This window comes from Hippocampus bargibanti, linkage group LG06 (assembly GCF_051943395.1).
Source record: "Hippocampus bargibanti isolate YZ-2025 linkage group LG06, ASM5194339v1, whole genome shotgun sequence".
Lineage (NCBI taxonomy): Eukaryota > Metazoa > Chordata > Actinopteri > Syngnathiformes > Syngnathidae > Hippocampus > Hippocampus bargibanti.
In genome coordinates, this window is record NC_142739.1 from 19,143,067 (window position 1) to 19,285,000 (window position 141,934).

The 141,934-nt window shown below is 43.0% G+C and overlaps 6 protein-coding genes across 10 annotated transcripts in view; 4 read left to right on the forward strand and 2 right to left on the reverse strand.

Moving 5' to 3' along the window:
* The first annotated feature begins 9,145 nt into the window (after window positions 1-9,145).
* On the forward strand, window positions 9,146-27,099 carry LOC148896676 (uncharacterized). 2 transcript variants are annotated; one of them, XM_088998381.1, is made up of 5 exons: window positions 9,146-9,639; window positions 25,222-25,295; window positions 25,476-25,555; window positions 25,637-25,735; window positions 25,871-27,099. In XM_088998381.1, the coding sequence occupies exons 3-5, from the start codon at window positions 25,524-25,526 to the stop codon at window positions 26,085-26,087; spliced, it is 348 nt and encodes a 115-aa protein (XP_088854507.1). In that variant the 5' UTR covers window positions 9,146-9,639; window positions 25,222-25,295; window positions 25,476-25,523; the 3' UTR covers window positions 26,088-27,099. The 2 variants fall into 2 exon arrangements, with proteins under 2 accessions (XP_088854507.1, XP_088854506.1); XM_088998380.1 differs by lacking the exon at window positions 9,146-9,639 and adding an exon at window positions 24,909-25,033 and having other exon boundaries at window positions 25,871-27,078.
* On the reverse strand, window positions 9,954-35,447 carry LOC148896677 (phosphatidylinositol-3-phosphatase SAC1-B-like). The gene is made up of 14 exons (XM_088998476.1): window positions 35,419-35,447; window positions 34,608-34,705; window positions 34,390-34,464; window positions 34,195-34,322; window positions 33,821-33,970; window positions 26,865-26,924; window positions 24,866-25,050; window positions 24,592-24,730; window positions 24,225-24,282; window positions 23,710-23,900; window positions 20,941-20,992; window positions 19,383-19,438; window positions 19,244-19,301; window positions 9,954-11,341 (listed from the first exon to the last, which is right to left on the reverse strand). Exons 1-14 carry the CDS (start codon window positions 35,445-35,447, stop codon window positions 11,205-11,207), a joined length of 1,416 nt encoding a protein of 471 aa, XP_088854602.1. The 3' UTR covers window positions 9,954-11,204.
* Window positions 35,448-45,106: 9,659 nt separating this feature from the next.
* Window positions 45,107-53,754, forward strand: fbl (fibrillarin rRNA 2'-O-methyltransferase). The gene is made up of 9 exons (XM_088998100.1): window positions 45,107-45,243; window positions 46,019-46,174; window positions 48,118-48,258; window positions 48,608-48,702; window positions 48,940-49,110; window positions 50,807-50,939; window positions 51,960-52,072; window positions 52,419-52,564; window positions 53,257-53,754. Exons 1-9 carry the CDS (start codon window positions 45,234-45,236, stop codon window positions 53,279-53,281), a joined length of 990 nt encoding a protein of 329 aa, XP_088854226.1. The 5' UTR covers window positions 45,107-45,233; the 3' UTR covers window positions 53,282-53,754.
* A 428-nt stretch (window positions 53,755-54,182) lies between these two features.
* dyrk1b (dual specificity tyrosine phosphorylation regulated kinase 1B) lies at window positions 54,183-119,872 on the forward strand. Of its 2 annotated transcripts, none has more exons than XM_088998099.1 (13): window positions 54,183-55,062; window positions 105,116-105,279; window positions 107,598-107,717; window positions 108,418-108,606; window positions 108,887-109,034; window positions 109,393-109,542; window positions 110,553-110,689; window positions 110,835-110,981; window positions 111,103-111,243; window positions 112,440-112,560; window positions 114,823-115,005; window positions 116,175-116,278; window positions 118,205-119,871. In XM_088998099.1, exons 2-13 carry the CDS (start codon window positions 105,211-105,213, stop codon window positions 118,718-118,720), a joined length of 2,025 nt encoding a protein of 674 aa, XP_088854225.1. In that variant the 5' UTR covers window positions 54,183-55,062; window positions 105,116-105,210; the 3' UTR covers window positions 118,721-119,871. The 2 variants fall into 2 exon arrangements, with proteins under 2 accessions (XP_088854225.1, XP_088854224.1); XM_088998098.1 differs by lacking the exon at window positions 54,183-55,062 and adding an exon at window positions 78,435-80,323 and having other exon boundaries at window positions 118,205-119,872.
* A 7,714-nt stretch (window positions 119,873-127,586) lies between these two features.
* Window positions 127,587-137,621, forward strand: ppox (protoporphyrinogen oxidase). 3 transcript variants are annotated; one of them, XM_088998141.1, is made up of 13 exons: window positions 127,587-127,756; window positions 128,295-128,381; window positions 128,473-128,607; window positions 128,821-128,936; window positions 130,200-130,332; window positions 130,813-130,957; window positions 131,039-131,232; window positions 131,449-131,509; window positions 135,947-136,065; window positions 136,146-136,259; window positions 136,613-136,816; window positions 136,893-136,981; window positions 137,052-137,192. In XM_088998141.1, exons 2-12 carry the CDS (start codon window positions 128,298-128,300, stop codon window positions 136,959-136,961), a joined length of 1,374 nt encoding a protein of 457 aa, XP_088854267.1. In that variant the 5' UTR covers window positions 127,587-127,756; window positions 128,295-128,297; the 3' UTR covers window positions 136,962-136,981; window positions 137,052-137,192. The 3 variants fall into 3 exon arrangements, with proteins under 3 accessions (XP_088854267.1, XP_088854268.1, XP_088854265.1); XM_088998142.1 differs by having other exon boundaries at window positions 136,613-136,762; XM_088998139.1 differs by having other exon boundaries at window positions 127,588-127,756; window positions 136,613-136,762; window positions 136,939-136,981; window positions 137,052-137,621.
* Window positions 137,622-137,680: 59 nt separating this feature from the next.
* The window catches only part of rbm42 (RNA binding motif protein 42), a 23,774-nt gene continuing 19,520 nt past the window's right edge, over window positions 137,681-141,934 (reverse strand). Inside the window, exons 11-12 of the mRNA XM_088998143.1 lie at window positions 138,247-138,343; window positions 137,681-137,879 (exon numbers count right to left, since the gene is read on the reverse strand). Coding sequence (XP_088854269.1) covers window positions 137,767-137,879; window positions 138,247-138,343 — 210 coding nt within the window. The 3' untranslated portion in view covers window positions 137,681-137,766. The remainder of the gene's footprint in view (window positions 137,880-138,246; window positions 138,344-141,934) is intronic.

Sequence of the window (141,934 nt, forward strand, 5' to 3'; positions counted from 1 at the left end):
CTGACACCTAACAATAACAATGTCTGCCATTTCTGTGAGAGAATGCATTGCAGAGCCTAAACGATGAGACAGATTTCGATAGGGAAAGAAACGCCAAGAAAGTGTGATGTGCAGAATGAAACCATCCCTTCGACATGTGACCTGGCACAAGTCTTCTTTTGTTCTCCACAGGATGGAGCTGCGGTCTGAAGAAGATGACGTGGGCCAAAGTGGGATGGACCGGTTGCGGACCTGCTAGCTGTCTTAGCAGCTACAAGCTTCGTCTAGACTCGCGAGGACACCACACCGTTCGTCAAGAAGATTCCCGATGCACATCACTGGAGCCGACAGATCACACACCTTTTCCCATTCACCAGTTCATCCGTACCACACCCTGCGGCCCGCTTGCGACAAATGCTACAAACAATTTTGTTCCTCCTCGTCGTCCTTGTGATCACCATCCAGGATGCCATGAAGATTTGACTGTTGTAGCGATGACATAATTTTTATTTGAGATTGTTTCCATTGTGATTTCCTTTTTGTCTTTCTTCTTTTTGTTCACATCCACCGATGTTAAAAATGTTCGTCAGGGGGGAGATGTTGGGGTAATTCGCCATACAAACATCTCTAAACATCACTCGCTAATCATTGTTTACATTTTGGACTTCCTGATACGTCATATCCTGCCTTCCTTTACATGATGTCGCATTTACATTACGTCACATCCTTTCGCGTCACACACGGCGCGTCGTATAAAATGATCTCCCTTCTAGTTAGTCTCTCTCTCTGTCGCCATGCTCCCTCCTCGGCCGACACCGTGATGTCTCCGCGCGCTTCAAGATTAAACCAACGTTCTGTTCAACACCTGGCTCCCTGATGATTTAACCATCTATCTCCATCAACACCCGTAGAAGCAATGAACCAAGAGATCAAAATAATCCAACAAAAATTAAACATTGGATTAAGCTCTACTTTTCGGGATACACAGCGCCGCCCCACCACGGCTGGCGGAGTAATCTTCGGCGGAAGTACGCAAAGCACACGACCAAACAACGCCCCAGCCGGCCTACCTTTCCACACCCCCTTTCGATGAGTGCACACGTCGATCGTCTTCAACAATACTTTTGCTGTTTTAGGACCAAAAAAGACCCCACCACAGGCTCGTGTTCAGCCGAGGAAGACACAAAACAAAATTACAGTCGAGGAGAAGAAGGAGATCATTGAGAAATGGGCATGAGACAATAGGCGGCTACAGCAAACACCTTACCAGGCTTTTACAGGAAAGGCACCCAAACTTTCTAACATGCAAATATTTGGCTGTGAATGTTACGTTTATAAACAGAAACAAAAAGAAGTTAGATTCCAGATGTGAGAAGGGGTTTTTTCGTAGGCTATGATAAGTATAGTCCAGCCTATAATGTGTACTACCCCAAGACAAGGAAAGTCCTGAAACATAGACTGGTAAAATTTTTAATGAAAAACAGCACAGATGGTCAAACTCAAACGGGTTGTGACTTGTGGGACGATATTCAGAGTTACAGTAAAGTACCCCTAAAGGAAATCAAACCGAGTCAAGATCAACTTGAGAAAAGCAAAGAACCGAGTGCTGAAGAGACAGTAGGTTTCCTAAAAGACGAAAAAAGGCTCCAGAATATTTAAAGGAGTACATATGTAAAACTAAGTGTGATGGTGACAAAGCCGAAAATATTGACAATTTCTACAAGGTAACTTAAGGTCTACCTAGGACTTTTAAAGAGGCTATGCAATCTGAAAAGTCAAAAATGTGGGCTACTGCAATGGAAGAGGAGATGGAATCCCTGAAAGAAAATGAGACTTTCACTCTGACCCCACTACCAAAGGGCAAACAAGCAGTGAGAGGTCGCTGGGTGTATACGGTGAAAGAAAACCCAGATGGATCTGAGACTTGTAAAGCCAGATTTGTGGCAAAAGGATTTGATCAAGTGGAAGGAATTGACTACAAAGAGACATTTTAGCCGACAGCTAATATGACTTCCATTCGAGCACTGATGCAGGTGGCTGTGCAGAAGATCTCACCCTACACCAAATGGACGTGAAGACTGCATATCTCCATGCCCCAATGGACTGAATTATATTTGGAGCAACCAGGTCACTAACAGGAGAACGTTTGGTATGTAAGTTCAACAAATCACTGTATGGCTTAAAGCAGTCAGGGTGTAACTGGAACATGTTACTAAATAATCACCTCATAAAGAATGGTTTTATACAAAATGATGCAGATCACTGTGTTTACTGCAGAGAATCTGAAAAAGAAAAAATCATTCTGTTAGTGTGGGTGGATGACTTAATCATCGCGGCGAGTAACGATACCCTACTCAGTAAAGTAAAAGAAATGCTAAAAAGAAGGTTCAAAATGAAAGATATGGGTCCATGTAGACACTTCCTAGGTATCGATTTTAAACAAAGTAAAGGAGAGATCAAAATAACTCAAAAGAAACACATTGAGAGAATGTTGAGAAAATTTGGAATGGCTAAGTGTAAAGTAAGAAGCACCCCTTGTGAACAAAAATTGGACTTTAACAGTGAGGGTGAAGTTCTCAACTCATCAGGGTACAGAGAGATAGTGGGCAGCTTAATATACATCATGACATACATCATGACATGTAGACCTGATTTAAGATGGGTTGTTAGCAAACTCTCACAACACCTAGCTGAACTAAAACAGCAGCATTGGACTGCAGTTAAACACTTACTAAAATATTTAAAAGGTACTACAGATCAAGGGCTTAATTTCAAAAAATTTGAAAGGACGTTAAGACTAGAAGGATATAGTGACGCTGATTGGGCTGCCGATATAAATGACAGGAGGAGAACACCGGATATTATTTTAGTCTAACTAAGGAAGGTCCAGCTATATAGTGGAAGAGTAGAAAACAGCCAACTATGGCGTTATCAACTTGTGAAGCTGAGTATATGGCACTGGCTGCCACAACTCAGAAAAGTATTTACCTTGTCCAATTATTAAAAGGGATAGATAGCAGTATCCACCACGTACCAGTAAAAATATATGAGGACAATCAGGGGGCATAGCTTTGTCCAAAAACCCAGTGTGTAGGCAGAGAAGCAACCACGTAGATATTAAATATCATTTTGTATGGTCTGCGCACACTGAGGGGAAAATATCTGTAAAATATTGTCCGACAGAAAACATGGTTGCGGATGTTTTTACTAAGGCAGTGACAAAACTGAAACTTTCAATATGATTCAATGATATGATTCAAAAGATATTTGCTTGGAGAAATGTGAATATTTTGAAACTTGCAGAGTGTTGCAAATATGTAGGGTGTTTTTATTTTTACAAAAATGTATTTCTTGTTTCGATAGTTTTTGTTTTTGTTTGCTGCATGAAAATGTGAACATGTCTTTGAGTGTTGAGTATGCGTGTTTGAATGTTTGTGTGAGGCAAAAGACACGATTGGGGAAATTTCATGATTGATATCACCTGCGAAACGAGCTGATCATGTGATGCCCGGAAATTGTGAAGCCTTTTTAAGAGCATGCGCAGAATAATATGTTTGTTAAATCTTTGTTTACGTTTTGGACTTTCTGATACGTCATATCCTGCCTTCCCTTACATGATGTCACATCTACATTACGTCACATCCTATCGTGTCACACCCTGTGCGCCATATATAAATGCTCTCCCAGTTTTTCTCTCTCTCTCTCTCCTCTCTGGCTCCCTCCTTAGCTGACCTCCCACGATGTCTCCGCTGTCTTCAAGATTAAACCGACTTTCTGTTCAACACCTGGCTTCCTGATGATTTAACCATCCTCCGCTATCAACGCCCGTAGAAGCAATGAATCAGGGACGAACGATCAAAATAAACCCATTATTATTGGTGCCAAAACCCGGGAGACTTCGGGTCGTAGCTGATGGCTTCGAGAAGGGGGGAAGGAGTGGGCCATGTGTTGCTTCCAGTGAACGAAGCTCTTTTTCTTTCGAGAGTGTTCGGAAAGAGTGAGCCGTCCATGCCTTCTGGTGTCCGTCACTCAGGATTTTTTCACGGGTGAGTTGGCACCGCTAGCCTGCAGCTATGTGAATGTATTGTGGAATTCTTACGGCCAAAAGAATTCTAACTACGGTTAATCTGCGCATCGGTGAGCTTGAGGGCAGGTGAATGTGGTAAGGTAGACCAATTATAGCTGAGCTCTGTGGGTGTAGACTTACTACGCTACACTCTAATGCTTGTATGGGTTAAGAGTTGTATTCCGTGCGCTCGGCGGACGATAGGGGTTAAGACCGAGACCCACGCGCGAGGGCTGGCAAAAAATTGATTTATTAATTTGAAGCCGGACGATTATGTGTTCTTTTTTTTATTTAATTGCAGCTGCAATAGATCATGGATTACCATAACATTAATGCATACATCAACACCAGTGCGTTATCAGCACTGCTAGCCGTTGCTACGGGGTTTCCCAGGGGGTTTCATTGTCCGAGGGCAGTCCGTGGGGACATAGAGGGGTCGGCTGAGGGGGTGGGGGGGGGGGCATTTGGAGGAGCCGTCTGTCCGTGACTTGTGTCTTTTGTCTTATGTCTTCCCTTTTTGTGTGTTTCATTGTGTGCTTTTGTGTATGTGCGTGCATTGTATTTGTGTATTTTTGTGTATGTGCGTGCGTTGTGTGAGATTTGCTGTAACAAAGGGACGGGGGGAGAAGGGGGGGGGGTGCCCAGAGAGAGCGGGCAGCCCACTCCTCCTCCTTCTCTTCCCTAAAGGGGTGGGGGTAAATTCACAGCCGCATTCTAGGATCAGCAAATTGATTCGTTCGCTGAATAGGTAAATAAACGGAAATAAAATTAATAAGGTTTGCGTTAACATTTATAAACGTATTGTGCAATATCACAACTTCCAAGATGTACAACCCAGAGCACCTTGAGACACTATGCAAAAAGCTATCCATTCCATTAAGCCATCAACGACCATCACAAGGTAAATAAAATGACTTTATTTTACAGTACAGTTTATGTCTTTAATTATAATACATAGCACATTTATTATACATATAATAAGGCATATTTTGTGTAGTTTTAAGGCTTAGAAAATTAGAAAGTAGAAAATTATGATTTATGGGGACCTGGGAACCGATTATTGTCATTTTACTAGTTTCCTATGAAAATTCATTTTTGGGATACACACTTCGCCTTACACACTCTGTCTGGGAACCAATTAAATTCATAAGCCTAGGTATCACTGTATTGTGTAATTGATCAGCTACTGGATCTTCAATTCTGATACAGTACAGTTGATCAATGCTTTTTTCATGTTTTGTTCTTGACTTTCGGAAATAGATTGTCGATTGAGCAAACTGGTGGTGGTCCAGTGGTTAGCACATTATCCTCACAGCGTAGAGGTGCTAAGTTCAATTCCATCTCTAGTCTCCGTGCGTGTAGTTTGTATGTTCTCTGCGGGCCGGTGTAGGTTTTCTCCGGTGTGTTGCTTTGTACAGGCGGGTTCGGTAAATGATAGAACTTCTTCTTCTTTATTAGGACTGCCGTCTTGGTCGGATGGAGAAGGCAATTGACATGTTAGCCTCTCGTCGACTCTCGCACGACTGACTTGCAGAAGCGCATGCTCCTTTGTCCTATAGCCAGGCATCACTAGTCGAACAAGCAAATACGATTTGCTCATACCATTACATCTGAGTCCTCTGGTTTCCTCCATTCCAAAAAAACATGCATGGCAGGCTGATAGAATCCTCAAGCTGTCCCTAGGTGTGAGGGTGAGTGTGGATGCATGTTCGTCTCCTTGTGCCGGTACAGGGTGCCTCCCCTTAGTCAGCTGGCATTGGCTCGAGCGCCCCTCGGAGACCCTTGAGGATAGAGGCAATTTGTTGCCTATTCTCAATTCATTTTCATGACCACTAAGTGTTTTTGTTTAACGTTCCCCTTTTTACTATTTGATCATTAAATGCCAGGACGATGTTTCTTTTTAATTCTAAAAATCCATAAATATTTGGACATTCAAGTACTATGATTGATTTCTTTATTTTGGACCTGAGATGTGTGGTGAGGTTCATGTCTGCTGAGGCACTGATGTCATCACAGTCAGATCTACAAACATGAACTCCACAGAGTAGCGTATTCACCATTTGATTGGCAACAGTTAAACTGTTTTTGCTTAAAATGTCATGTCAGCATTTTTATATGTTTACAAACTGTAGTATAGAAAAAAATAATTAAAAAAATGTTCTTATCGTGTTACCTTTACTTATACATGAAGTCCAAGTCTCTCTGTCTCAATGGAGATCAATCCTGTTCCGATTGTATGTTTTCAGTCTTTTGTGCTGAGAATGACCGCTCCACTGATGCTGTAGCAGCTAGAACAGTGAGCACGAGCTGGAGCAACTTTGTCGCTTCAGGAATAGTTTCAATGAGATCCTTCTTGGCCAAAAAGCTGAGAAGCTGTCCAGGAGATTTACATTCATCCCTCACCGTTTGTGAGCAATACAGTCCAGTGTTGGTCTTCCTTTAATTATTATCTCCTGCTTTGATTGAAAGTTCAGTTTAGAAAATTCTTTCAATTTAGATATGTAATCCACCAGTCTGAAAATAAGGCCAAGCAACATGAAAAAATGACAGGATGGTTGCACTTAACTTGCTAACTGTAGCTTGCTGTCACTAATTCTATTATTCATAGCCGAGGAATCGCAAGAAGAATCTCTAATCACCAGCGCCCCCTGTCATGAGGCAGGACAACTGTGTGCCTCACGTATGCACACAGTTTTGATAAAAATAGAATAAAATTAACACTGTAGTACAGTGTTTATAATGTACAGTGACTATACAATATATACACCAGCTAAACTGTAGAAATGTAGTTCATATACTAAAAGCTTTTGAACACTTTAATAGCGATATACAGAGGGACAGCAATGCGGTCTCACTGCAGAGCAAGCCAGCACAGTTACCATAGTGATTGTGCAATCCATGGTGAGGCACAGCCGGCTGCTGCCTCACCGCTCGTCTCGACTTAGTATTTGAACGGTAAAAATGTGAAAATTCAGCGATTTTGAAAAAAAAAAAACAATCAAAAAATGGTGAAGTTAAATTGAAAAGAACATTAAAGTACAAATCACTAAATAAATATAACTTTAATTTATTTTGTCATTTGATATTTCCATGATGACAGGTGAGGCAAAGCCTCACCTGCCTCCTCTGACTGCACGTCACTGTTTCAGACCCTAAAAGGAAAAATGAGGCAGATGGTAAGAATTGAGATGGTGCCCAGAGACCAGGAGCAATACAAGGTAAGCAGTGGCATAGTGAGTTTCTGAGTGAGGGGGGGGATGGACATGTCCTCGTCCCATGTGTGCATTTTTTTAAATGGGAGAGTATGACTTTGTGCTGCCAAATGCAGTGGTTTGATGTTCTACCTTTGAAAATGTCATTGTAAAGACTGTGATACATTATTTGTTCTGTATTTGTTCAACACTTATATATCATTGTATTAGGTCTTTAAAGTGTCAATTCATGAAGATGCACCTCTTCAATTTACGAGGCCTAAGAATCGCATCAGAAGCTACTAATGGGAAATGAGTTTCTTGTATACGTTTATTCGTACATTCAACCTTTGATTGTAGCACTTTTGGTAGGATAAATACTGATTACACCTGGTAATCTCACTGAGGATACCATTCATTCTATTTATATAAAAATTGCTTGAAACAGAAATAAGGAATATTGATAAATGCGGCATTGCTCTGAGCCTCTGCAAGGAGTGTGGTCATGAAAGCCACACTTCTGAAACAGGCAGTGCTGTAGGATAGACAAATACTGTTCACCAAACATTGCTGTGATAACAACTTGCACAATAACACTGTTACATTGAATATTCTGCCATGGGCAAAAATGCTTCAGTTTTGACACTGAGAAGTTGTCATTTTACAGGGATCGATTTGAGTTGAACTGATTCATAATTGAAAGTGTGTCTCTGTTTAACTTCAGAGTATTAATTTTGAACAATAATCACAATAATGCAGCTCAACACCACCACAAACTACAATTTCACTTTTTGAGAGGGTTTATCCATACTAAAATCTCTGATTGAAGGTATAACATTTGATATGTTATTGGATCTTTAACCTTGCAAAAGTGACCATAATTTCAATGACAGGTCAGTGTATGACTATGACAGAGTTGACTTTAAATAATACTACAGTGAGACCTTGGCTTACGAACTTAATTGGTCCCCAGAGTGTGTAAGGCGAAAAGTGTGTATCCCCCAAAAAATTATCCATAGGAAACCATTAAAATGAGAATTATCCGTTCCCAGGTCTCCATAAAATATAATTTTCAACGAAATAAGCCTTAACACTACGCACAACCTTATTCTATATATAATAAATGTGCTATTGTATTGTAATGAAATAAATACACTGCACTGTCTAAAGTCACTTTATTTTACATTTGTGATGGTCGTTGATGGCTCTTAATTGACACTTGTTGCTTTCTGACTTGTAAGGTCTTACGAAAATGAGGCACATTTTTATCATGTTGATGATTCTCATAGCCAGTCTTTTCTGGATGGAACTGTTCAATAAAAGCCTGCACATCATTCCACTTAGCAAATCAAATCTTGTGTGTTGAGGTCCTCATTATGGTCTGCAATAAGCTCCTCGATGTCATCTGCATCCACTTCGCGTCCCATGTTCTGTCCAATGGAAACAATGTCGTCCAAAACAACAGAGTCATGAGGATCAAATCCTTCAAAGTCCCTCTCAAGGATGCATGCGGGCCACAAATTCTTCCATACTGCTTTCAAGGATCGAAGGGTAACATCATGCAAATCCTTTTCTATCAGCTGAACAGTGATACACATTGAAAGGGACTTAGCATATCCGCTAAGCGGCTAAATCAGACAAACGCACACCTCGTTCGTGTTTCTCAATGATCTCCTTCTTCTACTCGACTGTAATTTTGTTTTATGTCTTCTTCGGCTGAACACCAGCCTGTGGTGTCTTTTACTGTCCCGAAAAAGCAAAAGTATCTGTAATAAAACTCCTTTGAGGCGATCGACTTGTGTGTGTGTGTGTGTGTCTCTCTATCTGTCTCTCCCTCTCCCCGTCCTCTCTCTCGCTCTCTCTCTCTCGCCCTAGATCGACGTGTGTGGAAAGGCAGGCCGGCTGGGGCGCAGTTCAGTCATGTTCTTTGGTGTTCTTCAGTGGAAGATTACTCCGCCAGCCGTGGTGGGGGGTGTGTATCGCGAGCAGTAGTGCATAATCCAAGGTTTAATTTTCATAAATTTAACGTTCGTAAACCGAAGTTTGTAAGGCAAGGCGTTTGTAAACCGAGGCCCCACTGTATATGAAAAGAAGAGGGCGCACGAGTAGGCTCTCATGAGCCTTGCTTTTTTTGTGTTTTCTTTTGTCACTTTGTGTTGTGCGTTGTGTGGAGCGGATACGGATTGTTTTTCAGCATTTTTGGCCACGACAGTCATCAAGGAGACTGTGCTGAGGGGTTGCGCCTTTTTGGCTGCATGAATATGCCAGCACTGTTCTTGATTTTGATTAGGAGGAATGTCGGTGCCATTCTACTGTCATCGCTGGAGAGCTCTGGGGTCATTGTGCTTTTTTTGCGTCTGTAATGGGCAGCATTTTCACAGCACCGCTTTGTTCAGCGGAAAGGTCAGTGCTGTTGGACAGTCTGCGACTAGATGGATGCATGGCTTGTGGAGCCCGCAATGAGAAGAAATGAGCGTCAATGCGTATGTAGAACTGTTGCGGCTTGGAATTGAAGTAGATTTACGTGGTACAGGAGATGTGAGACTGTTTTCGTCAATTGATGCTACAGCTTAGTGTTTGCTTTCAACATTTAGCTTTTAGCAGACTTGCACATGACGTCCTTGGTCCATTGGTGAAAAGGATTCTTTGATCCTCTTTTCTTTCATCTAGAACTGCTTCGTGTAACAAAGATGGTACAGAAAGTGCTTCAAAATGAATGACTGTGTCTTTGTGTTGCCATTTTATTTGTTATTTAGTTTTTTGTTCATTTTACTTCAAGAAAAAGAAATGTACATTTCACAGCAGGACTTCTTTTCCTTTTTGCTTTTCTGTTCAAGGGGTCGCCAGAGCGAAACCTCCATCTTCAGAGGTTTGATTCACATGTTTGTTTTGGCCAAGCTTTTACGTCGGATGCTCTTCCTGACACAAGCGAGACTAATAAAGGTAAATCCAATCCAAAAGGCAAACGGCAGATACAGGAAATCATCTACTGCACAGCGTGTTTGAGTTTTGAGACCAATTAATGGGACAAGATTGAAATTTTATGCAGATTCCACAGTTGTCCGCTGAAAACACACAGTGACATTGGACAAATGCTAACTACAGAGATTCAGTGTACAAAGCAGCCTGTAAGCGAGACTAATAGAGGTAAATCCAATCCAAAACGCAAACGCCAGATACAGGAAATCATCTACTGTACAGCCTGTGTCACATCTCGTCGCCGTCCTGGGCGCGCCCCGCCCCTTCCGTCACCTCCTCCGCTGCTCCCTGGAGACGGCCCCTCCCATCATCACTCACCTGGGTTCCCACAGCTGTTTGTCATTCACTGATTGTGCCTTCTGACTATATATGCCGATCACACATTACCGTCTCCGTCGGAGAATTCCGGAAGCTACCCTCGCGACTACCTTGCCGTCAGGTCTGCCTCTGTTAGTCGCGTCACTTACCGTCCTTGTCTTTTATTTTTGCATTCGTGTCTCAGTAAAGACTTTTTGCTCCTGGAAATCTGTCTCGCTGTGTATTTCGGATCCAAACCTTCCCACCTTCCTTCGTCACTCGAGTCCTGCCTTCTAGCCTCGAGTGGCGTGACAGCGTGTTTGAGTTTTGAGACCAATTAATGGGACTAAAGTGAAATTTTATGCAGATTCCACAGTTGTCCTCTGAAAACACGTACAGTGACATTGGACAAATGCTAACTACAGAGATTCAGTGTACATAGCAGCCTGTATGAGACTGTCCTGTCTCTGTGTGGATAGCAGCTAGTCGATGCATACTGAGTTCAGTCTTGCGTGCCTCGTCGTATGCAAGGTGTCCCTGCTTAGTCCTCATCATCTTCGACTCCCGCATGTGTACTAGTAAAGGCTCCAGGTCTGATGATGATGCGGATGCTGCTGGGGGTAAAGCGATGAATTGGCAGAGGTTGAGGTGGTGAGCTCGCTAGGACGGAGCTGCTTTCCACACGCACACATTCAGTCGAGCTTTTCTTTCTGGACTAACTTTGGAGCATCGACAAAGTCCTGTCCGTTGAAGAGGATAAGGCCGCATGTAACCACGCTGGCTGTTCCCCAGAACATAACATAAGCAAGAGTCTCCGTCCATGTGTCACCTACAGAGGAACATCAGAATTAATATGAAGTAACATGAGTTTTGATTTGTTCAAAATGTTTTTTCAAACTTGAATGACAATTATTGTCCGGTTAAAACTTCGTTTGTCTCTCCTGGTTCGCGCATTGTCTGGAGTTCACTTGATAAAAATATCAGCAAGTACAATAGATGGTGGACAAACATCTACTTTATTCTAATGAGGCAGAGAAAGCACTTCTCCTCTCGGTGGGACGAAGACATGAGCACAAGAGCACAAAGAAAGCAAGAGGAAGGCAAGAGCAAAAAGAGAACGAGCTCCCGCTCCTACAAGTTTTAAACGTAGAGTGGCGATCTGTTGTCCAATCAGTTGCGAACAAGTCGACCTTTCCCGTCCAATCGGTCACGAGCAACTCAGTGTTGGGCGGGTCTTAGATTGAAGTTGGAGCCGCTGCTTTTTTCCTCCACGGCTATTGTACTAATAAGACTGATAGTTTTATTTAACTAAATTAGACTGAAATTAAACGTGCACAATTCATAATATATACTAAGCTAGACATGAAAAAACATATGTTTACTTAATATAAACATGAAATAACGTAATATGTTTACTAATGTGCATAAACACTCTATCATTCCCTCCTGTTGTACATTTAAACATCAGTTCATACATTTCCAAAAGATTTCATGCATGCACGTCATACTAATTGCACAGGGAACCATTCTAATCTCATCTATCCAACGTCTAATATTATTTAACTTACCATGGAGAAGGCGAAAAACCTCTATCACAATTTTGCTGCTGTGATATATAACCTCTCCATTTTTGAGGGTTTTTAATGAGGAAAACTCCTTCTCGGCTCTCCGTTTTCTTTTTTTGCTTTTGTTCTTTGGAGCAACCACTCTCTGGCCATGGTGTACTATCCCTAGCTACAACACTGGGTCCCCTTCACGCATTTGTTGATACAAAACCTTTGCGTAATTCACCTGAGAATTAGTTATCATATTCATTAGCATTGTTCTTAAGCATGGAATAATACAACCAATGACTAAGAAAATAAGTACAATCACAATTGCGAATGGGATAAACAGTCTGAGCAAAGTCTTATACCAAGAGCCCCCAAAGAGCCCGTCAAAGATCCACGGTTGATCAGGCCGGTGATCTTTGGCCATGGCATCTCTGAGATCCCTGACAACAGACAGAGCATCAGTCATGTTTATGGAATTCGCTTCTTCGGGTATGTACGTACAACAAGTATCACCCACCATAGCACAGACGCCCCCTTGTGGCGCGGTCAAAAGGTCCAAAACCATTCTATTTTGCAGCACCATTTGTCTAATTGCTGCAATTTCAGTGTTTTGCATTTCATCTACTTCCAAACTGGCGTTTACAAAGACTTGAAACCTGTAGTCAATTGTTTCAATTCGTAGCATGTTTTTAGCTACTCCAATTTGTGGAAAAAGAGCTAACATTACCTTACTTCCCGTGCTATGGTGTTTGAATTGTTCTGGAACATCAGTTCCCCAGATCGAATCGTGGGGCTTAAACGACACTCTTCTTTTCACATGATGGTGTGCTGGACGACTGGTAATGATGAAAGTATTGTCAGTTACAGTAACAGGTGCGCACATACCGTAGGCTTTCGGAGGAATAAAAGAATATACTTTCCATCCACATAACCACCAAAGATGTGAAGATACAGGTAAAATGGTGACATTGGTGTTTAACGGTAGCACGTATAAACATCTATTCTCATCTATAAAACCTAAATTTTGACCTGTACCGTACATTGCAACGCATACTGGTAATCGCAATCCGCTCTCGGTCATAACCTGATTTTCAGTTTCCAAAATGGTATCCAAACTTGGAACAATCTCTCCTCTCGAAGCATTGCGAAGAACTGGAAAATGTTGATCAGGTTTATGCGAAGATATTAACATATACGCAGCTCGAGCCATTTTATCTCCAAATACCTTTGAATGCACTCTTTGTTGCGTTACAGAATGTGGCATAAAAGAACAAACAAAGCAATTACTTTTCCTATTTTGTTTAGCAATTAATGTAGCATAACGATACCACGTTTTTGATAACAACGGATTCCAGTCATGTTTTTCTCCTGCAAATGGTTGATATAATGCGTCCATGACATCTGAATTTTGGGCTTTTTTGTCAGGTGTTTCCATCCAGGCTGTCGGTTTGATATGCGGTTTGCGCTGGAAAGGCGATGTCACGACTGGTGTTGTCAAAGATGACAACATGCATATAGTTACAGGAAAACCAGTGTGATGTTCACGAAAATCAGGACAGAGTCTCAAGTCCATGCATCCCGCAACCTTGTGGGTTACGATAACGAGTTGGATATCTGTCATTGTGCCAGTTCCAGTTCCTAACCAGTTCCCTTGAGTTATCTTTCTGACAATTCGTTTTGCTTCTTGGGCACAGCTATTTTGAACCCATTTTGTTTTGGGCTCAGAATGGACCACAACTGAGTCCCAACCAGTGGTCCAAGTCTTCCCTGACTTGATACGAGCGTACCAAGGACCATGAGGGTAATCACTTCCCGTTTGTCGTGCTTCGTTCCTGAGGATGTTAAGAGGAAATGAGATGATTCCTGCATCTTGTAGTGGCAAGCAGGCTACAGGATGTGCCATGCTAGGGCACTTTTCTGTCATCGTTGGTTGCAATGGTGGAGTCTGGCAGGCTGATGGAATGGGAGGCTTTACGTGCGTCATCTGGATTGCCTCCACTAATTCATACAGCAAGATGATGTGGACCAAACCCATGGCTATTGAGTGGTTTGGCTCCGTCTCTCTTCCACCTGCTCCGGATCTGGTTGGTGAACGATTTTGCAGTGGCTTTGATGCACCCAGGTGGACCTCTCGGCGATTTTGATGGCAGTTGGCGTTGTTATCAGCACGGTGAATGGCCCCTCCGACTTTGGTGCAGACCTTGATCAGCGCCTTCGGGGAGCCCAGCAGCCTCTCTGTTCCTGCAAAGGGAACACAGGACTGCGGCAGTACACGTGCTGTGGACCTCTTTGTTGTTGTACATTTCACACAACCATTTTGCCAACAAAGCGCCTGGATCTGATTCATTCTTTTAGAATAAAATGCAACTGGTCTCAGCTTTTGTCCATGCTTTTGTAACAGGACTGAAGTCATGTATTTGTCTTTGCAGTCAACTGTTTGAACAAAAGGTTTGTCATAGTCAGGTAAAGCTAAGACGCTAGTGTTTGCTATCAAATTTTTTAATTCTGTAAATGCTTTACTGCCCTCTTCGGTCCACTGAATAGAGTCTTTCAGTGCCATTTCGTCTTGGTATATAAGTGTCAATAATGGTTGGGTAACTTGTGCATAATGCGGAATCCAAGTTCTGCAATAATTGCACAGTCCCAAAAACGTCATCATCTGTTTTTTCGTCTTAGGTCGAGGAACCTGCAAAATTGTCTGTTTTCTCTTAGTTGTCAACTCTCTTCCCTTTCTTGACAAAAGATGTCCTAAGAAAACTACTTCTTGTTGACAGAACTGCAATTTATCCAAAGAAGCTTTGTTACCTGTATTCGCTAAATATTGGAACAAAGCTATTGATACAGTCTTGTTCTCATCTTCAGTCGGTGAAGCAATTAAGATGTCGTCAACATACAAAAGAATCTGAGAAGATTCAGGATGTTTAAAATCAGCAATACACGAAGACATTTCCTGTGAAAAAATTGTAGGACTATCTGTAAACCCTTGTGGTAATCTTGTATATGTATATTTTTTTCCCATTAAATGTAAATCCGAACCAATGACGTGAATTTTTGTGTAACGGAATGGAGAAAAAGGCATTGCTCAAATCAATCACTGTAAACCATTTTTTGTCAGGTTTTAAACTGTTCAATAATGTGTGCGGGTCTGGCACACACGGAGCACGTGATTGTATGGATTTATTTACCTGTCGTAAATCATGCACCATTCTCCAAACTCCAGATTCCACTTTTTTAACAGGAAATATCGGTGTATTACATTCACAAGTTGGGTCTTCAATCAAAATACCAGCTTTCACCATATCCCGTATTACAGGGGTGATGCCAATAATAGCGTCCTGTTTTAATGGATATTGTTTAAGTCTTGGTCGATAAGTCGTTTTAGGCAATACTTCAACTGGTTTCGCTGTTTTAAGTAAGCCCACATCAGTTTTTCCCGATGACCAAAGGGTGGCAGGGACGTCTGGAAAGTCCTCCGCCCCTAAAGTGGCCATCAGTGATAATTCTAGTGAATCGACCTTTACTGGGTCCCCCATAGCGTCAACTACGAAGGACTCCAGAAAATTCACTTTTTTGGGTTTATACCCTTCTTCTGTTGGTATTAACGCTATTTGCAATTTTTGTAACAGGTCTCTCCCCAACAAATTTATAGGACACTCTCCACTCAAGACCATAGTGACCTTGTATGGACTTAGTCCCTCATCTAAAATTTTTATTGGTTTAGAAATCGGTAACAATGTCACTTTCCCATCTGCAGATACCACAGAAATTTGTTGTCGACTCGGAGTGACACCTGGAATGGTGTCTCTTAACACTGATCTGCATGCACCACTATCGCAAAGAAATTTGACATCCTTTTTCCCGATTTTTAGCCAATAATAAGGTTTTTCGTTTTCCGGTAAGGTTAAGGCAAACACATTAGTCAAATCCAAGATTTCAACTGGTTTTATTGATTCCCATTCCTCACTGTTGTGACTGTTGTCATCAGTGTTGAAATGGGGTTCCTCGCGTCAATCTGAATGTTTTGTTTTATGTCCTTCACCATATCGCGTATTATATGGTGGAGGTCTGTAAGATTTCCCATGTTTCCTTTTCGGTATAGGTTTCTTTTTGCAGTGGCGAGCCATATGCCCTACACTGCCACAACTGTAGCATCGATCATTGTGCGGCATCCGTCTCTTCATCCGATCCTGGTATAACACGTTCTCCATTATGTTACCCATGGTAGATGCCATCACATGTTCCATCGGCGAATCTGCACCATTTCCCCACTTTTTTCTCACCACTTCTTGGGCGTGTATTGCCCATTCCATGAGATCAACCAACCTTCCAGTCCGGTGTTGGACATAATGTTTGCGAATGAAATCTCCAATTTCCGGCGTCAAATTCTGCAAAAATGTTTGCTTGAATTGGTTGACATATATAGAATTCTCATCAGCAGATTCAGGAATACAGCAGTGGTTTCGAAAAACATTTTCCAAGCGTCCCCGAAAAATGTTAATATCTTCCCCACGTAACTGTCTACAATTCTGAATCAAGCCAAAGTTTGGTGTTTTCTTCCATAACGTTCGGATGTTTTCACAAACCAATCTTCGTTGGGTTGACGCTTCCTCGTACGTCATATTTGTTCCCATCGATGTTTTCCCAGAGAAGTCACCTTTCACCCGATTCCAATGGTGTCCCAAGCATCTCCTGAAAACCTTAAGTGTTTCTTGTCCATTCAACTGATAAGAAGCACATAATTCCTCAAAATTCTCAGTCCAACTTTCTGCATTTTCAACAACATTACCTAGTCCTTTACACGCCTCTGCGACATCACTGTCGCCCCATGGCCGATAAACCAAGATAGTTTGATCATGTATGCTTGAAGAATTAGGATTTGCTACCTGAATGAGTGGCAAAACGTCACAGTCGCTTCCATTATTCATTTCAATTCCATTCAACTCTTCAAACGGGTACAATTGTCCAGAACAATTTGCTTTGCTCCTCGTACGCGAAGAGACACAATCAGCGGCAATCTGATTTGCCATCTCAGGTTGTAATCCTCGTATTCCTCCAGTAGGGGTCATAAGCGCTCCATTCTGCTGGTCTGCCCAACAGACATTTGGAGTCATCACCTGGGGGGCCCACCCAGGGGGGCCCACCCGCCCCACAGGGGTTGAACAAATGGCGTCCTCCCCCTTCTTCAGCTCCGCGGAGGAGGAGGGGGGTCATGGCGCCTCGACGGGGCAGCCCCCCGCCTCTCCCCCTCGCCTCCCTGGGGATTGAAACAATGGCTGCTTCCCATTTTCCACCAACTTTACATTGGGACGTGCAACAGACGAAGCCACAGTTTCATCGTCAGAGCTCACTTTGGAAGACATTGCAACTATCGCTTTCTCCTCTTTTTTCATCCGTTTGGCTTCCATCTCTCTCTCTCTGATTTTTGCTTGCGCAATCCAAGCTTCGCAGGCAATTATCTCGGCACGTATCTTTCCAAGAGATTTTTTCATCGCGGACGCTTCCTGAAGTTTCAATCGAAACAAAACTTCCTTCAGAGGCTGGAGTTGTAAAGAACCAGAGAACGTACTACAGTCCATCCATTTCTTGCAATAAAGTTCGCTACCTGGGAACTTTTTGGACATAAACTCTACGTCCCTATGAATTGGGGTCTTTTTAGAAAAAATAGCACCCATTTTCACGATTGCAACAACAAATTCCTTTTTTTAACTATCACAAGAAAGGAAGCACACCTCGCGATGTTGATTCAAACCCAAGAACAAAGGGCGTGATTCGCGCCAATCCTCAGCCAGGATGCGCGTTCACGCACACACACAAGGAATGCTCTTACGCGCACACACACACACACACACACACCAACGGCTCAAATGACTTCGCCCCCACCCTTTCTTCTCTCCGAGACAAAGAACTTTCTCTGAGCCACGATGCTAGCATAGACAAACCAAGTTAAAAATGTATTTTTGATCTTATTTCTTTCCTCTCGACTCAGTACAATAGCAGCTGCCCTAAAACACTTCCGCTCTACAGACTAAAAGCGGTCCACCACACAAACTGAATCCCAGCTATCACCACCTTGTGAACAATATTCTTTCGCTGGAAAACTTCCGATTCACATTTCGGCGTGTGGATATTGCGTGCACCTTAATATGCACTCCTCCACCGGCACACGTATTCTCATTTGGCCACCTTGCCTAACGAAAATCGCTTCACACCGGTCCGTACGTGAGTCAAGTGGAAAAGAGACTCTCTGGCCAGGAGGTCTCACAATGCATTCAAACAATGGCTGCTAGCTAGCGCGCTACTTACTTAGTGAACTTTTGAATGCTGCCGTGTAGTCCTTCAGCCAGAACGCGAGGAGCCCAACTGCCACCAGAAAGTTGTGATTCTTTCCGTCTCTCGCGTGGAGGATTTTCCGCGAACAGGCTTTAGTGAAGAACGAAAAAAAACTTCGTTTCTTCCGTAGGTCGTCCCAATCAAAGCGCAGATTTGACGCGCATCTCAATGCGGGTCTCCCGTCGAAAAATCATAAAACGGGTCAATCGCCAAGAGCTTCTTTAGCTCCCGTCTCGCTTTGACTGGTCACCCAGGTTGTGGTCCTCGAGCAAAGACTGGTCGACGTAGCACGGGTTTTTCGGCACCAATTAATGTCCGGTTAAAACTTCGTTTGTCTCTCCTGGTTCGCGCATTGTCTGGAGTTCACTTGATAAAAATATCAGCAAGTACAATAGATGGTGGACAAACATCTACTTTATTCTAATGAGGCAGAGAAAGCACTTCTCCTCTCGGTGGGACGAAGACATGAGCACAAGAGCACAAAGAAAGCAAGAGGAAGGCAAGAGCAAAAAGAGAACGAGCTCCCGCTCCTACAAGTTTTAAACGTAGAGTGGCGATCTGTTGTCCAATCAGTTGCGAACAAGTCGACCTTTCCCGTCCAATCGGTCACGAGCAACTCAGTGTTGGGCGGGTCTTAGATTGAAGTTGGAGCCGCTGCTTTTTTCCTCCACGGCTATTGTACTAATAAGACTGATAGTTTTATTTAACTAAATTAGACTGAAATTAAACGTGCACAATTCATAATATATACTAAGCTAGACATGAAAAAACATATGTTTACTTAATATAAACATGAAATAACGTAATATGTTTACTAATGTGCATAAACACTCTATCAATTATCCTACCAGCCATTAGCAAGCAGATGATACACATGGATAATGCCACCACCATAATAATAGGCAACTGAGAAAGAAAAAAAAAACAAGTTGTATTCAAACAAGCAGACAAAAGATGAAAGTGTTACGTTTTACCGACCGGGCTTACCGTCGAAAATTTCCAGTCTTTGGGTTCACGCAGAGGTGTGGTCAAATCAGCGTCATCTACAGCAAAGTTACCAAGGAAAAGGTCTATTGAGTCCTGTGTGATGGTGAGGAGGGAAAACAACACATACAGTTTCACCATTCGGACACACAATTTCTGGCCAGCAATTTGAGTTTGTGTAGATGTTTGTTTGTTGGTTGTTTTTTGGGGGGTGAGTGAAAAGCATTTTAAAAAAGCATTTTGTCTGTGTCATGATTAACTCATTCCCAGCCAGATGATGTGCAAATATGTGTCCTCTCCAGTGCCACGTTTTTTTTTGTCATTTTCACTCAAATTGCAGGACCAATAGAATCTTGAGTTATAGGACGATGTAAACATTCAATGCAGTGCAAGAAACCTTAGTGTTGGGGTAATTCGCCATACAAAGATCTCTAAACATCGCTCGCTAATCTTTGTTTACATTTTGGACTTCCTGATACGTCATATCCTGCCTTCCTTTACATGATGTTGCATTTACATTACGTCACATCCTTTCGCGTCACACACTGCGCGCCGTATAAAATGCTCTCCCTTCTAGTTCGTCTCTCTCTCTATCGCCATGCTCTCTCCTTAAGCCGACACCGCGACGCCTCCGCGCTCTCCAAGATTAAATGTACTTTCTGTTCTACACCTGGCTCCCTGATGATTTAACCATCCTCTTCCATCAACACCCGTCGAAGCAATGAACCAAGGGCGAATGATCAAAATAATCCAACACTTAGATTCTCTTCTGTCATCAGAAGAAACAAGTTTATTTCGAGCATTGCCAGATGTCTGAACGAAGCTTTAAACGCATCCCCCCCCTCGTTAGAAAAAAATAAAACTCGAACAAATTCGGGAATCGCGCTCCGCATCATGTTTTTCAATTCTCGAGGAAATTCGGAAATGGCAGTGAATGAGTTTATTTATATTCGATGATCAAATTAAATTATATAATAAACTCTTATTTCTATATTATATACTCTTATATGTATATATGATACAATAAACTCTGTATTTTGTATCATTTTGTAAGAGCTAATCATCATCATGATAAAATCCCCACTGTTATAGGAGTTAATATTGATCAAATATCTGCATTTTTTGTCAACTGCACTGTCTACGTATGGGCAACAATTCATAACATGGTGTTAACAGACACATAGCGGCATTAAATGAGAATTGGGAAGTTGGATCAAGAGCCTAAATAGCTGGCTATATAGCTATCTATTTGCTATCTATTAGCTATCAAGAACACAGGGAAAGAGATGCCCATTTCACGGTAAGATCAGAGAATTGTCATCAAATGGTGAGTAGTTTTGCTTTTTGAATGTTGCTGTGCCGATGACCATTTTGTGTTTGGGAGCCTTTTACTGAGTATCTTCATCTTTATTAAGTTCATAGAGTTGCTTGTTCTGTCGCCACAAGGGGACATAAGCCAGTGTCTTCTTGTGCTGGTCCTAAGCCCGGATAAATACAGAGGCTTGTGTCAGGAAGGGCATCCGACGTAAAAGCTTAGCCAAAACAAACATGCGAATCAAACCTCTGAAGATGGAGGACACCGATTCGCTGTGGCGACCCCTTGATGGGAAATGCTGAAAGGAAAAGAAGATCAAAGTAAGTTTAAGTGAAAGTGTTGATAAGCATTTTTTTTTTTTGTTTTTACTTTGTTAGTTCCGGGTTTGAGTGAACGCTGGCGCCTGTGGCTGACGCTGCTCACCCGCAGAAAAAATATCCTGTGACTGTAAAGTGTCTTTGAGAGTTTTGAAAGGCGCTTAGAAATGAAATGTATCATTATTATTATTATTATTATTATTATTATTATTATATAAATGTTTTGGGATGGGTTTTAGTAGTGGTGACATCATTCTGCTTGAAAAAAGCTAAAACTACAGTAATGCTGACAAGAATCAAAATGCATTTTGTACTTCAAATGTATGCTAAAATTGCAGGTTTTCAATCAAGTTGAACTGAATAGCCAAAACAGTCATTCATTAGGTAGCATTTTAAGTTGTTAATATTTTTCAATGTCATTGTACAGGTTACTTTCATGTTCATTGTCTTACATTAGTGATTTCGTTTCAAAAATTTATTATGGAAGTGATATAGTGGAGCCGTACGTGTTTGTAGGTGCATCCTGTCTAAAGTGCAAGCTCAAATAAACTTAATTACAACAACAACAGGTATAGTGACAATACCTGTTGTTGTTGTTGTTGTCACTCATGACTTCAATTTTCGGCTTCTGTTCTAGAGATTTATGAAGCCTCTCAAGTCTCCTGTACTTTGGTCACCACGTTCATATGAACGAATTTCTGACACGGGGCAGATTCGATATACAACTGGATACGGAGTGTACAATTAAATTTGCAAAAGGGACACGTAAGAAAGTTGAACAATTGCTAAGTTAACATGTTAACCTCAACATCCGTATTGTTTGTCACAATTTTTTAAATAAAGATTGTGGGTACAAATGAGACCAAAATAAAAAATATTAACTTTGTTCCCACTACTATTTACCATTGAATCTATACTGAATTGAAACAAAATGGGTGAGAGAGTTAAACTAAAGTGAGGTGGCAAGGTCACACAAGTAAGTGCCCATACCCTCTTTTTATTTCTTTCCTCCATGGCAGGCATTTTGCATTTCTTCCCCCACAGCCTACAGCCTAGCTTTGTAGTGTGCTCCCTGAGAGGCTTCAGCAGGAAATTCACAACTAACATGTGTGTTCAAATAAACTGTTATAACTTCTTTATTTGTCTCTCCCAAAGTTGGCAGCAATACGTCTGTGTAAGCTCTCAGTCGTACAGGAGTGGTCCATCGAACCGGTCTGGTGGGGTGAGGTTCAATTTGGATCGTTCATACAATAGCCTGCTTAGGCAAAACAGGTTAGGCAACATTCGTAATTCTGATGAGGTGATACCGGTGGGGCAAATAGGCCAGTCGTTAGTCAGGAATGTAGGAACAATCAGTGGGGCCACAGGGAGTGGTCCTCTGCTCCCCCCAACTTGAGAGTAGGGACCTATCATAGCTGTGTCTGGCGCCGCCATGTCTGGACATTAGGGATATATAAATAGGGCCGATACGACCAGTCAGACTTTAGTTCGCTGACGAAGCCTCTTGGATAGGAGGCGAAACGTCCGAAACCTTCAAATGTGTACAGATGACGGCTGAAGAAACCTTCAACTTCAACTTCTTTATTTTTTGTTGTTCAATATTTATGAAACTTTCAGTACACTTTCATAACATATAATAGAGTAAGATAAAATTTTTAGTGAAATTGATTGAAGTTTTAGAAAATTATTGCAATGTTAATGAATATTTTTTTTTCAAAACTGCAAATTACAACAAAATGCATTCACAACACGTCACATATGCATGAAATAAACTTAGAATGCATTTAAAATAATTCAGGATGTTTTTTATTTGTGGTATGGTTTAAAACATGGAATGCATAGGTTCACCTTGCATTGCTCACAACCTGTTCTTGGCTTGTGACGAATTTTCTTCTTTGCACACTCTTTACATGTTCTCTTTTCATCCAATTCTTCTTATCCAATGAGGGAGGGCAACAGTGTCATTCTCCTTCATGCATTCTCTTTTTCTTATCCTTCTGTAATTGCCAAACAACCGATGAGCTAAGTTTGTCCTGAATTCTAACTGAGTCCTTTTTCGGAGGTGACCTGTTCTGGTTTTCACTTGATGGTTTGGAGAGAGTTTCATCAGTATAAATCCATTGCAAATACAAATATCCACTGGAAACCAGAAAAGGTATTTCCACCATTTGAGTGATTTCCTGGAGAAAGCGTATGAAGCACGATTACGTGCACTGTTACGTTGGCTAGCAGGCTCTGGATGACATTTGTACGTTCCAGATCAGCCCGAAAGTATTTGAATGGTGATAGAAGTTCATAAATGCAACAGTCACGACTGTGTCAGATGCCAAAATGTCTTCATCAACATGGTCATCTATTTCATTCTCATCATGATCTGGAAAGATATACAGTACATGGGTATTTTAGAAAAAAACATATGGACCTCTGTTTCAATAATCATATTGAGAATGCAAAGCTATGAGGTACTGCTATGAGTGGAAAACGCACCATTCACTTACACTTATTCGCATCGGGTACCAAGTCAGGATCAACAATATCATCATGAAAATAGCGTTAGCGTTAGAACGTTCCAAATTCGGGACACTCCTTATTTTTAATATTTCTCGGTGAATAAACAAGTTAGCGTTAGTTTATGAATTTCAGTATTAAGGTAAAGCTCTTCTGAATAGCTCATAAAATAGTTACAACATATACTTACGTGGTATTTCATCCATGACGAAAAATGGCGCTTTGAAGATGGAGGAGAGCAAGTTGTGTAGCGCATGAAGGAGATGATGTCACTGACGCTCTTAAAGGCAAAGCTGCATATAACCTGTTTTAAATGGACATGTAACTTGTGCCGCATCAGTTTCAATCGGCACTTGAACTGCTCCCGTTCTTTTTCTCGATCTATAAGCACAATCGTCCGTAAAGGGTTAACATCCATTCACGGCCCGCCTGTAGTCGGCATTCTGCATTATTTGTTATCGCTTCAGCCCGACTGGAGGCGTGATTCGGGATACACGGAAGTAAAAACACAACGACTGTAGTCGTTTGCCCGGAGGAATGAGTTAAGCAGGCATGGGGCTATGATCATAAGCAAAAACATTCAACTGAAAAAAGGCTTGGGAAAAGGGCGCGACGCATTTCATGTTGAAGTGGTTCATTCTTTCCAACCTTAATTGGAAACAGAAGTTGCCTACTGTAATTGTGCCTGTAGTTGATTCATCACTTAAATGTAATAGTCTTCTTGATCCTCAATGCTCTGATTCATGTAGAGGACCCCCATTTTCTGTGGTTGACACAGCACAGAATTGGGTACTACATAAACCAATGAGAGGGTGTGTTTGTTCAATGGAGTTGATAGTAGAACATATCATTTGACAATTTTTTAATAGTTTTGTGTAGTGCTGCCATCTATTGGAGAATAGCTGTTCTCTCTATTGACTAAACATATTAAAGGAAATCAATCAATACAGTATAAGAGAACAGCAACATAAGTTTAGTCATTTACAGTAACACATCTATCAGGCGTATCATTCGCATACAATGTTGAAAGAAGCATCACTAGTTCATTTATTTTTAAAACTGCATCCCCTACCCGCAGTTGTGCTTGCAGTGAGCGTCTGGCTAGCAGGCTCTGGATGACATTTGTACGGTCCAGACAGTACATGCAGTTGCTCCGAAACACCCCCTCTTGATTTAACAGTACTTTCCCATCTGAATCCAACATGAAGTATCTGTGCCCCAAATGCGCGATGTTATGTGAAGTACAGGATGTTGCTAATTCAGTATGCCGTTACAAGTTGTATTTGGCTCGTGTTCCAGACAGTTATAAAGCATTCTCCCAAAAATCAAAGCTGAAGCAAACTGACCTAAATTCCTCCTGGATTTCAGCAACCATGTCCAGCAGAATGTGAAGACGATGCCATCTCATCCGCCTGCACCTGCACAGGTGCTGGTCGTCCCGATCAGTGGCGGACTGCCACGTTCGGATTAGCGACCAACGGGTAGCGACGTCAGCCCTGCCTGCAGCCTCGCAGGTGCTGGTCGTTTTAATCAGAAACACTTAAAAGGACTCCCGGCACGACCATCCGGTGTCGGTTCATTGTTTGTTTGTTGTTAAATGCATTGTATGCTGTGCTTGTGTTTGTTTAACTTTGGCGGACTTTTACACTTGGTTTTCTTATACTTTGTATTTTTTTCTGCGATTGGCTGGCAACCAATTCAGGGTGTCCCCCGCCTCGTGCCCGAAGACAGCTGAGATAGGCTCCAGCTCCCCCCGACCCTAATGAGGAATACGCGGTACGGAAAATGGATGGATGGATTTTTTCTTATAGTCAGTGCTCACTCATTCAAACTATACTTAGAGTAGAAAAAAACAGCAAACATGAACTTGGATACAAAGTCATGGTTAATAATCAATTATAATTCATTATTGATGTCTTTCAATAAGGCTGCAACGGTTTGCCCTATTTTTCTCAGATCAACCAGAAAGGTTCAGAAAAACCACTGGAGAAGACTTTTGAAAAGATGGTGGCTGGCTTAGGAAACAGCACAATCAAGTAAGAGTCGCTCGATATGCACATTCCTTTTCACCTATGGCTCAATAAATCTATTTTCAACAAGATTCACCTTTTTTTCAGGTACATAGCGTTTGACTTCCACAAAGAGTGCAGTCGGATGAGACGGCATCGTCTTCACATTCTGCTGGACATGGTTGCTGAAATCCAGGAGGAATTTAGGTCAGTTTGCTTCAGCTTTGATTTTTGGGAGAATGCTTTATAACTGTCTGGAACACGAGCCAAATCCAACTTGTAACGGCATACTGAATTAGCAACATCCTGTACTTCACATAACATCGCGCATTTGGGGCACAGATACTTCATGGTGGATCCTTCGAGGTGGCCGTCCAGGGTGACACTGGGTGTCTGGCAGTGCACGCCCACGTCCAGCCACGGTGTCGTCGTGCATGACGAATTGAGTCCCATCCACGACGAGCCGTGCAACGTCCGCGTCAACGTCAGTCCGAGACCCCACTCACCGCTGGATCCCGGAGCGGCTCAGGACAGGTCTCGTTTCCCCGGTGCCGGGTAGTTCACGCCCACGTCGGCGTCCGGCCGAGATCTGGTCCCATACGGCCGTCCGGGGTGCCACTCTGCGCCTGGCAGTTCGACGTCCGCGTTGAGCCATGCGTCGTCGCGTGAACGTGCGAGAGGGATCGCACTCACGGCCACGACGATCCGTGCCGCGTCTTCGTCCACTCCAGGCCGAGTCCCGTTCCCATCAGGCCACCGCCCGTCGTTTGCTGGAGAGGCAGCGGTTGCCGTCTCCACCATTGTTCCCTGGCGAGTGGACCTTTTGAGAGACTGTTGGGATTTCTGGAAGCAGCCCCTTGAAGGGGGGGTACTGTCATGATCTGGTTGTTGACCAAAGGGTGGCGCTGTCGGCCGCGCCTGCACCTGCACAGGTGCTGGTCGTCCCGATCAGTGGCGGACTGCCACGTTCCGATTGGCGACCAACGGGTAGCGACGTCAGCCCTGCCTGCAGCCTCGCAGGTGCTGGTCGTTTTAATCAGTAACACTTAAAAGGACTCCCGGCACGACCATCCGGTGTCGGTTCATTGTTTGTTTGTTGTTAAATGCATTGTATGCTGTGCTTGTGTTTTTTTAACTTTGGCGGACTTTTACACTTGGTTTTCTTATACTTTGTATTTTTTCCTGTTCAGATGATTTTGATGTTTTACATTTTGTTCCTGCTGACCTTAATTTTAACACAATTTGTCAAACAACATTCTGCTCCCTCCTGCCTGCTTTTTGGGATCTGCACCCGCCATCACCACCTTGCAAAACGTGACAGAAACAAATGCATTACCGCAGGTTGTGCAATGAATTCCCTCAACAGGTGGCCATTCCAGACAAAACGCTGATCTGCCTGCAAATAAAAGTAAAATAAGCTGTTTCATTCCACAAACCTTACCTGATTCATCTAATTATTGAACAGTTATCCCTGATTGACATGAGGATTTTATGACATGGAGCAACAGTAGCTATTAATGTTACATATTTTTGTGTTATACGTACACTGCCCCCTCGGCATCCTATCAGAATCAGAAAACATTTATTTGTCCCACAGTTTGCACACACACACATATATATATATATATATATATATGATGCAGCATGACTTCATGATGATGACTAGTAAATGTGTGTCAAGAAATTATAAGAATAAAAGTCAGGCATCTGAGCTACGGGCCAAAGATGACGGAGTGCCTCCTTTCTACCATCCATTGGACAGGTGGATCTTGGACTGATGAACAACATTGACAGGTTAATCATTCAAAATCTCACAAACACATTGATGGTGCATCAAACAAAGGAAATAAGCAAATTTCCTCACTGTGTTTCATAAATTGACCCCATTGAAATCTGGTTCAAATTCACACACACACACACACACATATATATATATATATATATATATGTGTGTGTATATATATATATATATATATATATGTGTGTGTGTGTGTGTGTGTGTGTGTGTGTGTGTGTGTGTGTGTGTGTGTGTGTGTGTGTGTGTGTGTGTGTGTGTGTGTGTGTGTGTGTGTGTGACGGGTGTCACAACAGTGACTGTCTTCATCTCCACGATGCTGCCGTCTTAATGAAGACGAGACGCGTGGATGTGTCTTTTTATCTCTTATTTCTGCAACACAGTATGGCAGAAGGGATGGGTGAAGTCGCATGGGTTTCGTCTTGTGATTAACCTGAATCTCCTCGAGATTGTTCTCAAATGCAAAACATTGTAGATAACAAAACAGAATTAACAACGTGTGATCGTATAGTGGTTATTTACAGAAAAGGAGAATACAACACAAGTTCACTATTATTTACAAGATGTCCCTGAACGCATCATAGGCGGAGACTCGGCAGAACACGCGGTGCGCTTGTAATGGCTGGCGCACAGTTCAACCCGCCACGGACACTCACGGGCAAATGAAACACGACACAAGAAACTAAATATTGTTCAATAAAAACAAAATGAAACAATTATTACCTGCAACACAGTATGGCAGAAGGGATGGGTGAAGTCGCATGGGTTTCGTCTTGTGATTAACTGCGCAATAGAAAAGCACTATGAAGCACATGTGCTCCAAAGTTCCACTTGACAAAACGTGAAGTAAATAATGACACAAAAAGTAATCTGGACTCGAAATGAATAAGGGAACTAATTAGATAACACTAGACAGTACAAAAGGGGAAACAAAATAAGATATTGTCATGAAAATGCGCGTTAATCGAGACCAACAGAAAATTGCGACTCACCCTGAATCTCCTCGAGATTGTTCTGGAAACTATGGGCGGGACATAGTGCCACACTGTGCGCCGTTGCGTCACTTCCTTCATAATTTAATAATCTAAGTGCACAACTCCGTTACATATTGTAATGTTCAGTGCTTGTGTTATGCATGTTTGGGGGCTGGGCTTGTTGGGGTCCCGTGACGACACACACGGAGAGAAGGGAGGACCCAAGAACGGGGGTTAGGCAGTATGCCTGAGGGATTGTCTGCGCGTGAGTTGTGGCGTAACAACAGCTCCTGTTTGTGTGATAAAACTGCTAAATTTGTTAATAAAATACCGACTCGCTATACCAGCGACTCTGCGCATCATTTGTCACGCTGAGGGGCATTACATTGGTGTCAGAAGCTTCGGATTTTCCGTCGTACGCCCAACTGCTTAAAAAAAAATGTTCGGCAACTTTGCTACGGTAAAGGAGGAGGCCGCTCAGTACGGCGACCCGGCTACGGTAAAGAAAGAAGCAGCGCCATGCTTGATAGACATGCCAATGGCACACAGCGAGGTCATGTTTATGATAATTATGTTGACAATCCGTGCCGAAATGAGCGCGAGTCCGCCATTACGGCGCCACGTCGGGATGTAGCGGCCACGAGGGTTGACGGAAGCATTGATGGCGGCGCCCTGGGGTTGGCTTGGCCCCCCATGAAACACCCCAAGTTCTCCGGGAAAGGAAGTTGGGAGGCTTATCAGGCCCAGTTTGAATTGGTGGCAGACGCGGCAAACTGGCCAGACAAGGTGAAAGCGGCACAGTTGGCACTTTCATTAACCGACGAGGCTACTTCCTGTCTACTGCTACTAAGCCCTGGAGAGAGACTCAATTACTGCGCGCTGGTGGGCACCTTACAGAGGCGTTTCGGGGAGTTTAATTTGAAGGACTCCTTGCGCTGCGAGCTAAAACGCCGTGATCGACATCCTGGGGAGCCGCTGCCTTGTCTTGCCCATGAGATCGAGATCCTCGGCTGGCGGGCATATGCTGGGATGCCAAAGGACATCCAAGATGAACTTATCCGGGACCAGTTCATCCAAGCACTCAGACCGGATGAACTGCGCCTACACGTCCAGCTTGCCCACCCAGCGGCGCTCGGAGAAGCACTCGCTCTTGCTACGGAGAGGGAGATCGCAGCCAGAGGAGTACTACCGACGGCGGCTTGCCCCGTTTTGGCGACCTCACTGTCAGGAGGTGAGGAGCGCCGGCCAGCGTGGGTGGATGAGCTGGTGTGTGCGATAAATACCCGCCCAGCACAACGGGAGGAAGGAAGTGGTGGACGTGCTCGCCCTGCTGTCTGCTGGGGGTGTGGCCAGCCAGGTCATCTGCTACGACGCTGCCCAAAGATGTTGAACCACCAGGGAAACGGGAAAGGGTCCGCGTAGCCCGGTCAACGCGGACCCGTCCAGTGAGATTACAATCTGCACGTGGAGAGAAAGCGATCATGGTGGAGTGGACAGACGCGGGGGACCCCAGTCATGTTCGCGTGCAAATTGGGGACATTTCCTGTACAGCCTTGGTGGACACTGGGTCGTCAGCCACAATTGTGAGGCCTGACGTTGTTCCAGCGGGAACCGTCTTAAAATCGACCCTCACAAAACTGAGGACCGTGACCGGTGAAACGGCCAAGATGCAAGGTGAAGGGAACTTTGTTTTCACTCTGGGGGGTTTGTCGATAACCCACTCAGCTTGGATAGCTGACGTGAGTGACCCCTGTATCTTGGGACGAGACTTTTTAAAAGCCGCAAAATGTGTGGTGGACTTGGGAACTGGAGTACTCATCCTGCCGAGCGGTCAGCATGTGGAGCTGATCACGGCGTCTCGACAGAGTGCACCAGAGGTGTCCATCAACACGGCGGAACCGTCAGCAGAGAGCACGGATGCACCGATGACCCAAACCAGCCTGACCAAGACAGCAGCAGTGCTGACTCCTCAGCTTTCGACGGTAGGTTGGGTAGAGTTCGCTCGCCCTGTGATGGTCTACCCACCGGGGGCGCCAACTGGATCCAACCCAGCCATGCCAGTCAATTTGACCCCGGGTCAATCAGCAGAGAGCCGGACTGGGGCCATGCGGTCCATTTGGCAGAAGAACTGTGATGGCTTAAGTGTCGAGCAGCAGGAGCAGTTATGGCAGGTACTGTGGGAAATTAATGACATTTTTGCTCTCAGTGAGAATGAGGTGGGCCTCACTCACTTGGTCGAGCACCACATCGACACGGGTGACGCGCGACCAGTGAAGGTTCGCCCTCGACGCCTGCCCTTAGCCCAGCAGGAAGCCGCAGATCAAGAGATCCGTGCCATGCTCAAGGCAGGGATTATCGAGCCCTCCGACAGTCTGTGGGCATCTGGCGTGGTCATGGTCCCCAAGAAAAAGAGCACCAAATCGCGGTTTTGTGTGGACTACAGACCGCTCAATAAGGTGACAAAGAAAGACTGCTACCCACTACCACGCGTAGACGAGACCTTGGATCTGGTCTCGGGTTCTGCGTGGTTCTCGTCACTTGACCTGCGGAGTGGCTACTGGCAAGTCCCTCTCACCACAGAGTCCAAGCCCAAGACGGCATTCTGCACCACACGAGGACACTGGCAGTTTAAGGTCATGAGTTTTGGCCTATGCAATGCACCAGGGACATTTGAGCGTTTGATGGACACAATACTCACAAACATTCCGAGGCAAAAGTGCCTGGTGTATTTGGATGATGTCCTCGTCCATGGTAATTCTTTTCAAGTGGCACTGGAATCTCTGAGACTGGTGCTGGGGAAGATTGCGGCAGCTGGGCTGAAACTGCACCCAGATAAGTGCCATTTCATGCAGCAAAAAGTGGAATTCTTGGGCCATCTAGTGGACGGTAAGGGTATCAGCACGCTGGAGGAGAAAGTCAGCACAATCAAAGACTGGCCAGTACCAAGGGACCAGAAACAGTTAAAAAGTTTTTTGGGACTAGCTTCATACTACAGGCGGTTTGTGAAAGGATTTTCTTCTATTGGAGCACCCTTGTTCCGCCTCCTGAAAGATAATGAACCCTTCGTGTGGCTGCCGGATTGTCAGGAGGCATTCTCCAGCCTAAAAAAAGCCCTCATGAACGCTCCCGTCCTCACCCCTCCTGATCCATCCCTGCCTTTTTTGCTGGACACAGACGCGAGCAATGTCGGCATGGTGGCAGTGTTGTCCCAGGTGGGGCCAGAAGGTGAGCGAGTGGTAGCCTATTTCAGCCGCACTTTCAATAAAAGTGAACGACGCTACTGCGTTACAAGACGTGAACTGCTAGCAGTTGTTCTGGCGACACGCCACTTCAAGTACTACCTGTGTGGCGTGCCCTTCACCATCAGAACAGATCACGCCGCACTGCAGTGGTTGATGTCGTTCAGGGAACCAGAAGGCCAAGTAGCACGGTGGCTCGAGAAGCTTCAAGCATTCCACTTCACTGTGGTGCATCGGGCTGGGGCTCAGCACGCTAATGCAGATGCACTTTCCCGGCGGCCATGTTCCACTAGTCGCTGCAGCTATTGTGACCGGCGAGATGCCAGGGAGTTGGAGCTTTGCGGGGAAGCGGCTGCTGCTGTGCCGACATGCTGCACCCTGGAGGCTGTGGACACTGCTGAGTGGGCTTCAAAACAACAGGAGGACCACGATCTCAACCCCGTGCGGCAGTGGGTCCAGAGTGGCAGGAGGCCGCTCTGGCAAGGCGTGATGGGACTCTCTGTTGCTTCCAAAGGCCTTTGGAGCAAGTTTGATGGCTTACGCATCAAGGACGGCGTGCAGCAGAGAGCCTAGGAATAACCTTCCACCGCGGAAGAGAGATGGCAGGTGGTCGTGCCAAGAGCTCTCAGAGAGACGGTGCTGAGAGCATGTCATGGGGGCACCGGCTCGGGACACTTTGGCAGCACAAAGACCCTCCGACGGCTACGCCAAGGGTTCTATTAGGGGCACCACCGACGGGACGTAGAGGACTTCTGTCGGCGCTGTGATGAGTGCATGGCCTACAAAGGACCTCAAGCCCAATCACACGCACCACTTCAGCAACAAAGGGTTGGTGCGCCCATGGACAGAGTTGCTGTGGACATCATGGGCCCTTTCCCTGTGACAGACAGAGGGAATCGCTACGTGCTGTGTGCAATGGACTATTTTACCAAGTGGCCAGAGGCATACGCACTGCCAGACCAAGAGGCGGAAACAGTAGCTGATGCGCTACTGGAGGGCATGTTCTGCCGGTTTGGAACTGCAGATATCATCCACAGTGACCAAGGCAGAAATTTTGAGTCCAGGGTGTTCGCTGCTCTGTGTGAACGCCTTGACATGCAGAAGACGCGCACCACTCCCTTGCATCCGCAGAGTGATGGACTTGTGGAACGATTCAACCGCACCATGCAACAGCAGCTCGCCATCCTCACCTCCACACACCAACGTGACTGGGACAGGCACATCCCACTGGTGCTGATCGCTTATCGATCAGCGGTTCAGAGTTCCACCAGCTGTACCCCTGCTCTGCTGATGCTGGGCCGGGAAATACGGACACCGGCAGAAATGGCGTTTGGAAGACCACCAGGCGGCCCAGAGGACCAGCCGGGGCTGGAGTATGTCCGTCGACTGCAGGATCGGCTGGAGGCAGCGCACGCATTCGCACGGGACCAGCTGGAGAAAGCCGGAGCACGCCAAAAGAGGAATTATGACGTGCGGAGCAAGGGGCGAGACTTCCGGGCCAGGGAACTGGTTTGGGTGTATACGCCTAAACGGAAAAAAGGCCGCTGCCCCAAACTAGACAGCCACTGGGATGGCCCTTGTCGGGTACTCGAGCGGGTGGGGGAGGTTGTTTATCGGGTAGCGGTCCCCCCCAAGGGCAGGAAAATTGCTCTACATCGGGACAGGTTGGCCCCCTACCGGGGCAGCAGTATTCCTGTATTTGAGGCGGGGTCTGCTTCGTCCACGTCAGGTAATCTGGTTAGCCCAGGTTCCACACCCTCCTCCAGTGTTGCCCCGAGTCAGCCAGCGCAGGGGGGAACCGAGCCACAGCCAGGTCGACCACAGAGACGCAGACGAAGGCCACAGCGGCTTGAGGACTTTTTTTTTTGACCCCTCGGGGCGAGGGTTTCATAAAGGGGAGGGTAGTGTAATGTTCAGTGCTTGTGTTATGCATGTTTGGGGGCTGGGCTTGTTGGGGTCCCGTGACGACACACACGGAGAGAAGGGAGGACCCAAGAACGGGGGTTAGGCAGTATGCCTCAGGGATTGTCTGCGCGTGCGTTGTGGCGTAACAACAGCTCCTGTTTGTGTGATAAAACTGCTAAATTTGTTAATAAAATACCGACTCGCTATACCGACTCTGCGCATCATTTGTCACACTGAGGGGCATTACAATATATATATATATATATATATATATATATATATATATGGCACATTACCTGCAGTACGGAAGTTGTTAGTGGTCAGCAGTCTGCAATTGCGGGGAGCCATGAAAGCTGTTGAGATATATCCTTATACGCACCCTCTCAAGAAGGCTGAGCTCCTGAAATTCAGGACTGGTGTTGGCCAGGTGTTGCAGAGTGTGGGTGAGGTCATAGTCTGTTGCAAAGTAGAAGCTTTCTGTGTGTAGTACATTGGTAATCATGGAGAGCAAGGTCTTGTCATCTAGCATCTTAAAAAAAAGAATGAAAAGTGAGTACCACAGGACAAAACAGGCTTTTCGCAGCATGCTACGCTTGCTGCTAAATTTTGAATAATCTTGTTAATAGCAATGTAGACATTTCATTTCCATCTGTTTTATTTATGTTTATGATTGACAAGGGACAGCAGGACCATCAAAAGTAAACTAAGAACTCTCTACAAACAAAAACATTGAATCAAAGAGGGACATTCCACCTGGTTGTCTGTTAGATGTAGTCGTGTCTTCTTATAAGAGATGACATCAAAGTCCAGAGCCTTCCATACAGCATGGCCCAGTAGGTCCCCCACTTTCCTCTTCTTAGTGATGATGATCATGTACATGCCTAACACAACCATGTCATGATGAGGATATTCGACCAGCCATTTCGCGGTTTACCATTTAACTACTACCTGCCACCAAGCGGATGGTCCCCATGATTCCACATATTGGCCTGGCCTCAGCCGACGCAGGAATGTCCCTCTTAACTGTAGTGCGGACATGCAAAGGCATCAGTTAGTGTGCGCAAAATCCAATGGTTAATATGTAAATACTATCCCATTCGTGAATATTAATTAATGAAAAATGATCACACACATGGTTGGTTGTTTACAACGGAACGAATGCCTACTTGCAAGCGTCACCTCAGTAGACACTCTGTCGACGGCCAACGCGTCCTCGGAGGCATAGTCACAAGCCTCAATGTAAAATTTATCAGCAGTAGTGCGCCTGAAATGGGAAGAAAAACATGTGCCAACATCTCGTGCTTCATTCTCGCAAACTAATGTAAATTAACGGGAAAAAGGGAATTTCTGCGGCGACCACGTATGTATTGGCAAAAAAAAACAGATAGCGCAATTCCACAAAACATTCTGTTATATATTACATGAGTTAGCAAAGTCACAAAAAACTTTGTCGAGTGGTATACTTGTTGCGTCACACGCGTGTATGATTTTGAAGTGCGCATTTCAACCATTTCATGTCTTTCAATTCCTTGATCTCCTTGATGTGCGTCTCACCCTGACGCATAGCACACGCTTGAAAATTGTATAAAAGCAGCTGTCGCGGGACAGAGAGATGGGGCGAACCACGGGGCAGAATCATCTCAGACTCATCTCGGCCTCAGACCCAGACAGACACACCGCTCGCAGAGACCTGCTCAGCATCACACGGAGTTTCACAGCACGACTTGCTCGACTCCACCTGCCTGGGAGATCTGACAACGAACCTACTTACAAATAAAGAGAACCATCAAACTCTTTATACTCGTTTTCTTCGCGGAACCGGTGACGTACGCGTTAAACCAGTCGTGTACTGGTTTTACGTAGATTTGACCTGTTATTATTTTGCTGACTTAGTTGTTCAGACATTATCACAATTATGTTTGCTTGTCTTTCACTGAAAACAAAGCAACACTGTTCTTGCACGGTCGCAGGACTCACAAATTGAAACTCTCATAGGTGTTCGCCATCTTTCATCAGTCACCGCCTCCGTGACGTGCCAGCCCACAACGTAATCATCCGTCATCAACAGGAGGGGACTCATTGTTCTGCGCATGCGTTAAATTAAACCGCTTTCATAACGGTTGAGATGATCATACCACCTCTGCAGATAGATAGATAGATAGATAGATAGATAGATAGATAGATAGATAGATAGATAGATAGATAGATAGATAGATAGATAGATAGATAGATAGATAGACGGACGGACGGACGGACGGACGGACGGACGGACGGACGGACGGACGGACGGACGGACGGACGGACGGACGGACAGACAGACAGACAGACAGACAGACAGACAGACAGACAGACAGACAGACAGACAGGCAGGCAGGCAGATAGATAGATAGATAGATAGATAGATAGATAGATAGATAGATAGATAGATAGATAGATAGATAGAGGGAGAGAAAGAGAGAAAAAGAGAGAGAGAGAGACTGTTCAATAAAAGCCTGCACGTCATTCCACTTTGCCAACATTGCCTTGATGAGCTTAAAGAGTTTGATGTTTCTCTTTATTTGTAAGTAGGTTCGTTGTCAGATCTCCCAGGCAGGTGACATGTAGAGCTTGATCGTGGCGTGGAGTCGAGCAAGACGTGCTGTGAACTGCGTCCAACGGTGTGCGGGGCTCTGCGAGCTGCGTGTGTGTCCGAGTCTTAGTCGAAATGGTTCTGCCCCGTGATTCCCCCTCTCTGTCCCACGCTGGCTACTTATATACCCTTGGCCTGTGTGGGAATGAGTCAGGCTCACTTGAAAGACATCAAAGGTTTGAAAGGCGCACTTCCGCGTGACGCCACAGGGCTCCCCTCCTGGATCCGAAATCGGTGAAAGCGATGAAGGAAAAATAAAGAAACAAAAGTCGCTCGGCGACACGGAGAGGCCAGGCACGATGACGGTCGATCATGTGGCACTGCGGGTGTCGGTGGGGGAGGAGTCTCCCCGTGATTCGCCCAATCTCTCTGTCCCACGCTGGCTACTTATATACACCTTGGCCTGCGTGGGAATGAGTCAGGCTCACTTGAAAGACATCAAAGACATCAAAGGTTTGAAAGGTGCACTTCCGCGTGACGCCACAAGCTCACTTGATGCTGCAGCCATCTCCTCCTCCTCACCCTCAGATGTTCTCGAACCATCCGTTGCTGGCTTTAAAATCCTCAATAAGCGCAGAACTTCCAGGTTGCCGCATGGCGATATCGGCGTGAATTAGCCGTGCTTTCTCGCATATAATTGCTTTACTCACGCTGTCGCCGGATAACTGCTTTTCGTTAATCCAAATCAACAGAAGTTTTTCAACTTCTTCGATTCCCCGAGACCGTTGCTTTGACAGTACGGAAACTCCTTTTGCAACAGACGCACCTTTGATGGCTTCTCGGTTGCGGAGAATGGTAGCAATGGTTGACTTAGCATAGCCGTACTGGGCCACTAAATCACACAAACGCACACCTCGTTCGTGTTTTTCAATTATCTCCTTCTTCTCGACGGTGATTTTGTTTTGTGTCTTCTTCAGCTGAACACAACCCCGTGGTGCGGTCTTTTTTGGTCCCATAATAGCAAAATTATCTGCAAATAGGTCCTCGGAGGCGATCGACATATACAGTAAAGTCTCGTTATATCGATATTCAAGGGAGTCCGAAAAAATATCGATATAACCGGGACTATCGATATATCCGACCCTGTTTGCATGTAATTTTCTCAGTGCGTGCATAGAAATAGTATCGATATAACCGGGACTATCGATATATCCGATATCAATATTACGAGACTTTACTGTATACAGTAAAGTAAAGTATATATACAGTAAAGTCTCGTTATATCGATATCGGATATATCGATAGTCCCGGTTATATCGATATTTTTTCGGACTCCCTTGAATATCGATATAACGAGACTTTACTGTATATATATATATATATATATATATATATATATATATATATATATATATATATATATATATATATATATATATATATATATATATATATATATATATATATATATATATATATATATATATATATATATATATATATATATATATATTCCCCCAATTGTAACCGGCCTCAGGCCTAGGGGGTACCTGAGTCGGTTCAAACGCGTCACAGGCAGGTAGCACTGTGAACGACGAGGAAAGACGATACGAGACAACCGTGTTAATCAGCTTCACACAACGGCATTTATGACCACTCATCAAAACATCAATTCAGCAATTTCAATATCAGAATACATCCATGTGTAGATCTATACATTCAACATCTATACATTGTATATATTCTCCACATTCGCACATGCTTATGCACGTCTGCCCGCTCGTGTGTGTTGTACTGGGAACTACAATTGACATCCAAAAATCCAAATTCATCAAAGCCACAAAATAGGTTTCATATCTAGCATCGCTATATATATATATATATATATATATATATATATATATATATATATATATATATATATATATATATATATATATATATATATATATATATATATAGGGCGGCCAGGTAGCTGAGTGGTTAGCACACCGGCTCCACAGTACAGAGGTCGCCGGTTCGCGTCCCGGTCCGGCCTCCCTGTGTGGAGCTTGCATGTTCTCTCCGGACCCGCGTGGGTTTTCTCTGGGACCTCCGGTTTTCTCCCACAATCCAAAAACATGCATGGACTTCAAATTGTCCCTAGGTGTGAGTGTGAGAGTGACTGCTGTATGTCTTTGTGTGCCCTGCGATTGGCTGGCAACCAATTCAGGGTGTCCCCCGCCTCGTGCGCGAAGACAGCTGAGATAGGCTCCAGCAACCCCCGCGATCCTAATAAGGAATAAGCGGCACGCAAAATGAGATGAGATGAGATGAGATGAGATGAGATGAGATATATATATAGAATCATGAAACACTGGACATGATGTTATTCTGTCTGTTTGTGCCAATGGATGGTCCGCACATGAGATTTAGCCTTGTTGTTGATAGTGGTGTGGGAGCTGTGCCTCAGGGATGGGAAGGTTGTGAATTTGGGACACATCATCAGTAGTGTTCCAAAGAATCATTGGGTGTTTCGGCCTTTCATCACTAGACACCCTCATCGATGGTGGCCAGTGACAGGTTGATCACACCCACGCTTGTGTCCCATGCCCAATTAGAAATTCAGAAGCTGGTGGGGGGGTCTTAGGTTGCTGACCTATGAGCCCAACAAGGGTCCTTCCTCTTCATCCAGATCCAGTGGCTGCTTCTTCTGCAGCTTCAAAGAGTGACCTAACTGTGTGCCGCAGAGCCTGTCCAGGTCTTTTAGCAGTTTGATGGTGGAGGAAGCCACAAACCCTCTACATCCAACTTCAATGGGATAGACCTTGGCTTTCCATCCTCGCTGTTGCGCATCCACTGCGAGTTCTGCATAGCGCAGCTTCTTACGCTAATAGGCCTCTTCAACTGAGTTTTCCCACGGGACTGTAAGTTCTGTGATGGAGACAGCCTTGAGTGAATGGGACCAGAGCACCAAGTCTGGTCTTAGGGTGGTGGCTGCAATCTCTGCTGGGAAAACCAATTGCTGACCAATGTCAACCCACATCTTCCGATCCCGGGCCCTGGCCAGCTGTCCAACCTCGAGTTTTGCAGGAGGATGTTTGGGCTTTTTCTCTCCCTCTCGGATAAAAGTCAACGGTGCTGTGCTGGAAGTGGTGGCTCTCATGGGCAAGGAATTGATGGTATTCCTATTGCTCTCAAGGACAACTGCCAAACTCTTCAGGACCTGGTTGTGCCTCCAGGTGTAGCGGCCTTGTGTGAAGCTGGTCTTACAACCGGTTAGGATGTGTTTGAGAGTTCCTGGAGTTGGACAGAGGTCACAGGTTGGATCTTCGCCATACCATTGGTGGGGATTTTTTGGAGATGGGAGCACATCATTGATAGCTCAGATGATGAAGCTGATGTTGCTTGCCTCCATTTCCCAGAGATCCCTCCAGCTGAGCTTTCGCTTCTCCAGGCCTTCCCACCTCATCCATTGTCCCTGCTTGGCAAGAGATACAGCCGCAGTTCTTTCAGCTTCCTCTTGGCGGCGCAGCTCTTCCATCACCGATTTCCTTCTTTCCGATGTTGAGGCCTTACGCCAAGATGGTTTGTTTGTAAGGCCAAAGCCCCCTCTTCCTAGCTGGACGTGTCCCACGATGTCGCTGTGCCTTGTGGCCTGCTGCACCGCGGTGGATGGCGTCCATTTCCATCCAGTTGATAGGGGGGGTGCAGCTAGACTGATCTTCCGGTCCCTGGAGTCTGTAAGGGTCATCTGAAGTCTCACTTTAGAGCACTTGTACTCTTTGGTGAGGCTTGTGATTGGAAGCTCGAGGACGCCTTTGCCATAGAGGCTGATGTTTGACGGCGTGGAACACCAAGCCATCTTTTCACATATCTGGTGATGGCTCGCTCCATCTTTGCCACCGTTGAGAGCGGGACCTCATAGACTGTGATGGCCACATTACCCGAGGGAGAAGTCCAAACTGCAGACACCAGACCCTGGCAGTGGAGTCTTGTTGATGTTTTCCAGACTTTTGCTGATGTCCTGCATTAGTTGCTGCACTTGATCTTTGTCTCTTAGGCTTGCATTGTACCACCTGCCCAGGCTTTTGACCGGTTCCTCAGACACCGTTGGTATTGTGTCATCACCAATGCAGAACTTCACATTTTTTTGCTCTCCCTTGACTATTGAGATGCTGCGTGACTTGTTCGGCTTGATTTTCATCCGGGCCCATTTGATGTTTTCCTGCAGTTTTCCAAGTGGTGCGAGCTGCAGTAGTGGTCAAGGTGGTCATGTCATCCATGTATGCCCGGATAGGTGGGAGGTGGATCCCATTCCTGGTTCGCTCACCCCCCACCACCCACCTTGAGGCCCTGATGATGACATCCATGGCCATTGTGAAGGCCAGGGGTGAAATCGTACAACCTGCCATGATGCCGACTTCTACACGCTGCCATGATGCTATGAAGTCAGATGTTGTGAAGCACAGTTGCAGGTCTTCAAAGTAGGCTTTTACCAAGGTCGTAATCGGTAATGGAACCTGGAAGAATGGAACCTGGAAGAAGTTGAAGGATTCCCAGAGAAGATTATGGGTAACTGAGCCAAAGGCATTGGCCAGGTCGAGCATGATGACATGAAGATCTCTCGTCTTTCTTTGCCGCTTGGATTTGGTGCCAGATCATACTGGTGTGCTCCAAGCAACCAGAGAACCCAGGGATGCCAGCCTTCTGTACAGAAGTATCAACGTACTTGTTCTTCTCCAGGTAGGTGGAAAGTCTCCGTGCTAACACACTAAAAAAGATTTTCCCCTCAACGTTGAGACGGCTAATTGACCGGAACTGACTAATGTCTGTGGCATCCTTATCCTTGGGAATTAGTACGCCTCCGGCCCTTCGCCATGCCTTTGGTATTATCCCTTTCTGCCACACAATCCTCATGAGCCTCCAAAGATAGCGCAGAACATCTGGTGCGTTCTTGTAGAGCTTGTACGAACTCCATTTGGCCCGGGGGCTGATGCTGATCTGGCATGCCGTACTGTGTTGTCCACTTCCTTCCATTTTGGAGGGCCAGTCTCGAAGTTGAATTCGGGTGGTTCAATAGGGGGGATGTCATGTGGGATACGTAGTTTTTCATGCCTTTTTGTGTCCTGGTGGACCTTTTCTAGGTGCTTTTCAAGTTCCTGCTTTGAGGTTTTCAGGATTCCGCTTTTGTCCTTAGCAAAGAGGTCTTTGACGAACTTGAAGGGGTTTTTATAGAACCGTGTTCTTGTGTGTTCCTTGTTCTTGCGAAGTTTCCTCAAGTGTTCTGCCCTTCGTGAGCTTGCCAACCGGCATTTGATGTCCCACTGGAGCAGCATGAGACCTTCTTTCTCTGCATCAGTGGCCTTCTTCCACTGTTTTCGCAGTGAATTTGGGACACATCATCAGTAGTTTTCCAAAGAATCATTGGGTGTTTCGGCCTTTCATCACTAGACACCCTCATCGATGGTGGCCTGCGACAGGTTGATCACACCCACGCTTGTGTCCCATGCCCAATCAGATGTTCAGAAGCTGGTGGGGGGGGGGTCTTAGGTTGCTGACCTATGAGCCCAACAAGGGTCCTTCATCTTTATCCAGATCCCGTGGCAGCTTCTTTCTGCCGCTTCAGAGAGTGACCTAACTGTGTGCCGCAGAGCCTGTCCATGGATGCCCAGGTCTTTTAGCAGTTTGATGGTGGAGGAAGCCACAAACCCTCTGCATCCAACATCAATGGGATAGACCTTGGCTTTCCATCCTCGCTGTTGCGCATCCACTGCGAGTTCTGCATAGTGCAGCTTCTTACGCTCATAAGCCTCTTCAACTGAGTTTTCCCAGTTTTAATTGATATAGCGTGCCACATCTAATACAATACAATAACAAAGCAATGCGCTTCTCTTCTTTTCAGTGTTCTGCACACTGAACAAATTTGTGATTTAGTTTTTGTTTCTTTTGACTTCAAGATGGCGCAGCGAGAGTGGCTGCCTTTTCAGTTATTTTATTTTTATTCAATTATTTTAATCAGGTGTGATGGAAAACAGGCAGGACAACGGCCCTTTAGGACTGAGTTTGGACACATTTTTCAAAAGGGAATCCAACCCAAGATGTAGATTAGGATGTATTGCACATTTTTTATTTCACACCAAAGAGTTTTGGTTTAATTTCCTTTTATTTTATCATGTAATTGGGCAAAATAAAATCCTCTGCATGCAATTTTTTGATGAAGATGTATATTCTATTTTTTCAACACAGAGCTCAGCCTCCTGCACCCCTTTCGAAAAATGTTTACACCGGTAAAAACTTTATTTCAAACAATAAAATCCGAAGCCCTATGATGATGACGGAATGATGCTCAATGATTAGAAAAGCTTTGCGGTGTTGAAAGTTTAGTCGATGCATTTCGTCACCACTTTTACAGCACAATCGTTCAAGTTTTATGCAATGGTTCATGCTATAGACAGAACCACAGTTCTCTTTATGAATTATTTAGCCATCACAACTAATGCCTATTAAAGCTGCATAAACAGTTTCCAACATCGTGAATGAAGAGCTTAAGGTTGTGTTGATTACTACTTTTCAATCCAGCTCACTAAATAACAGCAGACACCAACATGTGGTCTGCATTTGCTTTGTAAATAAGTATCCAGCTATGGCTCACTCCGGTCACTGTGTCTTACACAGGACTTCTTTTGACTGTTTGACATGTTGGCCCAGTATTTTTTTCAGAGTTTTGAAAGAAGATTTATAGTTGTGGGCAAACCGTTTCAGTGACTGAAGCACTGATGAAGTGTGTAGTGTTATTTCCACGCCACTTCCAAAGCACACAAAAGAATACATCAGACGACTCATATCATTACTAACTGCGGAAAATTTGCTTTTGAAAAGAGACAGTTCAGCTATGAAGAGAAGTCTGTTGGCCTATAAGGACCGATCAGGTTTTATTAGTGTCATACTCTTTTCTGTCGTGCTGTCCAACAATAAATACAGTACATTAAAAAAAACTTCTGGTGTGATTCCGAGTTTCCCTCTTTAGTACTGTCTCGTTTGGGGCAAAATACTGAAGCCCCTGTTCTTTTGATTCATCATAAGTCAATGACTTATGAGGCTGCATGCAGGAGTAGAGGTGTGAAAGCTTAATTTGTTTACCTCCAAGATGTCACATTATCTTGCCAACCTTTCATCTCTACATTGCCTGAATAACGAACACATTTATGCTTTATGTTTATGGACATTTACCATTACCGTGGACACTGTTTTCCATTAATTACGTTGAGATCTATGGCATCTTGAGTCAGGCTACTTGCTGTTGGATTGTCTGACATAACATTGTGATTTGGTTACCTCAATGAATCCCCTATGCCAATGAGGGGTCAGCAGTTCTAACCCTTGGGGAAGCTAGGAAATGTCTGCAAAATGTTTGGTTCACATTCAGACGTTCACCAATAGTTTCAGTGTTTAAAAAAATCATAGCGACAAGAAACGTAAAGGCGAGTGTCTGATGAAAGTTTGCAATACTCTGATGTGAGCGCAAAACTCTCTGTCTTCGAAAAACACTTGCAATTGTTCGCTGCTCACCACCTATCGTATGTTCATTCAAAGCCTTCCTGTGACTACGTGGGTCAATCGGTAAGCCAACGGCTGGTCAGAATCCACAGATTGAGACATGCTGTGTAACACACATTGACGAGCTTACACACATTATGCAAGGATTGATCATCCTTTGTGAGAACCTTGTCACTTCAGACAAGAAAGTGTGCTGTCTGCCCAACAACATACCTTGGATCACCACCTCATTGAAGATCCTCATCAAACAACAGAGGAGGACCTTCACATGCATTGAATTCATTCACTGCTAGACGTGCAAAAATCAGAATCAGAAAGCCTTTAATAGTCCCACAATTTGTCCCCCAAGCAGCAATTTAACAGGGGGTGGGGGTGGGTGGGGGGTGCCAGGGTTTTTGTCATTGTCACTCATATCGTAGGACCCACAGAATATTGACTTTTACTACATAAACATTCAATACAGAGTTATAGTTAAAATTTCTTTTTTCATCAGAAAAAAAACATTAATTCCGATGTTATATGGGTCTGGAGTAACATGAGCTGCAAGTGGGGGCAGCTGTACAAAAGGCAAATACTGCCCCATTGTGGAAGGGAAAAATGGCCGGAGCTCTAACCAGCGCTTTATCGCACACTGTAAGAAAAAGCAAAACCCGATCAAATTCGCAAATGGCACTCCACGTCTTATTTTCAATTCCCGAGTAAATGGGGGATGGCAGTGAATGAGTTAAAGAGCAAAGTTGAAGTGCCTCTATGGATGGCCACCAAAGGCCATCATTTCTAGAAATCAGAACCTGAGAGGTTTCACAACTTATGATGAACACTGACGAAAAAACATTTGTGACGTGTGCAAACACAAACCGTTGCCGCTCAGGGAGATATAAGCTTTCAGCCAACTCATACTTTTGTGCATAGCGTCATGGATGTGCACTTGGATGCGTGCTTCAAGTCATATAACTTGTACATTTCAGGGTTGATATCACTTTGTGTTTCTCACATGCATATTGGTTCATTCATTCACATCCAATGCCTGTGCAGTTAATTAAAGTGGTGAATGTATCAAAGAAACAGGTTTAGTAGAATGAGTAAAACTGGAGTGGTGAGCACACCATTCTGCCGTCATTTCAGGTGAGTTCATTACCAATGCCAATAAATTAAAAAATAAAGACAGATTGATGACTGACTGACTGACATTCCCACCACTGCAAAACAAAGCTAACCTTCATGCATCGGGCCAGATGATGATATTTACGCCACACTGTCTCCCTTTCGTACAATGCCAAATAATCAATAACTTAAATGGTCAAACTCAGTATCAACCAAGAAAATAGCTTAATTTTATTATTATTATTTTTACATTCAATTAAGGACAGGTTTGTTTGACGATCTTAAACATTGATCGTGGAGCACAAAAACAATGGAAAACATATGTATTTAAGAAGACAATACCTATTGACAGTCATTTCCCCTTCCAAACAAAATCACAGCCAGTAGAGGGCAGTAATAATTTGAAAACCCAGTCAAACACCCTTTAGAGTACAGAAGAAGAGTATCAACTCCGGAAGAAGTCGTACATTTCATCCGGTAGTTGTCCATGTGCTTGCTGGTTGCTTAGAGTTCTTGTACTGAGCAAGAAGTCAGTAAAATTCAGCGTCGACGACTGAGCTCTTTAAAGGAATAGCGTAACATGAGGCCAGGTAAATAAAATAACATTACATTTTGTAACGTGTTTGTTCTTTAACTGCGTAATGGTTTTCGAATGGCAACGAACCGACACGTGGTCCCGCTTCTCGTCAAACTTCTTAATTTCTTAAACGATACAAGGTCTTTATAAAACCTATCTGTTCTACTTTGTCATATGCTTTAACACGATGCTTTAGAAATTGTGTATGAATTGGTTATCGTGGGATAAATAACTAACAATCATACCTCAACACACGTGTTGCACTTATTGTCAATCATGAACACTGAAATATGTATACCACAATTGCAAATATGCTGGATGGAGATGCTTTTTAATGAATAAATATACACCTTAATAACGCAAAGGCGAACAGTAATAATGATTGATGTTTTTTTCCTTCGTAGATCGACTAAAAACTTAGTCCATATTAAATCGCACCCAAAACTGTTGATCCTTTCAAAACTAATTGTGGCAAAACACACCTAGTGGAGAAGGGCTTTTGTTGCGACAGCTTCAGTATTTTAGTTAGCTACAACTAAATATTTAGGGTCAAGTCATTAATACTATGTTGATAGTTGATCGCAACAAAGGTCCTCTATGTTGTCAACACATCGGGTTTTATCCTGCACAGACCTTCCTTTCATGTCTTCTGCATCCAGCCCTGATTTCGTAGAAAAAAAAATACAACATGCGTATAGTTTCTGCTTCTGGGCAACTGTTGCATTTTTGAAACACAATGCAAATGGTCGATTTCTGATTATATTCCATTGTCTGTGCTCTGCGGGCAGGGTTCTCTCCCCGAGGAGGTCGCGGCAGAGGAGGATTTAGTGACCGCGGAGGGCGAGGAGGTTTTGGTGACCGCGGAGGGCGAGGGGGATTTGGTGACCGCGGAGGGCGAGGAGGATTTGGTGATCGTGGAGGCCGTGGCGGATTCAGAGGAAGAGGTAAGACTTGAGGCATTTCGTTAGTTGAACATTTTAGGTGTACAACACATTGAGAAATTGTCATTTTTTTTCCCTTTCACGTCAATTAAAAAGAATTGTAAGTCCAGATGCTGACGATTGTCCAACCACTCTGATTAATACATTACACTTTGAGATTAAAAGTTTTTCTTCACCTTCTACACAATGGAAAATTCCAATTAAACTATATGAATTAGCATGTATTGTAATTAGTGATGGGAAAATGAGGCATCATGAAGCAATGAGGCTTTCCACCTAAATGGTTCATTTTTTGGCCAATGCATCATGGGGCCTCATTTGCTGTACTGCACTATCATGTGGATAACAAATGTCATAATAGAGAGTGATTAAAATGCTGCCATGGATTAGATGGGGTCAAAATGTATGGAAGATGATTCGGGCTCACTTATCTCAGAATTCAGACTTGAAAGTGACTTTAAAATCATTTCAATCAATTTTTAGATTAAAGTCAGGCTTCTGATGATGATCTTCTTTCCCTTCAAGGGGTCGCCATGATTCACATGTTTGTTATGGCCAAGCTTTGACGTCAGATGACCTTCCTGACACAACCCTCTGTATTTATAATGGTCATCGGCACAGCAGCATTCCAAAAAGCATAACTATACTCACCATTTGAAAAACGGTGGTCAGACCAGGCATGATGTTTGGACTGGAGACAGTGCCACTGAAGAAAAGACAGGAAGCAGAGCTGGAGGTAGCAGAGCTGAAGATGTTGAAGTTTTCTTTGGGAGTGACCAGGTTGGATAGGATCAGGAATGAGTACATTAGAGGGACAACTCATATTAGAGGCGTTGGAGAGAAAGTCAGAGAGGCCAGACTGAGATGGTTTGGACATGTCCTGAGGAGAGAGAGCGACTATATCGGGAAAAGGATGTTGAGCAGGAGAGGCAGGAGACCGAGAGGAAGACCGAAGAGGAGGTTTATGGATGTGGTCAAAGAGGACATGAAGGTAGCTGGTGTGAGGGAAGAGGATGCACAAAACCGGGATAGATGGAGGACATTGATTCGCTGTGGCGACCCCTGAAGGGAAAAGCCGAAAGGAAAAGAAGAGAAGAATACTCACCATTTGATGATGATGATGATACATATCATTTAGAAGCACCTTTCAAAACTAAGTCAGACTTCTGAGAATCATACCAACGTTATTTTTCTTCTTTGCGAGCCCTAATCCTCTTGTGTAAAAATGGCAGGGAGTTGTACTGTGAATGAATGCGTCTGCGTTACTTTTGATGTAGAAAGTTTTGACATTGACACACAAACAAGGAACAAGACCGCTTTTCATTCTATTTTGTTGAGGGGAAGGTGTTCAGTTCTTTTGATCAAAGTCTGCACTTCACCTTTTAAAATATCAGCAAGTAGAAGACACTAAAACAAGGGATACATCGCACTGTCACAGATGTAGTAGTTACATTATATATCCACACTGGTTATTGTAATGTGTACCTTTTTGGGAGATATCTGCTCAAAATGATCCCAGACAGGGGATGTTCTCTTCTTTTTCGTTGTGAACGGTGCATCCAACGCAGAACAAACTCAATTGAAGATGCGAGTTGGGTGCGTCAGTCTCACCTGTAAGCTCATTGTCGTCTCAGTGCACAATTTTATTTCGAATCTTCGAGTGGGTGATGAGGTAGAAATCCCGTCTCGTGGGGCATTGGGCGCAGCCATGTGCGTTCCGAGGCTTTGGGCGCGGCCGCAAGCGAAAGCGACCCACGCCTCGAACCGCACTTCGTGAATTGTTTCGCCTGTTTACTTGACACACCCCTCTGAGCCTCGGCACAGTCGGGCACATCACCAATTGTAACTGAGATTGTTTCACAGTGGAACACACTTGTGTATGTTTTTATGAAATAGATGATTTGACAACTGAAACTTTGTGTAAAATGTAACTTTGTTTGCCCAAGGTGGATTCAGGTCTCCAGAGGGAGGAGGATTCAGGGGTCGTGGGGGAGGCAGAGGTACCCCAAGGGGGAGAGGAGGAAGGGGGGGTCGAGGAGGCTTTGGAGCTGGAAGGAAAGTTTTGGTGGAGCCACATAGACATGAAGGTTGTTCCTCCTGTTTTCATGTTATTTCTTTCTCTCTCTCTCTCTCTCTCTCTCTCTCTCTCTCTCTCTCTCTCTCTCTCTCTCTCTCTCTCTCTCTCTCTCTCTCTCTCTCTCTCTCTCTCTCTCTCTCTCTCTCTCTCTCTCTCTCTCTCTCTCTCTCTCTCTCTCTCTCTCTCTCTCTCTCTCTCTCTCTCTCTCTCTCTCTCTCTCTCTCTCTCTCTCTCTCTCTCTCTCTCTCTCTCTCTCTCTCTCTCTCTCTCTCTCTCTCTCTCTCTATATATATATAAATCAATCTCAATCTTGTATATTTTAGCTCAATGGTGGTGGTAACTCTTGTTTGTCTCCTCAGGGGTGTTCATTTGCAGAGGGAAGGAGGATGCGCTAGTGACCAAGAACATGGTGATAGGAGAATCTGTGTATGGAGAGAAGAGGATGAGTGTAGAGGTGAGTATGAAGTGCATGTTTAGTAAAAATGCATTTCATTCAGTAAAAAGGTTGTTGCGGCAGCCTAATCTGCTGCATTTTTTTTGTACTTTGTCTGTCTATAACTGTGTCAAACAACAAAGAGTGAGGATAAAAGTAATTAAGATTGAATGTGGGTTTCATAACTTTGCTGCTGTAAATTGGGAATTTTGCCATTGTGAGGAGAATAAACGTTTTCTTTTTCTTATTATTCATTAGGAGGGAGAGACGAAGATTGAATATAGAGCATGGAATCCATTTCGATCTAAGCTGGCTGCAGCCATCTTGGGAGGGGTTGACCAGATCCATATAAAACCTGGAGCGAAAGTCATGTACCTGGGGGCTGCCTCGGGTACAACAGTATCTCATGTCTCCGACATTGTTGGACCGGTGAGTGCTGTTCCTCTGTCAGTCACAACTTACACGTTGAATTTTGCTTCTTGCGACAATGATGAATTGAATGTTCATCCCAAGGCCATTAGGATATCAGCTAGGCTTTTTTTCACATGTACATTATTTCATTATAACATTATACATTATTTTATTATGTGTGTATATATATATACATATATATATACACATATATACATATACACATATATATATATATATATATATATATATATATATATATATATATATATATATATATATATATATATATATATATATATATATATATATATATATATATATATATATATATATATATATATATATGTATATATATATATATGTATATGTATATATATATATACATGTATATGTATATATATATATATATATATGTATATATATATATATATATATATGTATATATGTGTGTGTATATATATATATATATATATATATATATATATATACACACACAGTAAAGTCTCGTTATATCGATATCGGATATATCGATAGTCCCGGTTATATCGATACTATTTCTATGCACGCGCGGAGAAAATTACATGCAAACAGGGTCGGATATATCGATAGTCCCGGTTATATCGATGTTTTTCGGACTCCCTTGAATATCGATATGAGACTTTACTGTATATGTATGTATGTGTGTGTGTGTGTGTATATATATATATATATATATATGTATGTGTGTGTGTGTGTGTGTGTGTGTGTGTGTGTGTGTGTGTGTGTATATATATATATATATATATATATATATATATATATATATATATATATATATATATATATATATATATATATATATATGTAATCCTCCATTCTGAAAATAAGGCCAGGCAACACGAAAAAAATGACTGGATGTTTGCACTAACTGTTTACTGTAGCTTGCTCTCACTAATTCTATTATTCTGCAGCTGAGGAGGCGCAAGAATATAATCACCAGCGCCCCCTTTCATGAAGCAGGAGAACTGTGCCTCACCTATGCACAGTTTTGATAAAAAATAAAATAAAAAAAACACTGTAGTACAGTGTTTATAATGTAAAGTGACTCTACATTATATACACTAGCTAAACTGTAGAAATGTAGTTAAAATACAAAAAGTGTTTGAACACTTTAATAGAGATATGCAGAGGGTCAGCAATGGGGTCTCTCTGCCAGCACAGATAGCATAGTCATTGCGCAATCCATAGTGAAGCTCAGCCGGCAGCTGCCTCACCGCTCGTCTCTACTTAGTATTTGAACGGTAAATATGAAAACTATGCGATTTTGAAAAAAAAAATCCAAAAATGGTGAAGTTAATGGAAAATAACTTTAGAGTACAAATCACTAAATAAATATAACTGTTTAATTTATTTTTTCTTTTAATATTTCCATGATGACAGGTGAGGGACTGCATCACCTGCCCCCCCTGACTGCACGTCACTGATACACACACACACACACACATGACCGACCGGGCCCCAGGACCCCGGTATATTACTAGGCTTTTCTGGTTTCAAAAGTTGGCAGGTATGAATTTGGCAACTCCAACCTCACATGATCTTCTTGAAAAACGGCATTCTACATAAAGTTACACACATTAAAATATTGACCAAGAAGGATCGGTTCGATATCACCTAATGATGATATTATCACCACATGTTACATATGCACATGCAATATATTGTGTTGCAGGAGGGGCTGGTGTATGCTGTAGAGTTTTCTCACAGATCAGGTCGTGATCTCCTCAATGTGGCAAAGAAACGCACCAACATCATTCCCATCATTGAAGATGCTCGTCACCCACATAAGTACAGAATGTTGGTCGGTAGGTAGACTCTGCTTATAGAACAACTCAAACCAATCGACTGTAAGGTGTATATCTGTAAATGGCATTTTTTTTCAATGTGAATTGAGCATTTTAGATGTTTTAATTATTTTGTTAAATTAATATTTCTCTTTAAGATTGTTAAATGGATGTTCTTCCCCTATACAGTGCTGGCGAAAAAAAGCATTTGGCACCATTGACTAGTTCTGCATTATTTGAATATTTATCACAACAAAGGTTTTTGCTCATCTAACCAATTGGAATATTACACAGATGCAAGTTGTTCGACCGCTTCTGGAAATGTTTAGCACTGTTTCCAGTCTTATCAATTCGTACATCATGGTTCTGAAACTGATTTGATGAAGACCCAGAATCTTAAAAATGGCCTTGTAACCTATTCCGGACTGATGGATTTCAAGCACTTTTTTTTTCAAATTTCTCTATTTCTTTTGATCCTGGCAGGATGCGTTTGTTTCTTGATACCGTGTAGCCTACTTCACTTCTACTGACAGCTAGTTGTGATTTTTTTTTTTTTTTTTTTTTAATTCAACAAATGTGCTACGCTGTTGCTTGGGAAAGTGAAATCGGCTTTCACAAAACTATTGATAGTCACGGTAAATTAAATTGGTTATTAGAAACTACATTTTGATATTAAAATGCTTTGAACTAAAACCGTGATATGCGATGAATACGCAGAAAAAAACAACTCGAGGAGGAAAACACATTTTCACAGCACTGTCGTGATTTAGGATTCACATTGAACATTGGATTAAAAAAAAATTTAACCCCTCATGGTATATGTATATGAGTTGCCTTAATACTATAGCCTTCTTGGCAACAGGTTAGTTTTGGTATATCTTTGGTGGAATAATTTATCATGCTGTCATCTGTGAGGATTCTAAAATAATGCGCAGTATTGATGAGAGTAAGGACTGATTCGCTGTGGCGACCCCTGACGGGAAAAGCCGAAAGGAAAAGAAGAAGATTGATGAGACTAACACATGCTTTGTTTCTATTTAGGCATGGTGGATGTAATTTTCGCTGACGTTGCCCAGCCAGACCAGACTAGGATTGTTGCCTTGAATGCTCACAACTTCCTGAAGAATGGAGGACACTTTGTCATTTCCATAAAGGTATAGTGCTGACTATGTTCATTTATTATTCTGAATATTGAAGAGGCTATATTGTTTGCCATGACGTACAAGATGAAAAAGAAAACATCTTAGTAGAAATTTGATAGTTTAAAGTTTAGCTTGGCTGGAATTTTCAAACTATATTGAAAGTTTGTATGATTTCTTCCTCACAATTAATGATTAAATGTAGATGAGCTAACACACGAAGCTTGGGGAAATTTAATAATATGAAATGTCAGTTCAGGAGTCGACCCAAACTCGTTTTGATTTTGGTTTTATCAAACACAATACTGTACATCATAACACCAGTCTAACACTTGGGCATCTTTCAATTTTATGTAAACAGGCGAACTGTATCGATTCGACTGCTGCACCAGAGGCTGTGTTTGCCTCAGAAGTAAAGAAGATGACAGCAGAGAATATGAAACCACAGGAGCAGCTCACTCTGGAACCCTATGAAAGAGATCATGCCGTGGTCGTCGGCATCTACAGGTACGTATTCTACTGCGTTTAACAGCTCCATCTGCTGGACAAACCTTGAAGCTAAAAGGTCTCATCAAATGTGCAAGTAAAAATACTGGATATGCAAGTACACAAATGATGCGCTTACTCTCTGGTTGATTGGTACTGGTCTCTCCAATTGTATTTTTTACTCAGATTTTGTAAGGTTGTGGAATTTATTCTCATAAAGGTTTAGTTGTATTACTTGATCTTGAATTCTATCATTACCAATCGATTCCCATAGTCCACACCACCACCAGTAGAATGTTTGTATGCTGCCCTGAGTTACATTCTCCTTTCCTCTATATAAGCAACATGTCGGCACAACATCAGCCAGTCAAGCACAGCGCACATCGAAGTCACAAAACAGCATTTACAGACTTTGGAACCCATTTTGGAGAAATTTTAAGTCTTGACTGCGCCTCACAGTTGTTATGGTACAGTACTTGATTTCTACGTAAATTCACTATGAAATGTAGTGAGAATTCCGTGCAAGTCAAATTAAAAAAAAAAGTCTAGTGTGCGCCCACCAATACTACCGATTGTTTTCCACAAAATTGTTTCTTGTGTATTCATGCAAGTTTCCTACTGGTACCAGACCTGAACAGCTATTGGGAGGTGGATCTCATCATTGTTTGGAAACTGCCCAGTGTTATATTATGACTTTTTCTGTCCTTCCTCAGACCTCCGCCAAAGCAGAAGAAATGAGATGTTGATGGAGCGCAGGGGTAGCGGTACCATGTATAATCTGTTTATTATGACTTTCCTGTCAGTTTTTTAATTAAACTTTTTATTGATCTATAGACATAAAAGTATTGTGAGTATATATCTATCCATGGAGCACCATCAACTCTCCGCATCAAAACAGACATCAACCAATCACCCCGAAAAGGGTTACGTGTCAGTTCTGGGCGTTGCCTCTTCGAATCATCACTGTACGGCTCCCCAACTTTCTAGCAAGACATGTGATACTAAATATTTGGGGGCAGTACATATTGGTTTTCCACTCCTGTAAAACTGTTTGTCTAAAATTGAACTGGTCCATCAGTGCTGTGTTTGGTGTTGAAAAATCACAGTGAGTCCAGCTTTATCTCAATACATAATTTTGAAGTTGAGGGTTTTTGTGTAACTCATATTTTATTTTGTATCGCTGTTTTCTGAATACATTTTCATTATATCCATTTGCTTTCGTCTCTTGCTTGTAATCTTATGAAACTCATTTCGTACAGCATGTATTTTAGAGGGGCGGGGTCTTGAAACAGTAATTGTATAAATTTATTATTATTTTTAGTTTGTCACATATCTGATCTCCCTCTAAAGCTGTTTTAAGGACATACACTCTACACTATAAAACCCATTTTCCTGTAGTGTAATGTTGGTGTGGAATTTACCCCAAAACAAGCTAATTTGTGGTTCAGTCAGTGCAGACACAAATGACGCCCACCAAAATCGTCCCCGAAAGTTACTTGTCATCTCTGAAAAACCGCGACAACATAAGCGAAGCCCAAATTTATTTTGGGACAAAGTGAACGCGGACACTACGAACGCACTGATGAGTGTTAAATTGCAATTTACGAGAGGAACTAAGCAGGCTTCCAATCGCTCCCAAACTTTCTCGAGCACTCGGATTGACCGTCATATTTATACGAATGGTGTTAATGGCCTGAATTTACTGAACACTCGTTAATATAGAACACGTTTCTTGGAATCTTGCAACTACGAGTCGTGTACAGTTTTTGTTTTGGCAGCCATTTTGTGGGAATTTTCTCTGGAACGCGCGGGATCGTGCTTGCTTGGCATCGGGAATGCGCCCCCAATGCAGCCCCTCTCCTTCGACTGATATCAACATCACGGAGGAGATGTCCGGACCACAGCTAGCTTTAGCCGTGTCTGTCAAAATTAAGAGAAGTTTTTTTTCTTAATCTTTGCTTCTACGGTCACCCAGTCTATCGGTTAACTCCTAAAGGCTAAAATGGAGTTTATCGGCTGGCTTCCACTTTAATTCCGATGTCAATGTTTTATTAGCTTGCGTGTGAGCTAATGGCTATCCAATGTTAGCCTTTCACATAACTTAAATAAGCTAACGGGGTTCATGAACCAAGTTGTTCTTTCTATTATCAAATGAGTTAATCGTACGTGTTCACTGAAAACCCCTCAAGAAGATTACACGGACAGGCTGACAGGTTAGGGTTCGAGGTGTCCGTGGTTGACGCGGCGGGCTGCTCACCTCCCCTAAGGCACGGCTAAATGAGTTGCGCCGGTTAACAGATTCCCCCCCCCCTCCACGACACGCTCAATTTGATTTCCAACGAATAGATATTAGCCGCAAACCAATATCGAGTTTTATCGTTAGTGTATTCTTTCGTGTATTGGATTTCTCCGGTGGAAGACGGGCGACTGGGGAAGGGGACTCTGCTCTTGTAGACGGAGGGAGAGTGGGGTTCCGAACATGGCTGCTTCGCGGAACTTGGTTCGACACACCGCCTGAGGTAAGCAGTTGCCGGTCTTAGTTTTCTTTTGGTCATACACCTGTATGCAAAATCGGACGAGTGGTTCCTCAGCGCGTTTGTATATTTGTGCATGATGGTTGACGATCAACGAGGGGCTTGTCGGCAATCTGTAGCATCTCATTTCAGTGGTGCCTGTCAGCCGGCCTTCTGTCATTTCAGCCACTGATAATCGAAAGGGTCATATTCACGATGAAATCGTTTGGATGTGATACAACAGATTGCTTCGGACAATAGAACCCGTCAACTACCCGGACTTGACAGTTTCATAATAACCACGGCACCAGAGATGCGTAATATGATGAATGACTGTCACACAGGTTTCACGTCATGCGGTGTCCTCTAAAATTAGTTATATTAACGCCGCCTCCATCCCGTTAATTTTAAGGATTTATCGTGGCTAACCGATTGTTGAGACGGCTGAATGAGTGATCAAAGCCTTACATAGTCTGATTGATCCACCCGTGTGTGCGTTCAGGCAAGTTTGAGTCAGTGATTGATACTGCGACCTGCCTCAAGTTGCAACGCACTACACTAGGCGTGGAAGAGGTTGCCGGCAGAACAAATCTGGATGATATATGGGATTGTGAATTTTAGCCCCATGTGATGGCTAAAATATGTGGCCGTGCGCTTAACATAGCACACATTCCAAATCTTGTATTTTGGTGCCTCTTGGTGTGTCACGTATGAACCACACATAATCGCGGCTGTCCTCTGTACATTCCGCAGCATTTCATCTGCGAGTTGCTACTCGCTAGCCTAGCAACCGCATCAGCTCCAGCCCGTACCCTGCACTGGAGTAGAGCCGGGAGATGGTTTCCCCATGTACTTGTTTTATGGTCTGCTTGAATTGTCCATTCCCGATGCCCACTGAGATTTCTGAACATAGATTATTGCACAGATTTCTGAACATAGATTATTGCACAGTGCAAGATGCTGCAATGCATATTTGTGTATTCTCAGCTAACCCAGTTTCACAGCTATGATTCACTCTCCGCCTCTTGGCTCATCCTGTTTTATTTCATTGTACTAATGTTTGACAAGTGGAGCGAGGGATACATTCAAATCGACATGCAGTGTATTTCCAAATTGCATTCAACACAAAGAACAAGACTACAAGCCACAGATATAGGATATATGTCAAGAGTGATGTAACTGTTTTCACAGGGTTTGGTGCCTTACTCACTGACCTATTGCCACTTTAGGAAACTGACTACCAACGGCTCTTTAATCATCCATAATTTGGCGTTGTTGAACTTTCAAAATCACATCCAAAGATATACTTTCAGTCTTCAAAACTCGGGTGTCATTGGACCGGTAGTCAATCGTGTAGTAATTCAATCATTTGAATGTACTTTAAAAACACAAATCAATATGTTCAGTTAAGTTCCTCATATTTTCAGAAGTACATCCTAACGCAACCTAAGAGGTGTATTTTTTTTTTGTTTGGCCGTGACTATTACCGCAGAATCAGTTTTAGATTCTCCACACAATGCTGTAATATTGCATTCCACCTACTTTTGACAACCAACCATGATTTAACTTGATTACTGACATGACATGAATTACACAGCGCACAGTGGAACCTTTCAGGTCAAACGATCCATTATCAAAACAGCCTAATTTGTTTCAGGGTCAGACTGGTGCCATAAGAACATTTGATTAATAATGTTTTTAGAGCATTTTTACCGTATGACAATCGACATGCAGTTTAAAAATCCCTCCACTGATAATATTAATAAAAATCCAAACCAAAACTGTAATAATGAGGGCATTGGAAGTGTCAAATGTGTGCCTCTGACATCTCTTTTTAATGTTTGGCATACAAATGGTAATGTTTGAAAATTATTCTCTCATTGAATCCTAATACACAAATTTTGGTACAGTTTGGTGTGTATTTTGCATGTATTTCTTTTAACTACTTATGTTAAAGTAAAGCCCTATTTGTATTTGCACAGTGTTTGGTTTGGTTTGGGTTTAGGTTTGGTTGACTGTTCTTGGGATTGTCATGTTTCAATTGGCAGGAGTAGACTCAACAAGTTAACATCTTTACTATCCGGTCAGCCAAAGTTCCAAATGATGTCTGGAAAAATTGGTTGAGTTGGTATATTATTGCGTTGTCATTCTAATGTGTGGATACACAAACTGTAAAAGACAAAACATACACCCACACAGGCTAATGCTTGCTTTGCCTTAGTTTAAATTAGTTTATTCTTCCTGACTTTGCACCACTGTAGCGTCATTTTCCTCTGATGGCTGTGGTACCAGTGTCTTTTACCAAGATATATTTATGATCCATCCATCCATCCATCCATCCATCCATCCATCCATCCATCCATCCATCCATCCATCCATCCATCCATCCATCCATCCATCCATCCATCTTCCGATCCGCGTATCCTGAAAAGGGTTGTGTGGGGTGCTGGAGTCTATCCCAGCTATCTTTGGGCAGTAGACGGGGGACACCCTGAACAGGTTGCCAGCCAATTGCAGGGAACACAGACGAACAACGATCCATGCTCACACCAAGGGAAAATTCAAATGTTCAATCAGCCTGCTGAAAGTGGAGTACCTGGAGAAAACCCACTAAAACCTGGGGAGAACATGCAAACTCTACACAGGAAGGCTGTAGCTAGAATTGACGGCGGTACTTCTGCATTGTGAGGTCAACTTGCTGTGAGGTCAACTAGTCGACCACCAGGCTGCTCCTATGATGATGATGATGACTTCTCAATTTTTTTTAAGTCTGCATTTTATTAACGGCACTGGCAAAGAATGGGAATCTGGAGTGCCAGGTGAATTATTTGAGAACGGTACACGGTCCCAAGCCCGGAAAAATACAGAGGGTTGTGTCAGGAAGGGCATCCGACGTAAAAGCTTGGCCAAAACAAACATGCAGATCAAACCTCTAAAGATGGAGGTCACTGATTTGCTGTGGCGACCCCGTCAGGGAAAAAGCCGAAAGGAGAAGAAGAAGAAGAAGACATGTAGGTACGATAACTTCAACACTGAACACCCTGCTGCCCATGCCGCTGGGTCTGGTCTCAGCCGAAGGGAACCGGTGATTTCCTTTTTACAAACTTTTGTGAGTTTGTCCTTTGTTTTTTTGTTCACATTAGGTGCTGTTTGTGCTGTTGCTCATCTTGGCTTCTGTGTGTGTGCGCTCGCGCATGTTTTCCTGTGTGTTTCAGGTGTGTGTGTGTGTCTGTGTGTGTGTGTGTGTGTGCTGCTGCGTGCCTGTGCGACCTCTTCAAAATTGACCTTTTTCTTCAAACATACAACAAACAACACAAATGAAGGCTAAAAAAATGTTCTTGAATATGGTGGTAAGCACAATAAAACCTGTGTAAATTTGAGCTAATTTTAATGCACAAACAGCTGGGACACTACAAAAAAAATCAGTTTGGTAGTATGATAGCACTGCACTGACACATATGTTGCATAAGAAACTGTCAGATAGGATGTTACTAATACATGTATTATCACTTGTTCAGTGTGGCTTTTTTGAAACTCAATTTTTTTTCCTGTGGTACTCCACAACTTGTAGTAAGCAGCTTCTTTGCTCTGGGTCAGTTGTGATCTGAGTTGCAAAGTCACTCATTAGTTTCACACCTCTCTCAGCCACATCATTGATCACTTTCACTGACCTCACAAACTTCTGTGCATTCCTGGAGCTGTCATTGTCTTCCCAGGTGTCAGCAGGAGTAGTGAGCCAGTCACATTTCACTCGAAGCACATCAAACAGAAAGTGAGACTCTGGCCCTACCAGGTCTGTGAGAACGGTAGCCGCCTTGATGACAGGAAACACTGGCTTGCCTTTCCTGTAACTCTCAGGTTTCTCTGTTTCTGACAGCTTGACTGCGAACTTCTCTTTTGCAGACTTGGTCATGCTGGCATGTGAACTGAACAAGGTGAATGGCACTAGTTCCTGGGTCAGTTACCAGCAGTGGTTGTTCATTTTCTTGAGAACAGAGTCAGAGCCAGTTCATAGTCATACTGCTTGTATTGCAGCATGTTCTTCATAAGCTGGAGGTCATGGATAGGTGCATCAGCTGCAGATGTGATGGTGGCTGTGGCTGGTGTAGAATAAGGCCAGGAACTTGATCATCCTCTCCAGCAGTGCAACAAATCTCTTCACTGGCCATAACTTAGTGTGGAAAGTGTAAGGTTATCGTACTTGGTTTTGATGAACAGCTTGGTGTTGTCTCAGTGTATTCTGAACCCTCACTAGTACCAGAGCCTTGACTGTTCTCTGGGTCTTCATCACTTGAAATTTTCCCAACTTCTGCTGCTGCAGCAGTCACTGATAACATTCTCTCTTCTCTTTCTTCTCGGAAGCTTTTCCCTCTAGACTTCTTCTCAAACACCTTATCATGAACTGACATGTGTGCCAGGCAAGTGGTCTGTTGGTCCAAGTAGAAATTGACATCCTCTTCCTTGGTCTCCTTTGTGAGCAGCCTCTTGCTTCTTATCTCCTCCACAACATCCTTTGTTCCAATATCAAATAACTTGTCTAAGTCCTTTAGAAAGTTAGCTCGTTTCTCTTCCTCTGGTTTATTATTTGTTCCCTTGTGTTTAACAATTTTCCTGTACTTTTCATGGAGGATCATGAAACGGTTGACTGCATTTGGTCTAGTTAGTGTTTTAATCCTTGCCATATTCCAGAATGGCAAAACAACATCCACTGTATCATGGGCTAAAGACATATTGTCACTGCTGGATTATCATTCCTCAAATGCAGGAAATACTGGAACACCTCGCGATTAGTAGGAAGTTGAGAGCCTCTGATGCTGGAGCTGGGTTGCCCAATGAGATACACATCACTGAATGACCTTGTGGCAGGAGTTGCCACCTTTATTCTCTTTTCAGTTGGTTCATCCCGTTCACTTGTATCGCTGACCACTTTCCCACAGCGTACAGTGAGACCTCAATTTACGAATTTAATTGGTTCCCAGACAGAGTGTGTGAGGCGAAAAGTGTGTATCTAAAAAAAATCCCATAGGAAACCATTAAAATGGGAATAATCCGTTCCCGGGTTTCCATAAAATATACTTTTCAACTAAATAAGCCTTAAAACTACACACAACCTACCTTAAATAATAGAAATAGAAATACACTGCACTATATAATAAAGTCACTTTATTTACATTAGTGATGGTCATTGATGGTTCTTAATTGACACCTGTTGCTTTCTGACTTGTAAGGTCTTACGAAACTGAGGCATCACATTATCATTCATCATGTTGATGATTCTTATAGCCTTTTCTGAATGGAACTGTTAAAATCCTGCACATCAACTGTTGAATGGCCTGCTTCTGCTTGTCCTCTTGAAGGCAAATCAAATTCTCTGTGTTGATGACCTCATTATGGTCAGCAACAAGCCCCTCGATGTCATCTGCATTCACTTCGAGTCCCGTAGGTGCTGGCAGAGATTTTATGACAACAAAAGGCGCGAGTCCGATGATTCCACGGACGTGGAATAAAACGCGACAAAAGAAGGCGGGCGGGGCGAATAAAATGGCACACTCGCGTCTAACAATCACCTCGTGCAAAGCAAACTTTTGGAGCACAAGACATAGCGATGCACCCTGCGTCGTAATCATGTCACTGGTGAGGTGACAGTGACTCGTTGAAATGAAATGAAATTGAAGTGTCGCGAGCGGCAGCCACGCCCGAGCTGTGACACGTGACAATTTAGCGTGACTATTGACACGCTGTTACGGTGTGTGTGAAAGCACTAGCTCTGATTGGCTTACCATGACACATGACTCTACCCTTTAGTCAATCACAATCACTTCTATCGCATCTTTACAGGGGGGTGCGTTCAAGTGTAGCAACACTAAAACGTTGGCAAGTGTTTCTCACCGGCCATTCAGTTAGACAATGCTTTCCAAACAGCCTAGAGTCATAAGAAGTCGTGGGCTATTCTTGAACCTGAACGCACCCCAAGTCTTGGATGACAAACAAACAGAGCAGAGTAGACGTGTTCGGCTGGTAGTTTCTTCAATTTATTCATAATAACGCACCACGTTTGAACTGAGGCTGAACAGTTCGCTGACGAAGCCTCTTGGATAGGAGGCGAAACGTCCGAAACCTTCAAATTTGTACAGATGACGGCTGAAGAAACCTTCTCATCGATGGATCACTCCTGTACGACTGAGAGCTTACACAGACGTACTCTTGAGAATGTATATTTCACATTTTGAATCATTTAATCTTCCTATTGGTGAGATGCATAACCCCAAATTCCATCAAACATTTCTAGACTCAGAAATATTAGCTAACCCAACGTTGACTGAAAATAGATTAGATAATCTTCATTAGTCTCACAATGGAGACATTTACAGCAGCAAAGTTATGAAAGGAAGAGGAAAGGAAAAAGTAGAAGATCAAAATATAGTTGGCGCTGTAAAGGCAGGAGGTATCTTATCCGATCAATTGTAAATAGAGCATCAGTGGGAATAGCCCCATTTAGCCCCATTTGCCCCATTGCACAAGTTAGCTCTGTGAACCACTACCCGACCACGTTACGTAATGTTTGTTTCCGTGTGGAACAAGTCACCCACTAATTCTCCATCTAATATTGGTCACAACTGCTTTCCACAGTTGGACCTCTTCCATCACAGGAATTGCTTCTGTTAAATGTGCCCAAACTTGTGTGCTTTTCTATTTCTGAATTATTTTGTGGTAGATTTTTTGTCCTTCCATTCTATTGTTGGCTAAAATGTTACTTTGGAGTGAGCCTCAGGTATACTGCATATAAGTGGGAGACAAAAGGAGAGGGACCTTCACAATGTACTTTAAAATGGGCATTAAAGTTTTTACCAGTTAATATGAGTGAAATGTAAATACAGAGGGGTGTGTCAGGGAGGGGATTCGATGTAAAGGCTTGGCCAAAACAAACATGCAAATCAAACCTCTTAAGATGGAGGACACTGATTCGCTGTGGCGACCCCTTGAAGGGAACAGCCGAAACGAAAAGAAGAAGATATGAGTGAAATGTCGACGGATACACATCCGTCCATACTTTTGTGGCTGATCATACCAAGTTAACCTCAACTCAATGCAGTTAGAAGTGCATACTCTTATGCCTCTCCATGGAATTGGTCAGCAACGGGAAGCACAAATTTAAAATTTAAAAAAATCTAAAATTTACCAGTAGATGGCTGCGTTGACAAATTCAAATTCAAGAAACACCAACACCAGCAGGTGACACCACCCCAAACCATGACTGACTGGAGAAAAATACATTGGACCTAAAGCAATGTGGATTCTCTGACACCCCTCACATCCTCCAAAATATGGGTCCCCTCTTTCCAAATGAAATGCAAAAATTGCTTTCACCAGAGAGCATGACTGCACCACTCAGCAGCAATCCAGTCCCTTTTGTCTTTAGGCCCAGACGAGACGTTTCTGAGTGTTTATTGTTCAAGAGTGACTTGACATCAGGAACGTGACAGCTGTAAACCATTTCTAGCATACGTCTATGCTTGGTGAATCCTGAAGCTCAGACTTCAAATGCAGTCCACCCTTTGTAAATCTCCCCCACATTTTTGAATCGTTTTCTATCACAATCTTCTCCAGGGCGCAGTTGTCCGTATTCCTCGGACAATTTTTCCACCACATCTTTTATTTCCTTTCAGCTGTCAATTAATGTGCTTGGAAACAAAATTCTGAACAGCTAACCTATTTTGCAATGACCTTTTATGTCTTGCCCTCCTTGTGCAAGGTGTCAATGATGGTCTTTTGGACAACTGTCAGGTCAGCAGTCTTCCCCATGATTGTGTCATCTAGAGCAGAGGTTCCCAACCCCGGGCAGCGGACCAGTACCGGTCCGTGGGTCATTTGGTACCGGGCCACGCAGAAAGAATAAATAATTTACATAAAATGAAAAATTACCAGATTACATGCGTCTATGACTTACTCTTGACGCATGTCAAAACGCTTGTCTAGGTCACGTGATACATACCGCTAAAATTAGCCCACCGTAAGCTAGCAAAATGAGTAAAGAACAAACGTCTTATTTTGTTGTATTTATACGCCGGTCCATGAAAATATTGTCTGACATTAAACCAGTCTGTGACGCAGAAAAGGTTGGGGACCACTGCTCTAGAGAACTAGACTGGCAGACCATACCCAGGCCTTTGCAGGTGTTTCGGTGTAATTGGCTGATTGAAACTCACCACGTCTTCAACACCGAACCTTTTCACAATTTTCTAATTTTATGTAATAGAGAATCTAAAAACTGAAATAATTATCCACATTTAAACGTATTAACACTTTAAATTTGTCAGTCTGTGTCGAACAACTGTATGTGTTACAGAAATGTGTGTGTGCGTGTATGTCTGTGTGCATGTCTGTAAATTAATAAGGCTGACAAAATTATCTACTGTCAACAGTGAATATTACATTGCGTTTTGAGTGTTTATGTATTTAGTCAGACATTTGAGTGAGACACTTGGGCTTTTGCTTGACTGAGGAACTTTGTCGTTGTTGGTGGCAGTGAGTCAACTGCTGTGATCAAGCTGGTTGGCTCCTTTTTAACTGTTTCAAAAACTCACATATCCCTTGAAATGCCTTCACGTAACTACAGGCACAGACGTAGCCCCACTTGAGAGTCACTGAATGAATCTATAATGATAGTTTGACAGGGCGGCCTCGTAGTCGGTGATTATCATGCCGATTTCATGGGTACCAGGTTCAAGTCCTACTCCAACCTCCTTGTGTTGAGTTTCCTCCCACATTCAAAAAAATATGCAAAGCAGGCTGATTGCACACTCCAAATTGTCCCTTGGTGTGAGTGTAAGCATGTGTGAGTTGGTTGTGTCTGTGTGCCCTGCGTTTGGCTGTCAACCGGTTCAGGGTGCCCCCCCCCACCACCACCACTAGCCGAAGACACCTAGGATTGGCTCCAGCAAACCCCATGACCCTAATGAGGATAAAGCGGTTCGGAAAACGAATGAATGATACAGTAAAGTCTCGTTATATCGATATCGGTTATATTGATAGTACCGCTTATTACGATATTATTTTCGTTTCCCTTGCACATTTCTAGTCTTTTTATGTATAATTAGTACCGTTTAGTACGATACCCTGTTGTTACGATAATCCGGTTATTACGGTGCTCCTTTTCATCCCCCGCCGGCCATTTTTGTTGTTTACATCGATATATCCGTCGCGCCATTGGTCAACTTGGTCACGTGTCTTGTTACGTGAGCCGCCATCGGTCGCGCCATTGGTCGACTTGGTCACATGAGCCGCCATCGGTCGCACTATTGGTCGACTTGGCCGTGTGACTTTGTCACGTGACACGCCATCGGTCGCGCCATTGGTCAACTTGGTCACGTGTCTTGGTTACGTGTCACGCCATCAGTCGCGCCATTGGTCGACTTGGTCAGGTGACTTGGTTACGTGCCCAGCACCCGTGTAGCAGATCCATTTTCATTTTCAGACGCTAGCTCGTGTGTAGCAGACGAGATTGAAGTGTTTGTGTTAAAAGGTAAAAATGGGAAGCAGAAGAAGATTGATGACTTTTTTTAAATTGTATACATAATACAGTAAGATGTAAGCGTTGCAGTTTCCCTGTTGTGTTATGTACATGCCCACTGTACTGTATATGAATGCAATCGTTTTTTGCAACAATGTTTCTTGTTTTGTCTGCTGAAGCGCGATGATTTTGAAAATTATTAACATTCCATACTGTCTATTAAAGGACAGCCGATGTCACTTTTTATTCAAATGCAAATAAAAATGACTTCACGCCAAGACGTCTTGCATTGCTTGTGAATCCAAACAATGGCTTCAGATTCGGATAATATGCTTTCTTGTTACACATCCAGTTATGAATATGTTTCAAATACACTGTAGTTCTGAAGATTAAAGCATACATGTTTACAATCATTAAAGAATTATATGTGCCATTTTGAGGCAACATTGGGGGAACAAAAAAGGGAGCTAATGGCCAGCTCCGTTTCTTATATGGCGCTTGGATGCCCTCTTTTGGCGGCTTTTGTTTAATGCAGTTCGGCGCAGGATCGGATATATCGATAGTCCCGGTTATATCGATATTTTTTCGGACTCCCTTGAGTATCGATATAACGAGACTTTACTGTAGTTTAACATACACTTTTTCTTCACATTTTACAATAAGGCACACCTAAAAGCCTGGCATTTTCTTAAAAACATACCTTAAAGGACAACAGACGTCTCCGGACAAGTTGTGTCCATAATTTGTAAAATAGCTTCAAATGACTTCTACTGAGCATATTTTAATAAGATTCCACCGCATACAGATATATTTTACGTTTTAAGACTTGCGCTGAATATTCAGGAAGTCTTGTTTTTGAGTTGGTGACAAGTCCGTACGTGACATCACTAAAGAAACGCCCCGGACCAAAAAAATGACATATTGTAGCAGTCCTTCCATCACGTCAATGTATTTTGCTGTACAGTGGTACCTCGGTTCTCGAACGCCTCACTGTTCGAACAAATCGGTGTTCGAACAAAATATTCGAGATATTCTTGCTTCGGCGTTCGAACATCAATCGCTGTTCGAACGCCAATACGACGCGTGAGTGCGTACGCGAGGGTGGCGTGCTGAGCGGCGCACGGGCGTATCGCTCTCTCCGTGACCAACTGTTGTCGCAAGCGGACGTGCTGCGTTTTGCTCTAGCGTTTAATATAGGTGTACGAAGAGTTTTAGCCACTAATCATGCCTCCAAAGAAAGTAAGTGCTGCTTAAAGTGACAAAAGAAAAGTAGTGCGTACAACTATTGCATTTAAGAAAGAAATAATCGCAAAATATGAAGGAGGTGTGCGAGTGTCTGATCTGGCGAGGGAATATAGCGTGGCGAAATCTACGATCAGTACGATATTAAAGAATAAAGAGGCTGTGAAATCTAGTGATGTGACCGTGGGACTGAGAGCAAGTGTCATTGGATAGATATTTTAAGAGAAAAGAACATCCTATAGCCGAGTCATCCGTAGCTGTCACGTTCCGAGTGAGAGTGACGGCAGCTGACTCGTCGGAATGTATTGGAATGTTTGGGATCCCAAAGCAGACACGTACTACCCAAGCAGGATGTTTATTCACAAATAAAAGAAAAGACAGCGAGTAAAAAGGCAGGAGGTGATCCGACCCACTTACTACGCCAAAAAGCAAATGGCACACGAGGGTGCAAAATTACGCAATCCCGGTAGATGACATACATTTACGGGACGCAGGGAAAATACCTCGGACCGGATACACTCGTGCATCGAAGGAAGAGTCCAGGTACGGTGGCGAGTTGAGGCAATCATCCAGCATTAGCGAGGTGATCGCGAATCGTATAAATGCCCCATGTCCGCGATTAGAGAATGACAGCGGGTGGAGAACGGCCGGGAGAGGCAGCCCCCCCCCCCCCCCCCCCCCCCGCTGCCAACTCGCAAGTGACAGGAGCAAAGAGGTGGTTTCGGTGTTCAAAAAAATCGCTTTTCGAACAGGGTCCCGGAACGAATTATGGTCAAGAACCGAGGTACCACTGTACTTGTTTGGTCTGAAAACCTCATGTTGCACCCAAAAGCCGCCAGAAGAGGGCATCTAAGCTCCGTGGAAGGAATTTATCAGCCTCTGGAAACGGGCTGATTCATTCCTCACAACAGCTTGGTGGCCATTTTGTGCCTCTTTTCTGGGAGGCTACATTGCAGTCCAGATGCCTCAAAATGACACGGAAGGACTTCTTTAATCGATTGCAAACGTATGCTTTCCTCTTCAGAACTATTTGAATCATATTCATAACTGAATACAAGAAAGCATATTCTCCGAATCTGAAGCCATTGTTTTGATTCTCCAGCAATGCAAGACGTCTTGGCGTGACGTCACGAACTGGGGGCGGGACTTTCTGAAAATGCCCAATTCGCAGCTCAATTTTTTTGCAGATTTTGGACACTTTTAAGTCATTTTTATTGGTGTTTTGCATTTGAATAAAAATATACTGCGTTTTTTTGGGTATTTTAGATGCTATGAAACATTTTTCTGATGTCAGTTAAGAAACAAAAAAGTGACGTCGGTTGTCCTTTAAAATCCAATGCGTCTTGTGTGTGGCCTTTACGGTCATATGTCAACCCACAAATGGTTCCTTGGCTACTTACAACGCAGAGTTCAAACTTAAGGTTTCACAGTTCAACATGGAAATAGAGCGGTGGCAAGAGAGTTCAATGTTCATGAGTCAATGTTTTAACTTGCTGTTGGTTAAGTGAACTGTGTTGCTGCTTTATTAAATAAGTTTTACTGACATCTGATCATCACTGTATATGTTCTGTTGGCATTCTCTTGGGCATTGGCATTCTCTTTAGCGTAACTCCATCAAGTTGATGCAGTGTTTCCTTTCCTCTTCCTTTCATAACTTTGCCGCTGTTACTTCCGAGTACAGTGAACGCTGGCGCAAATGGCTGCCACTGCTTACTCGCACACAAAAAAAAGTTCTTATTCCATGACTGTAAAGTGTCCTTGAGAGTTTTGAAAGGCGCTTAGAAATTAAACGTTATTATTATTATTATTATTATTATTATTATTATTATTATTATAGTAGTAGTAGTAGTAGTAGTAGTAGTAGTAGTATTAGATTGCGCCTCATAATCCAATGCGCCTTTTATTGTGGAAAATGTGGTAATCAAAATCTATTCATCACATGTTCTATAAGCAAACCTGCACATACAAAAATATGCTGAACTAAGAATTAATTTTGGACTTTCGAACTCCTTTTTTGTTGCACCCCACAATCACTTTCCAGTTTCCCTTGGAGGACTGTTATGATTGTGAAAGGAGATAAAGAAGTCAAGAATAATAGTTGATTCGACTATAGTTTAATGTGGTGTTTGGTAACGATAACATGCTTTCAATATATCTCCTATTTATTATATTTATTCCAGTACAAGCAAAATTTGAAATGTTGCTCCAGATTTTAGCAGGCATCATAGAAGTTGACACGTTTGATTTGCTTTCACGTGCTACATAAAATAATGTGGTGGGCCAGATCTGGCCTCTGAGGCTTGACTTTGACACATGTGTACTAATGGAACAAGATATGATTAAAAAAAACACATTTTAAAATCTCAATTCAGATTTCATTCATCCATTCATTTTCCAGACCGCCTTATCCTCATTAGGGTCGCGTGGGGTGCTGGACCCTATCCCAGCCGTCTTCGGGCACGAGGCGGGGGACACCCTGAATTGGTTGCCAGCCAATCGCAGGGCGCACAGAGACAAACAACCATCCGGACTCACACTCGCACCTAAGGACAATTTAGAGTGTTCAATAAGACTGCCATGCATGTTGGAATGTGGGAGGTAACCGGAGGACCCGGAAAAATCTCACGCAGGTCCAGGAAGAACATGCAAACTCCACAAAGGGAGGCCAAAGCAGAATCAATTCAGATTTATTAACAAAAATTTATGAACAAAAATAACGAATTATGAGATTTTACGAAAAACAAAGAAAGAAAGAAAGAAAGAAAGAAAGAAAACATAAGACATTTTAATACAGGTTTCATAAAAGGCGGGATTTCCATCACTTCTAATGGGACATGATTCTTCCAGTACATCTGAAATTTGTGAAATACACAGAACCTTTTTTTTCTGGTACAAAAAAAATACAGTCATCGGCTTTTCTTCCCCCTTAACACTGCCATCCTCAAATTTATTTGGGAATTGAAAATATGACGTGGAGCACCATTCCCAAATTTGTTTGGGTTTGGTTTTTCTTGCAGGGGATGCCGATAAAGCGCTGGTTAGGCCCCTGGCAGTTTTTTATCCCTTCCACAATGTGACAGCATTTGCCTTTTGTATGGCCGTCCCCACTTGCACCTCATCTTACTCCAGAACCAAATAAGCTAGAAATGAACTTTCTTTTCTGATGAAAGAAGCGAGTCTAAGGTTTCTAATACTGTATTGAATGCAGGGATGGGCAAACTTTTTGACTCGCGGGCCGCATTGGGTTCTAAAATTTGACAGAGGGGCCGGGCCAGGGGCATTTGGAGGGAGTGTTTGGGCCAGAAATACTAAACCTAAAGCATTAAAGGACTACCGACGCCTTCAGACAAGTTACGTCCATAATTTATAAAATCACTTCAAATGACTTTGACTGAGCGTATTTTACAAAGATTCAGCAGCATATAGTTATAGTTTACGTTTTAAGACTTGCGCTGAATATTCATGAAGTCTTGTTTTTGAGTTGATGACAACCCCCATGTGACGTCACGTTTGGACCGCCCCTGACTGAGAAAGCGACACACAACGCATTTTGGGTACTTTGTTTGGTCTGAAAACTTCGTGTTGATGGCGAAATTAGAAGGAAAACACATAACGCCATGGTGAATCGTTGTGTGTTGCACCAAGACAACTACAGTAAAGTCTCGTTATATCGATATCGGATATATCGATAGTCCCGGTTATATCGATACTATTTCTATGCACGCACGTAGGAAATTACATGCATACAGGGTCGGATATATCGATAGTCCCGGTTATATCGATATTTTTTCGGACTACCTTGAATATCGATATAACGAGACTTTACTGTATTTGATATTCGCTGACACAAATTCCCAGCTGACAAATCAGCCCATTTCTAACGGAGCTTGGGCGCAATCTTCTGCATTTTCTGGGTGCTACATTGCTGTCATTGACGGCTCGAAATGATATGGGAGGACTCCTTGAATCAATTGCAAACATTTTTGGTTTCCTCTTCAGAACTATTTGAATCATATTCATAACTGGATGAGTAACAAGAAAACATCTTCTCCGAATCTGAAGCCATTGTTTTGATTCTCGATCAAAGGCAAGACGTCTTGGCGTGACGTCACGAACAGGGGGGTGGGACCTTCTGAAACTGACCATTTCCGGATTCATTTGAAGTCATTTTTATTGGTATTTTTCATTTAACTAAAAATATCAGCCTGCCTGATTTGGGTATTTTAGATGCTATAAAACGTTTTTCTGATGTCAGTGGGAAACAAAAAAATGGTCGTATGGCGTTTACATACTATTTCGCAGATACTTGGAGGAGGAAATGGAAATAGATAAAAATAACATATGCACTGTGATTTATCAAGATTGCGTCTGTTTTTAATAAGTTTTCATTGAAGGGGCAAAGTTAAAGAAATCAACATTTATTGAAAAAAGGAATCACTTTCAATATTCAAAACATATTATTCCACAACGAAATATTCAAGCTCAATAATACCTACTTGTATTAAATTCCGCCAAATCATACATGGTTTGTCCTGACCGCGCGCTCAACAAACTCTCCACTGACGCCCTCGCCTTCACGCGCAAACAATACACGTGTACCGTCGCCGAGCACACAGACATAGGCTACCTGCAGTTGAAATTTGCATACTCGGCACGGCAGCCAATCAGAAGCCTGCTTCTTTCTTCCGGACTTTCGCAAGCGTTATAAAGTCGTGCAATTGCATGTCATTTTCCAAAATAGATGCACAGAACCTCAGCCCAGAAGAAAGATTCAAAAGAAGCTAACAACATATGTGACGCTACAAAACGTAAATTTACATTAAACCGTGACATTTAAACAGCTTCTTCCCCCAAGCCATTAACTCTTTGAACTCTTTCAACAGTAGCCAAATTGGAACTGTATAGTGCCACTTAGCAGTTTTTTTTTTTTGACAACGATACTAGTGCAGCGTGTTCTACCGGAAACAAATTCCTTGTGTGTTCTACATACTTGGCAATAAAGATGATTCTGATTCTGATTCTGTAAAGTGTACGTGAGACTTATGAAAGGGGCTTAGTGGCTCACAGTTAGCAATGCAAACGTTGCATTGTGCACCACAAGGACAATTGACTACTGCAGCAAAATCTACAGCCGTGCACATTTACCATAAATTAAGCAAGGTAGCATTTATGGTAGGTAAATTCTTGATTTAAAAGAAAACTTTATAATTTGTGGCAATTTTTTTAATGTATTTAGTTTTCTCATTGTGCTTCAAGTTGTGAAAAATGGGGCAGGCAACTTTTCAGTTATCTGCCCTGTTGTCCGCTAACTTTTCATCATGAGTCATGAGTTTCAGACACTGTTTTTACTATAATTTGGGCAAATTCGGCGGGCCGGATTAAAAAGCCTGACGGGCCGTATGTGGCCCGCGGGCCGTAGTTAGCCCATGTCTGATTGAATGTTTATGCTGTCCTAAAACTCAATATTTTGTGGGTCCTGGGATTTGAGTGAACATGACAAAAACCTTGGCACTAGAGTGGACACATTTTTTTGCACATCTGGCAGTGAGTGAGTTAAACATTTTTTGTTTATTTTTTGCTTGTTTGCTTTGTTATAAAAAGTTACCAGGACTTTGTTATAGGATATGCAGCCATTTGCCTCACCCTAAACCTTACTTAAACAATACTAAGCACGGTGGTTGGTGTAGCCTCATCTTTTGTGAATCATGTAGAGGGGTTATTATAGCCCCAACTTTTCACAAATACATTAAAACATTTAATGATTTAAATTTAAATATAGAATGTGATCAAACATTTTAGACTGCTGAGATTCAGTGTTAATTTTAAATGGACACTCTTGAATTATTATTTATGGTAACTTGGTGATGGGACTACATCTCTAAGAAGTAGGCCAACGGATTATAATACATTGACAGGCGAGATGACTAGTGCTGCTAACTAAAGACAATTTTATGCATTAGCAAACCCCATTTTTCCCATTATTTAAAGAAAGAAGTTCAAATGTATAAAATGCCAAACAAATTTATAAAACATCCTATCCATCCATTTTCTGATCCACTTATCTCAACTGTCTTCTGGCTGTGGGCGAGGGACACCCTGAACTGGTTGCCGGCCAATTCCAGGGCAGACATAGACAAACAACCATCCACGTTCACACTCACACCTCAGGACAGTTTATAGCAGGCTAGGACAAACCATGGCCCGTTAGGCTTTTTAATCCGGCCCGCCGAACCTGCCCAAATTATAGTAAAAACAGTGTCTGAAACTCATGACAAAAAGTTAGCGGACAACAGGGCAGATAACTGAAAAGTTGCCTGCCCCATTTTTCACAACTTGAAGCACAATGAGACAACTAATCACATTAAAAAACATTGTCACAAAGTATAAAGTTTTTTTTTAAATCAAGAATGTACCGACTACAAATGCTACCTAGCTTAATTTACGGTAAATGTGCATGGCTAGATTTTGCTGCAGTAGTCGATTGTCATTGTGCAACGTTTGCATTGCTTCCTACGAGCCACTAAGCCCCTTTCATAAGTCTCACGTACACTTTACAGTCACGGTTTAATGTAAATTTACGTTTTGTAGCGTCACATATGTTGTTAGCTTCTTTTGAATCTTTCTTCTGGGCTGAGGTTCTGTGCATCTATTTTGGAAAATGGCATGCAATTGCACGACTTTATAACGCTTGCGAAAGTCCGGAAGAAAGAAGCAGGCTTCTGATTGGCTGCCGTGCCGAGTATGCAAATTTCACTGCAGGTAGCCTATGTTTGTGTGCTCGGCGACGGTACACGTGTATTGTTTGCGCTTGAAGGCGAGGGCGTCAGTGAGGAGTTTGTTGAGTGCGGTCAGGACAAACCATCTATGATTTGGCGGAATTTAACACAAGTAGGTATTATTGAGCTTGAATATTTCATTGTGGAATAATATGTTTTGAATGTTGAAAGTGATTCCATTTTTCAATAAATGTTGATTTCTTTAACTTTGCACCTTCAATGAAAACTTATTAAAACAGACGCAATCTTGATGAATCACAGTGCATATGTTATTTTAATCTATTTCCATTTCCTCCTCCAAGTATCTGCAACATAGTATGTAAACGCCATATTCCTTGAGACAAATTCATTAACTGATCAGGGATATTTTTCACATTTGAAAGACAGTTAATAAATTGGGTTCTTACTGTGCTATGAGGTTTGTACACACTACATTTAAAGGACAACCGGCACCATTTTTTTGTGTTTCCCACTGACATCAGAAAAACGTTTTCCGCATCTAAAATACCCAAAACAGGCAGGCTGATATTTTTAGTTAAATGAAAAAAAACAATAAAAATGACTTCAAAATGAATCCGGAAATGGCCAGTTTCAGAAGGTCCCACCCCCTTGTTCGTGACATCACACCAAGACGTCTTGCCTTGCTCGAGAATCAAAACAATGGCTTCAGATTCGGAGAAGATGTTTTCTTGTTACTCATCCAGTGATGAATATGATTCAAATAGTTCTGAAGAGGAAAGCATAAATGGTTGCAATTAATTCAAGGAGTCCTCCCATATCAATTCGAGCCGTCAATGACAGCAATGTAGCACCCAGAATATGCAGAAGATGGCGCCCAAGCTCCGTTGGAAATGGGCTGATTTGTCAGCTGGGAATTTGTGTCAGGGAATATCAAATAGTTGTCTTGGTGCAACACACAACGATTCACCATGGCGTTATTTATGTGTTTTCCTTCTAATTTCGCCATCAATACGGATCAACATGAAGTTTTCAGACCAAACAAATTACCCAAAATGCATTGTGTGTCGCTTTCTCGGTCAGGGGCGGTCCAAACGTGACGTCATATTGGGATCGTCATCAACTCGAAAACAAGACTTCGTGAATATTCAGCGCAAGTCTTAAAACGTAAACTATAACTATATGCTGCTGAATCTTTGTAAAATACGCTCAGTCAAAGTCATTTGAAGTGATTTTATAAATTATGGACATAACTTGTCCGGAGGCGTCGGTTATCCTTTAATGCTTTAGTATTTCCGGCCCAAACACTCCCTCCAAATGCTCCTGGCCCGGCCCCTCTGTCAAATTTTAGAACCCAATGCGGCCCGTGAGTCAAAAAGTTTGCCCACCCCTGGTTTAGAGTGTTAACCTGTCATGCATGTTTTTGAAATGTGTGAAGAAACTGAAGTACCCGGAGAAAACTCACACAGCAAACATGCAAACTTCACACATGAAGTCCAGAGTTGGAATTGAACCCATACCTCTGTACTGTGAGGTTGACATGCTAATCACAAATGAGAAAAGACTCATGCAAAATGAAGTGCTTTAATACAGACGCTTTTAAATCCGGTGAATTTTCAACTTTCCTCATTTAGAAATGATCGTCTTGCGCATGCAATTCGGCGAAGCCCCCGCTCGTTGCACCTTCAAGGGTTGTTTGTAATTATGGGCCTTACATGTTTGTTATTTATGATGATGATTAACTGAGTTTGTTTCCATTTTTAGGTGCTGAAGCTTTTTCAGAGCATCTTCATCTTTATTAAGTTCATGGAGTTGCTTGTTCTGTAGCCACTGGGGGACACAAGCCAGTGTCTTCTTGTCCCGGTCCCAAGCCCCGATAAATACAGAGGGCTGTGTCAGGAAGGGCATCCGACGTAAAAGCTTGGCCGAAAAAAACATGTGAATCAAACCTCTGAAGATGGAGTACACTGATTGGCTGTGGCGACTCCTTGAAAGGAAAAGCCGAAAGGAAAAGAAGAAGATCATTTAGAACTGATTGGAATAATTTCAGTCTAAATTCAGCTTTTTGCATGGAAATTTGAGCAGGCTTATTCTGCTCCTCTCAGCAACATTACATTCAGACAGTAAAACATTTTTTGTTCCAGAATGGTAAAAGGAAAAGTGCTTTAGAACTTTAAATAACTTCTAAAATGACATCTTCGTGAAGAAATGTAATTAGCCTTAATATTTTTTGTTGTTGCTTTCAAATGTGGGAGGGTTGGGGCCAGCTGACTACAACATTTTAAAATAACATGTTTTGTGTTAATATTTGTATTTTAGCATTGCATTTGAATTGTGGTCACAGACCTTCTGCATTATACATTATGTGCAATAACAGAAACAAATTTTTGCTCCGAAAAAAAAATTGAATCAGACATATCGCTGTAAAATAGCTGTACCGTGGGTGAACATATAATACATGTTAATCACTGTATATGTACTGACAGTATTTATTCTAAAATAAATATTCTAATATAATTAGTGAATTGTGTTGTACACGACTTATCATTATTGACTTGCTGATTGTTTTTGATGCATAGATACAGAGCACCTCAAACAATATTGCGAGTGCATCCGAAGCAGAAACCCCTGAGGCCTTTAACACGTTCTATATTTGATTCCTCGGTTCCTGTGTCTTACTTCCTTGGTTTTGTGTTCGTCTCTCTGGCACCGCCAAGTGCTGAGAAACAGAATGATATATCCTCGTGTAAAGTGCTCCTCCATTCCGCTCTCAAAGGAGCCTGCAGTAGCAGCATGGTAATTCCGCTCCTCTGTCTTTCCTCTGCATCGTGTTTACCTAGCAACAAGCATCACCCGCTGCTGGCCATCCCATTGGTCATTTGAAAACGCACCAGGGACCAATGGCAGAGCTGTTGCCATGGTACAGTGTATGGTTGCCGGGTGGAAATTTGCTGCAAGGCATGTGAGTGTCAGAGTCTGCTTGCCTCCTCACAGTACTGTTGTGATCTCTGCTGTCTGACCGTTGGTACAGCTGAAAACGATTTAGAGGAAGCTATTCAGTGTTTCAGAGAAAGAAAATATACATTCTTCATATTCAGATATGTTGATGTATTATATAGTTTGTGTTGTAACAGCCACCATCACCCCACCCAATATAGTTTCAACCCCAGTAGACTGGAATGTTAAAAACTGAAAATTGTCTGTCTCACCGTCCGTCTCTCCGTCCGTCTTGCCCGCCCGTCTGCCGATGCTTGAAGTCAACGTGTATACTAGTTTATGTTGAGGTTTTTATATATATATATATATATATATATATATATATATATATATATATATATATATATATATATATATATATATATTTTTTTTTGTGTAAATGGGTGGTCCTTTGTCATCTTAATTTGGCAGTTATTTTATTGAAAATGCTAAAGCTGTGGAACGAGAAATTTTATATTGATGCAATTCTATTGTTCTGTTGTATATGATTATGATTGGTCTGCCCTGCAAACTACTGGCAAACAGTTTGCGCTGTGACCCGTCGTTTCCCCGAAATTTAGCTTGGATAGACTGCAGCTCCATTTGCCATTTGTTTGTGCCATGGCATGGCCAAGAGCACTCCAACACTTGGCCACCTGTTGCTCATCTGCTTGTAGTTTTGGAAGAACAAACATAACCAGCCATTTGAAACAAATACTTGACGGGAGTTTATGGTATATTGATAATGAAGTTATCATATCTACAAACAAAATTAGTTGTGATTCAACATGTTTTTTTTGTGTAAATGTGAAAACATTTAATAATCTATAAAACTAAATGCTAAAATATCAACTACCACAACAGATTATGTGTTGAGAATCGAGTTAAAATCATCTACAAATCCCTCAACAAAAGACCTTGGTTGAATTCAGCAATAACATGTTTTTGTTTGTTGTCATTTTTTTATGTGAGGAAATACGGAAGTGAAATAGTTTCATGAAATGAACACTTATTTATAGAAATAATAAGTTAAGCAACGGTTGTGGAATTATGACAGTCTGTTTGTTTATTTGTTCCAAGAGGTATTTCATAAAACTGCATGAGTAGTGATACCTACATCTGCGTGATTACCACCTTATCTTAAATAGAAATTGAATGTTTCTCCCTGCTTGTGTTTATGAGAACAAGTCTTTAAATATGATTGCTGTAATTATAGGGAGTTATTAGGCCACTGTCTTTATTTAGCCTTGACTGGTCAGTTGTTTGTTGGTGTTTGAGAGTGTGATGATAGATTGTTGTTTTCAAACTGGTTGCAAAAGAAATTTGGGGCGATTGAAACTAAAATTCTGTAGTCTGGTGAAAAATTCAGTGTGGATCTCTTTAAAATTAAGGAAAATAAAATACTCCCAATTTTATGTATTTACTGAGGATGATACTTTGGTAATCACCATTACCAAAGTATCGTATGTTTTCCTTTCCACCAATGTTTAAAGGTTAGTTGTATTCCATCAAGCTCAATCTTTACCTGCCATTCTATTTTTAGATACTGGAAGATAAATATAGTGTCACTAAATTGCAACTGAACAACCTGAATTTGACACACATTTATCCATGCAGCGTGAACTTTATTCAAGGGTGAATTTCCCTTTAAGCCAGGGAGCTGTCAGCTGGTTCATGACATTGTTTGTGCGCTGAGCTGTTCCCAGGCAGCATTGTGCCTTATTTAGCCGGAATGCTCGGATAGCAACAGGAACAACTTTTAGCTTTGGCTGTTTAGTGCGGGGAAGTCACATCTCAGCTGTAGTCACTCAGTGAGCATGTGTGCAAGGAAGGCCTTTGCCCCGATCTTCTCTCTGCTACTCGAGAGTTTGCCCACCCCAGCCTCCCTCTTTCCATTCTACCTGACATCCTCGAACTATTTCCGCGTCATTCCTGCATCGCGCCGTTTGAAGAGACACAGGGAAACCGAGCCAAATGCTCCTCCCACCGATCCACTCAGTGTCCAATTACAGTCGGGGACTACACGATACGTGGCCAATGGAGTTCTAGCTGCCATGACGTTGGGTAGCAACAGAGTCTGTGGGAGGTTACGTGTTGAGTGCGGGAGAGGCTTGCTCTCACTCGAGTCCAAGTACAGTACAGAAGTAGAAGCCGTTTTCAAAGACTGAATAAAAAATTGGTTATATGCATTATTGGTTGCTGCTTTGTCCTTACTATTATTTTTGGTTTACATTAACGTGTTTGACTTAAAATATTATATTTATAAATCACAGCAAGTTAACTTTGTGTCCTGGTTACATTATGCAGTTATGTTATATGCATTAAAAAGTTGTCAAACCTGCAGATATTTTCCCCAAAAATTTATATCTCACATGACATTGTGGTAATTTCAACCAGATGCTTACTTTCTTGAAAATATGACAATGTATCATTCGTTGTAATCGGTTTCAAACTGAATATTTATGTCATTTCTATTTCTACAAGTGGTTGTAATATAGCACGAGATTATTGTTGAAATTGCGGCACGAGTTTAAACTAATGTTATCAACATATGTGAATATAAAGTTCCAGTAAATATACTCCGTTGTTACTATAAATGGACAGGACGAGAGAAAGAGACACGGGGGCAGGGGGGTTGAGCTGGAAGAGGCTACTTCAAGCAAAGAGAGGGTTGTTGTACCGTTTGGCCAGTATATTGGTCGTGTTAATTTTTGGTTCGAAAAATCCGTCTGAAGTTTTGGTTTGAGTACAATATCATGTAAAAAAAATCTTTTCTAACGTCAGCTTTATTGAATTGCGTCACTGTTGCTGATTAAAGCAGTGTTACGTGGGGCTGCGAAAGATCGCTTCAGCCACCTCCGCGCTGTGCAATATGGTAGTGCCCTGATCGCTGGGTGGGGAGAGGTGTGGATGAGAGCACAGATTCCCTGTAACGGAAGAAACACAGGGGAAAGGAACGGGCAATCATTATGATTTAAGATTGCCCATGTGAGGGTTTCCACCACGAAGGATTACGAAAACTAGTTATTTAAAACATAGAAGGGCACAAGGACAAGGAGGCGAGGACATTGAAGGGAACGAAAGGGGAGCGGAAGCAGAGGAAAGAGGCGCGCCAAGAAGGCACCCAGGGTATCTTGACAGCAAACTCAGGAACTTCGCTGCATTTCTTGGACTTGAAGACGAGACTGGAGTTTTGGACTGTGTCATTCAAAACATCGTGTTTGATTGTGATTACATTGACCCGGAGAGAGTTGTGCTTTACTTAATGCCGGATTGGAAACACAGCAGACGGACAGACAGGTCGCTAGCGTCTTGTGACGTTCGCACGGACTGCGTTCGGCGTTTTAACGCAAAGTACTGGATTTGAATCTGTAATTTTTTTTCTTCTCCGGTTTCCTCCCACCTGGCACATTGTTACCGTGCTAGTGCGGATTGACGGTCTATGGATGTTTTTGTGGAACTGTAAAAGTTGAAGTGGACTGGTGTTGTTACGTCGAGTTTATACAACTGCTAGTTGACAGTCAGACCTCCCGGAGAGTGCGTGGGATTTTCTTTATTCTCTCGAGGCATTGAGGGGTTTATTTTATCGGCCGAGGCCTGCCACCATCCTCTGTAGCCAGGTGATGGGCTGCTGAGTGACCACAACCCAGAAGGCTCCTTGGGGCTTTGTCTGCATTGACTGTGACATTGCCAGTGGATGACGTTGAGTGTCAGGGGTTTAAGCTCAGTGATAACCTCTCTCTACACTGACCAGTGCCCAGTCCCCCAGAAAGCGGCTGTAATTGGACCTATTTTTAGAAGGAGTTATGGGGTAAAAGCAGAAAGCTAGAAATTCAACTCTCCTCCTTCTCTTTTACCCCTTCCACCACCCCACTGAGCAAAGAGCTGGAAAGCCCAGTTCAAGAGAAATTGCAAGTAATTAATGTTTTACAGGACCCTAGGTAGAAAATCAAAAGTTGGATAAACCTATTTTGTACAATTTGGGTGAGATTGGTCACAACAGTTTTGAATGAAGTCTGACAAGCCTGGGAATATCCGATGCACTGGATTTCATTGTTAAAGGCTCCACTGGACAAGAAAATCTAATTTTGGATTACAAATTAAACATGTCCGATGAACTGCTTCTTTCCAACTAATTCTACCCAGGACAATGTTTATGCCATTATGTCATTAGGATCCATTACACAGTGAAAATCTTATTATTCTATAAATAGGACCTACTTTCGACTACCTAAAATAAATTACGAGCAACGTGGATCAGTGCAAATTTCCATCTCAAAGAAGAAAGCAAAGGCTACCCTGAATAACCAAATATTACCCATGTCCCCCAACCACATAGAGAATGATATATATATATATATATATATATATATATAAATATGAGAGCTCTATATCTGTAGTGTAATTCTTACATCCTTTATATTTTTACTTAAGATAGACAAGCTGCCTGTTCACCGATTGGTTGCCTTAGAAACCACAGAAACAAGGGAACAAGCGAGAGAAGACACGGTGCCTTTTAATTTGATTGGTTGGTTCCCCACCATTTCAAGACTAAGTCAGTTGGATAACCTGTTTGAGCAAACTGGGATTGAAAACACACCTCATGAAGGTTACTTAAGACCCTCACAAAGTCTACCCACATCTGAAATCATCTGACGAATTGGGGTTCCCTTCTGGATTGACCTTTTGCCAAGTGTTTCCATGGTGATCACATCATCATCTGTGGAGGACAAGACTTTGCCCCCTTGCAGAATGGTCCAATCACAACCCTGGATCGCCTCTTCCCTCCATCGTGACAATAAAAGTCAGTTCTCACAAACACACACACACGCACACACACACACACAAACACAGTATATATTTCTTTTTATATACGATATGTTTTCCAGTGCAATTATGTAATTGCAGTATGTCTTAGAGATGGGCATTCTCCTAAATTTCCTCAATTTCTGTGATAATTTGAAAGTATAATAAAAAGTTTATTTTAAAAGTAACTGTAAAGTGGATGAGGAAATTTCTCTTTGATTTTCCTTCCCTATATCCATGGTCTTTCAAGCACAAACAGCTGAGACAGTAAATAGAATTCATCCGGTTTGTATTTAATAATAATAATAATACATTTCATTTATAAGCGCCTTTCAAAATTCTCAACGTCACTTAGGGTCACATGATAAGTTTTTTTCTGTGGGTGAGCAGCGGAAGCCACATACGCCAGCGTTCACTCAACCCGGAATTACTCAAATAGACAGAAAGCTAGCAAATTGCTGGCAACCCGTTCAGGGTGTCTCTCTCTTTGTGCCAGAAGACAATTGGGATAGGCTTAATATTGTGACCATCCTTAGTCTCATCCATCCAACCATTCATCAAGGGTCGCGGCTGTATTCGAGCCTATCCCAGTTGTCTTTGGGCGGTTTGATGGAATACATTCTGAACTTGTTTCTGGCCAATCTCAAGGAAACATCCTTAGTTGATGTATTCATTGTCTTTGTTGTTGTGAAAGTGTGAATCCAGCTGTTTGTTAGTAAAGTGTGGTTTTGTTTTGTTTTTTTGCAAGGAGCCATAGAAGGATGGTAATGCTTCAGTTTATTGAATATATCATCACAGTCAGTATGTAAATATGAATATGATGAAGCAGTTGCAACAGGTTGTGCCATCGCCGTGTGCTCATCTCATCCGTATATTGTGTGTTAGTCTATTTCAGAAGGATTTTTAAACCAAATCCAAATGCCTTGGGCATTTTGCTCCTCTAATCCAAAATGATTGTGTGCAGAGAGTACTGACCTGTCCTAGGACAATGCAATTTCTTCAATTTCTTTGAAATATTTAGAAGTGATCATGTGTTAAAGCAAATGTCTGTACCGATCTCTCCAGGGGGAAAGTGTTGCCTTTGGATATTTATGTTTCTATAATTATTGTCAGAAATCATTAATCTGATCAATGTCTTTACATAAATAAACGCATCATTAGATGTAATTTGTTCAAGGCAAATGTATTTTTTCAAAATTATCAAACTAGTACGTACCCCTTTGTTACAATAACCAAATGGAAATTCTCTGCTTCAAAAAGGTTTGTGACCACTGGCCAGGGGCATTTATGTATGCAATTTACGGGTGCACTGTGTGTCCAATTGACCTATCAATGTTATGCCAATGAAACAATCATGCATCAGCAATTATGGCCATGCTGTACCTTCCCCCAGAAAGGGTGTGACCAAATGTTATGTGGACTGACACACTGAAAAACCTACCAGTACTACATGTGCAAAAGTTAGTGTAGAACCCTATTAATAGTAAGTGCGAAGCAAAGTTCTTTACAATAAACAACACAAAGAACAACGTTAAACAGTAAAATGTGTATCAAGGAGAAATTGTATCACATTATTTTGGTTCCTTATGCAGATGTTTTTCAAGAACGCAACGCCTGCCACACCACGCTATGAATTGTAACAAATGTCAGTTGGAAGGGAATGTGAATGAGAACTATGAATAACGATTAATAATTTGAATCGATGTAACACTTGCTACATTTTGACCTCAAGCTTTAGTTATTTCACCCATATGAAATGATAAATATGGTTCAGTATTTTTCTCAATCACAAGCTCTTTGTATTGCGATCAGGGCAAGCACGCATACATCCCAGCATCACTTGTTTGAGTTGGGGCAGATGGACCTCAAAGGTGCCAGTGCCAAGCAGAGGTGTGCGATGCAGCTTCCAGCACGGATGGCTGAGAAGGAGGTGACCCCTATGCAGATTGCAGGAACATGGGCACATCACCAACAACTGCCCGACACCACGAGGGTTGGTTTCGATATGTGGGATTTTTTTTTTGTGCAACGGTGGCCGTGACTCCGTCCGTCTCAGCCGCACCGAGTTGGGAATTTGAAGCCGTCACTCACTGGCGTGGGAGCACAGATTCCGGAGTCAGCAGCTTTCAAGGCTTTGAGCCTGTTTTGCAGTTTTAGTAACAAACACGATATTAGCTGGCATCCATCATAATGGTTAATTCTGCTGCTATGAACGTAACATCCAAGCCCTTCACCTTTGGCATAACCAACCAAATTCATTCAATGCAACTGTTACACAAACCTAAAAGTTTGGTTAGTCTTGTTTTGAGTGATAATGCCTGTAGACAGGAGAGGGATGATGTTGCAATGTTGTTGGTCAAAAGCATCACAAGTGGACTCAATCATTAAACTGTCAGGGGAAAATACATGCAAGCTTAAAAATATCAAAAATGTACTTCTCACCTCACAGAAGTGTTTTTTGAAGTTCAACTCTGTATTGCAGCCTTTTTGCTTACACAGGTTTTCTTTACATGAAATAATTGTAGTCTTACTTACTCATCACCTGTTAATCTTCAGTCTTATTTCATTCTCAGAATCAGAATCAGAATCATCTTTATTGCCAAGTATGTAGAACACACAAGGAATTTGTTTCCGGTAGAACAACAACAGATTCTGTAGATTTTACTGGTTTTGACCACTTGACGGTGCCATATTGCAAATGAGGTACTATGGAGCATGTATCACCCAGTTGACAGGAAGGCATCAGTGCTTCATGAAGCTTCATCTCCCCATCACCATTTGTAATAGTGATGCTTGGTGAAATGTATCTTAATTGTCTCCACAGAGGGAAAGGTTGTTTAGTTAGAAGAGGATCTGCACCGGAGAAGGATATTTCGACAAGCCACGTAGCAAGCGGAGCAGGTAGCTTGTGCATTGGTGCGGCGCCATGTGCCAAATATTCACTGCCATTTCTCGAGCAGCTCCTCAGAGCTCATTTGTTTGCATGACCTGTCGCAAGCTGCCACTGATTGTTGGGTTTGTTTGGAGAGGAGAGAGAGATGGCGCTCATGTTTCAGAGTTGATAGAATTTACTCTGTAAAAGAAACATCACTCAAAGATGAGTAAAATAAGCAAGAAATCAGATTGGATTGGATTTACCTTTATTCGTTTTGCAGTGGAGACATTTACATTTCACAGCAGCAAAGTTATGAAAGGAAAGAAAGAAGTCGAAAATACAGGAGCTGTTGGAAAGGCAGCCACTCTTGCGGCACCACCTTGAAGTCAATAGAACAAAACAAACTAAATAACAAATAATCTTAGGTTAGGCATATGATTACAACATGGCATCACATAAAGTATCTGATTTTTTTGAAGCTGTGTCGAAGTGATTTCTTGATTGAAGAAATCTGCTAACCAGGCTTGTCTGTGGTGTGTGAACTCAGCAGTCCAGAAAAGCCACAATAAATTCGGAATTAATGGGGAAGTCAATTCTTTTACACTTGTCCCGGTAAATTTGAATATTTGTTTCTCTCTCTTTATAAATGAAATCAGTATTTCTAAATTAAATCTTTGTCTGATATTTACTGTTTGATTGTTTTTTTTTTTTTTTTTTTTTTTTTTTTGTTCTTTTGACTTCAAGACGGCGCCGCGAGAGTGGCTGCCTTTCCAGCAGCTCATGTATTTCGTTTTTCTACTTTCATTCCTTTCATCACTTTGCTGCTGTGAAATGTAAATTTCTCCACTGTGAGACTAATAAAGGCATATCCAATCCAATCCAATCCAACACCAGGGGTGCCCATGATGTCGATGGCAGCTGATCTCAAGTCGTTCACGAGACATGTAGAGGAGAAAGACTAAAGTGACCTTGAGAGTTTTGAAAGGCGCTTAGAAATCAAATGGATTATTATAAAAAAAAAAATCATTTGTGTGTCTTTGTGCATGTTAGGAACACATTTTTTGTGTTAATGCACACTCCACCCTAATCAAACTATCAGGCTCATTTTCACAAAAACTGTTAAAAAAATAAAATAAATCAAGTAAATCTTTAACCTGCGGTGGCACGTGACCAATGTTACCGGAAGTGATGGGCGCTCAACAATCTGGGATTGCAACTTATGATCAAAGATATTGCGCTATATCTTGTATTGATATAATTTTTCTCATTCAGGGTTTGTTTCATGTACAATACACCAAGGGCGCAGGTAGAGAATAGAAATCTAGAGGGCCAAGGGTGCGTGTTTCCTACAATAGTTCACAGGCTGTAAAAGTGTGTTGCATGCCTCTTTGTCAGGCGGTTGCTCATCATAGCATATGTGTGTGTGTGTGTTTGCGTGCACGTGCGTGCGACCTACAGGATCAATCGTGGGAGGATGGTTGATCAAAAAGTCGATCTCCAGTCCAAAATGTTTGAGCAGCCGCCTTAGATATTAAAGGCAAATATCTACCACAAACTGCTGCTTGGGGTCTGGGACCTGGGACATTTACAAAGCGATCCAGTCAAAAACACATTGACCACGAGACTACCAGTAGCCAATTTTGCTGGAGGTGCTATGATGTTGCTGTAGTTTTGAATGAATCGCCTGAAAAAATGTGCAAAGATGACAGTTATATGTTATCTTTAACTTATCATCACCATCTTTTTGATGCCGCTGATTAAGGAACGTTAATCAGGCACAACAGCATCTGTTGTCATTTCACCTGGAAGCTGCCTTTTTGGTTTAAAAATGACTGAAAAACCAGTGGTGTGGACTGTTAGTCTGCATTTTTCCACTGTAATCACTGTCCACAGGGATGTTATCATGGATCTAAACTTTTGTTATAAAGGGGGTCCTAGCATATATATATATATATATATATATATATATATATATATATATATATATATATATATATATATATATATATTGTGATGTCACGAGAGGCTGTGTCCTGGAGGGCAAATACATCCCCCTACGATGGCTCCACCCAGAGAGAGTCTTGGCCCCACCTGGTGGAAGGCAGCAATTAAACCCACACACCTGCAGCTGATCAGGGCTTGATTGGAAAGCAGGGCTTTTAAGGCAGAGAGCCTCTGAGTGTGGAGCTTGGGGAAAGACAAGCTCGATTGCTGTGCTCAGTGGAGAAGTTGATTGCTGCGTGGAACTCATTGCCAGTTGGGACCACACGACTGGACACTGGATTTGAACCTAGCTAAGGTGGCTAGGCTACATGAGGGGTGAGGCCTAGAGACTCTTGTAAAGAACTCCGTCTTCAGTTTTACCTCAGAAGAGACTTTATTTGGATTTAAGTAGCAGAAGAGACTTTATTTGGATTTAAGTAGCAGAAGAGATTTTATTTGGATTTAAGTAGCAGAAGAGACTTTATTTGGATTTAAGTATCAGAAGGGACTATTTTGATAAGTATTGGAAGAGACACTATTCAAACCTTTGTTGCTTGTGAATCCCCCCTGGAACCGTTGATTAAACCTTTTGTTTGTATCCAAACCTGTCGTCCATTGCACCTCTTGTCCTGTCCCGCTGAGAGCCAGCCTCTCATGATATCACTATATACAGTAAAGTCTCGTCATATCGATATCGGATATATCGATAGTCCCGGTTATATCGATCTTTTTTCGGACTCCCTTGAATATCGATATAACGAGACTTTACTATATATATATATATATATATATATATATATATATATATATATATATATATATATATATATATAGTGAGACATTGGCTTACAAACTTAATTGGTTCCAAGACAGTGTGTAAGGCGAAAAGTGTGTATCCCCCCAAAAAAAATTTTCCCATAGGTAACCATCAAAATGAGAATAATCCGTTCCTAGTGTCCGGTTAAAACTTCGTTTGTCTTTCCTGGTTCACGCATTGTCTGGAGTTCACTTGATAAAAATATCAGCAAGTACAATAGATGGTGAACAAAAAACTACTTTATTCTAATGAGACAGAGAAAGCACTTCTCGTCTCGGTGGGACGAAGACATGAGCACAAGAGCACAAAGAACAAAGAGAAAGAGCAAAAAAGAACGAGCTCCCGCTCCGACAAGTTTTTAAACATACAGAGTGGCGATCTGTTGTCCAATCAGTTGCGAACAAGTCGACCTTTCCCGTCCAATCGGTTACGAGCAATTCAGCGTTGGGCGGGTCTCAGATTGAAGTTGGAGCCGCTGCCTTTTCCTTCCACGGCTATTGTACTAATAAGACTGATAGTTTTATTTAACTAAATTAGCCTGAAATTAAACGTGCACAATTCATAATATATACTAAGCTAAACATGAAAAAACATATGTTTACTTAATCTAAACATGAAATAACGTAATATGTTTACTAATGTGCATAAACACTCTATCACCTAGGTCTCCATAAAATATAATTTTCAACTAAATAAGCCTTAAAACTACACACAACATACCTTAATCTATGTATAATAAATGTGCTATTGTATTGTAATGAAAGAAATAGACTCTTCTTCTTTTCCTTTCGGCTTTTCCCCTTAGGGGTCGCCACAGCGAATCAATGTCCTCCATCTATCCCGGTTTTGTGCATCCTCTTCTCTCACACCAGCTACCTTCATGTCCTCTTTGACCACATCCATATACCTCCTCTTCGGTCTTCCTCTCGGTCTCCTGCCTGGCAGTGCAAGGCTCAGCATCCTTCTCCCGATATAGTCACTCTCTCTCCTCTGGACATGTCCAAACCATCTCAGTCTGGCCTCTCTGACTTTCTCTTCAAAGCCTCTAATATGAGTTGTCCCTCTAATGTACTCGATCCTGATCCTATCCAACCTGGTCACTCCCAAAGAAAACCTCAACATCTTCAGCTCTGCTACCTCCAGCTCTGCTTCCTGTCTTTTCTTCAGTGGCACCGTCTCCAGTCCAAACATCATAGCTGGTCTCACCATTGTTTTATACACTTTTCCTTTCATCCTAGCTGAAACCCTTCGATCACAGAACACACTTGACATTTTTCTCCAGCCGCTCCAGTCTTCCCGGACACGCTTCTTCACCTCTTTTCCACACTCTCCATTGCTCTGGACAGTTGACCCCAAGTACTTAAAATCCTCCACCTTCTTTATCTCTTCTCCCTGTAGCATCACTCTTGCATTTGGATCCCTCTCATTCACACACATATATTCCGTCTTGCTGTGACTGATTTTCATTCTTCTCCTTTCCAGGGCATATCTCCACATCTCTAGTTTATCCGCCACCTGTTCCCTGTTCTCGCTACAGATCACAATGTCATCTGCAAACATCATGGTCCAAGGAGATTCTTGTCTAATATCGTCTGTCAGCCTGTCCATCACCATAGCAAACAAGAAGGGGCTCAGAGCTGACCCCTGGTGGAGTCCCACCTCCACCTTGAATTCCTCAGTCATACCGACAGCGCACCTCACAACTGTCTTACAGTCATGATACATGTCTTGCACCGCTCTGACATACTTTTCCGTCACTCCAGACTTCCTCATGCAATGCCACAGCTCTTCTCTGGGCACCCTATCATACGCTTTCTCCAGATCTACAAAGACACAATGCAATTCCTTCTGACCTTCTCTGTACTTCTCTATCATCATTCTTAAAGCAAACACTGCATCTGTCGGACTCTTTTTTGGCATTAAGCCATACTGCTGCTCACAAATGTTCACTTCTGCTCTTAGTCTTGCTTCAACTACTCTTTCCCATAGTTTCATTGTATGGCTCAACAACTTTATTCCTCTGAAGTTAGTACAACTCTGCACATCTCCTTTGTTCTTAAACATGGGCACGAGTACACTTTGTCTCCATTCTTCAGGCATCTGTTCACCATCTAAGATCTTGTTGAATAACCCAGTCAGGAACACCACTGCCACCTCTCCAAGACACTTCCATACCTCGATTGGTAAATCATCAGGCCCAACTGCCTGTCCCCCCATCATCCTCTTCAGCGCCCTCCTCACTTCATCCTTGCTAATGCTTGCTACGTCTTGGTCCACAACAGTCACGTCTTCTACTCTTTGTTCCTTCTCATTTTCCTCATTCATCAATTCTTCAAAGTACTCTTTCCATCTTGCCATCACACTACTGGCACCTGTTAATACATTGCCATCTCTATCTTTAATTACCCGAACCTGCTGCAGGTCCTGACCATCTTTGTCTCTCTGTCTCACCTTCACTTCACTTCAGCCTTTGGTTTCTTCATCTTCCTCACTGCCAGCGTCATCCTACACACCACCAACCTATGCTGTCTGGCTACACTCTCACCAACCACTACTTTGCAGTCACTGATTTCCTTTAGATGGCGCCGTTGACACAAAATGTAGTCTACCTGTGTACTTCTGCCTCCACTCTTGTAGGTCACCCTATGTTCCTGTCTCTTCTGAAAGAAAGTATTCACAATAGCCATTTCCATTCTCTTAGCAAAGTCAACCACCATCTGCCCTTCAGTGTTCCTCATCTGGAGTCCAAACCTGCCCATCACCTCCTCATCATCTTTGTTTCCTGCGCCAACATGTCCATTGAAGTCTCCACCAATTACAACCCTCTCACTTCTCGGGATGTTCTCTATGACTTCATCAAAGTCCAACCAAAATTTCTCCTTCTCCGCCAGCTCACATCCTACTGGGGCATACCCACAAACAACATTGAACATCACACCTTCAATTTCTAGCTTCAGACTCATCATTCTATCTGATACTCTTTTTACTTCTAAGACATTCCTAACAAACTCCTCTTTTAAGATAACCCCAACTCCATTTCTCTTTCTGTCTTCACCATGATAGAACAACTTAAACCCTGACCCTAAGCTTCTAGCCTTGCTCCCTTTCCACCTGGTCTCCTGGACACACAGTATGTCTACCTTCCTTCTCTGCATCATGTCAACCACCTCTCTACCTTTACCTGTCATTGTTCCTACATTCAAAGTTCCTACTCTTAGTTGTATACTCTTGGCGTTCCATTTCTCGCTTTTCCTCCGGGCACACCTACCTCCTCTCCTTCTTCGACCAACAGTAGTCAATTTTCCACTGGCACCCTGAAGGTACAACAGTACCAATGGCGGCCGTTGCTAACCCGGGCCTCGACCGATCCGGTATGGGATTCATAGGTTAGATTCGCATATTTGTTTTGGGAAAAACAAATGATGATGTCCCTGATCCACTGGTGGAAAGACGCTTTGATCCTCTCCTCTTTCATCCAGAACTGCTTCATGTCATCATAAAGAGGGTACAGCAAGTCCTGAAGAATGAATGACTCTCTGTGTCTTTGTTTTGTCATATTGTCTTTGTGCTGTCATATTATTTGTTATGTCGTTTTTTTTTTGTTCTTTTGACTTCAAGACGGCGCCCCGAGATTGGCTGCCTTTCCAGCAGCTCATGTATTTTGTTTTTCTCCTTTCATTCCTTTCATCACTTTGCTGCTGTGAAATGTAAATTTCTCCACTGTGAGACTAATAAAGGCAAATCCAATCCAATCATGTTGATGATTCTCATAACCACAGTCTTTTCTAGATGGAACTGTTCAATAAAAGCCTGCACATCATTCCACTTATCAAATCAAATCCTGTGTTGAGGACCTCATTATGGTCAGCAACAAGCTCCTCAATGTCATCTGCATCCACTTCGCGTCCCATGTTCTGTCCAATGGAAACAATGTCGTCCAAAACAACAGAGTCGGGATCAAATCCTTCAAAGTCCCTCTCAAGGATGCATGCGGGCCACAAATTCTTCCATGCTGCTTTCAAGGATCGAAGGGTAACATCATGCCAATCCTTTTCTATCAGCTGAACACAGTGATACACATTGAAAGGGACTTAGCATATCCGTTCAGCGGCTAAATCAGACAAACGCACATCTCGTTCGTGTTTCTCAATGATCTTCTTCTACTCAACTGTAATTTTGTTTTATGTCTTCTTCGGCTGAACACAAGCTTGTGTGTAAGTACAGTGAGACCTCAATTTACAAACACCTTATCTTACAAACTCTTCGTTTTAAGAACGTCAAATTTATGAAATGAATTTATGAAACAAAAAATGTATGAACATTTATGAAACCTTATAATAAGCACTATTTTCATAATACACACCCACCACGGCTGGCGATATGATCTTCGGCGGAAGCACACAACCGAACAGCGCTCCAGCCGGCGCTACTTTCCACACCCCCTCTCTTTGAATGCACACGTTGATCGCCTACTTGGAGCTTTTGGCTGATATTTTTACTATGATGGGACCGAAAAAAAACACCACAGGCTCGTATTCAGCCCAAGAAGACACAAAATAAAATCACAGTCGCTGAGAAGAAGGAGATAATTGAAAAACACGACCGAGGTGTGCGTTTGTGTGATTTAGTGGCCAAGCACGGCTAGTCAACCATTGCTCCCATTCTCCGGAACAGAGAAGCCATCAAAGGTGCGTCTGTTGCAAAAGGTGTTTCCGTGCTCTCAAAGCGACGGTCTCGGGCAATCGAAGAAGTTGAAAAATTTGGATTCACGAAAAGCAGCTATCCGGCGACAGCGTGAGTAAAGGTATTTTACGCGAGAAAGCACGGCTAATTCACGCCGATATCGCCATGCGCCAACCTGGAAGTTTGCCGCTTATTGAGGATTTTAAAGCCAGTAACGGATATTTGAGAACATCTGAGGGCGAGGAGGAGAAAGCAATGTTGTCAAAGTCGAATGATGTGCAGGCTTTTACCGAACAGTTCCATCCAGAAAAGACTGGCTATGACAATCATCAACATGATGAACGATAATGTGATGCCTCAGCTTCGTAAGACCTTACAAGCCAGAAAGCAACAGGTGTCAATTAAGAGGTTTTTAATCAGCAAAAATGATGAGGAGTCTCCAAAGAAAAAAGAAGAGAAGCCACACCAGAGGTTAAGTTACCAACAGTCCTTATGGATGGTGACTGTCCTTCCATAAGCCATAAACGACCATCAAAAAGGTAAATAAAACTTTATTTTACAGCACAGTTTATTTCTTTAATTACAGCCCTCATGTAATGCGCCTCTTTTTGTGACTTTATCATACAATGCAGTGTATTTCTTTCATTACATTACAATAGCACATTTATTATACATAGAATAAGGTATGTTGTGTGTAGTTTTAAGGCTTATTTAGTTAAAAACTATTTTATGGAAACCCGGGAACGGATTATTCCAATTTTAATGGTTTCCTATGGGAATGGTTTTTTTTAGATACACACTTTTCGCCTTACACACTCTGTCTGGGAACCAATTAAGTTCGTAAGTTGAGGTCTCACTATCTGTAAAAAAAACTCCTTGGCGGCGATCGACGTGTGTGTGTGTGTGTGTGTGTGTGTCTCTCTCTCTCTCTCAGAGAAAGGGGGTGTGGAAAGGCAGGCCTGCTGGGACGTCTCCAGACAAGGACACATTGTAGCAGTCCTTCCATCACGTCAATGCATTTTGCTGTACTTTGGGCTGAAAACGTTGTGTAGGACCAAAAAGAGGCAGAAGAGGGCGACAAAGCTCCATGTAAGCCGTGTAAGGAATTAATCAGCCCGTTTCCACAGGCTGATTAATTCCTTACACGGCTTTGTCGCCATGTTCTGCCTTTTTTGGGTGCGACATTTCCCACCCCTGATGCCTTAAAATGACACGGAATAAATTCTTTAATCGATTGCAAACACGTATGCTTTCTTCACAACTATTTGAATCATATTCATAACTGGATGAGTAACAAGAAAGCATATTCTCCGAATCTGAAGCCATTGTTTTGATTCTCGAGCGAGGCAAGACGTCTTGCCGTGACACCACGAACATGGGGGCGGGACCTTCTGAAACTGGCCACTTCCGGTTTCAAATTGAAGTACTTTTTAGACACTTTAAAGGACAACCGACATCTCCGGACAAGTTGTGTCCATAATTTGTAAAATGACCTTCAAATGACTTCTACTGGGCGTATTTTAATAAGATTCCACCGCATATAGCTATATTTTACGTTTTAAGACTCTGAACATTCAAGTCTTGTTTTTGAGTTGGTGACGAGTCCTCACGTGACGTCAGAAAAGGACCGTCTCCTGATGTAAAAAAGACGCATTGTAGCGTCTTTCCATCACATCAATGTATTTTGCTGTACTGTTTTTTTTTTTTTTTTTTGAAAACCGTGTGTTACATCCAAAAGCCGCCAGCAGAGGAAGTCCAAGCTCCATGGAAATCATTTATCAGCCTGTGGAAATGGGCTGATTCATTCCTCACTGATCGGTGGCCATTTTGTTGCCTCTTTTTGGGTGAGACATTTCCCCCCACCCGTTTGCCTCAAAATGACACAGAATAAATTCTTTAATCGATTGCAAACATGTATGCTTTCCTCTTTAGAACTATTGGAATCATATTCATAACTGGATGTGTAACAAGAAAGCATATTATCCGAATCTGAAGCCATTGTTTTTATTCTCCAGCAATGCAAGACGTCTTGGCGTGACGTCACGAACTGAAAATGCCCAATTCGCAGCTCATTTTTTTGCAGATTTTGGACACTTTAAGTCATTTTTATTGGTGTTTTGCATTTGAATAAAAATATCATACTGTGTGTTTTGGGTATTTTAGATGCTATAAAACATTTTTCTGATGTCAGTTAAAAATCAAAAAAGTGACGTCGGTTGCCCTTTAAGTCATTTTTATTGGTGTTTTGCATTTGACTAAAAATATCATACTGCGTGTTTTGGGTATTTTAGATGCTATAAAACGTTTTTCTGATGTCAAGAGACAAAAAAGTGACATCGGTTGTCCTTTAATCGATTGCAAACATTTATGCTTTCCTCTTCAGACCTATTTGAATCATATTCATAGCTGGATGAGTAACAAGAAAGCATCTTCTCCGAATCTGAAGCCATTGTTTTGATTCTTGAGCAAGGCAAAGACGTCCTGGCGTGACGTCACGAACAAGGGGGCGGGACCTTCTGAAACTCGCAATTTCCGGGGTCATTTTGAAGTAGTTTTGGGACACTTTAACTCATTTTTGCATTTGATTAAAAATATCAGACTGCGTATTTTGGGTATTTCAGATGCTATAAAACGTTTTCCTGATGTCAGTTAGGAAAAAAAAAAAATGGTGTCGGTTGTCCTATAAGGTTTAGAAAAACTTTTGAGAATCACTGTTTAAGTAGAATGCACACTGCTTAACTATTCATATTAAACATCTGCCTAATTATTTAAATTAATACTTAGGCCCACTACTATTTTAATGGTCGGAAATTGAGGGCTATGGTAGTGGATTTTTTGGGGGGTGGTAACTTGGTGTAGACCAGGGGTGGGCAAACTTTTTGACTCGTGGGCCGCATTGGGTTCTAAGATTTGACAGAGGGGCCGGGAGCATTTGGAGGGAGTGTTTGGGCCGGAAATACTAAACCTAAAGCATTAAAGGAAAACCGACGCCTCCGGACAAGTTATGTCCATAATTTGTAAAATCACCTCAAATGACTTCGACTGAGCGTATATTACAAAGATTCCACAGCATATCAAAAGTCAAAGTTAGCCAATCGGAGCAGAATGGCCCTGCCCATACGCGCCGTTATACTGGCGTGAAACTGGTGTGAGCTCACAGCGTACACATTAGTGATGGGAATTCCAGCTCTTTTCTGAGAGCTGTTTTTTTTTTTTTTTTTTGCTCGGCTCACTAAAAAGATCCAGCTCTTTTGGCTAACAAATGGCCCCTCAGTTTTTTTTGCTTACATTAATTAACTACCAAAAAATCATGTAAAGTTATGTGAAAAACAAATTACTCATGTAAAAAATACAGTACGTATATCAAATATTTTTATTTATATGGCTTGATTTATATGTGCACAGAGTTAGTGCTAACTTTCACTTTCCCTGTGGTTTCCCTGGTCTGATGATCATCTGTCACTAATTTGATTTTCATATTAATAATGCTATCATTCCAATTAGTAAAAATATAATAATTGAATAATAATACAGGAACAACATAATGTAATAACATTTGTCCACCTGTCTACCCTAACCCCCCTCCTCCTCCTCCTTCTCCTCACTGCTGCGTGTGTCTGGAATTCTCCCCTCCCTCCTCTACCACGGATATCGACCAATCACGTGCAACTTTAACCGAAGACTGGGGGCGGCGAATAGAGGACAAACAAAGTCGGCTCCCATTTCCGGCTCCTTGTTAGGAAGAGATCGGTTCTAAGAACCGGCTCGTTCGCGAACGACACATCGCTAGTACACATCTGATATTGCTCACAGTGGTCCTCAGTGTGCTCAGGGAGCTTGTGTGTCTGCTCAGACGCATGAAAAATTAGAGGGAACATTGGTAGTGACATATGTAAAGTGAGGAAGTGACGTAATGTAGTAATGCAAAAACAAACAACAAGAAAGGGTTGAAGTAAGGTCTTGCAGAAAAAAATGAGAAAGAACAAAAAAAAAACAGAGTTCAGGATGATAGTACAGCATGTAGCGTGTACTCAGAGTTCGGTGAGTGTGGCAGTGGGATGGGGCTGGGAGGGAGTTGAGTCTCCGGACTGCCTGGTGGCAGAAACTGTCCTTGAGCCTGCTGGTCTTGGCTCGGAGACTCCGCAGTCTCCTACCCGATGGAAGCAGGCTGAAGAGGCTGTGGGAGGGGTGGGTGGGATCGCCAGCGATCCTGATGGCTCTGCGGATGAGGCGGGTGTTGTAAGAGAGACACCGATGATCTTCTCAGCTGTCCTCACGATGCGCTGCAGAGTCTTACGGCAGGACACGGTGCAGGCGCCGTACCACACGGTCATACAGCTGGTCAGGATGCTCTCGATGGTACCGCGGTAGAAGGAGGTCGTGAGGGGGTCGGGGCTCCAACTCTTTTGAGCTTGCGGAGGAAGTACAGGCGCTGGTGGGATCTCTGGCCAGTGATGCCGTGTTGTGGCTCCAGGACAGGTCTTCGGATATGTGCACTCCCAGGAACTTGTTGCTGCTCACTCTCTCCACTGCAGCACCGTCGATGGTTGGTGGAGCATGCTGGGGGTGCACTCTCCTGAAGGCCACAACAATCTCCTTCGTCTTCTCCACATTCAGACAGAGATTGTTGTCCTTGCACCAGGCGGCTGGCCTCGTCCCTGTAGGCTGTCTCCTCGTCGTTGTTGATGAGGCCCACCACAGTCGTGTCATCCGCAAACTTTATGAAGACGTTGGAGCTGGGTGATGATGGTGAGCAGTCATGCGTGAGCAGAGTGAAGAGGATGGTGCTCAGCACACACCCCTGGGGGGGCCCTGTGTTCAGCGTGATGGTGCTGGAAGTGTTGTCTCCAACTCTGACTGCCTGTGGTCTCCCCGTCAGGAAGTCCAGCAGCCAGTTGCACAGGGAGGTGCTCATCCCCAGTTTGCTCAGTTTTTCGGCGAGCTGTTGGGGGATGATTGTGTTGAATGCTGAGCTGAAGTCAATGAACAGCATTCTGACGTAGGAGTCTCTGGTCTCCAGGTGGGTGAGCGCTGTGTGGAGAGCAGTGGAGATCGGCATAATCGGTCGAGCGGTTGGGCCGATATGCAAACTGGAAAGGGTCATGGTTGGGGGGGAGGGCAGCCTTGATGTGGTTCATAACTAGCCGCTCGAAGCACTTCATGAGGATGGGAGTGAGTGCGACCGGGCGGTAGTCATTGTGGCAGGTGGGGGACGACTTCTTAGGGACCGGGATAATGTTGGTGGCTTTGAGGCACGTGGGCACAACAGCCTGGCTCAGAGAGGTGTTGAAGATGTCCGTGAAGACATCTGTGAGCTCCTCAGCGTAGTCTCTCAGGACACGGCCAGGAATGCCGTCAGGACCCGGGGCTTTTCGTGCGTTGGTCCCTCTGAGGGATCGCCTCACGCTGTCCTGGGACAGTGTCAGCACCTGTTCCCCGGGAGGTGGTGGGGTCTTCTGTGCTGGAGTGCTGTTGTCTGCCTCGAAGCGGGCGAAGAAGTCATTCAGCTGGTTCAGCAGAGTGGTTAAGTTCTCGCAGGTCTGTGGAGAGGGCTTGTAGTCTGTGATCGTCTGTATCCCACGCCACAGGTTCCTGGTGTCTCTGCTGTCCCTGAAGTGGTTGGCGATCCTCCTGGAGTGCTGTCTCTTGGCCATCCTGATGCCACGTGACAGGTTGGCCCTGGCTGTCCTCAGGCCCAGCTCATCGCCAGCTTTGTAGGCAGCGTTCCGATCCCTAAGGAGCCTGTGGACTCCACCCGTCAGCCATGGCTTCTGGTTGGCCCGGATGGTGACAGTCACGTCATCTATGCACTTCCTCATGTAGGAGGTAACAGAGTCTTTGTACTCTTGGAGATCTGTGGTGTTGTTGTAGGTGGCCGCTTGTCTGAACATGTTTCAGTCTGTGTTGGAGAAGCAGTCTTTGAGTGCCTCTGACGACCCATCAGGCCACACCCTTATCTGCTTCTTGACTGGTTTGACGACTTTTACAAGTGGCCTGTATGCGGGCATTAACATGATAGTGAAGTGGTCCGAAGCTCCTAGGTGGGGCAGGGGGTAGGCTTTGTAGGCTCCTTTGTGTGTGGTGAAAACATTGTCCGGAATGTTGTTACCTCTAGTCGGAAAGTTAATGTGTCCATGGAGTTGTGGAAACACGCTATTCGGGTTGGCATGGTTGAAATCGCCAGCCAGGATAAGGAAATCTGGGTGGGCTGTTTGTTGCTTGCTGATGTGCTGGTAGAGTTCATTCAATGCCGCGCTCCTGTTGTTAATTGAGCTCGGGGCGATGTAAACTGCTACCAGCAGTATGGCACTAAATTCCCTCGGCAGGTAGAATGGCCGGCATTTTATGACCATAAGCTCCATCAGTGGTAAACAGTGTTTGCATACCACAACAGCGTTGCGGCACCAGGCATCACTGATATAAACACAGAGTCCCCCGCCGCGAGTCTTCCCCCCCTCGACAAGCGCTCTGTCTGCCCGGAAGCTAGTTAGCTGGGCTAGCTGGATGGCACTGTCCGGTATGCCCACGGTCTTGGAAGTTGAGCGGAGAAGTCTGATGTAGTCCATTTTATTGTCCAGCGAGCGCACGTTAGCCAGCGTGATGGTAGGAATGGTCGGCCGGTGGGGGCTCGCCGCGAGCCTAGTGCGGATACCTCCATGCTTTCCCCTCTTCTGTTTCCTCATACAGCGCTTGTGGCGCCTCCACTTTGGGTTGGGTGCAGGAGTGGGGGTCGGTGGAATAGTGGGGGTCAATGGACGAGCCGACTCCCTGAGCAATCCATGCTTGCGTAGCACTTCTCCTTCAGCTGGTTTTGGTTTTAAAAATGAACTGCCGATGTCGAGCAGAACCTCACGGGAGTAGATACGCCTCGGGTGTAGCGAGGCAGACGGAGACGAACATTTACACGAGTGAGACAAACATAATAAACACGAAAAAAACAATTTGCCGGGAGAGAGAGGAGCCGCTGCGTGTGCACGCGCCGCCATCTTGGGAAAAAAAAGCATCTAGCTATAGTTTACGTTTTAAGACTTGCGCTGAATATTCATGAAGTCTTCTTTTCGAGTTGATGACGATCCCCATGTGTCGTCACGTTTGGACCGCCCCTGACCGAGAAAGCGACACACAATGCATTTTGCTGTACTTTGTTTAGTCTGAAAACGTAATAACGCGATGGTGAATCGTTGTGTGTTGCACCAAGACAACTAATTTATATTCGCTGACACAAATTCCCAGCTGACACATCAGCCCATTTCCAATGGAGCTTGGGCGCCATCTTCTGCATTTTCTGGGTGCTACATTGCTGTCTTGACGGCTTGAATTGATATGGGAGGACTCCTTTAATCAATTGCAAACATTTATGCTTTCGTCTTCAGAACTATTTGAATCATATTCATAACTGGATGAGTAAAGAGAAAGCATCTTCTCCGAATCTGAAGCCATTGTTTTGATTCTCGAGCAAGGGACGAGACGTCTTGGCGTGACGTCACGAACAAGGGGATGGGACCTTCTGAAACTGGCCATTTCCGGCTTCATTTTGAAGTCATTTTTATTGGTGTTTTTCATTGAACTAAAAATATCAGCCTGCCTGTTTTGGGTATTTTTGATGCTATAACACGTTTTTCTGGTGCCAGTGGGAAACAAAAAAAATGGTACCGGTTGTCCTTTAAATGTAGTGTGTACAAACCTCATAGCACAGTAAGTACACTACAACCCAATTTATTAACTGTCTTTCAAATGTGCAAAATATCCCTGATCAGTTAATAAATTTGTCTCAAGGAATATGCAAGATATGGCGTTTGCATACTATTTCGCAGATACTTGGAGGAGGAAATGGAAATAGATTAAAATAACATGCACTGTGATTTATCAAGATTCCGTCTGTTTTTAATAAGTTTCCATCGAAGGGGCAAAGTTCAACATTTATTGAAAAATGGAATCACTTTCAACATTCAAAACATATTATTACACAACCTACTTGTGTTAAATTCTGCAAAATCATGGATGGTTTGTCCTGACCGCGCGCTCTACAAACTCTCCACTGAGGCCTTCGCCTTCACGCGCAAACACGTGTACCATCGCTCAGCACACAGACATAGGCTACCTCCAGCTGAAATTTGCATACTTGGCACGGCAGCCAATCAGAAGCCTGCTTCTTTCTTCCGGACTTTCGCAAGCGTTCTAAGGTCGTGCATTTGCATATCATTTTCCAAAATAGATGCACAGAACCTCAGCCCAGAAGAAAGATTCAAACGAAGCTAACAACATATGTGACGCTACAAAACGTAAATTTACATTAAACCGTGACTGTAAACTGTATGTGAGACTTATGAAAGGGGCTTAGGGGCTTGTACCAAGCAATGCAAACATTGCATTGTGCACCATGATGACAAATGACTACTGCAGCAAAATCTACACTGTAGATTTGACGTACATTATACTCTTTCATAACTGAAATATTCACTCTGCCACCGTGTCTGAAATTTTCTGCACTCACTTTCTACCTTTCGCTTCTTTGGTTCTGCCATGTTTAGTAACGGGTAAATGTCTTCTGGGATTGGTCTTTTTGGTGGAGCAACTGCCTTGATCAACAGTAGCTCCCCCTGGTGTTAAAACTAAGAAGTGCGGGCAAAATTTGAAGTACGGGCCTTATTCCTTTATGTTTATAAAATTTCTTGCGGGTCAATTAAAAATGGACTGTGGACCGCAGTTGGCCCGCGGGCTGTAGTTTGGACACCACTGGTGTAGACAGTCCACAGACCACTGATCTAGTGCTCTATTGGTGACTGTAGGCATTGGTTTCTGACTCTTCTGTGTGTTGACATGTCACCCAAAGAGGGTTTCCCATGGTGTCCAAGATAATGCTTCATCATTGTGCATCTCCACCACAATAGTGTGTTCATGAAACTGTTTGCATGAAATTGTTTAATTTTCGAATTGCATAGGGGGGAAAAGGTGAGGTAGGAATGGCCAGGTTTAGATTTGTGGAAGCATTAATCGAGAATATAGGCTTTGAGATGAGGTTTGACAAAGCAAGGAAGGATGATGAACGAAAGGGGGTGGAGAAGAGTGGCTCGTTGGGAAGGGTGGGTTGGGTTGCTAGGGAAGAGTGGATCAGGCTGCTACTGAGAGCCTGCCCTGCTATTGGAAGCTACTTGCATCGCAGGGTAGAGCAGGAAGAGAAGTAGCTAATGAGTGTTGTAGGCTGGCTGCTGAGACAGCACAGAGTTTATTTATAGTGCACTGGCTGGCCAGCCCTTAGATACCGGCAGCCAATCAGCTGATGGAGAATGAGAGGGGCCCAACCAATGGCAGCCCAAGAAGGGGAATGTCAGAGTGAGGAAGTTCTGTGAGTGCATCTCAGCCTCTTAAAGAGACTGTGCCGATTTCTCAGTACTAGGCAGATATTCTCTCTCCCCAGCAGTGTCATGTGTCTGGAAGCAGGCCAGGACCCAGAGCATCACAACAATGACTATCGGTGTCATTTGACTGGATAATTCTTTTTTCAGTTTTCTTGCACACATACATGTGAAAACATTCTACATTCACCGCAGTTATGTTATGTTAGATATTTTTCAAAATGTGAATGCAATTCAGAATTTATGCTCATTTAAAGGACAACCGACATCACTTTTTTGTTTCCTGACAAATGTTTTATAGCATCTAAAATACCCAAAACATGCAGTATGATATTTTAGTCAAATGCAAAACACCAATAAAAATGACTTAAAGTGAGCTGAAACTGCAAAAAAAAAAGAACCTGGAAGTGGCCAGTTTCAGAAGGTCCCGCCCCCTTGTTCGTGGTGTCACCCCAAGACGTCTTGACTTGCTGGAGAATCAAAACAATGGCTTCAGATTCGGAGAATATGCTTTCTTGTTACTCATCCAGTTATGAATATGATTCAAATAGTTCTGAAGAGGAAAGCATACATGTTTGCAATCGCTTAAATAATTTATTCCGTGCCATTTTGAGGTATCTGGGGGCGGGAAATGTAGCACCAAAAAGAGGCAGAAAATGGCAACAAAGTTCCGTCCGTAATCAGCCCGTTTACACAGGCTGATTAATTCCTTACACGGAGCTTTGTCGCCATCTTCTGCCTCTTTTTGGTGCTACACGTAGTTTTCAGACCAAAGTACAGCAAAATGCATTGACGTGATGGAAGGACTGCTACAATGCGTCCTTTTTTCGGTCCGGGGCGTTCCTTCAGTGACGTAACGTGAGGACTCGTTACCAACTCAAAAACAAGACTTCCGGAATATTCAGTGCGAGTCTTAAAATGTAAAATATAGCTATATGCGGTGGAATCTTTGTAAAATACACTCAATAGAAGTCATTTTAAGCGATTTTACAAATTATGGACACAACTTGTCCGGAGACGTCGGTTGTCCCTCCTGCAGCCACTACTGCTCGGGAAAAATACATTGAAGAATTTGGTACTCAACTTCTTGATGCATCAGTGTGTTGATATTTTGTTTTACAATCCTGATAGTGAAAATAAACAACATTTCCTGCTGCTTCCCTAGAAATGTGTGTTTTCACATAGTAAAAGAGCACCATTCATTCATGGGTTAAGTTGGTTGGAGACATTTCCAGTACTATTTATTTTGGGCTCTAGTATCACCAAACGTTTTTAAGAGTACACAACTTATTTTATTTGAAGAGAACCCAGAACTTAAATATTAAGTTATTTTCTGTTGATTTTTTTTTTACTGAATAACAACTAAAAGTATTTTCAAGGATTTTTGCCTGTTGAAAAATCTTTGCTCTGACGCATGGAACTAATGAAAACGGGGGCGGAGCGGGGCTGTCATTTCTATTTGAAACATTTATTCCTGAACCAAAGTGGAGAAAATGTTACAGTTTTCAAAAGACGTAAAATTACAACTACTGTAAATACATACACTTTCTGATCACCAGCTGCATGGCAGTACAGAGTAAAGGGGATACTCACGCAAAATAGTCTTATTAATGGTGGACTTGGAGTTGTATGTATGGTACTTCCAGTCATTTGAGGCACTGTATTTGAACTGTCAGACTACAAAGGACAGCGATATTGGTATCACTGAGCAGATTCAGCAAGGACCACATACATTGTATGCCACAAGGCTTTTCCCTATAAAAAGTAAAACTGAAGAGCCATATAATCATACATTTATACTTATAATAGACGTTTTGAAAGTTGTACACCTGACGTAAAAGTTGTACGCCCCGGGCCTCCGGGCAGACGTTATTTCTGGTTCATTTCTGGTAGTCGAGTGGTTAGCACTTTGGCTTCACAGCGCAGAGGTCGCCGGTTCGCGACCCGCTCTGGCCTCCTTGCGTGTGTGGCGTTTGCATGTTCTCCCCGGGCCTGTATGGGCTTTCTGCGGGTCCTCCGGTTTCCTCCCTCATTCCAAAAACATGCATGTCAGGCAGATTGAACACTCCAAAGTGTGAGTGTGAGAGTGACTGTTGTATGTTGTACTTGTGTGCCCTGTGATTGGCTGCCAACCAATTCAGGGTGTCCCCCGCCTAGTGCCTGAAGACGGCTGGGATGGGCGCCAGCACCCCCTGCAACCCTAATGAGGAATAAGCGGTACCGAAAATGAATGGATGGACTTAAAATAGATGTTACATGTTGTATATTTATATTTTGTATATTACAGCACTTTTAACCAAGTTAAAAGACTGACTCTCCATTCTAAAATGGCAGGAGGGAAAAAAAGTAGTTTTTACTTTTGACCAAATATAATGTGGTTCCCTTCACAGAGCCCTGACTGAAAATAATTATTCCAGCCTTTTTCTTCATCTTAACCAAATTCACTTGCATGGGCAGCGGTAAACCCAGATTTTCTTCTCCCCAGCCACTTCATTGAGCTCTTTCTGGGTTATCCCATTGTGTTCCCAGGCCATTGTGCTTTTCTATTTGAGGGTCTATCGGGGTCTGTCCCCACTCTGCCCCAGCGTCCCTTAACCTGGCCTATGTTGATTCTGCAGTACAACATGCTTGCGGTTGGATCAACTTAAATGTGTGAAATGCCAATGCACACTGGTAGTGTGCAGGGAGGGTTCAATCATTGAATTGGGTGAGTGATGAGTCTCACCCTCTTGCTGTGCAACGATTAAAAATATGAATCTCATGACATGGCAAACTTACAACCCAGAAAATGTACAGAGGCTTTCACACTGATGAAAAGCTATTTCCTTGTTTAGACCAGTGAGAGACAGCTGTTCACTGCCAAGTGAAAGAAATGCAATATATCCAGCGTGCATGTTCAATTTTAAATCAATTTTACTAGTCACGTCGCTCGAGGCTAAAAGGCAGGACTCGAGTGATGGGAAGGTGAGAAGGTGACGAGATGTGACACTACTACATTTCAGATATAATGTTGGATGAAATAATGACGCTTTTGGTTTTAGCGAAAGGTATGCACCTCACCGCATCCATTCACTTGAAGATTACTTTGCTCTCCATTTAAATGACCGAGGGGGTCACTCATACATGTGCTCGCTTGAAGGCAGGAAATGGACACGTGCGGTGGAGTTTCTTGCCATATTGCTCTAAGTAAAGCTTATATCTGTCAGTTAATCAAATGACAATGCCATCACATAACTCCTCGCCCTGTGTTCTAGAACCAAGTTGGAAGAGGTTTTGAGTATCCGTTCCACCATAACTGCATAGCCTGTTGATTAGGTCTCATGGAAAAGTGACCACACAAGGGTACAACTGGTACCATGCAAAAAGGAGCTGTCGTCCCTCTCGTGTGTGCTGGGTCATCTCATAGGCCGTCTCCTAATAAAATGTGACTGGAACGCCTCACCAGAAAAGTGTCTGTGGAAAATGGTGGCAACAAAATACAAAGACAGTGCGATTGTTAAATTGATCAAGAATAATTGAATAAAAACAATATGTGATACACCATGGGGCTACGCGGGACTGTAAGTTTCACAACACTTATTTTGAATTGTTGGTGTTTTTGACTGCATTTGTGTGTGACAATACATAATGGGAAGTCTGCTTTTCGATTCCATTTGGCAATAATCGGTGTTTCTAAAATATATTCAGATAGGAGTGATTAATTGTTTCATTTTTAGTTTACAGAACTCAATGACTCTCCAAAGTCATTTTGAATAATTGATTTTCTTTTTTTAATTACATTTAATGACAGTGTGATATTTCCATTGTCAGATTGTTCTTTCACTCATGGCAAAGTAAGTTTATCTTTAATATGAGCTGTGTCACAAAAGCATCACCCATCCTTTGGGTGCTATACTGCGGTTATTACCAGTGTATGAAACTCATGACAAAAAGTTAGCGGACACCCGGGCAGACAACTCTCAAAAGTTGCCTGCCCGGCCATAAGATTGCCTGCCCTATTTTTCACAACTTGAAACACAATAAGACGACTAATCACCAAAAAAAAACATTGTTGCAAAGTATAAAGGATTTTTTTAAATTAAGTAAGTACCTACCACAAATGCTCCCTTGCTCAATTCATGGTAAATATCCCTTGCTGAAGATTTTGCTCCAGTTGTCATTCGTCGTCATGGTGTACAATGCAATGTTTGCATTGCGTTGTCTGCTCAAAGCCACGTGGACTCCTCTTTCTAAGCGGCTTTCAAAACTCAAGTACACTTTTCAGTCACGGTATAGTCCGAAGCACGAAACAAACAAGGAGTCCACGTGGCTTGTAGCGGTTTGCCTGTAGCTTTTACTTTATTGAATCAAACACGTTTGATTTGAAAATAATCGTTTTGTTTTTTTTTTTTCTTGAAGAAGTTGTCGGCCACCCGGGCCGAGACGTTTTGAAAGTTGTACGCCTGACGTAAAAGTTGTACGCCCCGGGCCTGCGGGCACACGTTATTTCAAACTGGTAGTCGAGTGGTTAGCACACTGGCTTCAGAGTGCAGAGGTCGCCGGTTCGCTTCCCGGTCTGGCCGGTCTGTGTGGAGTTTGCATGTTCTCCCCGGCCCGCGTTGGTTTTCTCCGGGTCCTCTGGTTTCCTCCCACACTCCAAAAACATGCATGGTAGGCAGATTGTCCACTCCAAATTGTCCCTAGGTGTGAGAGTGACTGTTGTACGTCTTTGTGTGCCCTGCGATTGGCTGGCAACCAATTCAGGGTGTCCCCGCCTCGTGCCCAAAGACAGATGAGATAGGCTTATTGTGGTCATGTAAATATCGCCAGTTTGTCTCAGTGATCAACTCTCCTCACATCAAAGTGTACAACACAAGATGGCAGATGTATTTCTGAACTAGTTGGTTCTGTGTATAATTACACTTGACCAAATTTGCTGGATTTTACACAAATTAACAGAAATTTATGTGAGAAAACAAACTTTTTTAAATTATCCTTTTCTTACGAGAAAAAAAAACGTTTTTAGGACAAAGAAGGTTACTGAATGATTAGAATTCCCTATTTAATCATGTCTCTTGTCTTAATCTGTCTCACCAGGTGCAAGCAGCTCAGGATGTCCGCCCACCTCCACCTCCTCCTCCTCCTCCTCCTCCTCATCTACTGCCCAGGGCTTCTCCCTCGCTGAGCCAGCCATGACCAGCCAGCACACACATACACACCCCTCCTTCAGCTCCATCCACTCCATGGCCGAACAGCAGCAGGTAAATGCAGTGCTCCTCCCAGAAATATATTTGCCATTTGGCCATAAATCGGAATCTGGAGCCCTATAATCATCTTGATCATTAGAATCAGGTGAATTGGAGGAGGGACACTTTAAAATCATGCTGGTTAGTCATTTTCATTGACAAGCCATTTTGGAACTTGAAAGCATTTCTTTTTTAAACATTTCTTTTTTAAATGGGTCTCAAAATAAAAGATTAGGAAATTCCAGAGGGGGAAAAATATTGTTTGCTACAAAATACTGCTCATCCTAGTGCGTTGAAACAAATTACAAATGCCACAGTCAATTTTGTTTTACTTTTACATTCATGGTCCTGTGGAATCATTTTTACTCTTGCTATTTGCTTTTGCAGTCCAGTTACGTCAATTTAGACTGTCCATACAGAGTGTGTCATTATTCTATAAAGACCATGTGACTTTAAATTTATAGTCATATGCTATCATGCTTACTCTTGCTGTCCTTGCACGTAGGTTATATATTTCTGTTACAACTACGATGCACGTGTACTGTATTGGGTATAACTGCTGCAGGTGGGGTACTTATGAATTAAATGTATTATTATTATTATTATTATTGTTATTGTTGTGGTGGATACCAAGTGTGCATAATTTTGTTCCCTATGGGAGAACTCCACAACATTCATCCCTGATTGAGAATTATGCAGTGTGTTATGCTGTTTTTTCCCTTTCCTTTCTTCCAATCTTCCATAAATCTTACTGTGTAGGAATCCCTTGCATCATTGGATGTACAGTTATAGTAGTAGTAGTTATGTATGTAGTTATGGTCCACCCCTTAACTGGAATTCTGCATTACAACAAGAGCCGCCACTTTGATGTGACAAGTCGGCAATGGCCAGCTGTTGCCTTCCATTGCTGGAGATGAGGCATCACACTCTCCCCCTTTTGGCAGAATGTGTCATTTCCGTGATGATATTTTAGCTGTGTAGGCATTTCACAGGCTGACACAAAATATATACAGTAAAACAAGATTTGATAGAACTGGAAATGTTACCAACTAAATGCACGGATGGTGTGCTGTTACTACACTACATTAATGTGCACGGATCTACTGCAACAGGCAAACTCACAGTAATATTGTGGTATTTTAGCAGGCTTTCTAACTGAGAATTTCATGATGACAATGAAGGAAATCTTAGTAAGTGCGGTGTCTCAAGCTTTGGGACACTTTCTGTGATGTGTTTAGGGGACACTGCTCCCTGCTCATCCCAAAGTTATCTTGGTGGAAAGGGCGAATAAACAGGTTTATACTCCCCAGTTCGTGCTGAGCCATTTGAAAAAGATCCACCCCATCCCAGTTTTGCTGCTCTTCTCCTGTTTCTTAAAATAAGCGTAGCTGCAGCTTTCTTTTGAAGAAATGAAAGATACAGCTTGTTCAGGTGCGGACTACAGTATTTCCCTTCTCCACAAGTGGCAAACGTCTCTGTGCTTATTTCCTGGTAGGCTCCTATGTCAGCACTTCCAAAAAGGGGCTGGATTGCAACCAAGGCAGAATTATGTTCTTGTGGTGAAGACATGCTACATCAAAAGTATTTATTATTTCATCCAAACTTTTTTACCTGTAATTTTAGGAGGTAAATGTCTCACCATGGTATTCTACAGTGGCAGGCCACGACTTTACGCGTATAAACCTTCACTTAAATATACACCATCCCCAATCCTTCCCAACCTGGAAAAATACTTGCAAATTAAATCAAAATTGCAATTCTGGGGGAAGACTGAAAATTTCCAAAATTGTTTCGGGATATGCATTTTTGACTAGATTGCATACCTCTACCTGCCACTCACAATGTAGACTGCATTGACCCTATATAAATGCCACCCGTTCGCTTCATTACTCAAATCTTTACAGGCTGATGATGACATCCATTGCTTAGGCTTTAAGTAGAGTGAACACTGGCGCGAATGGCTGCAGCTGCTCACCCGCACAAAAAATTACGTGACTAAAGTGTCCTTAAGAGTTTTGGAAGCCGCTTATAAATGAAATTTATTATTATTATTATTATTATTATTATTATTACTTAACCAGTGGCGACCCCTGAGGGGAAAAGCCAAAAGGAAAAGAAGAAGATTTAACCAGTACTGATTGATCATTAAAACTCTCTCCACCTCCTCAAAGTAATGTAATGATGGCTCTTTGTGATGTCATACCTTTGGATGATTTGTATGGGATGTTGAACTGACATAATAAAACCCTTGTTGTGAGGACATTTCTTTTACGCTCCGTCTTTCCTTCACTAGAATAGAACGTTGCTGATAACGTGTTGCTATCGCTTGGCAGGTGCTGTCTGATATGACCATACTCCAGCGGAGGATCCCCCCTAGTTTCAGAGACCCTGCCAGTGCACCATTGCGGAAACTCTCTGTTGACCTTATCAAAACATACAAGCACATCAATGAGGTATGACACTGGAAACAAAAAAACTGTCCGGATTCGATTTGTTTGCTTGTCCTTCTCTCTGGGAAATGATTCAAGTGATATTTTTGTGTGTGGGGTTTATTTTTTTATTTATTTTTTTGCATCTGGGTTGGGGACGGAAATATGTACAAACATACGTACTTGCATACAATGGATACAGTATTTCTACCCTGCTGTATTTTCATCTTTTTTTAAATATTGATGTATTTAGTTTGTATTTACTTGGGTTGTCATTCAACAAATACTTTAATAATGCCTCACTTTGTGTGTTGTGTATTGTTGTTTGTGTTTGTGTTTGTGTATTGATATAGATATAGATAGATAGATAGATAGATAGATAGATAGATAGATAGATAGATAGATAGATAGATAGATAGATAGATAGATAGATAGATAGATAGATAGATAGATAGATAGATAGATAGATAGATAGATAGATAGATAGATAGATAGATATGAAACACTGAAAACTGAGTTGAAGGTTTTGGGTGACTCACAACATTTTATTCAGTTACATTAAAATGACATCTAAACACAATAACAGATGTGCCCTAAGTCTTTGGGTCCATACATAAGGAATTAGCCCCGATCAACAAACATTTGAGAACCGTGTCACATTTCTTGTTCAAAAGATGAGTTTCATCAAACTTCCTTTGAGATACAAAGCTTTCTTTTTCCTCAGGTGTATTATACAAAAAAGAAGCGGCGAGCCCAACAGGTCCCTCCTGAAGATAGCAGTACGAAGAAAGAGAGAAAGGTCTACAACGACGGCTATGATGACGACAATTATGATTACATCGTCAAAAATGGAGAAAAGTGGCTGGACCGCTATGAAATAGACTCGTTGATTGGGAAAGGATCCTTTGGACAGGTGAGGACTGAGGGAAACATCACTGTATAAACTCATAGTTTGTAGCTTGACCGCAGATGTTTCACCTTTAGAAGACATGAACAGTATCTATCATCAATCCATCACCAGTCAACTTTCGGGCCCTCAACAAATAGAGACAAATATTTACATAGACTGTACAAAGTGATTCACTCTATGCCAGGACTGAGTCCACACATTCATTCCCAAACTTTATGATAAGCAGTTATTTGATGTTTGAGTAGGACTCCATCCCCATCTCATGTTTACAATGTGTGCACAGGTGGTAAAGGCCTATGATCACCATGAGCAAGAATGGGTCGCCATCAAGATCATCAAGAACAAAAAGGCATTTCTAAACCAGGCACAGATTGAACTTCGCCTGTTGGAGCTCATGAACAAGCATGATACTGAGATGAAATATTACATAGGTGAGTTGAAAATACATTTCGCAATTAGTGGGAATGTGCGACTTTTAAATTATGGGTTGTCTGCTTGTATGAATGTGTTTGCACCATTGTATACATGCTTATGAGAATGTAAAGCCTAAGCGGTCTAATTAGTACAACACTTGATGATTGGAAAACAAGTAGGAATTAGAATTTTATGAGCAAATAAAACTGCTTTGTCCAGCTACTTTAAGTGTTGAAACTTCAAATATCACATGAAACTTTAAGGATATTTTGCATGGTTGTCAAGACAGGAAATTATATTCTGCATCTCTTTGACCTTATTCTCAAGTCTTCTTTCTGTGTTTTTGTGTGCGTGTGTGTCTGTTTCTCTTTGTAGTCCACCTGAAGCGTCACTTTATGTTTAGGAATCATCTTTGTTTGGTGTTTGAGCTATTGAGCTACAATCTGTATGATCTGTTGAGGAACACCAACTTCAGAGGGGTGTCCCTTAACCTCACCCGGAAATTTGCACAGCAGCTTTGTACAGGTAGGTTATACAGTAGAACACACACACACACACACACACACACACACACACACACACACACACACACACACACACACACACACACACACACACACACACACCGGGGCAGTGAGTGCATTAGTATCTCGATCAGCCAACTGGCTTTTGGCCCGTTGTTGGGTTAGCCTAAAAATAGTGTCAACCCAAATGTCAGGCGAGGGACTCGAAAGTGAGCACCATCCGAGTAATCCTAGAAGAACAAGTTAGTAACTGGTAATTAAATGGGAGCCTGTATTCTTTATTCATACATTTCTCACAGTGCGAATGAAGTCCTGTCCTGCAGTCTGAATCGGGCTCTTTCCCTGTGAGACTTCCTGACAGACAAAAATGTTGTTGCCAAAGCGGGATGAGATATTGATGCCCGTTGTGTAAATAGATTAAAAAAAATACCATGAAGACCCAAAAGAACTCTGAATCATCACCATATGGTATCCATATCCTGCCTTTGATTTGGTTCACTGAGAGAAAAGTGTCCTGTTTTATGACACCATAAGGATTCTTAAGCATGGCGAGAACATGCTCACCCCATACTGTTAGCTACTGATGTTATGGCTCATGTTCTCCATCATTTATGTAACTAATAATTGTATTATTAAGACTGAGAATTGTAATAAATTTAATCATGATAAATGGATATCACTTTTTCAAACCCGAGTGTTTGCCAACAGTCTGGATTGTTGTTGTTTTTTTAATACCCAAAACATTCTTGAAATAGTTAAAAAGGTTGCAATGAAATTCAGAAAACATACACAAATGGTTTTAATGGTGGCAAAAATATGTTTTTTGTTGCAAAAAAATTGAAAATGTACATTTGATGTAACATTGAATGAACTCTGCTCCCCCCAAAAAAGTTTTCCCATGTGCGCAAACACCCGCAAATCTTTGCCCCTCAGCGACATAAGGGCCTTAGCGACTCATTGTTTGCATTTGAGAAGGTGTCACCGATTAACAATCAATTCTTTTGTGCGCAGCATTATTATTCCTGGCCACTCCTGAACTGTCAATTATCCACTGCGACCTGAAACCAGAAAACATCCTGCTGTGTAATCCCAAGAGATCTGCCATCAAGATAGTCGACTTTGGATCGTCCTGCCAGCTTGGGCAGAGGGTGCGCACAAGTTATATAAATCAAATGATTTCATCATTCTTGTCAAAAACCGTCAACAGCTTTGAAACATACTCTCAAAATGGCTTTATTGAAATACATTCGGCACGCTGAACTGATTCAACTCTTTTTCTCATCCTCCCATCAGATCTATCAGTATATTCAGAGCAGGTTTTACCGCTCCCCTGAGGTCCTGTTGGGAATGCCTTATGACCTGGCAATTGACATGTGGTCTTTAGGATGCATCTTGGTGGAGATGCACACAGGAGAACCTCTCTTCAGTGGCTCGAATGAGGTTAATTTTCAATGTGCACCATTACTGCAACCTTCTTTTTTAAATCCTACCCCTCATAGTTGTAGCATCTTCATCACTGTAATAATTTCTCAGGTGTGAAATTGTGGGACTCTTTGTTTAGGTTGACCAGATGAACAAAATTGTTGAAGTGTTGGGGGTCCCTCCCAGCCACATGTTAGATGCAGCTCCTAAAGCCAGAAAGTATTTTGACAAGCTATCCGATGGTCTGTGGACAGTAAAGAAGAACAAGGATATCAAGAAGGTATCACATTTCAGATTCTTTCGCACTTTCCACCTTTGAAAAAAAATCCTGGTGTAATGCAATATGTTCACAGTTACTCCAGTTGAAGTCCTATTAATGTTATCCAATTTATGTATTTTAATCTGTAGGCCGAAATGCACTCTACCGAACAAACAAGAAACCAAACAGTTCTCAACCCTAAAATGAATTATCAGGGCTCATCAATTTAAGACTTTTCAAATTCCTATTTACACCTCCCGCCACCAGGGAGAAAATATTTTTAGCCCCGCCCCAACCACACTTCTATACTACTACATATACCGTAGTCTTGTTTTTGGATTATATTGGGATAAATTGTCTTCGATCCTGATTGAGATAAAAAGATACATGAAAGCAAAACAATACAGTATATATTTAATGGGTTTGAAATGTTATCATGGTGATAATTAACTAGCTTCATAGGAATTATTGGTTCATTTGCCTTGATATTATCATACTTGCCCATGGATGGTAGTCTCCGGTCCTTGAGGGCAACTATCCCGCATGTTATTGGTGTGTCCCCTCCTCCTACACATCTGATTCAAATGATCGCCTCATCAGTAAACTGTGCATAAGCGTGGTAATGATCATGATCCTGAAAGAAACACTCAAATCATACAGGACTCTTGCCCTCGAGAACCAAAGTTGTCCATCACTTGACCGACCCCAAAATGCATGCATCATAACAATGAGATTGTTTATTGATGAAATTTTTGCTTGTGTTTGTCTAAGAAACAATTGGAAGAGGCCGATGAAAAAATAATTCAAGAGCAAATGCAATTCAGGTATTACTCGGATACAAATTAGTTTAATTTTTCAAAATACAGTAGTTCAGCCCTGCATTACTCATTCCGTTGGCTAATAAAGGAACTTAATATGCGTCTACGCATGAATGTTGAATTCATTTCAGCCTGCATTCGCTCAAATTATTGGAAACTCATAGACTTTACTTAAAAATTTCTGTCATTGAAAGAGCATGTTTTTATGCATGCTGCGATTGGCTGGCGACCAGTTCAGGGTGTACCCCGCCTGTTGCCAGAGCACGTGTATCCCTCGTGAGGAGATGCGGTTCAGAGAATGGATGGATGGATTTAACTCATGCGTTTTATAACCCTTTTCATTTGCATCTTCTCTAATAATGTAATTATTTTCGTGCCTGTGTGCGTGCGTGCGTTCAGGAGTACAAGCCCCCGGCCACTCGACGTCTTCATGAGATTTTGGGTGTAGAGACTGGAGGTCCAGGGGGGCGGAGAGCAGGGGAACCTGGCCATGCCCCTTGTGACTACCTGAAATTTAAAGGTAAATCTAGAGCACTTATAAAATGTCAGTGCAGTGGCATGATGTTTAGGAGGTTTGCCAAATTTAAGAGTACCTGCTTACCAGTTGTCTTTTTCTTCATTCAGTTATATTTACATCCATTACTTTGTCATGTATATGTCACCAGTGGACATGTTGGTTCGTTTGTCATTTGGTTTAAAGTTGCTGTACTTCTGAAGCGAAAGGTCTCGGTGATCTCAAATGTGGATGGCATGAATTTTGATTCCACTAGCCTTGAGCAGCCAGCCACCGGTTCGGAACTATTATTGGTGTGATTATATCTTCGAGCCCAAGTCACTGCCAAGAAATAAAATTAGAATGAAATAGAGAGACTAATATAGTGATGCGCCATAGGGTTCCAATGACTCGATATTGGCACAAATCGCTGCACAATAAATAGATGCAATCGGATATTCTAGTTTCAAGTACTTTATATTTTATATATATATATATATATATATATATATATATATATATATATATATATATATATATATATATATATATATATATATATATATATATATATATATATATATATATATATATATATATATATATATATATATATATATAATATAATATATATTTATATTGGGAAGATGTCCAGTCATCCTGTTAGCTGCGCGAATACTGCACTGTGTATGTACTCTGCTGATTTGACCCCTCGTGTGCTTATTGCTTTCACCTTTGAGTGCTATCAGTCCGGTCCATCCTACAATTTTCTCCAATAACAGCAGAGGGCACTATTTGAACAGCTCTTTGTAGTTCATTGCCCTCGGTCTCCATGAGTCCAAACCCTTTGTCAGAGGTGCCAAGGGAACGGCTCAAATTTCACCTACAGTGATACCTTGGCTTACGAACTTAATTGGTTCCCAGACAGAGTGTGTAAGGCGAAAAGTGTGTATCCCCAAAAAAATATTTCCCAGAGGAAACCATTAAAATGAGAATAATCCGTGCCCAGATCCCCATAAAACATAATTTTCTATTTTCTAATTTTCTAAGCCTTAAAACGACACAAAATATACCTTATTCTATGTATAATAAATGTGCTATGGTATTATAATTAAAGAAATAAACTGTACTGAATAATAAAGTTGTTTTATTTACTCGTTGATGGCTTGATGGAATGGAGTGGCCGGTTTCATCAGCATAAATGTTTAAACCACCTCCCCTCACTGCTGCGTTCTTGACCACTCACATGGCTTTAATCGAAGACTGGGGGCGGGCAATAGAGGACCAAAACAAGCCAGCTGCCATTTTCTTGTTAGGAGAACGGAGTCGTTCGCGAATGACACATCACTCATTGTGACAGCTCCGCGTGTATCCTGAAAAATAGTTCGTATGCCAAGGTAAAATTTTCATAAATTTAACGTCCGTAAGCCGAAAAGTCCGTAAACAGAGTTATCGCTCTATTTGTCTGAAAATGTGTGTTTTATTCATGATAAATTAATCTTTGTATGCCACGAATACACACGGGTTGATGAATTAAATGCTCTTCCATTAAATATCAGAAAGTACAAATAACCTGTTGACTTTCATATTTAAGAGAAAGACATAATGGGTTCAAGCAAGTGTATCTGTTTTATGTTCATATAAGTGCATCAGGATTTCACACTGATTAAAAAAAACTTGTGACATGATCCTCATTATTTCGATATACATCGTTTTTGTGGCGTCTTTGTTTGGTGATGTGTCATGAGAATTTCTGTTGTAAAATGCGTGCTATGGCTTGATAAAGATTTGGAAAACACACTGTCCATCTATCTGTCTGGAACCAGAATGGAATGAAACATTGAACACAGTTAGAAGGTACACTTTGCGATGTTTTTGGAACATTGGCCTTTTCGGTAATTCTGTGAAATAAAAACCAATCGACCAACAAATATACATGCTGAAATAATGGATTTTTAACCTCCGTCCTGGCACTGAAGGACAACCCATTCTTTGACGGCAAACATTGTAGATAATGCCGATGATAATGACCATAATTACAACAATCAGGAAAAGCAAAGGTGCAAAATAATTCAATGCTCTCGCAGAACTGTTTTGCGGTTAGCCTTTGCATTCCAATGAGTGCATTCCATGAGTGCATTCCAAATTATAAACAAGATACATTTTCATGTTAGAAGTGGGAGCCTTGACATTATAAGGTTCTGACACTTTTACCCTGAATCATTCATCTTAATTTTAGCTGTTTATTCACAAACACTTTTTAATTCGTTTCATTGTATCTTTCTCTAGACCTGATCCTCCGCATGCTGGACTATGACCCCAAAAGCCGCATCACACCCTTCTACGCCCTGCAGCACAACTTCTTCAAGAAGACGACAGATGAAGGAACAAACACAAGTTCATCCACATCCACCTCTCCTGCCATGGACCACTCCCATTCGACTTCCACCACGAGCTCAGTTTCTAGCTCTGGTAAACACCGTTCCACATTCTACTCCACACGCTTCACAAATGTTATTCATCACGTCTGCTCATCTTAGCTGAGGTCTAGGCTGCGAGTTGAGAAATGATTCTTGTAGCAAATGGCAACATAATAATATGGTGCAACCCACCATGCACTTGGGATTGCAGTGTATAAACCGTTTGGTGATGCGTGTTTTGTATGTTACGAAGCGGACCTACCAGATGATAAGTATCACACGGCTATCATCCTCATTCTGGTTGTGGCTGAGCTGAGGCCTCTTATATCTCACTCAACCACAGGGCACATCTATACATAGATTCACACTTGGCACCATTTTAGCTACATTTACACTGCAGGATAGAATGCCTGTTTTTTTCTAAATCCTTTTTTTTTTTTTAATTCAGTCTTTCACATTCCAAAAATCAAACGAGAAGGGATACATACTATATTTACACAAAACAAGGCACCCCGTGGTGCAGTATATATGATCCCGTGTATACGAGCTGCTAGATGGCATTTCGTCGTTTACATGGATGACCGGATTACTATCATCCAAAAATTTGCACTTTATAATTTGTTTCAAGTGCCACTGAACTGAAGTCAAAGATTCAATTAATACTGTTTCTTTGTAGATGTTTCATTTGTCTTCTATCCCACAACCATCCCCCCACTTCCCAAAACTCCCCCCAGAAACCCTTACACACACATGCAGCACATATTCGGCTTTTGCTGATGTGTAGATCAGATGAGCAGAGTCTGAGCGTGCATTCTACTGACGTATTGGATAGATTGTGTCTGCATAGAAAAGTCAAAAAAGAGGTTGGATCTCTAAAAAAAGTAGGGGTTTGACTATTCATATTAAATGAAAAAAAAATCATGTCACATATGAGCATAAGAATTTGATTTGACCTGCAGTGTGCACATAGCCAAAGAGTTTTCATTTAAGTGAACCTGAATGTTTTGGAATGTGGGAATAAGTTGAGGTGTCCGCAGAAAAAGCGCACAATCATGGGGAGAACATGTAAACTCTACAAAAAAGGTCTGATCCAGGATTCAAACCATAATCTCAACTGGGAAGCATGTCTGCTAGACACCTTAACTACACCCCTGCCCAACAGTATACAATAATAAGTGGAATCGATTTTCTTTCTCCTTCAAGCTGCTCTTCTATTTCCAGGTGGCTCCAGTGGTTCCTCCAATGACAACCGCAACTATCGGTACAGTAACCGATATTACAACTCTGCTGTGACACATTCAGACTATGAGATGACCAGCCCTCAGGTATGCACACAATGGCATCACTGCGGGATTCACGCATATCATTGTGGGTGTGGGATTTGTCTGAAAAGATACCTCCAGACGTAATTGAAACATACACAATATACCGGGTTGACCCATGATTCACTGTTTCCTGTTTCATTTAGATTTGCAAACGGTTGTTCATTTTTCCAAAAGGTTAAGTAGCGAGCAACCTGAAATATTATCATTCTTATACTGTACATAAGTTGGCGTTCATGAAACTTCTCTTACAACATGATACAGTTAGTAATAGTGTCAGTGGGTTTACTTGACATTTTCTCAACATTTGCATCATGCAAATAATGGATTTCTGTGTGGTTTTCATTGATAATTACAGATGCTCCCCTACTTGCGAACATTCGAGTTACGAACAACGGTATAGTTTTGTCGGCACATATGTAGTATTCTCTCCAGTTGTACATGTACATATCTTTATAGAGCATATATTTTATTAAATGTAATGTCATTTTTCAGTACAAACCAATACAGGTTACTTACATTAAATATACCTATGTAGACCTTGAACATACTTGTACAGTAAAGTCTCGTTATATCGATATTCTTGGGAGTCGGAAAAAAATATTGATATAACCGGACTATCGATATATCCGATCCTGCGCCGAACTGCATTAAAAGGGGGCAATAAATGGGGGATCTTTGATATGGCATGTCATTTTCTCCTTGAGTTCGTGGATTGCGTATCTAGCATGCTTTTGTACTGTAGTGAAGTGAAAAATAAACTTATACATTCAATAAAAACGTCATTTATTATTTTCATAACGCACTCTTGCAATCGTGACTCTAAGTAGCACTCAACATTGTTCTATACACACGAGAGAAACCACGATAAAGCGATAAAGATATCTGAATACAACACAATTAAATACATGTATGGAAAACAAAAACTGCAACGTTTACATTGCTGACGTTGATAAAGTATTCTGCGGCACGTCAAACTCTTTCGCAATGGAGGATTTGCTTCTTGTAGGATTCTCCTCCACAGCCACTATTGCCTTGTACTTCGTTCCAAGGTCACAATTCTTACGATTCCCCATGGTTGAAATTGGTGTTGAACAATTGTATACTGTATAAGAAGACTACAGTATGTTTCAGATGCTATTGCAGCTCTGCTACACTGTGCAAGACACGAAAGCTGGTCACGTGATCAACGGTGTGACCGATACAGATATCGCTAATAGTGGTACTGTATAGAAACCCTTAAGCAAATATCGATTCAGCTTAAACTGCTTTTGTATCGATATATGCAGAGCAAAATGGCTGGTGGGAGATGAAAAGAGCACCGTAGTAACCGGATTATCGTAATAACCCGGTATCGTACTAAACGGAACTAAGTATACATAAAAGACTAGAAATTTGCCGGGAAATGAAAATAGTATCGTAATATGCAGTACTATTAATATAACCAATATCGATATAACGGCACTTTACTGTATAAGCCGTAAACATACATTGCATACAAAATATAGCACGAAGCAACTTACAAACAAATTCACCTTGCAAACCACCGTTCGGAACGTATCTCGTTCGTAAATTGGGGGTAGCGTCTGTCCACTCAATGGCTTGCGTATGGGCGAGTATTTCGTGGTGCAAAGGCAAATCCAATCCAATTATCCATTGAAAATACTCATCACAAAAGTACGTGAAACGCAAGGTTTTCTCACAAAGCCACAAGTTTCCAAGCCGAACAAGATTTTATGTGTACTTCTAAAGTGTACTGTATAGTAGGCCTACAAACAATGAATATTAACAGTTGCTATTGCCAGAATCAGATTGTATTGTTTTATTATGTTTGGTGATGTATTGCATCTTGATGAAAACTGCTGGAATGATGCAGTTGGGAACTCTCCAAATCCCCACTATTAATTTTTGCACCACTCTACCCGTCAGGCTCCATCCCAGCAGCAGATGAGGATGTGGCCAGGCAGTGATGGTGGAGGTGGGGGTCAGGACCCAGCATACACCCAGTTGCTGCTCCACAAGCCGGCCGCCTCCCAACAACACCAGCGCCACTTCCTGGATCAGCCCCATCATCCTCACCCGACCTACTCCCACCACGGGAACGGCGGGCGCGGCCTGCGACCAGGCGGACAGACGGGCATTGGTGGCGGGGGAGGCCAGCAGGGATCTTCACCCCAGATGAGTGACAGCATGGATGTGGGCGTGTCCCTAGGGCTGCACCACTTGGGGGCGGTGTCTTCCATGGAGGCGTCTCAATTTGGCTCCGCCTCCCTACCACTCGCTCTGCCAATCGGACTGTCTGCCTTCCGGACTCGGACGGCCCCCACCGCCCCTGGGCCGCAAGCCCCGCCCCCCGAGGACTACTACACTGCCTCCAACAACAATAACCCCACTGCAGGGGGCAGAGGGAGGCCGGACTCAGACGAGGGCCCAGCCAACTCTTGATAAAACCTGAACCATGCCCGAAAGCCATACAATTTTACTTACAACTACGACAACTACACACACACAGCCAGAGTTCAGAGACAAAGACATTAACTTTGTGCTGAAGGAGACAGTCTGTACTGCATGAGAGGAGGAGGATGCTGGGAAAACTCCTTTTTATCCTGTTTTACTTTTTGTCTTTGTTGCGGCTGTCATTTGAAAAGGAAAGATTGTGAGAAACTTGTTTTAATATTATTATTGTTGTTTAATATTATTTGATTTTTCTTCTTCTGTGGTTTGAGGAGTTGTGTGTTCTGTTTGTTGTTTGAGCCTGGAGAGGAGGAGGAGGATGAAGAGGAGGGCCCTTGTTTTCCTATTTCACTCCATTTGGATGTAGAACGTGGAAGGAGGAGCACACTTTTCATGTTTACAAATTACAGCATTGGTATGTTCTCATTTATGGCACAGACACAGGCAGACACATACTGTATGTGCCTCCTTTCAACAGGAGACACGTCGCTGCGTGTGATTCAGGACTCCTAGATTTTCTCTCTTGTGTGTTATGTTTTTTTTGGGGGGTTTTTATTTTATTTTTCTGAAGGGGGTGGGGGGTTGTCCTCCCTCTGTCACTCTCAGCCCAGTTGTGACAGGTGTTTATAGAGAGGGAAGAGAAGGTGACAGGACATTGATGCCTTTGTGGCATTCACAGGGATCTTCTCATCATTCTCTCATCTTCCTCTCCTCCTGTTGTTTCTTCTCCAGACAGCTCCTCCTCTCTGTGCTGCTAATCACCATGACAACTGGTCCGGATTGCTGCTAAAGATCCAACACAGATCAATAAAGAAATAAAAAACAATAGAAACAGAAAGTTAAAAGAAACGTTTTAACCCTTCTGCTTAAATGAAAAGGATAAAGTAAGAACCACTGCATCTCAATGTATTTATTGCTATTTAACAAGAAAAAACAAACTGAAAGTAACCTTTTTTCTGCTCTTCTTTGTTTAGTTGCCTTCTTTCTGCAGGTGAACTCTGATTGGCTGTTGTAACAGTGACAGTAACTGATGACATGGGAATGTCATTGGTTGTGGGGCTGGGTGGTGGGGAGGGTTTGGGGCAAAATAAAGTTGGATATATAATAAGAATAAAGAGTATACTTTTGCACACCAAAGTTAAACAAACATCAGCTCTCCGCCTTTATTCCTACTAACCTCATTGTGACTTTACATCTTGTCAGCACAAGCACAAAGCCTGTCTGCACATTGATATAGGTGCCTTCATATGGGGTTGGGGGTTATTTCATAAGCAATGGTAAAGTAAATATACAGACCTCTGTGTTGTTTTGTGCAAGCGGGTTCAGTAAATGATACAACTTCTGGCTAGAGATGAGGTTCTTTATTAGGACTGCCGTCTTGGTCAAAAGCGCTGCAGCGTCTGCTCTATTTAGTTTATAGCCAGGCGTCGCTTGTTGAACAAGCAAATATGATCATATCATATCTCATATCATTACATCTCCCTTATTTAATTCTTTACTTTTGACTGATGAATTCCATTATGGCACCACATACAGTATTTTTTGTGCTCAGTAATTGACAAATTTGGACTTGAATAAAGTCTTTCCACGTTTTCCAACAATAAATAAAACATTCACATGAAACATTCACATCATCTCTTTACCACATGAAGACTTAGGAAAACATTACATGGTTTCAATCAGTCTCAGGTGGTTTCACGTGAGGATTTTCGGACAGCATGTCCTGGAATTAGAGGTTCAAAGTCAAAGTTCAAAGTCAGCTTTATTGTGAAATATGCTAATATGCATGACATACAGCACAGATGAAATTAATGTCCTCTCGGACCCAGCATGCAAGACACTAATAGTTGGCTAACGTGGCTAAAAAAGACATACAATTGACAACAGACTATACGTGTAATTTCTGAATGTAAAGTGAGGTAGTGTCGTATGTAAAGTGAGGTAGTGACGTATGTAAAGTGAGGTAGTGACATATATAAAGTGACGTAATGTAGTAATGCAAAAACAAACAAGAAGAAAGGGTTGAAGTGGTTGAAGTGAGGTCTTGCAGAAAAAAATGAGAAAGAACAAAAAATAGAGTTCAGGATGATAATACAGCGTGTAGCATGTCCTCAGAGTTCGGTGAGTGTGGCAGTGGGAATGGGCAGGGTGGGCAGGGCTGGGAGGGAGTTGAGTCTCCGGACTGCCTGGTGGCAGAAACTGTCCTTGAGCCTGCTGGTCTTGGCTCGGAGACTCCGCAGTCTCCTACCCAATGTCAGGAGGCTGAAGAGGCTGTGGGGGGGGGGGGGGGTGGGATCGCCAGCGATCCTGATGGCTCTGCGGGTGAGGTGGGTGTTGTAAATGTCCTGAAGGGGGGGGGGAGAGAGACACCGATGATCTTCTCAGCTGTCCTCACGATGCGCTGCATAGTCTTACGGCAGGACACACGGTGATACAGCTGGTCAGGATGCTCTCGATGGTACCGTGGTAGAAGGAGGTCTTGATGGGGGTCGGGGCCCCAACTCTTTTGAGTTTGCGGAGGAAGTACAGGCGCTGGTGAGATTTCTTGGCCAATAATGACGTGTTGTAGCTCCAGGACAGGTCTTCGGATATGTGCACTCCCAGGAACTTGGTGCTGCTCACTCTCTCCACTGCAGCACCGTCGATGGTTAGTGGAGCATGCTGGGGGTGCACTCTCCTGAAGTCCACAACAATCTCCTTCGTCTTCTCCACATTCAGACAGAGATTGTTGTCCTTGCACCAGGCGGCTGACCTCGTCCCTGCAGGCTGTCTCCTCATCGTTGTTGATGAGGCCCACCACAGTTGTGTCATCCGCAAACTTTATGAAGAGGGTGGAGCTGGGTGATGTTGGTGAACAGTCATGTGTGAGCAGAGTGAAGAGGAGGGGGCTCAGCACACACACCTGGGGGGCCCCTGTGTTCAGCGTGATGGTGCTGGAGGTGTTGTTTCCAACTCTGACTGCCTGTGGTTTCCCGGTCAGGAAGTCCAACAGCCAGTTGCACAGGGAGGTGCTGATCCCCAGTTTGCTCAGTTTGTCGGTGAGCTGTTGGGGGATGATGGTGTTGAATGATGAGCTGAAGTCGATGAACAGCATTCTGACGTAAGAGTCTCTGGTCTCCAGGTGGGTGAGCGCTGTGTGGAGAGCAGTGGAGATGGCATCGTCGGTCGAGCGGTTGGGCCGATATGCAAACTGGAAAGGGTCATGGTTGGGGGGGGGGGGCAGCCTTGATGTGGTTCATAACTAGCCGCTTGAAGCACTTCATGAGGATGGGAGTGAGTGCGACTGGGCAGTCGTCGTTGTGGCAGATGGGGGATGGCTTCACTTCCTCGAAGCGGGCGAAGAAGTCATTCCGTTGGTTCAGCAGAGTGGTGGAGTTTTCGCAGATCTGTGGAGAGGGCTTGTAGTCTGTGATGGTCTGTATCCCACGCCACAGGTTTCTGGTGTCTCTGCTGTCTCTGAAGTGGTTGGCGATCCTCCTGGAGTGCTGTCTCTTGGCCATCCTGATGCCACATGACAGGTTGGCCCTGGCTGTCCTCAGGCCCAGCTCATCGCCAGCTTTGTAGGCAGCGTTCCTAGCCCTAAGGAGCCTGTGGACTTCACCTGTCAGCCATGGTTTCTGGTTGGCCCGGATGGTGACAGATCTGGTGACAGTCACGTCATCCATGCACTTCCTCATGTAGGAGGTAACAGAGTCTTTGTACTCTTGGAGGTCTGTGGTGTTGTTGTAGGTGGCCGCTTGTCTGAACATGTTCCAGTCTGTGTTGGAGAAGCAGTCTTTGAGTGCCTCTGACGACCCATCAGGCCACACCCTTATCTGCTTCTTGACTGGTTTGACGACTTTGACAAGTGGCCTGTATGCGGGCATTAACATGATAGTGGAGTGGTCCGAAGCTCCTAGGTGGGGGAGGGGGTAGGCTTTGTAGGCTCCTTTGTGTGTGGTGAAAACATTGTCCAGAATGTTGTTACCTCTAGTTGGAAAATTGATGTGTCCATGGAGTTGTGGAAACACGCTTTTTGGGTTGGCATGGTTGAAATCGCCAGCCAGGATAAGGAAAGCATCTGGGTGGGCTGTCTGTTGCTCGCTGATGTGCTGGTAGAGTTCATTTAATGCCGCGCTCCTGTTGTTAAGTGAGCTTGGGGGGATGTAAACTGCTACCATCAGTATGGCATTAAATTCCCTCGGCAGGTAGAATGGCCGACATTTTATGACCATAAGCTCCATCAGTGGTGAGCAGTGTTTGCATACCACCACAGCGTTGCGGCACCAGGCATCGCTGATGTAAACACAGAGTCCCCCGCCGCGAGTCTTCCCCCCCTCGACGAGCACTCTGTCTGCCCGGAAGCTAGTTAGCTTGGGCTAGCTGGATGGCACTGTCCGGTATGCTGTCGTTCAGCCATGTTTCCACAAACACAAGGGCACAACACTCACCCACGGTCTTGGAAGTTGAGTGGAGAAGTCTGATGTAGTCCATTTTATTGTCCAGCGAGCGTACATTGGCCAGCGTGATGGTAGGAATGGTCGGCCAGTGGGGGCTAGCCGCGAGACTTGTACGGATACCTCCACGCTTCCCCCTCTTCTGTTTTCTCATACAGCGCTTGTGGCGCCTCCACTCTGGGTTGGGTGCAGGAGTGGGGGTCGGTGGAGGAGTGGGGGTCAATGGACGGGCCGACTCCCTGAGCAATCCATACTTGCGTAGCACATCTCTTTCAGCTGGTTTTGATTTTAAAAATCAACTGCCGATGTCGAGCAGAACCTCACGGGAGTACGTACGCCGCGGTTGTAGCGAGGTGGACGGAGACGAACATTTGCACAAGTGAGACAAACATAATAAACACAAAAAAAACAATTTGCCGGGAGAGAGAGGAGCCGCTGCATGTGCACGCTCTGCCATCTTGGTGTGTCTCAATGGAGGGACTCTCAGCTTTGTGGTGTCATTCAGCAGTCTGTTCATTGACTTGCTATGATTGGTTCTTTCAGAAGATCTCGGCAGTTTCTCCTTAGAACAGCATCTTCCTCTGAATAATCTTGGTTGGACCTGACACAGAACAGTCCCTTTCTATGACCATGTGTCTGTTCTGTCTTTGTACCTTACTTGGTCACCAGTGTGTAGTTCAGATAAGTTCCATGTTCTTCTGTCATGGTAGAACTTCTGTTTTTGTTTCTGTTATTCCTTGAGCTTCCTCACTTTTCTCCCCTTTGTCTTTAGCAGGTTTTCCCGAATGGCTAAGTTGGATCTCAGCACGCTCCTCGTATTTCTTCAGTAGGACATGATACTGCTCCACAAGTTGATCATATACGGTCTCCTTTTGTCTGTCCATGACAAAAACTCTCTTCACTTGTTGTCGTCTTGAACATGCCGACAATCTTTGTATGGCCTGCACATCCCTGGGAACTATGATGAAGAAGGATAGCTTATGTAATTGGCCTCTGTCTGTCACATTCACGATGCATTTTCCCTTTGGTATGACTGCACCACCATAAGCTGTGATTTTCATGTTTGCTCTCTGTATTTTTTGTCTCTGTCTGATCATGAAATCAGTCTCTGACATGACATTGATATAGGCTCCAGTATCCAATTTCGATTTTACAGTGAGACCTCAACTTACGAACAACTTATCTTACGAACTTTTCGTCTTACGAACGTCAAATTTATAAAAATTAAACCTTATAATAAGCACTATTTTCATAATACACACCCACCACGGCTGGTCCATCAAGCACACGACCTTTGGATCTAGCGGAGTGATCTTCGGCGGAAGCACACGACCGAACAGCGCTCCAGCCGGTGCTACTTTCACACCCCCTCTCATTGAATGCACACGTCGATCGCCTACTTGGAGCTTCTTGCTGATAATTTTACTATGATGGGACCGAAAAAAAAACACCACAGGCTCATGTTCAGCCAAAGAAGACACAAAATAAAATCACCGTCTCTGAGAAGAAGGAGATAATTGAAAAAACACGAACGAGGTGTGCGTTTGTGTGATTTAGTGGCAGAGCACGGCTATGCTAAGTCAACCATTGCTACCATTCTCCGGAACAGAAAAGCCATCTGTTGCAAAAGGTGTTTCCATGCTCTCAAAGCGACGGCCTCGGGCAATCGAAGAAGTTGAAAAACTTCTGTTAATTTGGATTAACGAAAAGCAGCTATCTGCGACAGCGTGAGTAAAGCTATTTTATGCGAGAAAGCACGGCTAATTCACGCCCATATCGCCATGCACCAACCTGGAAGTTCGGCGCTTATTGAGGATTTTAAAGCCAGCAACGAATTGTTCGAGAACATCTGAGGGCGAGGAGGAGATGGCTGCAGCATCAAGTGAGCTCATAAAGGCAATGTTGGCAAAGTGGAATGATGTGCAGGCTTTTACCGAACAGTTCCATTCAGAAAAGACTGTGGCTATGACAATCATCAACATGATGAACAATAATGTGATGCCTCAGCTTCGTAAGACCTGACAAGTCAGAAAGCAACAATTAAGAGGTTTTTAATCAGCAAAAATGATGAGTCTCCAAAGAAAAAAGAGAAGCCACACCAGAGGTTAAGTTACCAACAGTCCTTATGGAAGGTGACTCTCCTTCCATAAGCCATCAACGACCATCAAAAAGGTAAATAAAACTTTATTTTACAGCACAGTTTGTTTAATTACAGTCCTCATGTAATGTGCCTCTTTCCAAACAGCAATTCCCTTTGACCTTCGACCTCCAACGCCATTCCATTAAGTCATCAATGACCATCACAAATGTAAATAAAGTGACTTTATGATACAATGCAGTGTTTTTCTTTCATTACAATACAATAGCACATTTATTATACATAAAATAAGGTATGTTGTGTGTAGTTTTAAGGCTTATTTAGTTGAAAAGTATATTATATGGAAACCCGGGAACGGATTATTCCCATTTTAATTGTTTTTGAGATACACACTTTGTGCCTTACACACTCTGTCTGGGAACCAATTAAGTTCGTAAGTTGAGGTCTCACTGTAGATGGATACCATTCACTTTCAATGTAGTGGTCCAATCTTTTTCTCCTCTTGCATCTTTTACAACTTTCACATAAAGATCATGATAATTTACTGCATCTACCGGGGGGGGGTGTCCACTGACGCCGGCCGCGGCCTGGCCAGGGCTAGAGCCGAGATGGGTCGGCGCTCGGGCGGCGGGATCGCCGCGACAAGTACGGTCGGCGCCGCTACCTTTTTGAGACAGTTCGTTCTGCTTCGGGGCGAGGTGGCAGGTGGGACGCGTCAGCGCCACAGACAGCCGCGGGGTCGGCTGCGCGTCGGCACGGAGAGCAGGGTAAGGCCGTGGAGAAGGCAACCGGTAGAACACCAGTGACCCAGACCTACGCCCGTCTGCCCCTAAATCAGATAATTTGCAAGTCATTTAGCACTGAGTCTCTATTCAACATTTTAATGTATTTTGACTTATGACCATATGGTACTAACAGAACACGGTCGTAAGTCGGATGTTACCTGTAAAATGTTTAAGTTATTAAAATAACTCACCATCTCTGCACTGTTAGGGTAATTCGCCATACAAACATCTCTAAACATCGCTCTGTAATCTTTGTTTACATTTTGAACTTCCTCGTATGTCATATCCTGCCTTCCTTTACACGATGTCGCACTTTTAGTACGTCACATCCTGTCACGTCATTGCTATGCACCGCATAAATACTCCTGCAGCCCGTTCAGCTCTCTCTCTCTCCATGCGCTCCCTCCTCCGCGACACTACAATGCCCGTGCTCTCCAAATTAAATCAACTTTCTGTTCAAGTCCTGGCTCCCTGATGATTTAACCATCGATCTCCATCAACACCCGTCGAAGCAATGAACCAAGGGCGAACGATAAAAAATAACCCAACAGCACTGTCAGGTCGACGCAAAAGAGTCAACTACCAGGGCATATATTGTAGAGTCTATATGATACCCATGATTTAGACGCATTGGTCGCACACTCCGGTCCTCAAGCGCTTTCCTGCCTATTTTTTTATCTCTCCCTGCTGCAAAACACCTGCTTCAAATGATCAGCTCATCAACAAGCCCTGCAGAGGCCCGATAACGGCCCTGGTCATTTCAATTAGCTGGACTTTGAGACCCATGGTCTAAATTTTCCCTCAGTGTGAGTGTGGATGATCGTCTGTGTGTGTCTTGTGATTGTCTGGCACCCGTTCAAGGTGTCCCGCACCTACTGCCTGAAGACAGCTGTGATACATCCCAGCTCCCTCTGCAACCATCGTGAGGATAAAGCAGATGGGAAAATGGATGGATGGATGAGAACAAGGCAATGAACTTTTGTTTAGGAAACCCAACATTACTGGACTGACACTGCTCTAGTGGCAAGTGTAAGTTAATGTGGAAGGCAGTTGAATTGTAACACGGCAGCCAACTCTCTAATCACAGTAAAATAATCAATTAAGGCCGGGCCAATTGGAGCAGTTGGAGCCAATTGGAGCAGCAAAATGACGTGAGCTGGAGAGTTGCTGGTCAAAGCACAATAATCACTTCCCTTCATACACACGTTCGTGGTCACACAGGGAAACTGGCAAAATGATTTCCCTCTGTCGTCGGCCGCCACATCCGACTGACAGTTCAGTTATTGATAGAGGAGTGTTTATGAGTATACCTTGATGTCCTGTATATTTAGGGGAAAAAACGTGTGAAATTATATTTAAACATCAAATTCCCCCCAAAATATGGGATTTATTTGACCCATTAACAGTACAGAATGTCAATATTTTCGTTCGGTGTTTTCCTTTTAAGGAATGGTAGTTGTAGGTATTACAGCCCGCCACTGAGAGGCGACATTTTTACCGTTTGAGAGTACAACAAAATGATAGCGAGGAAGAAGGAATGAACACATTAGCTTGACAACAGATCGGACGCGGTGGAGATTCTCTGTCCCCGGCGGTAATAAATGAAGAAGTTTTTCTTTTTTTACTCCTTGGTCAGTCGAGAAACCTCGGGAAGTGTAATTATGGTTTGATTCTCAAAATTGTGGAGGACAAGCTCACCGTCTGACAGGTGACTTTATTATTATTATTATTATTATTATTATTATTATTATTATTATTATTATTATTATTATTCGATTAACTCAATTTATTCATTTTTGGCACTGCTTTGACAGTTTATAAAAGTCAACTTTGTTAGCTTTAACACTCATTTATCTGCAAATGTGCCCTTATTTTTAATGACTTGCCGATTGAAACAAGCTGCGCGTGTACCATAAAACTACTACATGCTAAAACTCCAACTTCAAATGAGATCGAACAAGTTAAATTTCAGCCCCACTTTTCGGGTATTATTTTGGAAAAAAATGGACATATTGCTCACTGATAACATTCTCCGTGGCAGTCAAACACTTGTCACAAGTGAAATTTGCTGCAGATTTTGCGTTGTATGTGACAAAATATGCAGCCGGGTGACAGCCTGAGAAGTATGATAAACCAACGGTTAAATTTTCTTATCAGTGTCGTCGCACCCTTCCATAGTCGCTCGCCATGTTTCAGTCATGTGCCTGGTTCAAATGTTACCAACTTTTCTCCTAATTTGTTTTTAGCCAATGATGACTGTTGCGGTGCTGGGAGGGGGCATCGGGGGGTTGGCAGCATCTTACTATCTTTGCAAAAGCCCCCAGGTTGCTAAGGTAGCACACACATGCATTTCCAAGTTGCTACTCTTCTCCACTTTCCGACTTCCTTCCAAACATTGAGGGTGTTTGTGCTTTTCTTCCCAAGGTCATTTTAGTGGAGTCCAGCAATCGTTTTGGAGGTTGGCTATGGTCCACCAGGAGGTCTGATGGAGGGGTATTTGAACATGGACCCAGAGGGATTCGACCTGCAGGGGCAGTGGGACGAAATACTCTTAATATGGTAAGCTTCAATGTACTCATAAGAAGGAAATAATATGTGACTATTGAAATACATTGTTGAGTCCTTTGCAATTGGTCATTTCAGTCTCTTTACAGATGAAGATGAACCCAGAGATGCACTTTAAACGGAAAACAAATGCCCTTGGAGAAAAATGACAAATCCAAAGACAGTGTTACTGTTGAACATTACTCAAAGTAGTGTGTGTTTGTATAGGTGGAGGACCTTGGTCTTGCGGGAGAGATACTGCCTGTCACCTACAGTCATGATGCATCCAAAAACAGATATTTGTATGTCAACAAACAACTTCATAGGATGCCTTCAGGATTAAGGTAAACAATTTCTTTCAATAAAAGGTTCACATCTGTAAGGCACACAGCAAAATGCATCTCAATGAAAAGGTCATATCACATTTCTTAAAAAATAGCAAACTCCCCCGTTTATTTTACATTTTCAATTGATAGAAAACGTCTACACACCCCTGTTGAGACAAACAGAGATACCCCAGAAAATCCCTTATGCCGTGAGAATTCCACATACAATGATTAGAGTTGCAAATGCAGTGTGGCAGATGCTCAAACTGGTTCAACTCTGACCACAAAGCAACATTTTACATACCATGGAAAAGGTGAGAACCACTCACCCAGAGTGCTGCTCATTTTTTCCGATGTGTCGTTGATAGATTATACTAATACAGTGATACCTCAGTTTACAAACGCTTTAGCTCATGAACTTTTCGCCTTACGAACATTAAATTCGCGAACATAGTCTTGGCTAACGAACAAACCACACAGCGCCACGGCGCCTGGCGGACTAGTTTTCCACGCCCACTTTCTTTGAGTGCAGACATGGTTTGTTATCGAGTGTAGTACTTTTGCTATTATGGGACCGAAAAAGACCACACCACAGGCTGGTGTTAAGATGAAAAGGGCACAAAAGAAAATTATTGTCAAGCAGAAGAAGGAGATTAGCGAAAAAGACGAACTAGGTGTGCGTTTGTATGACTTAGCGTCCCAGTACCAGTATGCTAAGTCGACCATTGCTATGTGTGGCTAAGGGTGTTTCTGTGTTGTCTAAGCAACGGTCTCAGGCAATAGAAGAGTTTGAAAAACATCTGTTGATTTGGAGTGAGTGTGAGTGACGGGTACTATCACCGAGAAAGCACAGCAACTTCCCTCGGATATCATCAAGAGGCAACTCCATCAAAGACCACCACAAAGGGAAATAAAACGACTTTATTATATAGTACAATTTATTTCTTTAATTATAATACAACAGCACATTTATTATACATAAAATAAGGTACATTTTGTGTCATTTTAAGGCTTATTTTGTAGAAAAATGTTTTATGGGGACCTGGGAATGGATTATTCTCATTTTTAATTGTTTCTTATGAGACATAAATGTTCGGCAGACGAACTTTTCGCCTTACACACACTTTCTGGGAACCAATTAAGGTTGTGAGCTGAGGTTTCACTGTACTGTACTACATGAATTGAAATAAAGCTTTTGCACTACAATGAAATGTCGTCATAAAATGCATTACACCAAATATAATAACTTCCATTCTCCTTTCTGTTCTTTTTCTTTTCCAGTGGACTTCTTCGTACAGTGCCTCCTTTCTCACGCCCCCTGCTGTTCAGCATCGTCAATGAGATCTTTGTCAAGAAAAGCAAAGAGGAGGACGAATCCATCCATTCGTTTGTGTCTCGCAGGCTTGGAAAAGAGGTGAAGATAAAGGAGACACATCCAGACTTCATCCAACTTATTCCTATGCCGCATGAGCGCTTGGTAGAATTATGGGAGCAAATTCCGGTTTGAACCTGAACCAGTGTTTTGTTTACATTGTATCTGATTGCGCGACTCCACTCGCTCTGACAGTTGCAGATTGAGACAATGTGGAAATGCTCGTTGTCACATCCTAAAAGAAAACAAAAAACATTTAAATCCTCCTTCCGACTTAGCGAGTTCGGAAGACGACATCAAAAAGTAGCCAGTGACAACAGTGGCACATGTTTAAATGCAAAATCTCCTACAGGAAGTCGCTTCCATAATTGGTTGTCCATGAAGGGCCCCTGTAGTAGCCAAACAAGGCTGATGTGTCCTCTCCATGTCATTTGCCTTGGCATGACGTACCTGTATGCACAGAACCACTTGTACACACTAAGCACGCTTACAATTTGTCTTTCTTTTTATTTCGTGTTGTAGCTTGCAGATGTTGCCGTGGATAGCCTGTGTCGTGGGGTGTTTGCAGGGGATTGCCGGAAGTTGAGTGTGCGTTCCTGTTTTCCCATTCTCTACAATGCAGAACAGCACAGCGGTTCCCTGACACTCGGCATGCTGCTGGGCTCCGGTATTGCTACACTTTTAAATGTCTTTTTCATGTACATGCTTCGGAATTGGATGTTCAAGTTTTCTTGGCGTACTCCCGCAGGCCCCTCTCAAGTGGTTCCTCCTGGTCTTTTGAGCCAAAGATCTGTCAAAGAGTCGTGGGCCCAGTGGTCCCTCAGAAGGGGGTTGGAAGAACTCCCAGAGTCCATCACCGACTTTCTTCAAAGGAGCATCAGGGTCGAGCTACACAGAGACACTCCTGTAAAATGCATCAGTTATTCAGCTTCAGGATGGACGGTGAGAGAAGAAACACATTTCCTGTTGTTTCCTAGCTTCCTTTACTTTGCTCACCTAAGTTTGTACAAACCCCAATTCAAATGGAGTGCTGAAATTGTTTCAAATTTAAACGAGAAAAAAAAAACAATCTTTTCCAAATTCTTTTCAATAGACATTCAAGTAAATGCGTTACAAGGAACTGAGCGTGTGCTCATCACAACGTGTGTTTGTCTTCAGATCCATTTAGAGGATGGGACCATAACAGCTGACCATATCATCTCTGCTTTGCCTGCTCAAGGTCAGGCAGGACTTCAATGGACATATCATTTTAGAACCCCAATGCGGAGGAAGTGTTGCCGTGTAAAATCAACGTCTGAAATAATGTCTGCCTGGACGCCCGGGGCGTGCAAATTTTACGTCGGGCGTACAACTCACGAAGCCCAGGTGGCCGACAACTTCTCCAAGAAAAAAAAACAAAAATGAATTATTTTTTTTTCCAAATCAAACGTTTGCTTTCTTCAATAAAGCAAACGTTTGAACAAAGATTTCGAAATCAGAATACATTATTTCAATTTTGAAATCTTTGTTCGGTTTGGAAATTTGCATACTCGGCACGGCAGCCAATCAGAAGCCTGCTTCGTGCTTCCGTCTTTCCCGAGCGTTATAAGGTCGTGCATTTGCATATCATTTTCCAAAGTCGATGCACAGAACCTCAGCCCCAGAAGAAAGATTCAAAAGAAGCTACCAAAATCGGTTTGGAAATTTCGGTTTGTTTGGAAATTTGCATACTCGGCACGGCAGCCAATCAGAAGCCTGCTTCATGCTTCCGTCTTTCCCGAGCGTTATAAGGTCGTGCATTTGCATATCATTTTCCAAAGTCGATGGACAGAACCTCAGCCCCAGAAGAAAGATTCAAAAGAAGCTACCAAAATTTATGACGCTACAAAACGTAAACGTAAATCCCTTGTCCTTCAGAGTTTTGAAAGGCGCTTAGAAATTAATGTATCATTATTATTATTAGAAGCATCATGGAAAGAGGAGTTCACATGGGTTGTAGCAGACGAGGCAATGCAAACATTGCATTGTGCAACATGACAAACAGTGTATGGACAAATGACAACTGGAACAAAATCACCAGCAAGGGAGCATTTCTGGTAGGTACATCCTTAATTAAAAAAATCCTTAACACTTTGCAACAACTTAACACTTTTTTTTTGCGATTACTCGTCTTATTGTGTTTAAAGTAGCCACAAGGGGGCACAAGCCAGTGTCTTATTGTGCCGGTCCCAAGCCCGGATAAATACAGAGGGTTGTGTCAGGAAGGGCATCCGACGTAAAAAAATTTGCCAAAACAAATATGCGAATCAAACCTATGAATCCCTATACCGGATCGGTCGAGGCCCGGGTTAACAACGGCCGCCATTGGTACTGTTGACCTTCAGGGTGCCAGTGGAAAATGGACTACTGTTGGTCGAAGAAGGAGAGGAGGGAGGAAAAGAGAGAGATGGAACGCCAAGAGTATAGAACTAAGAGTAGGAACTTTGAATATAGGAACAATGACAGGTAAAGGTAGAGAGCTGGTTGACATGATGCAGAGAAGGAAGGTAGCCATACTGTGTGTCCAGGAGACCAGGTGGAAAGGGAGCAAGGCTAGAAGCTTAGGGTCAGGGTTTAAGTTGTTCTATCATGGTGAAGACAGAAAGAGAAATGGAGTTGGGGTTATCTTAAAAGAGGAGTTTGTTAGGAATGTCTTAGAGTAAAAAGAGTATCAGATAGAATCATGAGTCTGAAGCTAGAAATTGAAGGTGTGATGTTCAATGTTGTTTGTGGGTATGCCCCACAAGTAGGATGTGAGCTGGCGGAGAAAGAGGAATTTTGGTTGGACTTTGATGAAGTCATACAGAACATCCCGAGAAGTGAGAGCGTTGTAATTGGTGGAGACTTTAATGGACATGTTGGCGCAGGAAACAAAGATGATGAGGAGGTTATGGGTAGGTTTGGACTCCAGATGAGGAACGCTAAAGGACAGATGGTGGTTGACTTTGCTAAGAGAATGCAAATGGCTATTGTGAATACTTTCTTTCAGAAGAGACAGGAGCATAGGGTGACCTATAAGAGTGGAGGCAGAAGTACACAGGTAGACTACATTTTGTGTCAACGGCGCCATCTAAAGGAAATCAGTGACTGCAAAGTAGTGGTTGGTGAGAGTGTAGCCAGATAGCATAGGTTGGTGGTGTGTAGGATGACGCTGGCAGTGAGGAAGATGAAGAAGCCAAAGGCTGACGTGAGGACAAAATGGTGGAAGTTGAAAAAGGAAGAGTGTTGCATGACATTTAGGAAGGAGGTAAGACAAGCACTGGGTGGGCAAGAGGTCCTTCCAGATGACTGGCAAACTACAGCGAACATAATCAGAGACACGGGTCGGAAAGTACTTGGTGTATCGAGTGGAAGAAAGGTAGATAAGGAGACTTGGTGGTGGAATGGGGAGGTGCAGGAGTGTATACAGAGAAAGAGGTTAGCAAAGAAGAAGTGGGACACTGAGAGGACGAACGAGAGTAGACAGCAGTACAAGGAGATGCAGCGCACGGTTAAAGTAAAGGTGGCAAAGGCCAAACAAGAGGCCTATGATGACTTATATGCTCGGCTGGACAGCAAGGAAGGTGAGACTGATCTTTACAGGCTGGCGAGACAGAGAGACAAAGATGGTAAGGACCTGCAGCAGGTTCGGGTGATTAAGGATGGAGATGGCAATGTATTAACAGGTGCCAGTAGTGTGATGGCAAGATGGAAAGAGTACTTTGAAGAATTGATGAATGAGGAAAATGAGAAGGAACAAAGAGTAGAAGACGTGACTGTTGTGGACCAAGACGTAGCAAGCATTAGCAAGGATGAAGTGAGGAGGGCGTTGAAGAGGATGAAGGGGGGAAAGGCACTCGGGCCTGATGATTTACCAATCAAGGTATGGAAGTGTCTTGGAGAGGTTGTTCCTGACTGGGTTATTCAACAAGATCTTCGATGGTGAACAGATGCCTGAAGAATGGAGACGAAGTGTACTCGTGCCCATTTTTAAGAACAAAGGAGATGTGCAGAGTTGTACTAATTACAGAGGAATAAAGTTGATGAGCCATACAATGAAACTCTGGGAAAGTTGAAGCTAGACTAAGAGCAGAAGTGAACATTTGTGAGCAGCAGTATGGCTTCATGCCAAAAAAAGACTACAACAGGTGCAATGTTTGCTTTAAGAATGCTGATAGAGAAGTACAGAGAAGGTCAGAAGGAATTGCATTGTGTCTTTCTAGATCTGGAGAAAGCTATCAGGGTGCCCAGAGAAGAGCTGTGGCATTGCATGAGGACGTCTGGAGTGACGGAAAAGTATGTTAGAGTGGTACAAGACATGTATCATGACTGTAAGACAGTTTTGAGGTGTGCTGTCGGTATGACTGAGGAATTCAAGGTGGAGGTGGGAGTCCACCAGGGGTCAGCTCTGAGCCCCTTCTTGTTTGCTATGGTGATGGACAGGCTGACAGATGATATTAGACAAGAATCTCCTTGGACCATGATGTTTGCAGATGACATTGTGATCTGTAGCGAGAACAGGGAACAGGTGGTGGAGAAACTAGAGCTGTGGAGATATGCCCTGGAAAGGTGAGGAATGAAGATCAGTCGCAGCAAGACGGAATATATGTGTGTGAATGAGAGGGATCCAAGTGCAAGAGTGATGCTACAGGGAGAAGAGATAAAGAAGGTGGAGGATTTTTAAGTACTTGGGGTCAACTGTCCAGAGCAATGGAGAGTGTGGAAAAGAGGTGAAGAAGCGTGTCAGGCAGGCTGGAGCGGCTGGAGAAAAATGTCAGGTGTGTGGTGTGATCGAAGAGTTTCAGCTAGGATATAAGGAAAAGTGTATAAAACCGTGGTGAGACCAGCCATGATGTTTGGACTGGAGACGGTGCCGCTGAAGAAAAGACAGGAAGCAGAGCTGGAGGTAGCAGAGCTGAAGATGTTGAGGTTTTCTTTGGGAGTGACCAGGTTGGATAGGATCAGGAATGAGTACATTAGAGGGACAACTCATATTAGAGGCTTCGGAGAGAAAGTCAGAGAGGCCAGACTGAGATGGTTTGGACATGTCCAGAGGAGAGAGAGTGACTATATCGGGAGAAGGATGCTGAGTCTTGAACTGCCAGGCAGGAGACCGAGAGGAACACCGAAGAGGTTTATGGAAGATAGCTGGTGTGAGAGAAGAGGATGCACAAAACCGGGATAGACGGAGGACATTGATTCGCTGTGGCGACCCCTGAGGGGAAAAGCCGAAAGGAAAAGAAGAAGAAGACTCGTCTTATTGTGTTTGAATTTGTGAAAAATGGGGCAGGCAACTTTTCAGAGTCGTCTGCCTTGGTGTCCGCTAACCTTTTGTCATGAGTTTCAGACACTGGTAAAATGTAACTAAAAACTGTCAACAGAGAAAAACTCCACCTTGATACAGAATAATCTTGCACATTAAAAAAACAATCACAGATCTTTATTCCACATGCTAAGCAGAATGATGGGGAGTCACACATCCCAAGATTGTTGTTAGACAAAGATTGGTAACAAACTCGAGAAAGAAGCTTTTATATTTAAAAAAGTCAGATTTTCTTTTTATTACAATTTCAATTACTTCAAGAAAAGACATTCTCGGTTTAAAGGTGTGTGTATATGTTTGTTTGTGTGTATGTGTGTGTTTGTGTGGCATTCTCAGCCCTCTCATCTGTCCTGCCGTCGTCCTGTCAGCCGCTCATCCAGAAGCTGCAGGACATCTCCTGTGTCACCGTCGCTGTCGTAAATCTGCAGTATGAAGGCTCCGTACTTCCCGTGACAGTGAGTACGGCATTAATACACATGTAAAAGTGCACTCACACAGTGCACAATGACAAGCGTGCGCGTTGGTCTCTCGTCAGGGATTTGGACACTTGGTTCCATCCTCAGAGGATCAAGGTTTACTTGGTGTGGTCTACGATTCTGTCCCCTTCCCTCAACACAACAGATCTGAAGGACCCACAACGAGATTGACGGTAACGCTGCTCTGGAGTGTTGCCTGAGGAGAGTCTCGGATTGGCGCTCCCTAACCTGCTCCCTTTGCTTGGATATCCCCCACCAGTGCACTCCTTGGTTTTTGACCACTATTACTATCATGACAGTTACATTTTCTCTCAAGGCACACAAAAGCATATTTCTAAATAGTGTGGTTGTTTGAAATTTCCTAGGTTGAGGCAATTGCTTTCCAATTCCGGATTGACCCATATAACCAACTGGCATGTGCCTTCTCATCTCCGATTGCCAGAAAGCTATGGAGAGCCCAACGTCTTCCGTCACTGTTTTTGTATTGGTTTGATTCTTCCAACTTTGTGGCCCTGGTGTTATCTAGGTGATGATGGGGGGTGCCTGGTTCCAAGAAGTCTTTGGCTCCCCAGCTGTAGTAACACAGGAGGAGCTTTTGGAGCGAGCCACTGAGGCGGTGCGCCTTCACCTGGGAGTCACCTCCAAGCCCAGCTGGAGTTGGGTTGCTTTGCACAAGGTTGGGTGGTACCTTGACTTCATGGGTGTTCCTCAATTTCTACTTTTTGAAATTGTGTGTTGTTTCTTTTCCCTCAGTTTTACAATGTCTAGTTTTTTTTTTAATTGTGTGTGTTTTTTTTTTTCCTCAGTTTTATGTCTTCCTACATCAATCAATTTTCATGTTTGTCTCATCAGGATTGTATACCTCAGTATTATGAGGGCCACTTTCGTAGAGTTGGTACGTATGAGCTCACTTTGGATTATGCTCCACTTTGTAGTGTTTTTATGTGGACGCGTTGTCATTTTAGAGAACATGAGGAGCTTCATAAAGAACAACAGCCTTCAACTTTCGCTGACCGGCTCTTCCTATGATGGCGTGGCCGTCAATGATGTCATCTATAGCGCAAGGACAGCTGTAAAAGAATTATTGGGAAAGGGAATTTAAGGGTGATGCAATAACTTGACCATGTCATCAAATTTTTAACTGTACATTAGTGTTGGGAAGAAGATAAGTTTGACCTATCAGGATATTATAGACACAAGGTAATTTACAATGCATCTTTGAAGACCTCTCAATCTTGGATGCGGGTGGACAATGCACTTCAGGAATCGCGGCTCATTTGTGTGGGAAAGCTGCTTTCAAACAGGTGGAGAGGAAGCCAAAAGTGTCCTGTAATTCTTGGCATCATCAAAGCATGTTACAGATATGATTGGACACCAGGGAGCTCTTGTGGTAGTGTGCAAAATCACGCCTCCTTTTTGAGCAGGGTGTAACTTTCACAAGAAAATGAATTAAGTGAAGCAAAGTCAAGAGAAGTGGCCGAATACGGCATTTTCTGACCTGAGCTGTGAATAAAGTTATGAATGTCCAACTTGGATTACATTGTGTGTCGAAAAATGTGAGAGCGGTAGAGGATACAAAAGAGAAGAACAGGGCCATCATAAAGATTTTACTTTATTCAAAAGGGGAGATGGGGGGGGGGTGCATCATAGTCCATTTGCGGCAAGATGTCAGCGGTGTATCTATCTCAGGCCCAGCTTCTTCTTCTCTCTCTGCTTTTTTCGTACAACCTCCATGTTGCGGTCCTTCCACATGCTTTTTCTCAGTTTGATGGGACGGCTGCCGACATATTTCCCTGCAATGAGACAAAGACATTACAATTATACACACAAGATGAAGTCCCAAATTTGGGGTTTATGCAAAGATGTCCCAATCACATATTTTTCTACTCAAGTCATACGAGTCGATATGAAGCATTTGCTAGTACAGAGTTATCATACCTCTGCGACGAAACGAAGACCACATTCAAATCTTCCATTTGCTTATTTTACCGGTAGTTGAATGTGTGTTGCACTAAACGCTTCCGTTTATCACACTGTTCTATCAATTATGTGATCGGCCTCAATGTTCAATCATGTCATTTGGACCCGGATAATCTCAGTTTTAAGTGTGAAATAACAAATGTGGCTGTAAAGTTGATATATATATTTATACACACGCACCGTTCATTTCCCTCATGGCTCGCACGTAATCATTTGGATCTTTGAAGCTGACAAAGCCGTAGCCTTTTGTTTTTCCTGTGCGCTTGTCTCTCACCACCTAAGAGTGACAAAGTTAGCACAACTGTGAAAATTGGACAGAAATGTTTCATTGATACACTAGAGTGAGCCCTTATTGAGCTTACACTTTCCTCTCCAAACCCATGAAATATGCCCTTCCCTAACACTGATGAGAAGGTTTTTTCAGCCGTCATCTGTACAAATTTGAAGGTTTCGGACGTTTCGCCTCCTATCCAAGAGGCAAAACCTTCAAATTTGTACAGATGACGGCTGAAGAAACCTTCTCACCGATGGACCACTCCTGTACGACTGAGCGCTTACACAGACGCTTCCCTAACACTGTATCAAAATGAACACACACACAAAAACAGGTCAGCAGCAATCAATCGGAAGAAATTTGTTTACCATGTCAAGTTAAAAAGTTAAAATGCTGCTTTTTGACATCTTGAATAGTGGCGAATATTGAAACTATCTATTAGAAAACAGACAAGTCAAAATCTATTATTTATGACCAACAATAAAAGCTTAGAAAGGATGCACCTGACACACGCACACACACTTAAGACTTATAAACGTATTGCATTTGTTTAAAAACAAACACACTGCAGAGGACTGAATGACTACCATAAGGGGTACACCCCCCCCCCCCCAAAGTCTTTGAAGGACGAGGTAAAGTAGTTTGTTTTAGTTGCGTCCTGAAGGTTTTGAATTCAGATCAATGTTAGATAAAGTTCAAAAGTCCAGATTTTAATTCTTGCCATTTACCATCTAAATTGGTGGTTCTTAACCTGGGTTCGAACGGTGAGTCGGTCTCAGGGGTTCGCCACAGAGGTCCACCCCCTCAGTCTCGACTGGAGTTAGTAGGCACAGTCATTGGAAGAAGGCTTCGGTGAATGAGCACATGAAACTGGTGGAGTTCGGTGCCTCCAAAAAGATTAAGAACCACTGATCGAAATGAATGAGAATTGATTTTACCAGAAAATATTTGATGCTAGAATACCGTGAAATAAAAGTAGTAATCCTAAACTTTTGTCAGATACCCGTCAAGCGGCCACCTACAACAACAACACCGACCTCCAAGAGTACACAGACTCTGTTACCTCCTACATGAGGAAGTGCATGGATGACGTGACTGTCACCAGATCTGTCACCATCCTGGCCAACCAGAAGCCATGGCTGACGGGTGAAGTCCACAAGCTCCTCAGGGCTCGGAACGCTGCCTACAAAGCTGGCGATGAGCTGGGCCTGAGGACAGCCAGGGCCAACCTGTCACGTGGCATCAGGATGGCCAAGAGACAGCACTCCAGGAGGATCGCCAACCACTTCAAAGACAGCAGTGACACCAGGAACCTGTGGCGTGGGATACAGACCATCACAGACTACAAGCCCACTCCACAGACCTGCGAGAACTCCACCACTCTGCTGAACCAGCTGAACGACTTCTTCGTCCGCTTTGAGGCAGACAACAGCACTCCAGCACAGAAGACCCCACCACCTCCCGGCGAACAGGTGCTGACACTGTCCCAGGACAGCGTGAGGCGATCCCTCAGAGGGACCAACGCACGAAAAGCCCCGGGTCCCGACGGCATTCCTGGCCGTGTTCTGAGAGACTGCGCTGTGGAGCTCACAGATGTCTTCACGGACATCTTCAACACCTCCCTGAGCCAGGCTGTTGTGCCCACGTGCCTCAAAGCCACCACCATTATCCCGGTCCCGAAGAAGTCGTCCCCCACCTGCCACAATGACTACCGCCCGGTCGCACTCACTCCCATCCTCATGAAGTGCTTCGAGCGGCTAGTTATGAACCACATCAAGGCTGCCCTCCCCCCCACCCATGACCCCTTCCAATTTGCATATCGGCCCAACCGCTCGACCGATGATGCCATCTCCACTGCTCTCCACACAGCGCTCACCCACCTGGAGACCAGAGACTCCTACGTCAGAATGCTGTTCATCGACTTCAGCTCAGCATTCAACACAATCATCCCCCAACAGCTTACCAATAAACTGAGCAAACTGGGGATCAGCACCTCCCTGTGCAACTGGCTGCTGGACTTCCTGACGGGGAGACCACAGGCAGTCAGAGTTGGCGACAACACTTCCAGCACCATCACGCTGAACACAGGGGCCCCCCAGGGGTGTGTGCTGAGCCCCCTCCTCTTCACTCTGCTCACGCACGACTGCTCACCATCATCACCCAGCTCCAACCTCTTCATAAAGTTTGCGGATGACACGACTGTGGTGGGCCTCATCAACAACGACGAGGAGACAGCCTACAGGGACGAGGTCAGCCGCCTGGCCACGTGGTGCTCCGTCTGAATGTGGAGAAGACGAAAGAGATTGTTGTGGACTTCAGGAGAGTGCGCCCCCAGCATGCTCCACTAACCATCGACGGTGCTGCAGTGGAGAGAGTGAGCAGCAACAAGTTCCTGGGAGTGCACATATCCGATGACCTGTCCTGGAGCCACAACACGGCATCAATGGCCAAGAGAGCCCACCAGCGCCTGTACTTCCTCCGCAAGCTCAAAAGAGTTGGAGCCCCGACCCCCATCACGACCTCCTTCTACCGCGGTACCATAGAGAGCATCCTGACCAGCTGTATCACTGTGTGGTACGGCGCCTGCACCGTGTCCTGCCGTAAGACTCTGCAGCGCATCGTGAGGACAGCTGAGAAGATCATCGGTGTCTCTCTCCCCCCCCTTCAGGACATCTACAACAACACCCGCCTCACCCGCAGAGCCATCCGGATCGCTGGCGATCCCACCCACCCCTCCCACAGCCTCTTCAGCCTGCTGCCATCGGGTCGGAGACTGCGGAGTCTCCGAGCCAAGACCAGCAGGCTCAAGGACAGTTTCTGCCACCAGGCAGTCCGGAGACTCAACTCCCTCCCAGCCCTGCCCAGCCTGCCCCTTCCCACTGCCACACTCACACGCTACATGCTGTACGATCATCCTGAACTCTATTTTTTTTGTTATTTCTCATTAGACAAGACCTCACTTCAACCCTTTCTAGTTGTTTGTTTTGCAATTACGACATTACGTCACTTTATGTACGTCACTTCCTCACTTTACATATGTCACTACCTCACTTTACATACGTCACTACCTCACTTTCCATACGACACTACCTCACTTTACATACAGAAATTACATGTATTGTCTGTTGTCAATTGTATGTCTTTTTTAGCCACGTTATAAGTGCCTTGCATGTCTTGCACGCTGGGTCCGAGAGGACATTAATTTCATCTGTGCTGTATGTCATGCATATTAGCATATTGGACAATAAAGCTGACTTTGACTTTGACTTGACTTCCATCTTAAGCTCTACAACAATAAAGGAATTGACCTTGCCATTCCAATGTCTTTTGGATTAAAACCAAAGTAAACTAAAAGGACAACCGACCTCCGGACACAATGTGTCCATAATTTGTAAAATAGCTTCAAATGACTTCTACTGAGCGCATTTTACAAAGATTCCACCGCATGTAGCTATATTTTACCTTTTAAGACTCACGCTGAATATTCAGGAAGTCTTGTTTTTGAGTTGATGACGATGCCTGACGTGACGTCACGTCTGGAACGCCCCTGACTGACAAAGCGACACCAAATGCATTTTGTGCATGCTTTTTCGT

Coding starts and splice junctions, on each gene's coding strand:
- LOC148896676 (XM_088998381.1), top strand. CDS start 25,524: ATGGTGGCTGGCTTAGGAAACAGCACAATCAA. Junction 25,556..25,636: donor TTAGGAAACAGCACAATCAA/GTAAGAGTCGCT, acceptor CCTTTTTTTCAG/GTACATAGCGTTTGACTTCC. Junction 25,736..25,870: donor GAAATCCAGGAGGAATTTAG/GTCAGTTTGCTT, acceptor TTTGGGGCACAG/ATACTTCATGGTGGATCCTT.
- dyrk1b (XM_088998098.1), top strand. CDS start 80,221: ATGGTGATCACATCATCATCTGTGGAGGACAAGACTTTGCCCCCTTGC. Junction 111,244..112,439: donor AGAACAAGGATATCAAGAAG/GTATCACATTTC, acceptor GCGTGCGTTCAG/GAGTACAAGCCCCCGGCCAC. Junction 116,279..118,204: donor ATGAGATGACCAGCCCTCAG/GTATGCACACAA, acceptor TCTACCCGTCAG/GCTCCATCCCAGCAGCAGAT.
- ppox (XM_088998139.1), top strand. CDS start 128,298: ATGATGACTGTTGCGGTGCTGGGAGGGGGCATCGGGGGGTTGGCAGCA. Junction 131,233..131,448: donor ATTCAGCTTCAGGATGGACG/GTGAGAGAAGAA, acceptor GTTTGTCTTCAG/ATCCATTTAGAGGATGGGAC. Junction 136,066..136,145: donor GCTCCGTACTTCCCGTGACA/GTGAGTACGGCA, acceptor GTCTCTCGTCAG/GGATTTGGACACTTGGTTCC.
- LOC148896677 (XM_088998476.1), bottom strand. CDS start 35,447: ATGGCGAACACCTATGAGAGTTTCAATTT. Junction 34,706..35,418: donor ACCTATGAGAGTTTCAATTT/GTGAGTCCTGCG, acceptor TTCCCATTTCAG/GCGCACTACTGCTGATAAAT. Junction 33,971..34,194: donor TACATCTAACAGACAACCAG/GTGGAATGTCCC, acceptor CTTTTTTTTAAG/ATGCTAGATGACAAGACCTT.
- fbl (XM_088998100.1), top strand. Junction 46,175..48,117: donor TGGCGGATTCAGAGGAAGAG/GTAAGACTTGAG, acceptor TGTTTGCCCAAG/GTGGATTCAGGTCTCCAGAG. Junction 52,073..52,418: donor ACTTTGTCATTTCCATAAAG/GTATAGTGCTGA, acceptor TTATGTAAACAG/GCGAACTGTATCGATTCGAC.